The 124731-nt window shown below is 51.2% G+C and overlaps 3 protein-coding genes across 13 annotated transcripts; all 3 read left to right on the top strand.

Annotated features, from left to right (window-relative positions):
• Window positions 1–3877: 3877 nt before the first annotated feature.
• RNF43 (ring finger protein 43) lies at window positions 3878–71437 on the top strand. 2 transcript variants are annotated; one of them, XM_062216320.1, is made up of 11 exons: window positions 3878–4069; window positions 4282–4465; window positions 5355–6144; window positions 54893–55015; window positions 62695–62769; window positions 62878–63009; window positions 63696–63800; window positions 65166–65327; window positions 65830–65932; window positions 66483–67820; window positions 70003–71437. In XM_062216320.1, the coding sequence occupies exons 3-11, from the start codon at window positions 5893–5895 to the stop codon at window positions 70044–70046; spliced, it is 2334 nt and encodes a 777-aa protein (XP_062072304.1). In that variant the 5' UTR covers window positions 3878–4069; window positions 4282–4465; window positions 5355–5892; the 3' UTR covers window positions 70047–71437. The 2 variants fall into 2 exon arrangements, with proteins under 2 accessions (XP_062072304.1, XP_062072303.1); XM_062216319.1 differs by having other exon boundaries at window positions 3878–4465.
• A 1301-nt stretch (window positions 71438–72738) lies between these two features.
• SUPT4H1 (SPT4 homolog, DSIF elongation factor subunit) lies at window positions 72739–79615 on the top strand. The gene is made up of 5 exons (XM_062216911.1): window positions 72739–72884; window positions 73338–73444; window positions 78449–78504; window positions 78784–78837; window positions 79228–79615. The coding sequence occupies exons 1-5, from the start codon at window positions 72816–72818 to the stop codon at window positions 79293–79295; spliced, it is 354 nt and encodes a 117-aa protein (XP_062072895.1). The 5' UTR covers window positions 72739–72815; the 3' UTR covers window positions 79296–79615.
• Window positions 79616–100944: 21329 nt separating this feature from the next.
• Window positions 100945–122895, top strand: TSPOAP1 (TSPO associated protein 1). 10 transcript variants are annotated; one of them, XM_062216259.1, is made up of 28 exons: window positions 101462–101566; window positions 102211–102361; window positions 102449–102532; window positions 102795–102884; window positions 103035–103157; window positions 103370–103474; window positions 104823–104873; window positions 105254–105274; window positions 105875–106079; window positions 106498–106670; window positions 108255–108370; window positions 108658–108767; window positions 111981–112820; window positions 112980–113131; window positions 113805–114182; window positions 114262–114498; window positions 115090–115275; window positions 115796–116635; window positions 117203–117302; window positions 117413–117564; window positions 118124–118292; window positions 118682–118753; window positions 119142–119174; window positions 119308–119411; window positions 119499–119570; window positions 119775–119885; window positions 120503–120564; window positions 121833–121924. In XM_062216259.1, the coding sequence occupies exons 6-27, from the start codon at window positions 103373–103375 to the stop codon at window positions 120530–120532; spliced, it is 4254 nt and encodes a 1417-aa protein (XP_062072243.1). In that variant the 5' UTR covers window positions 101462–101566; window positions 102211–102361; window positions 102449–102532; window positions 102795–102884; window positions 103035–103157; window positions 103370–103372; the 3' UTR covers window positions 120533–120564; window positions 121833–121924. The 10 variants fall into 10 exon arrangements, with proteins under 10 accessions (XP_062072239.1, XP_062072241.1, XP_062072243.1 ...); XM_062216255.1 differs by lacking the exons at window positions 101462–101566; window positions 120503–120564 and adding an exon at window positions 100945–101003 and having other exon boundaries at window positions 121833–122895; XM_062216257.1 differs by lacking the exons at window positions 101462–101566; window positions 120503–120564 and adding an exon at window positions 101380–101455 and having other exon boundaries at window positions 102284–102361; window positions 121833–122895.
• Window positions 122896–124731: the final 1836 nt, after the last annotated feature.

The following is a 124731-nucleotide window of genomic DNA, read 5'->3' as shown; positions in this document are numbered from 1 at the left end:
GTATTGTTAATGGTTCTAAAACTTTATATTTTTATCAATATTACAGGATAGAAGGATTAAGATACGTAATATTTTTATTTCAAAGGGCAAATGTACAATGTGTAAACAAAAACATTAAGAATTTAACAGTGTTTTCTTATTTTGGATTTTTATACTCAGTATAAAATCCTCTCCTACATAAGGTTTTGTGTGCAGATTTTGGGGAAAACTGATTAGCAGTCATTTGGCACAAGCTATGTCTCTAATTTTTTTTAATAGTTTGTAGTTAGTTTAAGCTTCTGAGAGAATTTTGGATAGTGGGATAGACTGTAACATTTTTTTCTTTATCCTTTCGATAAGATTTTGAATTTGAGTAGTGAGATTGTGGGGCTGTTGTTTGGGAGAGGCGTGCATCTTGGATATCCAGTTTCTGTGGTTGATTCCTACTTGCTCACCCAATGACAGCAAGAAATTTTTTGATTTAAAGTCTTTTAAATTGACTGTAACTTTCTTACTGGATTGTGCCTCAGTTTTCCTAATAAGCACTGCAGAAACAAAAGGAAAGCCTAGGAATATGTAAGCAATGAAAAAGAAGAGGCACTTGGTGACATGACTTTATTGTGCCAGCTATTGTGAGTTAACAGGTCATTTCTTAAACTGCATTGTGCCTTCCCAATGATGTCAAACCCTGAATGTGTTAACCGAAATCTGTGTTTTCATTTTGTTTTGTTTTTCTGGTTTTGTTTTTTTTTTTTTTTTTTTTTTTTTTTTTTTTTTTGTAAACAGGTGAACGCTGTGTTGGTCTGCAGTGACTCAGTTAAATAGGAATGTAGGTTCTGAAAATCGACCTGTCTGATCCGTCCAATTAGACCAGTTGATGTCCATGTAATGGGCATTTATTCATCTTTATTAGCAAGGCTTAAAAGATGAACAGATTATCAAGATTTCTGTATCTTTTGTCTAGACTATATATTTTGGCAGTGTATGTGAAGAGGAGACCCAATTTCCTAATGAAGGAACTTTGCCTTTTCTCTGTCATGTTGAAGAGCTGATAAACTATTTAGGTGATATTCTTTCCCTTCAATCTGCCTTTCTTGACTTTATGAATGTTGAAATTGATGATATCTTTTGAGGAACATGTGTCAAGCAGGAACCTTGGCATAGATTTGGTTTCAGTGGTTTTAAGGCTTAACTAATGAAATGCCATAATCAGCTTTCCAAACTTTTTTTTTAATACATGAATACAGCAGACCAAGGAGCTGGATCTCCTGCTAAACTCACATGCCTGATACCTATCAATTAAAGCTGTCATCAATGACTTGGGCAAAATGGCAAAAGGTAAAATAAAATCCTCATGTGAATTAGTCAGTAGGGTCTGATATTTACTAACAAGTTTCCTGACTAGCACCTCAGTATTCCAGCACCTTATGCACCGATAAATTTCAATCAGTCAACAATAAAGTGAGTGTTCCAACTAGACTTGTTGTCTTTTTTGTTTTTACTGTTTGATTTGTCTTCAAGAAAAAACTCAATCTTTATGAACTGTAATAATAGTAAAATTCAGAAGATAATGTACTTTGCTTTTCAAAGAATCTGATTTTTTTAAAAAATTTATTTGGTTTATTTGAAAGGAAGAATTACAAAGAGAGAGAGAAGGAGAAAGTGTGAGAAAGATCTTCCATTCACTGATTTACTCCCCAGATGGCTACAATGGCCAAAGCTGGGCTGATCGGAAGCCAGGAGCTTCTTCCAGATCTCCCACGTGGGTGCAGGGGCCCAAGACTTGAGCCATCTTCTGCTGCTTTCCCAGGCAAATTAACAGGAAGTTGGATCAGAAGTGGAGCAACTGGTACTTGAACCAGTGCCCTTATGAGATGCTAGCATTGCAAGTGGCAGCTTTACCTGCTATGCCATGGTGCTGGCCCAAGAGAATCTCATTTTTAAAAATTGTCCTGATTTTTTTTTTTCATATCCCTTGAATGAAGACATGTTACACAGAAACCTAGTTTTTTGGGAAAAGATTATCTAAAGTAAATTAATCCAGATGTGAAGGTAGATCCTGAAGTGTGGTCTGTCTCACGTGCAAGATCAGGTAGTGGAGATTGCATTTCTGTAGTGATAGCATCTTTCTGACACCTCTGGGGAACTGTGATGATAAAGCAACCTTGAGGGATAATTCTAAAGTTTTGAAGCTGGAGACTAATGTCTCTTGCTTGTCAATTCTAGTGAACTAAATAAGCAAAGCATATCAGTGAGGCAGAGCACACAGAGCTGTTTGCCCTGGTCCTGCATGTCTCAAGATCATGATACACTTTATCACTCCCAAATCTCAGAGTTTCCTCAAGAGAAGGCAGCCACATTTCTGTTTTCCTTCTTTCAACTAAGAACGTGTATGACTGTTAAGTTTAGGTCTTTTAATTTCTTTGCAAGTTCCAAGTAGAAATGAATGAGAAAGAATCCATTTGAAGGCTACTTTTTGTTTAGTTTAACTTTAAAGCTATCTCTACATCAACAAGTGCTACATAAAAGTGTATTTTCCATTATCTGGTACAATGATACAACAGACATAAAATGAAAAACAGAAACCATATCAGATTTTTAAAAATTCTTTCTAGCAGAATTTGAGTTCTCCCTACCTTTTAGGGAAGGAGCTTCCAGAAGTCTATATTACAATATGTCCTTAAGATCCAAACGAGAGAAAAGGTGCAAAGAATTTATCTAAGAATGTATCTAGGTCAGATATTAGCTCTAGAATTCTAAAACCATCTTCATAAGCCTATAGGAGAAAAATGTTCAAGATAAATGGATCACTCACACTTTTTGTTAAGGAATTCTATCAATCTTTACAACTAACCTACAGTGCAGTTGTTATTAGCCACATTTTGTAGAAAATCAAGCAGAGGTTCATTTGTACATAAAGTAAAAACAATTTTACTATCCTAACCATTTTTAAAGTTATGTTTCAATAGAGTTATCTGTATTCACAGTGTCATTCATTTGTTTAATTTTGAAAGATGTGCAGTAGTTAAAAAATAAAATATCTGACCACAGTCAAATATAATCTGATAGATTTGAAAAATTCAAGTATCAGAAACATTAGAAACTTTCACATTATTTCTAATAGCAGGTTTACTAGAAAGATAATATTTATGAATATAAATATTAGCCAAAAATTAATTTTCTTTTTGCCTCAACTTTTCTCATTAGGTGTATTGTACCCCATTACTTGTATTTATGACATAGACTTAGTAGCAATCTTATATTGAGAATATAGGGCTCAACCTTAGGAGGAATATCATTTCACCTCCCAAAGAAGTGAGAAGAAAATAACAGATGGGTTCCAGACCTCCAGCAACAACCTGACCTGAAAACTCCGTGCAGGCACAGTTTACATAGAACCACTGCATTTCGGTCGGTGAGAGCTGAAGAAAAGCTGTGAGTAGAGTGGACTGAGCCCTTGCCGGGATAGCAGGCCCAAGCAGCAGTGGGTCAGTAAGTACTGCAGCAGGGAGTCACTTCATTCTGGCTCGTTGCCATTTATGGACACTGAAACTGGGAAACAGAAACACCTCTCGACTGATATTTGTAACACCTTGTGTCTGTTCTTTTATCGTCCGGATTTCCTTTATTTTCTTTCTTTTCCATTTATTTCCTCATACCTCCACCTGTCTTCTCTTGGAGTAGATCTGCTTAGGTGTGTTTGAGGAGAAAGGTCTTGAGGATGATTGAGTTGAATGTAGTTTGGTTGTGGCTCAACAGAGGGAGCAGAGGAGCCGAGAGAGGAGCGAGGGAAAGAACGTGTCTGGTTAAGTAAGTGTTGTGGGCGCGCCCCCGGAGGAGGAGGGGCCGGCCGGGGGTGGCTGCCTCCAGCTGCTCCACCCTCACTTTGTCAGCAGGTAGAGAGCGTGATTGCAGTCCCAGGGGAGGGAGTCAGCTAGAACACCAATTACAAACCACAGGCTTCCTGCTCTAAGGAGTCGATCCAGAATTATCTCTCTGGAAGGGAAGCGCTGGAATCCTTCCGAACTTTCCAAGTCCACCCATGATTCAGGGACACTGCCTTCTCCCCCTGGGATTCTCTGTGTTTCTGGTGACTTGCTGCTGATGTGTTTGCTACTTGGTTTTTTCACTCTTTTCAAGATTTGATCATTCTATTTGCTGTTGTAAGAGAAAAGGAACTTTTGTTAGGAGATTTCAGAAATGAGTTTGGATCTCCTATAAGTGTTTTTAGGATTCTTGGGAACAGTAGCTCTCATCCTGGAGTCAGTTTCTGCCTCTGACCTGCTTGGATTATCTTTTCAGGCTGCGGAATTTCTCGGCACCTACCTGTAGCGCTGGGCAGTTGGTGTGGTTGCAGAGTAAGAAGGTGGAAGAATGAGCTGTACCTGGTTAAGCAGTTGAAACCTTTTTTGAGCAGGATCCGTAAAAGCATAATTGAATTTGTTTCACCCCCGTGGATTCCAGTGGGCCCGAGACAGCACAACAGGTTTGCAGATTTCTTTTGAAATTCTTTCTTCCCTCCTCCCTCTGCCTCAGCAAAAGAAAAGAATCTCTAAAACAGGTTCGTGTTCAACTGCTTAGCTTCCCAGCACTTATTCTGAAGACTTCATAATACTTTTAAACTTGACCTCAGAGTGCAGTGGGCTTTGTGGATGAAGTGCATTTATATTTACTTATGGGTGAACATTTAAAAATCTCACTCTGTATTTGTACAAAGACCTGAATTTGTGTATGTGCCTGAAAATCACACTGATCTACTCTCCTTGGGCTTATTAGTATTTTTTGAAGGTGTTCTATCTACTTGGAGCTTGTGATTAATCACCTCCCTACACCCCCTATCTTTTATTCCCTATTCCCTCAAGGAATTTGAAAACATGTTAGGAATAGTCCTTTGTTTTTCTTATGAACCTAGAAAATTACAGATTATGAGCTCTGGATATTAAAGTAGTTGCCAAAGGCATCTCAGGGGAAATCAGAGTGCTTGGCGTTCTCAAACTGAGAATAAAATCTGGGATCCCTAAGTGAGAAAAGAAAATGGAGATAGAAATATGAATTTTAACTGGGAAAAATAATTGGAAAGCTAACCTTTTCACATCTTTTAATTATGGTAGCTGGAAAAGATTGTGATGCTCAAAATTATCCTGTAATATGTGAATATAAGTAAATTAGTACCTAATTTATAGACAGCTTTTGGTAAAACAAAAGAATTGAAGTCTGTCCAGCTATATAAATTAATAGGCCTAGAGTTTTGACTACACCTGAAATACAGTTTAATGTGGAAATTTTTCTGGATATATGTTGTATCCTCATTGGACATCTTTCAAGGTGTGGCCTGAAATTTTATTATTGTTCCCTTTCTTCCATTTAAAAAAAAGATCTTGTGGTCTTCAGTCATTTACCACTGACAACGTTCGTGGCTTAAAAAGGACCATCTCTTCACGTTCGGAGCTCCAGCTCTTCACTCTCACCTTGGATGCACGGCTATAGCTGTTTACTTTGCCTTGTTTTGTTCATGAACACTGGGTTCAGTGCCTCAGCGACCTGATGCATATGGAAGACCAACACAGATGATCTGATATAACCAAGCTTCCGGATGTGACATTCAATCTCAAGCAGAGTTGGAAATTCTAAAGAGAAGTGGTGATACCTTTCCCAGTCAGAGTGAAGATGGGAGAGAATGACATACCTGCCACAGAAGTGGGCTGAAAACACCCTCTTCTCTGCCCAATCAGGAATGCCACCTGCTCTTGGGAATACACTTTAGAGGAAGGAAGGGCCAAAACTACAACCTGGTTTTCTGAAACTGAAGCGTAAATTTCTCTTCTTCCATTTATCCGGATACGAGAACCTGCATTTGGTATTAGCTAAAGGAAGCAGTATGTATGGCCGAAGTGCATTGCTGCAGCTGGTAGCATGAGTGGTGGCCACCAGCTGCAGCTGGTTGCCCTCTGGCCCTGGCTGCTGATGGCTACCCTCCAGGCAGGCTTTGGACGTACAGGACTGGTACTGGCAGCAGCGGTGGAGTCTGAGAGATCAGCAGAGCAGAAAGCTATTATCAGAGTGATCCCCTTGAAAATGGACCCTACAGGAAAACTGAATCTCACTTTGGAAGGTGTGTTTGCTGGTGTTGCTGAAATAACTCCAGCAGAAGGAAAATTGATGCAGGTTAGTATAACTTTCTTATATTTTACTTTCCATCTGTTTGAAATATTCCTTTCAAAGTGTATCTCTCAAATCAGGAACCATGTAAGAACTGCTGCTGTTTACCTTTGTATTTGTTCCATCTATGAAGGATATTGCCTTATTGACATTCTAGAGCAAACTTTTATATTCCAGAAGAACTAAGTCTTAGAAAAATCATTTGTGTGTTTTTAAGTGGGTTGCATAGCCTTTTTAGATATGTATAATAAAACCGTTTTTTTGCAAGAAATACATACTGATCATTAGTTTTTAAAATACAGATGAAGTGTATGAGCTTGTATTTAATTGAACCAGGGACTGTGCTTTGCATTCTGTTTAAATTTGAAGTAAGCACTAAGAAGACTGATTTAATGGTCAGCAGCACCATTCCAGGATGCCCTTGAGCATAATTGATTACTGTGTCACTTTTAAAATTCAGTCAAGCTTGAATGCTGTGGCTGGCCTTACACCATGTGTGGCACCCTATTGCTAAGCCCAAAATGGAGAGAACTGAATCACAAAATGGATACAAGGTGTAAACCTGCCTCCTGATCACTTTTTGTCTTGTCCACACAGAATTTTATCACTTTCAAAAATGTATGTTTTAAATCTGTTTTTCTTACTGCCCCATAAAATTTTTTAGACATAGTTTCTTAAGTGTGCAGGCTATGGATTTTGCCTGTTCCTAGTCTGTTCTTTATGTGTTGAATTTATGAACTGACTAGGACCATCACATTTCATAGACCAATTACTCATTCCCCGTGGTGAGGACAGAGCCTACAGGGCTCTGCCTTTTTAATGAGAATTCTGTCTTACTCCATCAAATGATGTTGCTTATTGATTAAAATTCATTTTATAAAAGGATACTTCTTGCTGTACCTCTTTGGTTCAGGTTAAAATATTATTAAAAGTGATTAATCTCAAAGTCTAAACTCAGGTTTTTATTTTGTGATATGAATGGACTAAGAAAAGAATTAAAGTACTACATGAATTTAAATTTTTGTCTATGTAGAAAAGAAGGTAGGAAAATAAAACAAATTTCAAAACTCTTTTCCAAACAAGGATTTTTAAAATTCAAGGAGGTTCTTCATTATACTTCTCAGACAATATTTTGAAGCTGGGATAAATGAAGTTGAAGAAGAATTGGGTGAAATGGAAGGTTGCGCTTTAAAAATAAAAAAGAAGAATATATCTGAGGAAATTGCATGAGGTTTTTTGGATGAGAGTTTAACATTTAATTTGGACTATAGGGCAGAATTAGGAATACTTAAATGTAGAAATCACCATTTCGAATATAGCATTTAGAAAGAAAACTTCCTTCCTGCCGTATTCTTCCTCATACTCTGAAGCTTGAGGTCTGCATTCCATTTTAATTTTTGTCTTAAGTGATTTTACTGTAGAGCCATCTTTAGATGTTTCTGAGGTCTTTGGGTTCCATCCTAAGCTTTGTGTCTTACTAGTATCCTGTGTTTGCATGTTCAATGTTAATTTCATGCTGCATAAAAGTTTCCTCTTTTATTTTAAATCCGTCTTCTGTTACCATAAAGCTGTAGGTGAAGTTTCTGTGTTTTCATAAAGGAAAAGGTAAACTAGAAGCGCTGTTGGCGTTCTCTTTGTCGTTCACTGTTTTATCAGTCTCTCTGTCCTGTGTTCTCTCAGTCTGCCCTTTCTCTCACTCTGGCAGATCTTTCTGATCTTGTGTTTTTCTTTTTGACTATTGATTTTGAGCCATCGGTTTACTTTAAATATTGTTCTTCATTTTGTGAAGAGGGAACTTCATTGTATCTTAGCAAGGACGTCCAGGCTCTAATCGGGTAGTTTATGTCACTGGCAATTCTCATTCACCTTTTCTGTCCATGTGTGCTTTTTCTACGTTATTAATAATAAATGTTTACAATAGCCTAGTATTAATCTCTGGATATTTTCAGTATTGGTCCTGGTTCTGTTTTTAGCCACAGCAGTCACTCTATTTTCTTGGTAGCCTCTTAGGAGAAATTTTATTTTTAAAAACCAGAAAATAACCTTTTGAATTATATGTGTCAGTTTTTCTTTTATCCATTATTTGATTAACTCTTCCAAAGAGTTCTAATGTTTTATGGACACATGGTTTACTCTTCTGGAATCCATGCTGTTTGTTCCTTATCAGTTTGCACTGCAAATCAGATTTATTTAAATGTGGTCAATAAGCCTTCCATTTGACTGAAGTTCTCTTTATATCTCCTGGAATTGTGCTTTGTAGCACTTTAGTTTATTGATGAATCACTGTACCCTGGTGTCAAAAATCTAAAGGCATTCTTTATTGGCTTTGATGAATTTTGGATAATTTTATGTATCGCTCAACCTGTGAGTTATTTTAGCTTCCTGTTAAGATTGGTTATCCTTTGGTCAAGTCTGTAAAACTGGGGATGCTATGCAATGGAAAATGTAAAGTTGTGAGAACAGTAAGTTAAAAAAACAAAAAACACAAAAAACAACCTTGATGCGGTTTCTGGAGTTCCCAGAGAGTTTCTGAAAATCAGACATGTCTACATTTTGCTCAGTTCATTCAGGTTATGTGCAATTTCATAAGGACCAAATCAACTGGATTTTTATTTATATTTCAATTTTAATTTCCTAAAGGGAAGATAGCTTTTGAAAATGATCTTAACAATAAAATACGCCATAGATTTGCTTCTAAAATAACTTTGCTTGTTTCTACTTCATTTGATGGCTGTGTATCCAAGGGCATTGCAAGCTAAGCCTTAGTCCTCATTCTTACCCCTCACTCTTTGTGCTTAGGTTTGTCTTTGGTAACAGTAGCATACATTGTATAAGGTATATCCAGAGTTTTAAATTGTAATATTCTAAAAGTACTAGAAAAAAGTCAGGATAGAAGAGGAAATTTGGCTTTTGCAAGAACATTCCCTTCTATTTCTCAGGTCCTCTATTTTCCATTTCAAAACTTCCTATCTTAGTCCTGACCGATTAATTACACTGCTTTCCTTTCTGTTTTGCCTGAGCATTGTCTCTGGGTGACCACGGCATTTCAAATCCTGAGGCAAGTTTGCCACTCTCTTTAAAGTCTAATTCTTAGGTTTCCCTACTTTTGCCAAAGTCTTTCTCTTCCTCTTTAATTTCCTTCTACTTTTTTTTTCTTTATTTTTCACTCTATTTGTGTATTTAGAGTAACCATCCACTGCCATTTTGATCAATACTTCTCTAGTTATATTTTGCTGATCAGTATTTCTCTAGCCATCAAAACAAGCAGGTCAAGGATACTTTTCCAGGTCTCCTTATTACTTAATGCTGACTGATAAAGAGGATCAACTTTTTACTATTTTAATTTTCACTTGGATATATTCTTTTTCTCCATTGTAGGTGGAAAACATGATGGAGTTTATACATTGTTTGAGTTCTAGTTTTCTCATTTGTTTATCTCTTAAAATATGTGTGTCTATTATTTCCAATAATATTGACACTTCTGAAAGTGATTATGGTCGTATTTTCCTTCTCAATTCTGTTACTTATTTATAAATATTTTTAGAGGGATAACACAAAATTAATCTTTCATCTCAGAGCACGAGAGTAAGAGGATCTTAGTTTAGCACAAGAGAGGTCTCCAGTTCTTTAACCACCGTACTCTTCCTGCTCAGCTGGTTGTCCTAGATTTTCTTAGACTCCAGGATAAAGTTATGATCAAGATTAGAATGTACTGCCCTGAGGCTCAGAGTGACAGCCGGAGCACTGGCAGGTTAGCGGTTGACCAGTAACAGGGAACACCTCCTGAGTAAATTCCCCTTTCCACGGTGTCTCTGCTTGCCTCTTAATTTTACCTATTAGTCAACACATAGTTAGCCCATCTTTGCGTTCTTACTTTACTTGTAACTGGGACCTGAAACTTTATAATTAGAGTTTTGAACAAAGCCTAAGAGACAGTCTTATATAGCAAGCTAGTTGACAAAGTGATTAAACTGAAGCTTAAGGGACTTCTAAAATTTTTTCAATGTATTGGAAAGGGGAAGTGGGGGGAGAAGCCGAATGACCAATAGAGATCTTTCTTCCACTGGTTCATTCTCCAAATGCCTGCAGTAGCTAGGGCTTGGAGCTCAGAATTCAGTCCAGGTTTCCCACGTGGGTGGCAGGCACCCAAGTACTTGAGCCATCACCTGCTGCCTTCCAAGGTGTGTATTAGCACTGTGCAGGATGGGAGGCCAAGGAGTTGAGACTCTTAAACCAGGTACTCCAGCGTGGGATGTGGGTGCCCTAAGCCATGTCTTAACCCTGAGCCAAATGCCAAATGCCTGCTCCTTTAAAAATTTTTAAATTTTTCAATTTATTTGAGAGAGAGAGAGAGAGAGAGAGAGAGAGAGAGAGAGAGAGAGGCAAACTTGACTGTTAGTTCTTTTAGTTCTGACTCAGCCACTAAGTAGTTGTGTGATTTGGGACAAAAGAGGTTTTAACCTTTCTAAGCTTTAGTTCCCCCTCTGTGAAATTAAAGCATTGAAATATAATAGCTGCCAAATTGTGCTGGGCACTTTACCTGTATTGAGTTCTCATAGTAACTTTATGAAAGATTGGCACTTTTATTTTTTACATTTTGCAGGTAAGGAAACTGAGGATTAAATTGTGAGTATTTGCTGAAATATTGGCTGATACTATCTAGTAAGTGAAATAGCTGGAACTTCACCTACAGAGCCTATGCTTTTCCAAGTCTAAAATTCTGTACATCTAGGAATGTCACAGATGTACCGAACAGCAGTGTAGGCTTGTATAAATGATTTATTTCCAGAGTAGAAAGGAATGAAAAGAATGAGTCTCATTCTGAGACTGATCCAGAATACACAAAATCCTGCTACCTTCTAATAATCACCATATTATTCTGTTTCTCTCATTTTGTATTTCATTTGCAAAGATATTAGTAAGTCAGAATGTTTATTTACTCAGTTATCTCCCTTTTAATGCAGCATCTTTCATTACCTTTCTCTTCATTTAAAAACTATCCTTAGTGAGTTACCTAATACAGAACCTAAAGTAATATATTTTACTTTCAAGCTTATTTATTTATATTTTTTTACAGGCAGAGTGACAGAGACCTTCCATCCTCTGGATCACTCCCCAAATGCCCACAACAGCCAGGACTAGGCCAGGTTGAAGCCAGGAGCCAGGCACTCCATCAAGCTCTCCCATGTACCTAGCAGAGACCCAAGCACTTGAGCTTAGCACCAGATGCCTCCCAGATTACACATTAGCAAGAAGCTGGATTTGAAACAGGACCTGATCTCAGGCACTCCTGCAGGGGATGCCAGCACCCCAAGCAGGAGCTTAACCCACTGTGCCATGATGTCCTCTCCTTGAACTAATAATCTTGAAATAATATGCACTTCACTGACATTGCTCAAGTTAGAGTTCCTTGAATGCAGAGATTTCAAAGTATATATTGTGGTTTTGTTTTGATGCAAGGCTTTTTTTTTTTAAGATTTATATATTTATTTGAAAGGCAGAGTTAGAGAGAAAGGAAGAGAGAGAGGGAAAGAGCACACAAGTGCTATTCCATCTGCTTGTTCACTCCCCAAATGGCCACAGTGGCCAGGGCTGTCAGGCTGAAGCCAGGAACCTAGAACTCCATCCTGGTCTCCCAGGTGGCAGGGGCCCAATTACTAGGGCCATCTTTCATTACTTTCCTAGACACGTTAATGGGGTGCGAGATTGGAGGCGGAACAGCCAGGACTCTGAACTGGTGCTCATGTGGATGCTGGCATTGCAGGAGGAACTTAACGTGCTGCACCACAATACCAGTCCCTGATGTAAACCTTTAAGAGAAATATAGAGGGAATATTCAAGGTACAGTCAACTCTTATTTATGCTGGTGGAGATGCAGAAAATCCAATTAATTAATAGTTGACTTTGGAATGTAATCAGGAGTACACCGCTAGACCCATTGCTCTGTGCACACAAACGTTCTTAGGTCCTGATACAGAGCCTTCTTGACTTAGCTCTGTTGTTAGAAGCCTGGTAAACAGAGGAGGGAAAGAAGCTGCAGAATATTTTTAAGGATAATTTTCCAAGTTAAGGTATTTCTTTTATAGGTACCCATCAAACACATTTGTGTATGTAATAGTTTTATCCAGTGAACATTTTCAAGTTCAAATGCATACATCTCTTTGGCTAAGAGAAAACAATGAATGAGGTGTGCCCCTGGCTGTTAGGCTAGTTAGTGTCCGTTTAGCAGATCCCAGAGGTGGGCGTGTCCTTGGTTCTACAGGAGAGTGTATGTGTGTGTATGTATGTGTAGTGATTTTCTTTAGTTAAGAATTAGCCATGATTTCCTTTCTATATAGTATTAAAGGTATTCCCAGAGCTCACAGTTGTGTTGGTTTTTATTTTTAGTAAAAAGCCTTTACATTTTACTCATTGGTAAGAATTTATTTGGAACTTTTGTTGTTGTTGTTTTTCTTTTACTCCATTCAAATAGAGGAGGGAAAAAAGTGTTATAACTGAGCAATGTATTATAAATGCCCTTTAGGAACCAGAATTGGTGGTGGCACTGGGGGGTATTGTTAGGGAGGAGTGTGAAAAGTTGTTCCATTGAATTTGTGTAGTAATTTTCTTCTAAGACACTAAAATGATTCACAAATACCTGCAAGCCAGATAAGAACTGGTGATGTTTCCTCATTTTACAGAAAAAGAAACATTCTGGGAAAGAGAGGACAAGAACAAAGCTACACAGTTGGACCCAGCCTGCTTTGCAGGAGACATAAGACTAATCCAATTTTTAAGGCATGTTCATTTCTCAGGGATCAATTTTACTGAGGGGACATTCTAAAAAGCTAAATTATTGTCAATGGCTGAGATATCCTGTATTCATACTTATGTTGCTCAATGTGTTAGAGGGTCAAAAAGCTATTGGTGAAGCAGTTTGCCACCTTTATGTTCCAGAAAGCCCTATGAGCTAATGCTCTTGACCTGCCTTCATTGCCTGAGTCTTTACAGTGACCTTTCCTGGTCTGGCCTGGCACCACCTTTGTCTTCCTCTTCCCCTCACCAGGGTATCATTAGACATAGGCAGTGCCCACCTCAGGGCCTTGCTACTTGTGGATCCCACAGTCTTAAACACTTATATCCATATATTTTCTGCTCTCAGTCCCCTAAATGTCATCCCAGTGTCAAAGGGGCCTTCCTGGACCATCCTATTGTGAACGTCTCTTCCTATCCCCCACCCCACCCCCCACCCCCGGGCTCATATTCTCCTTCCTTACTTGATTTTTCTTTACAAAATTATTGTCTTATGACATAATGTTTTACTTTTCTATTATCTGTCTCCTCTCAGAAAAATATGAGTTCTGTGAAAGCAGCGATTTTAATATCCTTTGTTCAAAGCTGGATATCTCTGCCTTAATATATTTAGTGGCTTAGATTTAGGGTCTCAATAAATATTTATTGAATAGATATAAGGAACATCTTGTTGATACTGAATAACTCTTAGAGCTGGGAGATAACTCTAGGGTGAAATAGACTTATCTATCTCATTACATTTTAAAGTATAAGATCCATTTTTAAGTGTTTTATGTTTGATATAGCATTCTTTATTCATTTACTGTACTTTAAAAAAATTTTTTTATTTGAAAAAGAAAGTTCACATCCTCTGATTCACTCCCCAAACGCCCATGACTAAGGGGACTGGGCTAGGGCAAAGCTGGGAGCTGGCAAATCAATCCTCTTTCCCTTGTGGGTGGCAGAAACCCAATTACTTGAGCCATCACCTGCTGTCTCCCAGGGTTTGTATTAGCAGGAAACTGGCTTCAGGAGCTAGAGCTAAGTTTTGAACCCAGCTACTCTTTTTTTTTTTTTTTAAATTAATTAATTTATTTGAAAGAGTTACACAGAGAGAAGGAGAGGCAGAGAGAGAGAAAGAGAAAGAGAGAGAAATGTCTTCCATTAGCTGGTTCACTCCCCAGTTGTGTACAATGGCTGGAGCTGCACTGATCCAAAGCCAGGAGCTTCTTATGGGTCTCCCACGTGGGTACAGGGGTCCAAGGACTTGGGCCATCTTCTGCTTTCCTAGGACATAGCATAGAGCTGGAACAGAATTGGAGCAGCAGGACACCAACTGGTGCCCATATGGGATGCCAGCACTGCAAGCGGCGGCTTTACCCTCTGTGCCAGCCCACCCAGGTACTCTGATATGAGATACAGGTGTCTTACCTGCTAGACTAAACACTCCTCCCCTGTTAGTCTCCTGACTTACTAACAGCCTAGTGTCTCCTTGATTATTACTTCAAAATCATAAAGATGACTGCAGTGAATATGTTTGAGACGCTTCTTTACACAGCATTTAGTTTTTTAATATATAAATGAATCAACTATTGTTTTTAAGAAATTCTGGCTTTCCAAGAAAGGTTTATTGGAATATTGATTTTAAACCTTTAACTATAAGATAAATAACATATATAAAAATGATCTACCTTCTTAATCCTTAAACTTAAGATTCCCAATACTAGTTTTGAGGTACCCTAAAGCAATGTGTATGTGGTGTTTGTGTGTGTGTGTGTGTGTGTGAAGGAGAGAGAAAGAGGCCTCTTTAAGAATGTGATAAAAGGGGCTGGTGTTGTGATGCCATCAGGTTAAGCCACCTCCACTTGGGACTCCGGCACCCCATGTCACAGTGCTGGTTTGAGCCCTGGATGCTCTGCTTCTGATCCAGTTTCCTGCTAATGCACCTGGGAAGGCAGCAGAAGATGGTCCAATTGCTTTGGCCCCTGCTACCCACATGGGAGACCAGAATGGAGTTCTGGGTCTCTAGTTTTTGTCTGGCCCAACCCTGGCTGTTGTAGATATTCAGGGAGTGGACCAATGGATGGAAGATCTTTCTCTGTCTTCCCTCTCTCCCTTTCTCTTGTTGTGCCTTTCAAATAAATAAATGAATAAATATTTTTAAGAGAATATGATAAAAGTTATTGAACATACACATAAAATATAAATTTTACTTAACATACACACTTTTGCATAGAGTTTGAATTGAGAGCCTCTGAGATGCTTCTAGAGATGTAAGGATTCCAGATTAACAGCTACTACCTTAAATTATTCCCAGTTATTTCAAGAAATAAAGTCAGATGCTCAAAATGTTCCTATGTGTAACTCGAAGTCAGACAATAATATTATAGTGCAATTGTAAGTGGTCTTACCTTAGATGAAGGAACTCCCAAAGTAAAAATTCATATTAGAAAAAGATCTGTTTATGTGTATCAAAGGAATTCTGCTCCCTAAGTATTGTGTGAAACTGTGCATCAATGCAAGAAATATTTACAGTCTTCAGCTTGGTAGTTTCACTGAAAGACCCATAAGAATAAAGGCTATTTTACTGATTACTGATGTTTTGTTATAAGTAGAACAGTTGTGGCTCTCTGTGTCTAGTTGGTTGCTAAATTCAGAGAACAGAAGTTGTAAAACAAACATTAGCTTCAGTTTCTTTCCACCTCTTTGGTTTCTACCCTTTAAGCCTCCTTTCTTTTCCTGGGGTAGGAGTCTTTAGGTCCTTATATTTCTGTTTGATCTCATGGGAAATTTTGTATTTCTTTAAAGTCAATATTTATTGTCTATTGCTTATTTATTTTTACATAGTGCTTTTGTCTTGGTTCTGTTCTAAACATTAAAGTTTGTAAGTTAATTTTGTTCTATAATCTTTAATATATTAGAGTTTGTGTTTAATTTGCAAATTTGGGAACACTGAAATAATCAAAATTATTTAAAAGTTTTTCAAAACTGTAAGCACACAGGCCCACATTATTTCTTGAGATAGGATATTAGATTATTTAGAAATTCTGATCCCTGAATTTAAAGCTGTGATAGGTATCAAAGATAGCAATATAATGATCTTTAAGGCCACTGTTTGTTTGTTTTTATATAGAATACTTATGTTACGATGGAAATTGTCCATAATAAAACTAATTTTACATAGCATATTCAATCATCATGTACTCATCAGTTTTGTGCATATTAAAAGGCTATGTTAAAAAGTTAATGGAAAGGGCCGGCGCCGTGGCTCAACAGGCTAATCCTCCGCCTTGCGGCGCCGGCACACCGGGTTCTAGTCCCGGTCGGGGCACCGATCCTGTCCCGGTTGCCCCTCTTCCAGGCCAGCTCTCTGCTGTGGCCAGGGAGTGCAGTGGAGGATAGCCCAAGTGTTTGGGCTCTGCACCCCATGGGAGACCAGGATAAGCGCCTGGCTCCTGCCATCGGAACAGTGCGGTGCGCCGGCCGCAGCGCGCTACCGCGGCGGCCATTGGAGGGTGAACCAACGGCAAAAAGGAAGACCTTTCTCTCTGTCTCTCTCTCTCTGTCCACTCTGCCTGTCAAAAAAAAAAAAAAAAAGTTAATGGAAAGTGTAATTAAAAGGTTAATAAGTTTATTTTTGGGTATGCAAGAAAAATTAAAATGCATGCATAGTTTTTTTTTTTAAGATTTATTTATTTTATTTGAAAGTCAGAGTTATACAGAGAGAAGGAGAGGCAGAGAAAAAAAAAGGTCTTCCATCCACTGGTTCACTCCCCATTTGGCCACAACAGCTGGAGCTGTGCCAATTCGAAGCCAGGAGCCAGGAGCTTCTTCCGGGTCTCCCATGTGGGTGCAGGGGTCCAAGGACTTGGGCCATCTTCCACTGCTTTCCCAGGCCATAGCAGAGAGCTGGATTGGAAGTGGAGCAGCTGGGACACAAATCAGCACCCATATAGGATGCTGGCACTACAGGCAGTGGCTTTACCCACTATGCCACAGCACCTGCCCCCTGCATGCATAGTTTTTAATAAAACACATGTCTATGAACTTTTTGAAGATCATCTCATTTATCAGAAGGGCCTTTTTGATAAATATATAGCCATTGTGAGATACTGTTGCCGTTATTTCTGTTGGTTTTGCCTTATGTTTTAATGTCTACTAATCTTGCTATTTCTAAAAACTAATACAGATTCTCACTGTGTTTCTTCTGCAGACTATTTTGTAATCTTGTGAGTTATCCTCTCTAAAAGCAACTAAAAAGTCCATCTCTCTATGTTCCAGGTTTTATGTTCGTTCATTTTTATATCTTTTACTTAGAATTGCATTGATTATCTGACCTTAAAATTCTGGTAGTCAAATTTCTTTAACTTTGTAAAGAACTCTATTGCTCTATATTGGAACTAAGTTTTATTCTGTTTCCCATTCCCAGGGTAAAATGGGGGTTAGGACTGGAAGAGGGACAGAGTATTCTATTTGTGACAGACAGTAATCAGATGTCAAGATAGGAGAACACCTGGTCCAGTCTTTTCTTTTTAAAAATGAAGAAATGAACCCAAAGTGATTAGTGCTTGCCAAAGAACTGCCAATTTGCTGCTATATCTTACTGGCTAATATTTTTTAGCAAAGTTTATTTGTTTGTTTAACTTTTTGGGTCACTGCAGGGTTATTAAAAAGTAGATGTCGGTAGAGTTTCCCCTTGAATATTCCATTAAGAGGGTATTATGGACTGCCAGAGGGTCTCTTTTCCTCTGTAATCCCTTGTCTGTTAGAAAGCATACTTTAAGACAAAGTGAACACACAAACAATAGCCTCCTGCAATTTAGCATTACTTTTCGTGGCGCACATGTCAATTTTATTCTGCCATAGAATCCCTGCTACCAGGTGGTCTGCTGCCCTGGATCACATCCTCAAAGCAATAGATTCTTCATGGAGTCTCAGTGAGAACCTTACCAACATGGAGGCTTCCCTGGGTGCTATACTGTGATTCTTCTACTATATACCCAGTACTGTGATGGATACTGTAGGAATTCAGACTAACACCTTCACTTGGTCCCACTGAGGAGATAGAACTTAAAACAGCAGGCATTAAGGTGATGAATACCAGACAAGAGGCACAGGCATAATTGCATTAGAGTGTTGGTTTTCATTTTCTTAGGAGTCATTCAAGTGACTGGGAATTCTAAGTTCTCTGTCACTGAAGAAAAACAAAACAAAACAAAAACATTACATTTTAACTCAGGTGACTTCAGCTAACTTAGAGCTAGAGAGCAACTACAGCCCAAACAATCATACCTTCTGACCTTCCACTGTTACAAATTAAATGCAGTTTATGGTACTCCTTGTATAATATTTCTGTATTTAGAATATTTGTAATATTTTCTTTAGAAGTCCCAAGTGACGAGACACCATGGCTTTCTTTACAAATGACAAATTGATTTTCTAAAATGTGCAAGAAGTTCCTGTTAAATTTGTTAAAGTTAAAATGGTAATTTTAGCTTTCAGCAAAATTCAACACATTGCAAGTTCTGCTTGAATTGATAATCTCACTGAGTTCGTATTAATTCCTCACAGGCTGCATTCCATAAAGGGAGAAATACTCAGACCATTTATGTAGCAAGTGAAGAGTATTTCAATATCATCTCTGTTTACAAGAAGTATTTCTAATATTAAGGTTTTTTCCATTATTGATTTTAGTCATAAAGAAGTATGTTTGTTTTCCCCAGTCTCTAAAGCACTGGTTTTGGTATAGTATGGAGGATAGCGAGAGCACGTGAAGAAGAATGTCGGTATCTGCTGTGACGAGGTTGGGTTGTTATCTCCTCTGAAGTTAGGAAGCACATATTTTGTACCGTCATCAGATCTGGGATTATTGAGGTGTACCCTTTGGGTTTAGGAAAAGTTCGTAGGTGCCTTATGACATTTAGTAAGTAAAAGAAGTCTCTCTGATCTGCTGGCGCACAGCTGCCTGGGTAACTGAGTGACCTGTGAGATCCTTGGCAGCTCCACACTGAGAGTTTATACTTACTCTAGAAGGGACTTGATAGACTAAAGGGACACGCATCTTGCCTCTTCCATTCCTTTTCCCTGAGATCACATTGGTTTGGTAGCTGAAACCAACAAAAGTCTAACTAAACCACTTAAAGTCACGTAGCAAATCAGTAGCAGGACCTAAGCATCAGGCTCGGTTGTCCTCTGGTCCGCACTGTCATTCCACTGCAGTTACTAGACATAAAAAGGAGTCTTTCTCTGGGGTTTTATATTTTAAGATACCTGTAGTCGGTTGAAGACCCTTATTCTAAATCCTTCATCAGGCTGTCTGTCCTTTCATCAGACCACACTGACTTTAATCACTCAACTACACTTAAGCAAGCGAACCTTAACCTTTGGAAGAGCCAGAGGTAACTTAGAACCAGTCTGGGCCAAAGTAGTGGAAGGACTAGGGAGCATCTGATCCTAAACTACTTTGTGTAGTTGAGTAACAAAACTAGAAATAAGAGTTCAGAGCAACTAGTAGGTGTTCAGATGTGGGGACAGCATTTGGAGGCATCTGGGGGGAGTGAAAACGGGGCCATCTGATTAGTAACTGTGCCTTGTTATTAAACCGTGACTTTCTGCATTGTGTATCCCCAGAGTTGGAAAACTTCCGCTGGCACAAAAAAGAGAAGGGCTGCCGTGCTGTTGCTGAGGGCCATACAGTAGACACAAAAGCGCCTTCTTAGAGGCCTTCAGCAGAGGCAGCTTGTACAGGCAAGCCTGCTCCTCTCAAAGACTGGGAATCAGATTCTTTCCCCAGGGGGTTTCCAACTAGTTTGCACTTCAGAAAAACCTTTTCTTTCTCCTGCTGTTCACGCCCTGCAAAGAATTTTCTTCTAACCAAATAAATTGTTTTATAATCAAAGATCCTTGTCCTTAGTTGTTGGACATCAAAGACAGTTTGGAGGAGACTGGAGGATTATGTGAGTGCCTAGAATTCATTTTGAATGCAAACTTGCAACATTAGCAGTTCCCCAAAGAATATATGCATCTCAGAGCAGGGAGAGAGCCTAATATAACTAAGTCTTTATTCTTCCTTGCTTGGATGTGCCCAGTAAGATACAAATGGGTTGAGACTCAACTTAACTCATGTGCTTGGTTCTTGAGGATCAGACTGACTAGAAGAGGTGCCCCTTCCCTATTTTCCTCTTAAAACTTGATGCTGGAAACATCAAACACTATTGATAAACTTGAAACAAACAGAAACAACTTTTTTAACCTTCAGTGCTTCAACTCCTGGGAAGTTGGTGCTTCTCCCAGTGCAGCTGATGATATCACCAGAAGTGGGGAGCCACATTCCCTGCATTCCCTACTGTCACCGAGGTGCTGATGATGTCACTTTCTCCCACAAAGGAAAACCTCAGCACCCTGAGGGCCTGAACTCAGGCTTTGGCAGGTAAATGAAGGAGGAACTTACTTTTGGATTCAAACTGATTGAGTCAGGCATAAAGCCGCGCAATCACTCTCAGTGTTAGTGTCACAGCCTTGTCTCTGGAGCCTGAATAGACAGACCATTTATCATTCAAGGAGAATTAAGGCTGTAACTTTAAGAAATTCTCTTTTGGGTAAGAACAATGATTCATTTAATATTTTGGTGCATTTGAAGGGTATTGTTGTCAGAGATTTTGGCTCCCTCTTAAATATCCCTTTTCTGAATCCAGGAATTTTTCCTAAGCTTTTCTGGAATTCATTTACAGATTATCTGGCTTTCCTTCCCCAAGCAGATTAACAACAAAAACAAGAATTAGGTAGAATCAAATGATAGGGCAGCTGTAAGCAGAATTATGCCCTGGGAAAAGTGCATTCTTCTCAACTCTGTGGTTAGGAACTGAAGAGAGCGTTTGCTCCAGAAGCCTTCCAGTCGCTTTCTACCCCTTCCTGGAGCCACAGAGTGGTGGTTGGAAACAGAATTCCAGCAACACCAAGAATGCTCAAAATTTCCAATAGTGGCAGCTACAGAGCCTGCTCAGGGATTCTTTGAGCACTTTCTTTGAAGACTGCTCATGCTGTCCTTGTGGTCAGGAGCCTCCATCATCAATCACAAAAGCTTGCTGTGAGCGCAAACCTGGGGAAAATGTCAGATGTCTATCTCTGCCACTGGAAACGATCCTTTATATTTTTCTTGTGTTCTGAACTTACATGTTAGAGGTTTTAGAGATGGACAGTCTCTCAGGGAATCATCAACTGACCCTTGTTAAAAACGTGAAGTGCACTCACGTTGTACTAGGTGGGTAAGGTAGGCTTTGTGAGGTAAGCAAGATTTGCCAAAGATTTTATTCCACACAGCAGTGCTCATTTGGCTGTGCCATTCCTATCCAGGCATTTGGTTACAGTTTATTTATTTATTTATTTTGGACACTAAGAATGTATGAGTAAAATTCACTGAAGGGGAAATGGGGAACTGAACTGTAAGGGAAGATGCCAACCTAGAACTGACCTTTCACCTTTGTAATCTCATTTCTCCTGAGTTGATGCATGTTTGAACCGAATTCGCGTTACATAAAATGCCCTCGTTTTTCAAGCAGTGTCAGTCTTCAGAATATGGAACAAGATTTGGCATCTTGTTTCCATTTTTATTGTTTTGTTTTCTAAAGGGAAGTTTGAATTGGAGCCTGTCTGGCAGGATTCCATGCTTCTACCATACCACCTGTCCTGGCAAAGACAATAGAATCAAAAGTCAAGTTCTTTATGTCTGCACCTGCCTTGGAAGTGCTGCCAGAAGTCCTGATTCTCTCTAGTAGCTAACCTCTACCCAGAAACTATGGGATTGGCACCCAAACACTAGGTGTATGCCCAAACGTGGATGTCCCAGTTTCAGGAGGACTAGTACTAGTTCTTCCATTGACTTCTGGCATGGCATTCAATGATTATTTTATTGTTTATCAAATGGAGAAGTTGTAACTTTGTGGTTCACCTGGTTTTCAAGACCTGTGAGGATTTACTAATGATGGTGAATCACTTGCTAATTTATTACTTAAAAATTGCTTCATACAGTTCTGCATCTAGTGAGCAAGAAGGAGCATACGATCCAGCCAGAATAGACAGGAACATCGTTCCAAAGTCAGACTATCACGCAAGGTTCCCAGGGAGTCGTAAGCTACCATTTCCCCGTAGTTCTTTTTTCTTTTCCCAGAAATGTAGGTTATCTTACTGGCCACTGGTTGAATGCTCTCTGATTAGGCAGTTGTTTTGGAGGTAACAAAAACAGCCTGATGAGAACTTTTTTCCTTTTCAATTATTTAAGTGTTTCTTGAGTTCCCTCAGGGCAGAGTTACTTCATTATCTTCTAACTTTATATATAACTGGAAGCCATTTGGCCTAAGAACATAATTTCTATCACCAATCGAGTAATTACAGATAATCTGCGCCCCAAATGGTGTTCTTTGCATGGTATCCTCATCTAATGATATAATATGATAATGAGGCATAAAGGGTTTTCTAAAATGAGTGGCAACACACTGCCATGGAAAGAGCAATCAGTAGACTTGTATTTTAATCTCGGCTCTGAGCCTTCTTAGCTTTATGACCCTAAGGAAAATTGCTCAACTCTGAGCCTGTGTCCTCATGAGTAAAATGAAGCTAATAATAATAAATGTCCTGAACTACCTGGAATGAAATAATGTATGAGAATTGTCTTTGAAATTTGCAAATGTAAGGTACTATTATTCATAGTAATTAGACTTGAGCTCTTCTTATTCACCTAATTGCAGTCAGAAATATTACTAAGTGTAAGGGCTATTGATATAGGTTCAGTTAACCTATTTGAACTCAATTTGGCATTAGCCTGAAACAACAAAGCAAGATCATTTATATTTTTTTTAAATGTAGCTATAAAAGAAAAAGGTTTAGCTCCAGAATGTTGTGGGCCAAAGGGCTGACTAAATGTGACCATAGTGTAGTACAGGTATTCTCAGTGGCTTGGAGAATGGCTCACTGTGAGTTCTGGGGTGGGAGCATGAGTCCAGTCATTAGCTTGCATAGCCCTGGACCTTCCTACATGTGGCTCTTCTACACCATGAGCTCATTTGCCTCCTTCCACCGTCTGGGATGTGATCAACTGACACAAAGCAGCTGTTTTCTAAACTTATCAGAATATATCACTCTTACATCTTCCCTTTTTGAAATATTAGAGTATTTCTTTTTATTGCTGCTCCTCTGAGACAACTGCTCCTAACGTGCAGCCCTGTTTCTAAGGACTGGAAAGGAAGGTGTTCAGGATTGAGCAGGGGACTAATTTACCCTGTTCATTAGGCTGTGCTGGCCCCCACGTGTTCTCTGTAGCGCAGCAGATAAGATTTTGTAGCTTACTTGGCAATTATCCTGTAAGTCCCCAAGACTCCTGGTTCCCCATCTGTGAAGAATTGCATCAAATGAGAATAGGCAGAGTTTTAGCCATAGATAACCTATCAGACATTTGTGGCTCTGAAATGATTTTCAGGGAAGGATCATTCTTCAAGCCTTCTCAGATACTAGAATTTAGAGGTGTATTCTGTATTCAGTGTTTTGTAGCTTTATCAATTTGAGGTCTCTTCCCAAAATTGGTAACAATGGAATAGAGGTAATTATGGGTTTCTTCATCTTTCCTACTTATTTACCTGTTCCCTGTCATGAGCAGCCAAACATACACAGCTTATAAATAACTCTAGGAAACAAGCTCAGTGACCCTCATTACCCTTGCAGCGCTTGCCTAGTGTTCGAGCTCATTTCGGTCACCCATGGGACACGGGGAGAGTTAGGAGACTCCAGCATTGAAGGGGCGGGAGGCGGAGCGGGGCAGTTTCCCCATTATTGGTTTTGGGATGTGTCCTTCCTCTTGGAAGGCTCCTGAGGAAACCTGTTTTCTTCCAAAGGCCTAATAAAGATTAGTTAGAGACGTCTGCAAAGTATTTGAAGCGCTTTGAAATGAAGGCATGGATAAACACTCGGTGTCACTGTTATTATCATTAAAAAGGAAAGCCCAGCATGTGATGCTTTGGGTCACTTCCAGCGGCCTTGTTTGATGTCCGTGGTTCCTTTTTTGACCTTTACCTCTTGATATCTTTATACATTTATTGAGGCTATTGGACAAAGTCTTGAGATACTAGGCAATAAGGTGTTGGGAATGAATGCCTGCTGGCCTCCATGTCTATGGGTGGACTTTCTGAAAAGGTGTTTTCTGTTTTTAGATACTCTGTTGTTCCAGTTTGGCAGTCGTGGTGGGAAGGTTAATTTAATAGCTGATCGTTTGAGCAATTTCCATTATGTTCCTTACCTCAGAACCAAAGTTTTATAGGAAACCTTTTATTAAGTAAATACTGAATTAACTGGAACTTTTCTCTACTTTTTTTTTTTTTTTTTTTTTGACAGGCAGAGTGGATAGTGAGAGAGAGAGACAGAGAGAAAGGTCTTCCTTTTGCCGTTGGTTCACCCTCCAATGGCCGCCGCGGCCAGCACACCGCGCTGATCCGATGGCAGGAGCCAGGGGCTTCTCCTGGTCTCCCATGGGGTGCAGGGCCCAAGCACTTGGGCCATCCTCCACTGCACTCCTGGGCCACAGCAGAGAGCTGGCCTGGAAGAGGGGCAACCGGGATAGAATCCAGCGCCCCAACCAGGACTAGAACCCGGTGTGCCGGCGCCACAAGGCGGAGGATTAGCCTGTTGAGCCACGGCGAAGGCCTTTAGTTTTTCAATTGAATTTCTTTTTTAATTCCCATCATAATTACTGAATGACTACATAAACATTTTTTTAATGCCTAAGCTTAGCTTATACCAAATGTAAGCTAGTAAAAAACAAAACAAAACTGAATCTTTCCATCAGAACTGAAGGAACTCAACAAGATCTATAGGAAATTTATGCTGAGGATGGTGTGTATCATGCCAGCCACTGGTGGAAAATTATTTAAAGTTAGCATCATATTTTACTTTATTGAAAACAACTACTACTAAACTAACATGGTAATGTGTGTATAAACATAAAGAATTAAAACTGAGTGTTTAGGTTAAGGTGAATTTTATACGCAAAGATGAGGACCCTTCAGAAAATTCATGCAAGGAGCAGGTGTTTGGCTTAATAATTAAGGTGCAAGTTAGGATGCCTATGTCCCACATTAAAGAGCCAGAGGTTCAAGTCCTGGCTCTACTAACTCGAGCGTCCTGCTAACACACACCCTGGAAGACAACAATGATGGCTCAACTGGAAACTGGAATTCTTAGCAGGAAACTGGAATTAAGAAACCTGGAATTGAATTCAAGCTCCTAGTTCCAGTCTCCTGGCTCCTTCTCCTAGCCTAGAGCCTTTGAAGACATTTGAAGAGTAAACCCATGGATAGGAGTGCATGCACGTGTTTCTCTCTCTCTCCTTTCTTTCCTCCTTTCCTCTCTCCCTGTCTGTTTCTCTTTTTGCCTTAAATATTTTTAAAAGTTCATGGAAAATGAAATTAAAAAATGAGTTTATTTGGGTACAAAAAATTTTGAAATTCAGGGACCAGTGTGTGGTACAGCAAGTGGTGCACTTGCTATGCTGTCCTGGCTACTCCACTTCTGATCCAGCTCCCTGCTAATGGACTTGGGAAACAGCAGATCATGGATCAAATAATTGAGTTCCTGTCTCCCATGTAAGAAACCAGGATGAAGTTCCTGGCTCCTGCCTTTGGCCTGACCCAGCCCCAGCCCCAGCTATTGCAGACATTTGGGGAGTGAACCAGCAGATAAAAGATCCCTTCCCTTCCCTTCCCTTCTCTTCCCTTCCTCTTCCTCTCTGCCTCTTTGTGTCACTCTGCCTTTCAAGTAAATCTTTTTAAAATAAATTTTGAGGGGTGACGCTGCTCATGTCAGGTAAGGCCTACCACCTGCAGTGCTGGCATCCCTTATGGGCGCCAGTTCAAGTCCCAGCTGCTCCACTTCCGATCCAGCTCTCTGCCATGGCCTGGGAAAGCAATAGAGGATGGCCCAACCCTAAACAGCACTCTGGCCTCAGAATTAGCCCTTAAGGCATTCAGGTATGGCTAAAAAGCCCATGAGAGCATTTCAGGCATGGAAAGCCAAGACACTGGCAAAAAATGACCTACATGAAAGAACTCTGTGAGATCCTGGTGGAAAGAAGGGGCTATCAAAGAAGGAGGTACCTTTCTCTGAAGGGAGGAGAGAACTTCCACTTTGATTATGGCCTTGTCTAAATAATGTCAGAGTCTGTGGACTCAGGAGGCTTCCATAGCCTTTGCAGCTCATGACAAGAGCCTTGGGTGATCACTGACATCATAAATAAGAGTGTCAAAATAACAACAGGAATCACTGTGCAATTGCTCCCCATATAGGACCTCTGTCCTTAATGTGTTGAACTATGAGAATTAATGGTAAAACTAGTCTTCAAACAGTACTTTATACTTTGTGTGTCTGTTAAAATCTTTACTTAGTATAGAGTTGATCTTCTGTATATAAAGATAATTAAAAATGAATCTTAATGAAGAATGGGATGGGAGAGGAAAGAGGAGGTGGGATGGTTTAGGGTGGGAGGACGGGTATGGGGGGAAGAACCACTATAATCCAAAAGTTGTACTTATGAAATTTATATTTATTAAATAAAATATTTCTATAAAAATAAAGAGAAGATGGTCCAAATCCTGGAGCTCCTGCACCTGCATGGGAAGACCCAGAGGAAGCTCCTGGCTCCTGGCTCCTGGCTTCGGATCGGCCCAGCTCCAGCCGTTGCAGCCAACTGGGGAGTGAACCAGTGAATGGAAGACCTCTGTCTCTCTGCCTCTCCTTCTCTCTCTGTGGAACTCTGACTTTCAAATAAATAAATAAATCTTTTTTAAAAAAATCTGAAATTCATGCCTATGGAGAGGCTCTTTAAAAAGTTTAGGGAAAATATGTATTCTGGAAAAAAATGTGCATGGATTTCAAATTTTTTTGCATCAAAATAAACCTATATTTCTTTAATTTTTTTGTTTATTTTTACTTATTTGAAAGGCAAAATAAACAGACACAGAGAGAATGACACAGAGAGATCTTCCATCTGCTGGTTTACTCTTCAGATATCAGCCACAGCTGGGGACTGGGTCAGGCTGCAACCAGGATCAGGAACTCAGTCTTGGTCTCTCACTTGGGTGGCAGGGATGCAATGACTTGAGTCATCATCTGCTGCTTCCCAAGATGCTTATTGGCAGGAAGCTGGAATTAGGAGCAGAGCCGGGAATTGAACCCAGAAACTGGCACGGGATGCAAGCATCCCAAGTGGCATCTTAAATAGCTATGCCAAATGCCTGTCTTTAAACTTTCCTATTTTTTGTTTGTTTGTTTGTTTTAAGGCTTGCTTATTTGAAAGGCTGAGTGATAGAAATCTTCCACCTGCTGGTTCATTCCCCAAAAGACCAGAACAGTTGGGGCTGGGACACGTCGAAGCTAGGATCCAGGAACTCCATCCGGTCTCCCATATGGGTAGCAGGGGCCCATCATGGGCCATCTTTCACTGCCTTCCCAGGCACATCAGGAGGAATCTGGATCAGAAGTAGAGCAGTACATGAACTGGCACTCCGACATGGGATGCCAGCATCACAAGCAGTTGACCTAAATCACTGTGCAACAACACTAGCCCTCGAAACTTATCTTTTAATTCATTTTCCCATGAGCTTTTCACAGTACTCTTGCACATATGTAGAATATAGAGAATATCCTAAACTGTGTATATTCTATAGAGAGAATATATATTCTAAAAGCTTGTTTTTAGCCCTTCAGGGGAAGCTAATTCCTGTAAGCAAAACTTAGACTAGCCTCTGAAAATAGCTGTGTTTGGATTCCCTAGAACCACATTAATTACCTTACCATTGCAATGTTGCCTGTTGACAGTATGGTCACCTGCAAAATGGACAACCTGAGACAGTACACTTAAGTTCTTTTTCCTCAAGTCCCCTCTTCCATTCATAATTTTAGTTAATTTCACTTAGCAGAAAACAATCAAGTCTAATCACAAATTAACTTTATCTGTTTTAGCCTTGTCTGAAGTACGGTGTGAGATCTGAGTTTCTTCTTTTTCCTGTTAAGTTTTACTTGCTCATTTCTCCTCGATTGTATTGACTATTTTGCCACTTAAGAGTTGTTTTTTAAGGATGTATTTGTTTATTTGAAAGGTAGAGGGGAGAGAAAGAGAGGAGGAGAGGGAGAGGGAGAGGGAGAGGGAGAGAGAGAGAGAGAGAGAGAGAGAATCTTCTGTTTGCTGGTTCATTCCCCAAATGGACACAATGGCCAGGACTGGTCCAGGCCAATGCCAGGAACCCAGACTTCCATCTGGGTTTCCCACAAAGGTGGCAGGAGCCCAAGCACTTACACGATCTTCCACTGCTCTCCCAGATGCATTAGCAGAGAGCTGGATCGTAAGCAGAGCAACTGGGTGCTATATGGGATGCTGAGTTACTACAGCAGCTCAGCTCCCTGCACCACAACACTGGTACCCCCTTCAGAATTTTAACTTACATGATGGTACTTCTGTTTCTTATCTCTCATTTCCAAACAAAAACTCTGTGCCCGCTGTTGAATTGTCTCTTTTCACTATGAAGATTGGTTGTCACTTTTGTAAGATCCTTTAGAGAAGTGTTAACGTTAGGCCTTGGGTCAGGACTTTGGTAACCCCTCTGTGCCAATATCTGCACCAGGTTGACTGTCTGCATTTCCAGACATGTTACAGAATAGCCATGTGTTGAGTGAGTTGTCCTGATGCTGCTCTTGCTCATGCGGAGACAGATTTCTTCAGGCTGCGCTGACGGGCAGCTAAAGTGCATGCAGGCTGCGTGTTCACAGCTGTCTTCCCTTCAGAAAATAACAGATTCCCCCTCCATGTCAAGTGAAAGCTTACGTTTTAGAGAAAATTACAAAATACAGAAAATGAAAGAAAAGAACTGAAGTCAGGCTCTGTGGCTTTTCTGTATCCTTGATGTGAAGGCAGCTGCCTAGAGGATTCCATTGTGGATGCTAATGACATGGTTATGGTCATCCCTTTGCCGTTTGTTCAGGATGTAGTTTCTAGGCAGCAGTTCCTGCAGCATCTAGAAAACTTTTAGCTCAAGAAACCACATTTGCTTTCTTTCTTTCAAGCTGTAGAAACAGTGTATTCTTTACTGTTCTAAACAGTTGATCTTCATGGTGAGAGAACAAGTTACATGATCTTTCTTCCAAAAGAGTATTTCTGACTTTGGTGCTTTACAGCTTTCTGCTTCCATTGCCATAATGGATTTATTTATCATGGAACTGTGACTATCTCTAGCAGTTCAAGTGTCTACAAAAATAAACATCCCTCCCAAAGGAGTAATTTCATAGCAATTGCTGTGGTAGTGGGTTTGGATGCATCTTATCATGGAATCAGGTCTCTGATTGGGAGCAACTAAACTGTGTATGTTTAAAACCAGGGAGCTTTCACATCACATTATATTGCTTCATACTGATAATTCTCCGTCCATAATTTTGGACAGGTAGGGCATGCTGTGACAGACCATTTAGCTGCCTCAAAGCCATTGCCTTACATTCCCCCCCTTGGAATTTCAGATCCTGTTTAATATTTGCTAGTTTTGCAAGTACTGAAGGCAGAAAGTTGTAGTGGTAATCTCGTGAGGAAGGAAATCAGTGTTTCTTATCTATTTTCCATATATTGTCAATCTGTCCAAGCAAACCTATTATATGGAAAGCTGATAAGGAACTTTGTTTTTCTCTTGGTGTATTTGCCTGCATAGTACCATGCCCCACTTTGGAGAAGCCTGTGGTAGAGTTTGGGCTCTTTAGATAAGGTGGAATATCTGTAACTGAACCATTGTGTGCCTCCACAGATTTTCACAACCCTGAAGGTGAGGAGAGCTGGGAGGAAGAAAGAGGGCTATTCCCCCTCCCCACAAGTCCTGAAGTTCAATGATACAACTGGTGTTTCATTGGGGCCAATGCTTCTGGAGCAACCCAGATACTGGAGGGCTAACTGTTGCGTTATAGCCTTGTTGTTCTCTGCAGTATTCTGCGAGGTGGCCCTTGCCCTTCCCCGTGAATCATCTCCTCAAGTCTTCCTAGCCTTTTGTTGGACTACTTTGAACTTCTTGTGTATTCATCTCTTTTACAAACTAAAACTCTCACCCATGCTGTGTGAAAAGGATTGCATCACTATCTAGTTTCTACATATTTCAAAATTACAGGGATACCGCACTAAGTTCTTGCTCGCTTCATTTCTTCTTTTTTCCTAATAACTTTCTAAATTACACCCCTCTGTTTAAAGTCCAGTACTTTTCTCCATTCTATCTGATGTCAAATCATAGATAAGCTACAAGCATGTTCTCTTCCTTATTTGAGGCTATCTTTCAGAATGGTGTAGAGGCAGATTCTAAGAGATTCTCTGGAATTTCTTCTACAATTCACCCGCAACTGGTACAGTTTCCTTTTGCAGATTTTATCTCTCAAGCTTATCATCAACTCATATTCTTTCCACAAGTTCAGTGCAATCAAGTTTTCTGTTTGCATTATAAAAATCGAACTGAATTCTGTTTTTTCCCCTAAGAGAATTGTATCCCTGGTAGGTAGCAGTCTAGAGAATGTGGAAATGCTTCTTTGAAGCAACCCAAGAATATCCGATTGTGTTTCTGTTCAGGGCATTGAGTAACTGAAGGCACATGGATTGGGAACTGTTGGAGAATATATAAAGCATTACAATGAATCTCAAAAAGCAAATCAGTGTACGTGCCTGACTTCCAGTGTAACCAAAACAGTAATATCAAGTTCATCTTCTCAAGGTAGATACACTGCAGAATAGTCTTTTAACATGGGAGCCTATCCCCCACGACACGGGGTGGGTCACCTGCTGCTCGCTAACAGCTACATTATCCAGCAGGTTGGGACAGGAGAACAAAGCAAACATATCCAATTGAAACTGCAAAGGAAACTCAAGGAAATAGAATGTAATCGTGGTGATTATGTTCACATAGGAATTATAGAGCATGAATTTCATCAACTGTCCGAATTTTCTCATAAGGGAATTTTGTGATGTTCTGTGACATGGCTTTGACATCAGACCACGCATGGGAAGTCACCTTCTTAGGTTTTGTAAGACGGGCATTGTCCAGTGAGAGAGTCGTATGTATAGTGCAGTTTTGGAGGGAGTGTTCAACTCTTAGGTGTTGTCTTTTAGATTTATGTGTCTTAGTGGTAGGGGCTGTCATTTACTCAACCTTTGCATGCTTTAGAGGCCAGTAGTTAATAAAGAAATCATGAACACTTACACTGTCTTCCTTGGGAGTCTACAAGTTAGCATACAATTAATTAATAACCCCACACAGATGCTATGCAGTCTCTTGGTACTCACCTTGACAAAGAGGGCTTTCCTTAGCTCCCCTTATCTTTATTTATGTCTTTTTTGAAGTCTCCTATTCTGTTTTGATCTTAAGCTGATGTTCTTTTACAATCTGTGCATTGTCCTTGGGGGAAAAAAAAATCTGTGTAGTTGGCCCCTTCCTCTGTCCACTGCCCCGTGACATAAAGTCCATGCAGATCTGCCATCTCAGGGGTAGGCTGCTTGCTGTGTCCGTGGTGTGGATTCTGTTTCATCTCAAAGGTCTTATTTCCCTACCCCCATCATCCTGTGAGCTGCCAGCTGCACAGACTCTTACCTGCACCTCCCCAACTGCTTACACAGGAATCTGGTTCTCCTGGCCCCAGTACTGCCCTTGACCCTTTCCCCACTCCTGAGTGGTCCTGGAAACTCAGTGTCCTCAGCACCTAATGCATACCTGATAGTCTTTCTGGCTATGGCCTCAGGAGAGGGGGGGGGGGGGAGAGCACATTCTGAACACTCCTCCTTTTGTGTCGGCATCTCTGTGAGGTGCTTTGGAAGGACTCCAGCCAGGCGTGGAAGGGCTCTTTGATAATATCTGACGGGTGGGTAAGAATTTCGGGCACCTGGCCAAGATACACATTGCCTGTAATCGTTAACTCAGTCTGTAAACAGTTCAAACGGCACTGAGAGGCCGTCAGTTATTACATTAGAAGAAGCCTTTCATCTCTTGCTCAGAAGCAAGGCGTCCACACTGGCCCCCACCATGGCGATTGGAGCCATGGCGCTCCATGCAAGCCACCAAGACTGAAGACGTGCAGGGACATACAATGGGACCTGCTCTGAATGACTAACTTTCCAACTCAGCGCTGGAGCAATAACTAAATCATTAATTTCCTTTTGTTCTGCACCTGGCTTGATGCTGGAAGGAAAAAGGGAGGAGAACCCCAAAACCCTGACCAGGAACAGTGGGGAAGGAGTTATCACCTGCACTTGAACATTGCATTCTACTGCTCAGTTTTCCTACCCACAGTCATATCTGAAAGCTTTGCAACCTCCCTTCCTTTTGCCTTTTTACACGTCGATCCATTCCCTGTTTGGCCCTCCCTGTATTAATCAGAGATGTGTACTCCATGTCTCTAAGTAGCTTTACAGTTGCTCAATATATTAGACCCTAGTGCAAGGCGCAGTCCGCAGAAGATAAGAAGCATATCTGCCCTCAAGGTGCTCCCTGACTAGGAGACCCTAAGATAATGCTAGATACAGACTGCAGATAACTCACCTATGGAGTTCCTAACAAGTGCCAAATAAGGCATACAAACGAGTTTATGCAGGAGTTCACGGTAAGGAGAGAGAACAGCAACGTGGACAAGGGGCTCTCACCGTGCAGACTCCGTTCTGTGAAAAAACACTTAGAGGTTCTTTCTTTAATTTTAATTTTTTTTTAAGATTTATTTATTTGAAAGAGTTACAGAGAGAGGGAGAGACAGAGAGAGAGAGGTCTTCCATCCACTGGTTCACTCCCCAGGTGGCTGCAACGGCTGGAGCTGCACCAATCCGAAGCCAGGAGCTTCTTCTGGGTCTCCCATGTGGGTGCAGGGGCCCAAGGATTTGGGCCATCCTCCACTGCTGTCCCAGGCCATAGCAGAGAGCTGGATCGGAAGAGGAGCAGCCAGGACTCAAACTGGCACCCATATGGGATGCTGGTGCTTCAGGCCAGGGCGTTAATGCGCTGTGCCACAGGCTGGCCCCTCTTTTTTTATTTTTATTAGTTTCCTTTCTCTCATGTTTCTCATCCTTCTTCTTTTGCCTTTTTCATTAAACACTAGTTTTTCTAGGGAGGGTGTTCCAGGTGCTTAGTACATGGGATCATCAGACCTCTGTTAGCATGTAGCTGATGACCTCAGTTTGCAGGCAGGGAGTTATGAGACCCATCTTCCCGTTGAATATCTGGGTATCAAAAGATGATGCAGGAGAACCAAACACGACTTGAGATAAGTATCTTATTACAGAAGGCCCTTTTCTGATTAATATTTCTAAACATGTTCGAATTAAAGTTACTGTTGGCTGAAGGTTTGTTCCAGATACCACAGGAACAGAATTTAGATTAGGCTTTGGGTTAAAAAAATACATATACATATATTATATATTTTTTATTTGAGAGGCAGACAGACAGAAGAAGAGAGGAAGAGCTCCCTCTACTCGTTTACTCTCAAAACGCCCACCACAGTTGGGCCTGGGCCAGAGGCCACAGCTGAGAGCCAGGAACCTAATCCAAGTCTTCCTTGTGTGTGGCAGGGACCCAATTACTTGAGCCATCAATACTGCCTCCTAGGGTCTGTATTAGTAGGAAGCTGGAGTCAGGTGCTGAAGCCAGAAATCAAACCCAGGTACTTGGATGAGGGACACAGCCATCTTAATTAACTACTAGGATAAATGTCTGCTCTTAGGAACCTTAGGCTACAGGTCATAAATAAACAAGTGAGGGGTCAGGGCTGTGGTATAGCAGGTAAAACCGCCACCTCCAGGGCCATCCCTTATGGCTGCTGGTAGTGCACCTGAGAAAGCAGGGAAAATGGCCCAAGTGTTTGGGCCCCTGCACTGACATGGCAAACCTGGAAGAAGCTTTTGGCTCCTGGCTTCAGACCAGCCCAGCCCCGACCATTGCTGCCATTTGGGAAGTGAACCAGCAGGTGGAAGATCTTTCTCTCTCTCTCTCTCTCTTTCTCTCTCTCTCTCTCTCTCTCTAATTCTGCCCTTCAAATAAACAAATCTTAAGGAAAATAGATAAATAAATGAAATAAAATTTTGCACTCATCAGTATTCAAGGTGAGCATCAAAGTTACAGGTTTTGCCCCTGACACCAGACTTCCAAATGTAAGCCAGCTTCTCTCTTTCTCTACGGAACAGTATCTTAACATTTGCCTTGCTTTCTTCAACTGAAGGAAAATGATAGAGCCATGAAACAGTCTTCCAGAGGAAAGAAAAAAAAAAAAAAACAACTAAAACTGGACTGCCTTATGCAACTTCCCTGGGGCTCTTGTCACGTACTAGTTTCAAAGCTCTGATCTCATGCCCTCTTTTTTCCATCTTGTTTTCTATCTTGCTCAGCTTTCTGGATCACATTTTCATTCCCTTTACATATTTCGGATTTGGAGTTTGTCCACGGTCACGTTGCTGAAGTAGCTTTGGAGGAGCACGGGTAGGCGGCCTAGCCTGCGGGGTGCAGCCTCGCAGCACACCATGTGCTCAGCTTCTGATCTGCCAGCTTGCCAAGGATGTGCAGGGCCCCCTTTCTTTTCATCTCAGGGGACTCATACTTGCTCCTCGTTCACAGAAAAAGCAAGTAATTTGATCTTAAAGAAACTGGAGCCTTTGGAAGGACACAGACGCTAAAGCAAACAAAATCAAGTTTCTTTACCATTTGCCCAGCGTTGTTATTTGTTCATGGTAAACAGGAGAATGGTTATTTGAAAGTGTGTGTTAGATCATATTTATATGGTACAGTTGTAGAAATGCAGAATTTATAAGGTACTTATATAAGGAAGCTTTGAGGCATGGCACCTGATCCACTCAGTTCAATGCCCTGGTGAATTCTGAGGTCACATAACAGGTTTAATATGATTGGGCAATCATGGGGCAAACCCCTGCTCTTCTGCCTGAATACAGAGACTGTCTTTTGGGACATGAGCAGTCTTGAATTTAGCTTCCTGCCCTGATTGCTTCCCTTCTACCTGTAGGAAGGAAACTGCCTAGGATAGTTTTGGTTCTTCTGGATCATTGGTTCACAGATGTTAGCAAGTAACAATCAGTTTTAGAGGGCTTGTTAAAACAGTCTGCTGGTCTCTACTCACAGAGATGAGATGGGGCTGAAAATGTGCATTTCTAAGAAATGTCTAGGTGATGTTGATGCTGCTGGTCCTGGGACCACATTTTGAAAAGCACAGTTCTAGGTTACTGTCTACTCTATAACCATGGTGACTTTAGCAGCTATCAACTGACTTGGCCAAAGCATCCAGCCTGAATGGAAGTGACTGTGTCTTTAATGTCTGCTAGTGAACACTTAAGGAGATTTCATTCTGCCTGCAGAGGTTAAGTGCAAACTAAAGGTCAAGACCCTCTGGCTGGTGGCCTGAGGCTAGGTCATTTGCCTACAGCCAAGGGGCAAATGGCTTAGTGACTCTTTGAAGGAGCAGATTGCAGGGAAGAGCTTGCTTTGGGAAAAACTATTAGCTGAGCCACAGAACAAAATGGCATAGGGAGAATAGAGCCAGTGCTCTTGATTAGTTCTTATCTCATCCTCAAATAGAAAATGCCAAGGTTGCCTTCCCTTTAGGAATTTCCATTTTTCATCTTTCCACTTCCCTGAGCTACAAAAACGCTTACATTGTACGTTAGATTAGGTTAGAACCCAAGGTTCATCTGGCACGGCAGCCTACAACAGCATCATCCCTTCTGGGTTTATTGTGGTAGGACCATCTCAAGTGAACCAAGAACCACAGACTCCACTTTCAGTAGGTCTCATTTACTCAGCCACTTTAATTCTGTTTCTAAGTGTTTTCATGTATTAAATTTAACATTTTAAATACTACATCAATAGTATCTGCAGCCCTGTCTTTTCATTCCAGCTACACTTTTTATTTCAGCCTCTTCTTTAGTCTTCTCAAAGCCGACTTAATTTTCGCTGCTCAAAGATAATTTCCTTTTCCAATTTCCCTGTTTTGTCAGTGCAATCTCCCTTTTCTAATTCTCCAGGATTACAACTTTTTTTTTTTTTTTTTTTTGACAGGCAGAGTGGACAGTGAGAGAGAGACAGAGAGAAAGGTCTTCCTTTTTGCCGTTGATTCACCCTCCAATGGCCACCGCGGTAGGCGTGCTGCAGCCGGCGCACCGCGCTGATCCGATGGCAGGAGCCAGGTGCTTCTCCTGGTCTCCCATGGGGTGCAGGGCCCAAGGACTTGGGCCATCCTCTACTGCACTCCCTGGCCACAGCAGAGAGCTGGCCTGGAAGAGGGGCAACCGGGACAGGATCGGTGCCCTGACCGGGACTAGAACCCGGTGTGCTGGCGCCGAAAGGCGGAGGATTAGCCTAGTGAGCCGCGGCGCAGGCCCAGGATTACAACTTTTAACTCCTCCCTTGCCTCTATCCCTAAAGTCTAGGCTGTCAGCAAGTACTTTCAACACTTCCTTTATGATTTCTGTGACTCATCCCTTCTCCTTTTAACTGTTACAACCAGGGTTCAAGCTCTCATCATGCCAGTACTGGATTACTGGAATGGCTCTTTTTCCTACCACCAGTTTTCTCTTCCTTTCACTAGATCTAGTTTTACTCCATAGTATAATTGTTCTGCTTAAAATACTGTTTTGATAATGTGATCATCTTGCTCAAGAAGTTAAAATGGGTGCTTTTTCACATATTACAACAAGCCCTAACTCTTGGCATTTAGTTGCTTTCATGATCTGACCCTCCCTCAGCCATCCAGGCCATCTGTGCAGATCCATTTTTCAGTCAGGCAAGTCTTCCTGTACCTTGAAGACTTGAGAGAAACTGGTCAAGAACCTTGCTTTCCCCCTTACCTGGCCTCTTGTTTCTTCTCAAGACTAAAAGTTTCCAAAAATCAGCTTAACAGATGCTAATGGGTCAGATGCTGCTTGTTTCATGTGGATATTTCTCTTCCATCTAAATCCTGTCCTGTTTAAGGGCTAGCTGAAGATCCATCTCTCCCCCCCTCCCCCAAATCCCATAGTACAAAATACACCATTCTGTATTGCCATTTATGTTGTAGGTAAGTGTAGGTGTCATCTCTTCAGTATGACTGTAAATCCTGGGCAGGGCCTAACCCAGTTTGGGAAGAAGACAGATGCTCATCAAATCCATGCCAGCGAGGAGGCCAGGGTATTTCAGGCCCATTTTAATATACAGAGAAAATCTCTGTGCTTGCCCACCCAGCATCCTGCTTCATGGTCACATCAAGTGACTCCCTATTATCTCAACAAAGAACACTTGGCAGCCACTGACCTGCCCTGTTACAGAGAGCTTGGGGGAAATTGTAGCAGCATTTATTTTAGGGAGAAAGGTGGTTCCAGAAATAGGCCTGATAATGCCAGGCTAAGAATCAACTTAGTGAACCATAGCAATTCCAATAGTAGGGTGTTTGGCTGGGAAGGAGGTTCAGCTTCTAAAGTGTCTCAGGTAGGTGTTGGCTTAGCAATTAGATATGCTGCTACTTTCTGAGGTCAGCCTACCTAAAGACAAAAGTGTGGTCTGATGACTGGGTGGTTACTCCTGCACCATAAGAACTCATTTATAGGCATCTGCACAGAGGTACCCACCCGAACAAACACTAAGAAGAAGCAAAGGAAAGTGCTCTAAGCATAGTCACTGTGTCAACAGAAATATCAGATAAGGTGGTTTTATGAAAGGGGGTGTGTGGTGCAGGGGAGAGTCGATGCACCTGTGGTTGGTGATTCAGAAACTTGGTGCCACATTATATGGCACCATGAGGCCACCTATGTTCTAGCCACCCGATGGTGGCTGATGTCATATAATTACCTATTTGCCTACTGGGCCAAGAGGAAATGTACTGGATGAAAGCCAGAGTAAAGTATAGGTGCATCTTAACTGAGACACATTTAGAACCAATGAGAGCAAGTGGCCTTTTGGATCTCTTTTCTGTACCAGTGAAGCCATTGTCATTGTCATTAGAGACAAGGAGGTTGATTTCTGGAGCTTTCATGCAATTTGGCCTGCTCATTCATAAGACAAATATGTTCCCATTTTAATGTATTCAAATGAATTCCTGTGGCTCACAGAAGTTGCCAGATTACAGTATCTCAGGCAGGAACAGGGTCCAAACAATTCCTGTTGGCTGAGTAAGGACTGAACTTCAGTCTAGACTGACTCAGCTTTTCTGTTAAAGTTATTTGAAATTCAGATATCTCTCCAGAGATCGTTTCTAAAGCATGCTCTGTGTGAAATACGAATCACAAACAAATGGACTCTCGGGAGACCAAAAGCTCAAGTTTTTACTATTAATTCAGGAGACATTATTTATTGATTGTTATGTTAGGGCATTGTGCTATGTGAGACATAAAAAAAAAAACCCTCCTGCCCTCAGTTTAGTCAGTCGTAATATAAAATGGAAGGTGAAAAGTGCCAGACCATAGGTAGATACGAGTGAAATGCGCGGGACATTTCAAATAAAGAAGAGATTCTGCGTCAACTTGCCCTGTAAGGATAAGTAGGATTTTGGTAAGTTACAGAATAGGAGTAAGAGCTGTTCCAAGACAGTGAGAGAACAGTGAAGAGTGCAGTTTGGTTTGGAAAGGCAGTCCAGCACTCTTAGAGAGAAGGGAAGGCAAAGCTGAAAAGGCAGAGGAAAGGGAAGGAACTGACACTTTCTGAGTAGCGGCTTGTGTACAAGAGCTGCTTTAGAATTTAAATATGTCCTTTCACTTCATGTCTGCAGTGATCTTGGGCAGGTGGTGGTGCACCCATTTTTTTTTTTTTTTTAAGATTGATTTATTTATTTGTAACTCAGAGTTACACAGAGAGAAGAGAGGCAGAGAGAGAGGTCTTCCATCTGATGGTTCACTTCCCAGATGGCCACAATGGCTGGAGCTGCGCCGATCCGGAGCCAGGAGCTTCTTTCTGGTCTCCCACGCTGGTGCAGGGGACCAAGGACTTGGGCCATCTTCTACTGCTATCCCAGGCCATAGCAGAGAGCCAGATCAGAAGAGGAGCAGCTGGGACTAGAACTGGCGCCCATATGGGATGCTGGCGCTTCAGGCCAGGGCGTTAACCCACTGCGCCACAGTGCCGGCCCCAGCCCCCCATTTGTTTTAAAATCAAGACTCAGCAAGGGTGGTTGGCCAAGGCTTGGCAGTGACAGAGTTGAACTGTGAAGCCAAGTTGTTTGATTCCAGAGCTCATACAGAGCACTGAAGCTTTGATTGGGCAGGCCAAGGCTTAAGTTTAATTCAGTTCAGAAGACTGTGGATGACATTTGAACAGGACAATGACATGATCAGTGTCATGAGTGTCTTGTTTAGGGAGATGGCTCTTGCAGTCCCATTGAGGGCTTTAAGAGTGGTCAGAGACTAGAGACTAGTTGGAGGGCTATCATAATGGTTCCAACTCAGTAGACATAGAAAAGGTAGGTTTCCAAAGACTAGTGATTAGATACAGGGAGGAGGGACCATAATGACCCAAGGTGCTCTGCCTGAGTCTCTAGGAAAATGATGGCGCCATTAACAAGAATAGGTAAGTTAAGAGGGGTTATTAGTTTAGGGTGGAGTGCAGGGAGAAGATGATGCTTAGGTTTGGTATTTGAGTTTGAAGTACCAGCAGGATCACAAAGAAGTAATACCTGACAGGCCTTTTGAAGTACAGGAGAACTTGACTTGGGAGAACAATTTGGGAACCATCATTGAAGACACTGGAGTGAATAAGAACTCAAGAAGAGAGAGAACGGAGATCAAAGAGTCGATCCTTAGGAAACCCATATTTTTAAATGAGAGGGGAGGAAAGGAAAGGGGAAGAGGCCACAGATAGAGAAGTGGGAAAACCCTGAGAATACATTAGGAGTGGCAGGTGAAGAGGGACGCGAGAGGGGTGTTTCCAAAGTGCTGTAGGGATATTTGTCCTATTCTTAGAAAACAGCTGACACCGTTCACTTCAGGCCTCTTCTGGTTTCAGCTCTGTCACGGAGGAAGTGCAGTAATCAGGGCGTTGTTTTCTTGTTGAAGATGGATCTAGTGGTCACATTTTAAGTTGAAGCTGCTGAGAGCTCTCAGTTCTCCTGCCAGCAAAATAAAGTAAGATTTGAAAATGTCTCACTAATTCATTGGCGGTTTGGTCCCAAGAAAGCTCTTCTAATTCCAGTGCTTCTCTTTTACTTGTGCCTCTTCCTGGGGACTGTCAAGTCTCCCTCTGTTAGATTAAGTTCACGAAATCCGTTCCCCGAATTCAGGTTGCATCGCCTAGTCTCTTCAATCATCAGTTACCTAATCTGTGGAATGAGTGGTGCTAATAAAGGGAGAATAAAATAGCTAATGAAGGATTATAAAGCACTTTGCTAAAATAAAATGTAACATCAAAGCTGAATAATAATCTTAATTTAGGGTGAAGGGTTCCATTAGCAGAGTAAGAATAAAGAGGACAAAGGGTAGTGTTGCTTTGTACCGTGATAACAGTGCGCAAATCAAAAGTGCGGCTATTGATCCTCCTTGCCCTGTGAACTCTCAACCCAGGAATTTGGCTCCCCTCCCTACCTCTCTAAGCACTTCCCTTACCCACTCAGTCTGGTGAGGGCACCTCCCCTCCCCGAATCTCCTGACCAGCGCAAACAGGAACTTCTATGCGAGGGAGCCAACTTGATAACTGAGAAGATTCCTCTTCCATTTATCAGTACTTTGATTATCTTTTTATATTTCCTACTCTCTGCATTTAGCAAGAAACATAAAGAGGTCGGAGCAATTAGGAAGGAACAAAGAGGTCCTAGTCACACTGAGCAAGTTGAGGGATGTTTGGAATATTTGCCCGTATAACTGCCCTTTGCATGAGGTGGCCTGTGTGCATCCTTAGGGGTAAGGGGAACACAGAGCACTCTGCTGCTGGGAGGCCTTGTCCCTGTTCCCTCAGCTGGAGCTGCACACGTGGGCAATACACTCGCTTCTTAGGGCATAAAGGACTGAGAGAAGAAATGTAATCCACCTCTCATTCCACTGAAGGTAGGAAAAAGGAACCTACTCAGAAAAACCACGGAGTACTGTGGGGAGTGAACTGAGTTTTCCCAGAACTTTCCCATGCAGAACACAGGGCCAGATCCTCGTCACATTTTGGCGCACTCAGCCAACACTACTGCCTAAAGCAGGTGGGGCAGTGGGAGGTGTGGAGTGGTCGAGTCGCCTTCAGTCAATACTACAGGGATTTTTTAAATTATTCTTCTTAATAGTCTCTAAAAAGATCTCATCTATCTGGGGGATGAAGAGCCTATAATGATAGGAATCCTCCCAGAGTAATATAGTAAGAGCGAGTTGGTGTAGCTGGTCCGTATTCTCCCAGTGTTTATGTGCTGGGTTCCATGAATTTGAATTCTCTGTGTATTGCCTGATCTGGCCTTAAGACCCCTGGGCGTGTGCATGTGTCAGCCATAGATCTACAATCAGAGTTTAGTCTCCTACAAGCAGGAGCCATTGCTTTTGTGGGTGACAATGGGACGCTGACTAATAAGACTAGGAGTGGGTGTTTAACTCGGAGATTAAGAAGCCAGGAGCCATTGCTTTTGTGGGTCGGGGGCTCTTTCCTTCTTCCTTGTGCAGGACTATGCTTGACTCAGCCCTTTGAGATGGAGGGGAGACAAAAGAGTAACTGGGGATGGATTATTAAGCAGCAAGGTTTTCCTGAAAGAGTGAGTTTTGTGCAGTTACAGAGGAGATTTGGTGTGTTGGTGAGAGAGTTCTTTGTGATGAGTTTAGATGTGATTAGCAGGGAGCTGGATCAGAAGTGGGGTAGCCAGGACATGAACCAGTGCCCATATGGGCTGCCAGTCCCCCCAAACTTATTTTCTCTCACATGTTTGTCAAAACAAATGATTCAACATATTTTTCTTAAGGTCTACTGTGTGCCTGGCATTATACAGATGGTAAATAAGACCTCAGGATCTACTTTTCAGGATATAGGAAAATACTAATGTTTTATTGAGCATCTACTAAGGACCTAGTATTCTGGAGGAAATGGATAAGAGGGTGGGTGACAATGGGACGCTGACTAATATGACTAGGAGTGGGTGTTTAACCCAGAGATTAAGAAGCCCGTATCCTACTTTGGAGTGCTTGGATTTCATTCCCTGCTCTAGCTCCTTACTCTAGCTCCTTGCCAGTGCAGATCCTCTGAGGCAGTGGTAATGGCTCAAGTAATTGCGTTCCTTCTTCCCATGTGGGAGACCTGGATTGTGTTCCCAGCTCCTAGTTCCACCCTAGCCCTTGCAGATATCTGGGGAGTGAAACAGCACTCTCGAATGGCACTCTCAAAAAAGAATTATGAAGGGCAGGTGTTTGGCTTAGCGGTTAAGATATCAGTTGATACCTGCATCCCACATTGGAACGCCTGGGAGTTCAATTCCTGGCTCCAGCTCCTAACTCCAGCTTCTTGTTAACGTATACCTAAGGAGACAGTGATGTTTAAGCAATTGGGTTCCTGGATTCAGTTCCCAGCTCCCACGTTCAGCCTGGCACAAGCCCAGCCCAATCCTGGCCATTGTGGGCCTTTGAGGATTGAACCAGCAGATGAGAGCTCTCTTTCTCTGTCTCTCAAAATTTAATTAATTAAAAATATTTATTTATTTGAAAGGCAGAGTTACATGGAGAGAGGGAGGTCTTCCATCTGCTGGTTCACTCCCTGAATGGCTGAAACAGCCAGAGCTGGGCCAGTCTGAAGCCTTAGAGTCAGGAGCTTCCTCTAGATCTTCCACATGGATGCAGGGTCCCAAGCACTTGGGCCATCTTCCACTGCCTTCCCAGGTGCACTAGCAGAGAGCTGGATCAGAAGTGGAGCAGTTGGGAGTTGAACTGACGTCCATAGGATGCTAGCACTGTGGGTGGTGGCTTTACCTATTACGCCACAGCTCTGGCCCCCTAAAAAATAACTTGGAATAAATGATTGTAGGGAAATGTGTAAGGCAAGGTGTTTATTTCTGGGGACTGATAGTAGTTTAGAGAATTAGAGAAAAACCCAGTTTGGGTTGGGCTGGGGAGTCAAGGGCAAAAAGGGGAAAACAAAAAGAAGGAATGAAGATCTGGGAGTCTGGCTCTCAGGGGCTAGCACATAGGTGCCGTTTTTGTTCTTCTGTAGAGTCAAGGAGACAGGGAAAGGGCCATAGGAAGAGGAAAAAAAAAGGAATTTAACACAGAATCACAGTACCTTCACATCACATGTTTTCTCTATGAAACTTCTTAAGAGCTAAGATAGCGTTTTTCTGGTTTTGTTCTTTCATGCCTAGAATTCTGCCATAAAAGGCTATTTATATATGCCTTACTTTTTAGCTCCTACAAGCTCAAAAGATGCTGCTATTAGAAGTCACTAAAACATTCAGAGAGTGGAAATGCTGACTGGCACCAGTGCCAGGATACCCAGGCACCATCCACAGAGCCCTGGGGGGAAGTGCTGAGGCCCAAAAGGCAGTCCCTCCCAGGCTCTCCCAGTGCCATCTCTTTTTTCTTTCATCCCCTGCCTAGAAGGCTGCACTGTGGGTGAGCATAAAAATCGACTCTCCTGTTGCATCCAGGCAGCTGCCAGCAGTCTGTTTGCCTTGCTCTTTGCTGGCAAATCATTAAACAGTCCCCCCAAAGCAGGCCTCTTCCCCAGGGCCACCCCATGGACAAGGATTCAGAGTTGTGGTCAAAGTGCTGTCAGCAGTCAGACCGGAGCCCTTGGGTTGTCTCCAATACAAGCCTTTCCTGGCTATTGCCTCTTCTAAACAGAAGCCTCCTTGGCCTGATTTCAACCCCTCAATGGCTTCTGAGGAGAAACTCTGGGCATCTGGGTTGGCTGGCGGCTTGAATAATGTTATCCGTCTCCTCCTGATGTAATTCCTAAGTGCAAACCCACCCCGACCCCTCCCGCAACCATCCCTATTGTTTCTTTATTGAGGGCTAGGTCCATCTTTCATATTTTTTCCACTTTGCAATGTCAGTGCATTGCTGTGTGTTACTGCCCAGGAGCTGGGGGACTGGGATCAGCCAATGCAAACTGCATGGCTCCACCCGATCCTCACTCACAATGTGCCAATTAAAGCCTGAGTGTGGAAGGAAGATTTAGTGAAGCTGACCCATTTGGATCTAATATCTACCCTCAAAGGGCTTAGAAGCACCAGGGCAAGCCAGCTATGGAAAACAGCAGTATAGGGCAGAGTTTTTGGGACAACTTGAAGTTCCTCCAGTGTCTGAGCAGGAGACTAGACCTCAAATACATGGAATCTGTGTAAAGTAACCAGGTTAATTAAGACATTTCACACTGGTACATTGAAATCCTCCAACTCAACAATACTGAAGTAGCCCTGCTGGTAGTACAGATGGGCCTCTGGCGTATTTCAGTAAGTCAGCTGGTTTCCTCCAGATCTCGCCTCTCTGCAGGGGACTCGCTGGATGAAGGGCCCTGGTGCTGCTTCCCGTAGGATGGTCGGTGAAGGGGGTAAGGTCTTCCTGGCACAGTGGTTAGAACTCAGCTGACCTTTCAGGAACTTAGTAGGATTCTGGGGTGGTTGAGCCCCAGATTCTTCACCTGGTAGAGGGGAGGAGTCCAAACCGCAAGATGAGGGTATCTTCTAGGGGCTTGGCCTTTGTGGGATTGGAACTTGGTATTCGTTGCTCATGGCTTTACTTTCAAGATCCCTGATGCAACTACAATGATGTTTGATAGCTTGCCTCTTGTTTGCCTTTAACTCCATTAGTAGCTTCCCTGTACCCTTACAACTGGAGGCTACTCTGGGCTGAGTCAGAATAAAAACTGTTTCTCTATGAAAAATACAATGATAAAAGTCCCAGCTCCACTCATTCCAGCTTGCTGCTGGCACGCACGCTGGAAGACAGCTCAAGTGGTTGGGTCCCAGCCAACCACATGGGAGATCCCGAATTCTCATCTGCTGGGAACTTGGTTTGGGGAGTGAACCAGCAGATAGGAGCACTGTGTCTCTTCCGCTCTTTCTCAGCCTCTCTGCCTCTTAATAAATACATTAATTGAAGGAAAAATTTTTCTCCTTCTGTCCGGTTCCTGCCAAATGAGTTTTCTTCTCTGGTATCAATCTAGTTCAAAAGTAACTCCAGTCCTTAGCACTTCTTCCTTCTCCTCGCTCTCTTCTGTTCGCTCATCAGCGTTTAGGATCCTGTGAGTCACCCCGGCAGACACCAGACAAGAGAATCCCATTGTGGGGGCCGTTGTCATGGAGAGGGGTCCAGGGACCATCTCTTGTTGCTGAGACATGGGGTGAGAGTCCCATAGGTGTGTTTCAGACTGAAGAATGAGGCCTTTAATGTGGGATGAGGGTGCAAGGGAAGTGGTGGTTGGCTATGTGACCAATATTGGGGTCTGAGCTTCTGTGACCTTTAATTTCAGGACACACCTTTCTCAACCTAAACAAACAGAGCCTCTTCATTGGGGAAGCATCTGTGAGCAGCGTCTGCGGCTGGCCGCCTTTGTTGTGGCTGGGAGAAGAGATGAGATAAACCCTAGGAAGGAGGGAGGAAGCCAAGGCTGGTAGGCAGCAAGAGCAGACAGACCCTGGTTCTGTCTTGTTAATCATTCAAGTTTGAAATTCTAGGAATGGGGGCCCTGATGCCTCCTACCACAGTCCCATGAATTGTAGCTCATCGGTTATGTTTTTTGTCCATACAAGATAGTGCCCCCCATCCCATCCCCCCAGCATATATAATAAATAGTCTTCTTTTTTTGACAGGCAGAGTGGACAGTGAGAGAGAGAGACAGAGAGAAAGGTCTTCCTTTGCCATTGGTTCACCCTCCAATGGCCGCCGCGGTTGGCGCGCTGCAGCCGGCGCACCGCGCTGATCCGAAGCCAGGAGCCAGGGGCTTATCCTGGTCTCCCATGGGGTGCAGGGCCCAAGCACTTGGGCCATCCTCCACTGTACTCCCGGGCCACAGCAGAGAGCTGGCCTGGAAGAGGGGCAACCGGGACAGGATCGGTGCCCCAACCGGGACTAGAACCCGGTGTGCCGGCGCCGCAAGGTGGATGATTAGCCAATTGAGCCGCGGTGCCGGCCTAATAAATGGTCTTCTAAAAGTTCATGGAACGTGTATTATAAAATAACTATGCGTGGATTTCAAAATCTTTTATACCAAAATAAAGTTATTTTTGATTCATGTCCCAAAACTTAAAAAAAAGGATTTATTGGGTTTGGTGTTGTGGCATGGTAAGAAAAGCCACTTCCTATGACACCAGCATCCCATAAGGACACCGGATCAAATCTTGGCTGCTCCACTTCTCATCCAGCCTCCTGCTAATGTGCCTGGGAAAGCATTGGAAGATGGCCCAAGTCCTTGGTCTGAGCCAGGTCAAAACCAGGAGCCAAGAACTCCATTGCAGTCTTCCAAGTGGGTGGCAGGGTCTCCAGTACTTGGGACATCATCTGCTGCCTCCCTGCGTGTGCAGTAGCAGAAAGTTGGATCGGAATTGGAGAGTTAGAGAGAGTCTTCCATCTGCTGGTTCACTCACCAAATCAGGCCAGAGCTGGGCTGATCCAAAGCCAGGAGCTTCTTCTAGGTCTCCCATGTGGATGCAGGGATCCAAGGACTTGGACCATCCTCTATTGCTTTCCCAGGCCATAGCAGAGAGCTGGATTGGAAGTGGAGCAGCCAGGACTCGAAGTGGCGCCCCTATGGGATGCCAGCACTGTAGGCAGTGGTTTTACCCACTGTGCCATAGCACCAGTTCCCCCCCCCCCCCAATCCATGAACTTTTTAAAGTATCCTCATATATCTGGAGGCAGCATGGTGGAATATACACGTACTGGGATTGAGTTTAGGAAACCTCAGTTGCCTTTAACTAGTGTGTAGCCATGGGCAGTCCATAACTTGAGTCTTACTTTTCTCATTTATAAAAAATTTGAAGTTCCCTTATAGGTATGAACCAGGCTCAACTGTTAAAAATTCACATCTCTTTTATAAACTGCATGGCAACTGGCTTCAGATCAAGTTGTATTTCTTCTTTCTCTCAATACTGAGGGTCTATGATATGCAAAACCCCACACTGGATTCTGCATGAGCTTGGTTTTTCTTCTGAGACTTTGCCACTGTGCTCATATTAGTTTCTGACACATCATTTGATTTCTACTCTGGTCAGCTGTCCTGCTCACCGGCACCCCTGCCTCTCCAGGTGTTTCCTGGCTCAGGGAAGGACTGCTGGGGGCCTGTGTCAGCCATCCTCTACAAGTCCACTCCCTTCAGATGGCCTAAGCTTATATTTCAGTCTCCCCGCCAACATTATTTTCCTTCATGGTTTTAAAAATCACGAAATGGAGCAGGAATCCACTTTACTTATGTAGATGGTTCAGCAGAACAAGCTCACCTTGACAGTCCCAAAACTCCTGTCCTGATTCACTAGGAAACCCAGTCATCTCAAAGAGACAGCAGCCAGTTAATGTAAGGATGGAAAAGGGGTCCAGAGGTTCCTAAATCCAAGCCTAAATGATCACCATTAGGATCTCCCCACCTTCAATGTGAACTTCGGCTCTTTAACTACAGGGCAAGGTTACCAAACTGAACCTCGTTGGAGGCTGCTCTGGTGTTGGGAACCGGAAGCCGCAACTTCAGGCCAATCTTATTTTTCCCAACCCCTGGCAGGGAAGCTTTACTTTATGGTGCTGGTGTGTTCTGCTGCCCGAGATAAAAGTCAGGCGGTTCTAAGTTCAAGTAAAGGAGGTTGCACTGGAGAAGACGATTATAAAATCTGCAAAGAGGAAATGGGGAGAAGGATGCCTTTGATGCCTGGCCAATGTTCCTGATTACAAAGGCAAAATTGTGGCCGGCAGTAAAGTTACCTGTCCAAGGCCCAGGTGAAGGTCTGTACCTGGAATCAGAGAGCTAAGATGATTGCCGCAGAGGGTGAGGGGAGGAGAGCGGCTGGGAAATAGGAGACAGCACACACCCCAGGAGCAGCCGATGCTGTGGATAAAGGGAGATCAGCATTAAGTCTGGGGCTCAGCGAGCCCTGGAATGCCCTTTGTGAGGAGTAATGAGATCACATAGCTTCCTCCATGGGAAGGAGGCAGGCTGAGAACTGGAAGAGCTTGTTCCGTGGGGTCTGGAGGGCTGAGAACAGGAGGGAAGTGACCGTGGATAATGAGCTGTCCCAGACTGCGCCTTGTGGAACGCTGGCATTTAGAAGCTCTGGTGATTGCCTAGAGAGGAAGGAGTCAGAAAGGGCTCTGTCCCTTCCAGGAATAAGGAGGGGTTTATTATTACAGATGCAGTAATAGCAGCCACCGTTTACTGAGCACTTGCTGAGAGGCGCTACGCGGGCAATTACAGCCAGCACCTCCAGTCTACACCATAATCAGATGAGGCTGCGAAAGGTTAAATAACTTGCCCAAGGTTACACAGGTCGGGGTGGGAAAGAGGGAACAATATAGCACAGTCCTCCATAGGCAAGCTCACACGTCTTTACACAGAGGTGTAAAATGTGCGTGCGGAGCCAGATCCTGAGTCAGGATGACCTAGGCTGGGAGAGTGAGGTCCCCTTAATTTGCCCCTTGTGGCTGCCTCGGAGATGGGGGTGTCCCAACTACTGGCCTCTCAAGAAGATGCAGACTTACCACCCTCTCCCCTAATCCCAAAGCCACTTTCTCTTGACCGTCTCGTGTCACCAGGAGGACATGTTTGGATCGTCCCCCACGACAACAATGGGAGACCCTGCAGCCCGAGTGGGCAAGGACATTTCTCCTAGGGAACCCTCTTCCCAGCTGAAAATCCCCTGGAGAAGGGGGCAGAGACAGTCCCTGGGTGACCCCCACAGAAGACAGACACTGCTGCGTTAGGTGATAAACAGAGGCCTGGCTGGAACGGCTGTTTTGTCGTTGTTGTTGCTTTTAATCTGAGAATACTTGAAAAATACTTGCTGTAAAATAATCAAACCATACAAAAGTGTAGTGAATATGGTTCTCAAACATGACTGCGCAAAAAATACCATGTGACTTTGCTCTTAAAAACGATGTATATTATTTATTTATTTGAAAGAGTGACGGGGGTGGGGGGGGGGAGAAAGGGAGATGGAGATCCGTCTGCTGGTTCACTCCCCAGATGAAAGCAGGGCAGTTTTGGGACGGGAACAGGAACCAGCCCTCGGATATGGGAAGCAATGTCGCAGGCCACAACACTGGCCCCCCTTGGTTTTCTTTCTATCAATCTGACTTCAAGGCCCTGTCCCACTAGGTGGGTAGGTATTTATTTTCAAGGGAGCGTCCCCTCACAGAGCAGCATGAAAGTCCTAAGTATCCAAGGGAGCCCTCTGATATTTTTCCTGGGCACTACAAAGATGTCCCTTGTCCAAACACAAGTGTCTTCCGAAGTCCCTGGGACCCTCATCTCTGCCAGCTCCTGGCCTCCCAGAACCCAACACCCACTTATTCTCGTCCCCAGGAGCGCCACCTGCATACGCCCCCTGCTCAGCTCGTGGTTCCCACGACACACTCGTCCGAGCCTTCAGGACGTTCGCGCTTCCTCAGTGGCCCAGCATCTCACCAAAGCCAGGAAGGGGCAGTCTGTAAGCACTATTTGCTTTTGGCAGATGCCCTGAGACAGGGAAAGAGCAGGTGAGGTGGCCTTCTTGGAAATGAAGGAGGGAAACAGCACAGAACAGAATATGTTAAACAGCTCTCATTCTTCCACTGCAGTGAAAGACAAACTCAGTGTCTCCCTGTGTTATCCTGTAATTGAGTATTGGATGCTAAGGCCCTCTCCGTACGCTCTCCCAGAGTGACCGTTAGCAGGATTTGGGTGTGCGGGCTGCTGTCTTTTTGGTTGACTAGCAGTTATCTGATTGCAGACCTTCTATTTTTCATCAACAAACACTGAGTATCTAGCTTGCACCCCCCACCGAAGGGGCAGGACAGACTCGGTGGTAGCCTGGAGGGGAGAGGCACGGAGACAGACACTTCAGTAGGCTTTGGCCAGCAGCAAGAACCAAGAGTGTTTAGGGAAATGAAAGAAGTAATTTCTGGAGCATGAGACGTGAGGGGCGAGGAGGAATGGGAAGGCAATGGCAGGGCCTCTGGAGCTGCGTGTACGCGTACACGCTGCACTGCAAGAGCTCTGGGGACCCTGGTCAGAGGCCCACGCAGAAGAGCAGCATGCTCCACCGAGTGTTTTGGAGCACTTTGGCTGCAGTATGTGGTAGTGAGATCCAGTTAAGAGGGCGTTTCAATCAGGATAGCGACGAGGGTGGCCTGTAGTAGAGTAGCCACGGCGAGAATGGAGGAAACAGGACAAAGAATAGAAGTATCTAGGAGGTAGGATTGTCAGAATTTGGAGATTGGTTGGATAATAGTGGATAGTAAGTGGTTCCAGTCCCCAAGACAGGGAACACTGGAGGAGCAGGTTTGGGGGACAGAATGGTGAGCTCATGTTGAACATGATAAGTTTGAGGGGTTACGTTTAAGGATCTCAAGGTAAAAATGTCCAGGGAGCGGGGCTGTTGCACATTGGAGAGGGCGTCAAAGGTTGGTAGAACATGGAATTGAATTTATTTTGATGCAAAATATATATGAAGTCCATGCATTATTTTTACATAATATGCATTTCCGTGAACCTTTTGAAAATCTGTCATGTGGATTTGGGGCACAAGACTGGGCTGTGCATGTGTAATCCACAACTTCTATGTGGAAACCAAGGCCATGGGATCAGCTGGGGTCACCCAGAGAGAGCATGAAGAGTAAAGAGTGGAGGGATGGGGACAGAGGCCTGGGGGTACCCATGAGCATTTCGGGAACTTGTATTTGGGTTTTTTTTTTGCTGTTGTTGTTGTTTTTTGTTTTTTTTGTTTTTTGTTTTTTGTTTTTTGACAGGCAGAGTGGATAGTGAGAGAGACAGACAGACAGAGAGAAAGGTCTTCCTTTTTGCCGTTGGTTCACCCTCCAATGGCCGCCACGGCCGGCGCATCTCACTGATCCGAAACCAGGAGCCAGGTGCTTCTCCTGGTCTCCCATGGGGTGCAGGGCCCAAGCACTTGGGCCATCCTCCACTGCACTCCCGGGCCACAGCAGAGAGCTGGCCTGGAAGAGGGGCAACCGGGATAGAATCCGGTGCCGCAAGGCAGAGGATTAGCCTGTTAAGCCACAGCACCGGCCAGGAACTTGTATTTGGACCCTTTTACTTTAGGAGCATACAATTAGTAAGGCATGAGTTGAAGAATGGCATCATATTTCAAAGTCTAATGTAAATTGTTCTTAAATTCTTTTTTTTTTTAATTTTTAAAAATTACTTTAGGTTACTATTTCTATTTCTTCTGACCAGGGGATGGAAGATATCTCTCTTTCTGTGCCTCTCACCATCTCTCTTTCTCTCTCTCTCTCTCACACACACACCTCTACCTTTCAAATAAATAGATCCTTTAAAAGAGTAGTTTCGGCTGGCGCCGCGGCTCAATAGGCTAATCCTCCGCCTTGCGGCGCCGGCACACCGGGTTCTAGTCCCGGTCGGGGCACCGATCCTGTCCCGGTTGCCCCTCTTCCAGGCCAGCTCTCTGCTGTGGCCAGGGAGTGCAGTGGAGGATGGCCCAAGTGCTTGGGCCCTGCACCCCATGGGAGACCAGGAGAAGCACCTGGCTCCTGCCATCGGACCAGTGCGGTGCGCCGGCCGCAGCGCGCCGGCTGCGGCGGCCATTGGAGGGTGAACCAATGGCAAAGGAAAACCTTTCTCTCTATCTCTCTCTCTCTCACTGTCCACTCTGCCTGTCAAAAAAAAAAAAAAGAGTAGTTTCTACCCATAGTGGTGTTATGAGGATAAAAACAGCTAATATGTGGGCTGGCACTGTGGCGTAGCCAGTTAAGCTGCCACCTTTGATACCGGTATCCCATATGGATACCAATTCGAGTCCTGGCTGCTCTACTTCCAATCCAGCTCCCTGCTAATGGCCTGGGAAAGCAGGGGAAGATGGCCCAAGACCTTGGGCCCCTGCACCCACATGGGAGACCCAGAAGAAGCTCCTGGTTCCTGGCTTCAGTCTGACCTAGCCCTGGAACTAGCAGGTGGACAATTTCTCTCTCTGTCTCTCCCTCTCTCTGTAACTCTGCCTTTCAAATAAAAATAAATCTTTAAAAAACAAACAAAAAAAGAGTTAATACACCGAAGTGTCTGGAACAGTCCCTGGCCCATGGTATTTACTCCATAGAGATAAGCTAGTGTTATCTTCATCCTTGGTACTATTAGGTAGACAACGGAGGGTTGACTGTGCTCATGTGAAGTCCACGACAGCTCTAATCTTGTGTGGTCTTCACTTTTCTGAGTGTAGGTGGCGATGGTAGCACCTTCCTTGTAGTGAGATAACAGAGATAACATCCAAGGCTCTAGCTTGCAGGGGGCTCCTTAGTGGGTTAATTTCCTGCCATCCCTCCTTCCAGCAGTTGTTCGTTCAGGCCGGAGTGGTGACTCTGAGACCAGGTTTTCCCCTTCCGCCTTGCCAGAGGAATTCTACAGGATAGCATCGCTCTGTGAGTGCTGGTTCCCGGGAGGGCCTGAGGGCAGGGTGGTGGTCATCTGTTCTCAGGTCCCTCTGTACAGACTGCTGTGTCATGTCAGCCTTTCCTTCCTTTAACTAAAACATCCACATCCGAGTGGAACAACCTAGGAGTAAAGGTTTATTTCAGCCTACAGAGTGGAGGGTCACAGTCCAACACTGGCCGGCCCTGTTGGTTTAGGCATCTGGGGAGGCAGGAGGATGGTGAGGGACAACCCCTGGACAGCAGGAAGCAGGGAGAGACGGGAAGCAGTCTTCCTCTCTGTAGAGGGTTCCGTTCCAGCAACCTCTTCAGTCACTTCCCAAAGGCCCTACCTTCAGACACTGTAATTGGATGAAGCCTCTGCTCTTAGACCATCAATCACTAATCCGTTAACCATTACCACACGACTTTGGGATTAAACATCCGTATGAATTTGGGGAGCCAGATCCTATTCAATCCATAACACTGCTCTGCTCCCAGGTGACTTTCCCCCTCTCCCAGGGACCTCTGGTCAGTGAGAGGTATCCTGGAGTCATCATGGGGAAAGCTTGACCTTGGGGTACTCGTGGGCAGGTCAAAAAGCAAAGCGTGGATTTCTGTCTGAAACTTGTATCTCTAGAAGGCCAGTCTCACATCTTTGTTCTGTTGGAGGAGCTGACCAGTCACGGGGGAATCCGTTTCAAATGCAAATCTGGTGGGCCCAGCTCCCAGGCCTCACCCTTGCTGGCCTTCCCCTTTCACGCTCACAGTCTGACTTAACCTCCTGCCTCCATGCCTCGACACAGGTGGCTTCCTCAGCTGGGCCCCTGCCTACCCACCCTGACCCCTTTTGTTGGTGCCCTGAGTGAACACCTCTGAGGAAGTGGTCAAGTCACTTCTTGTGAAAAGCTCTCTGCCTTCCCCTCTGGGATTATTAGTGCCCACCCCCCAATTTGTCCTCTCACAGACCCTTGCCCAAGCTGCGTCACAGCATCACAGTACCCTGCGATCGCATGCTTGTCTTCCCAGCTGCCTGTCTGCCTCGGCACTGACGGCTCAGGACATGTACAGTGTTGTACACTGCCTGGCCCCAAGGGGGCCTGCGGTGTTGGCAGAATTAAGAATCGAACGGATGCCTGTGGGGTAGGTGGACAGACGACAGAGCAGTGGAGTTTGTTGAGGCAGGAGCTACAGCTTCACTGAAATGCAAACAGCTCCAGCCTCATGACCCAGTCTTTTTTTCTAGCGCCTGAGGGGTATCACGTTTCTCCCATCCTGAAAACCACCAGAGTAGTAATCCTTACCTTCAGAGACAGGGAGTGGAAACCTCTGACCCAGAGATTCTTATCCACAAGGATACAATTTAAAGCAAGATGGGACGTATTGACAGAGAACCTGCTGGGTTCCAGGGGCTCAGTGATGCACAGAGAATAGCCCGAGGGTGTCTTTGGAAAGTGGCTGTGCTTTTAAATCTGTCATCAACATTATCATCTTCTTAAACATCTTCGTGAGTTCCAGGTCCTCTCTGGTTCCTCGGTTGGTTCTTTCTGGAATCCTTTAGACTGCAGTAGCCGTGGAGAGGGGAGGGTGGGCAGCTTCCTACCAGGAACCCCCTTGCCAGGATATACTGGGTTTCAACCATTTGGGATCCCTGGCCCATGGGATGATCCAAGACCAAATAAATCATACTTTGTTCTCATAGTGCTTGATTCTTTCAAAATAAGTTTTATTTATTTGAAAGGCAGAGAGAGAGAGAGAGAGTGCTTCTATCTGCCCAGAATAGCCAGGGCTGAGCCAGGCTGAAGCCCAGAACCCAGAATTCCATCCTGGTCTCCTAGATGGATGACAGAAACCCAAGCTCTTGGGCCATCGTCACCTGCTGCCTCTCAGGCATATTAGCAGGAAGCACATTGGGAAGCAGGGAGCCAGGATCCGAACTGGCACTCCCCTGTGGCACGGCATGGGGCAGATGCAAGGGAGCATAGTGAAGGAAGAGAGGCAGTGCAGAGTGAAAAGACCCAAGCCCTGCGAGAGATGGGAATGCACAGGGCAGCAGCTGCTGGAGTATGCTGAGGAAGCAGGATGTCCCTGCAGCACCCAGCGTTGCCCGTGGGGACCGAGGACTGAAGCGGGCTTCTGAAGGGACTGGTAGAGGAACACGTGGACGTTCTCTTGGCCTGCAGGTTTTGGAGTAGGTAGAAGGCTGCGCCTGGAGAGGCACCCTGTGTTGTTGGAGCTGCTTTGCAGCAGGCTCTTCATTCAGGACCCCTCTGAGACACCTTCTTGTATCCTTGGCCCCAGTCCCCCTGCAAGGACAACTGGTGGTAGCTTCCCATCAGCCATCCCGTAATAAGGTTCCCCTCATAGTACCCAGAAACCTGCCTGGTGCCTGCCTGCAACCATGTGGAATTGTGTGGTTCCTACTCCTGCTCCCTAGAGCCTCCCTAACCCAAGTTTGTCTGTCTCTCCCTGCAGTCCCACCCCCTGTACCTGTGCAATGCCAGTGATGACGACAATCTGGAGCCTGGATTCATCAGCATCGTCAAGCTGGAGAGCCCCCGCCGGGCCCCCCGCCCCTGCCTGTCGCTGGCCAGCAAGGTAGATCCACACTTGACCTTCACACGCCCTGAATTTCACCCAGCTCCCAGCTGTGAGGGGCTCTGTCCTCCTTGTCTCCTAAGAGTGAGGCCTGACTCCCCCAGGCTCTCCCGACCCGCACTGGGGCTGAGGGGGCTTTCGCCATCAATCAGCAGCACTAGCACAACTTGCTGACTTTCATCCTGGCAGGTGCCTCACCCCTCCTTCCCCCATCACCTGAGTTCCTGGCCCTGCCCAGCACCAGACCAAAGTGGGGGCAGCCGGTGACCTCTTCCATCTTCCAGAAGCATTTCCTGAGCTCTGTGTGAGAACAGGAGAGACGGAGCCACTGCCCTGCCCGCTGAATGTGTGTGCGGAGTGTGGTTACATGGCATGGGCACTCACAGGTGTCCTTAGCGGAGAGGATCCTGCTTCCAGGGAGAGTGAGAGAAGGGAGTGGACCCCCAGCCTTGGTCCAAATCCCTGTGGGTTTCCTGATCATCAGGGAGGCCTCAAGGAAGCAGCCTGTTCTTTTTTTTTTTTTTTTTTTTAATTTTGTCTTTTTTTTTTTTTTTAAGATTTTATTTATTTATTTGAGAGACAGAGTTATAGACAGAGGTAGAGATAGAGAGAAAGGTCTTCCTTCCATTGGTTCACTCCCCAAATAGTTGCAATGGCCAGAGCCGCACTCATCTGAAGCCAGGAGCCAGGTATCCCATGCGGGTGCAGGGGCCCAAGCACCTGAGCCATCCTCCACTGCCCTCCCAGGCCACAGCAGAGAGCTGGATTAGAAGAGGAGCAGCCGGACTTGAACCGGTGCCCATATGGGATGCTAGCACCGCAGGCAGAGGATTAACCTACTGTGCCCCAGCACCGGCCCCAGCCTGGGTTCTTCCCTCTTCCTGTGAGTGTCAGAGATGCGGGCCAGTTCTGAACTGGTGGGTGTGGCATCTCCACAATGCTGGGAGGGTCCCAGTGGCAGGGAATTTTGTTAGGGCGAAGCTGTCCTGCTTCTGGTGATGGTAACTTGCCCCGACTTATGCAGTTTGGATCAGTGTTGTTCACTCATTCCTTTGGTACACAGCTGCTCAGTGTCTGCTTTGCATTAGGCAGTGTGAGGGGGATGTGTTAGGAGGGAGATGGGGGAAGAAGGGTTCAGAGCAGCTCACTGCTCTGTTACTTTTTCTTCTCCTTACCTATTAAGAGGTAATATGTGCTTGTTTATGCTGGACACTTTACAGAAAGGTGTAAGTAGGCTTTAGAATGGCCCAGAGTTCCTGCTACTGTGCTAGAGCAGTGCCTGGTTTCACACATGCACGGGTCCTGGCATCCCCTGCAGGCCCGTTCTCCTGCGGCAGGCCTGAGACATGCTCACAGACACTGTGAAGCAAGAAGCATGCTCAGTGCCCTTCTGTTGGGCCTTTGTTCTGTTGTCATAAAATGGGACTTTTATGCCCTACCCCATGATTATTATGAAGATGAAAATAATGTATGTCAAGCACCTAGTAATGCCTGAGCTAAAACAAACACCGTAACAAAAACACGGATGGGGTTTAGAAGCAGTACCTTGGCTGCTGCCCTGTAACCATGGCCCTTGCTTCTTCCTCTGCATCCCCTCCCTGCCTGGCTCCTCCCATCATCACTCTCTGGAAATTGCTCACTAGTGGCTGCTTCATTTTTATTTATTTATTTTTTAAGATTTTATTCATTTATTTGAAAGGTAGAGTTACAGAGAGAGGGAGAAACAGAGAGAGGTCTTCCATCCACTGGTTCACTTCCCAAATGGCCACAGCCACTGTAACTGAGCTGAACAGAAGCCAGGAGCCAGGAGCCAGGAGCTTCTTCCAGGTCTTCCATGCAGGTACAGGGGCCCAAACACTTGGGCCATCTTGTATTGCTTTCCCAGACTATAGCAGAGAGCTAGTTCAGAAGAGGAGCACCAGGACTCCAATCAGCACCCGTATAGGATGCTGGCACTACAGGCAGACTTAGCCCACTACACCACAGTGCTGGCCCCACTAGTGGTTTCTTTTAAATATATTATTTATTTTATTTTCGTTTTATTTGAAAGGCAGAGAGACAGAGACAGATACAATCTGGGGAGAGAGCTTCCACCTGCTGGTTTACTCCCCAAATGCCCACAATAGCCCAGGACTGGCCCAGGCTGAAGACAGGAGCCTGAAACTCCATCGAGGTCTCCCACATGGGTGTCAGGGACCCAGGTCCTTGAGCCATCAACTGCTCCTCCCAGGGGCCCCCTTAGTAGGAAGCTGGATTGAAAACAGAGGAGCTGGAATTCCAACCAGGCACTCTGATACGGGATGTGGGCGTCCCAAGCATTGTCTTAAGCACTATGCCAGAAGCCCACTCCTTGTGGTTTCTAGCTGGTTAGGGCCAAAACTTCTCTCAGGTGCCTTCCTTTGACCTGACCAAGGAGCTTCCACCTGGGTTCCTCTGGTCTTAAACCGATCTGTGAGGGTAGTAATATGGGTCTTTGAGCTACTTCCAATGTTTCAGATGTCCTACAGTATTCACTAAAATCCTTGATTTTGCTTGTGGTTATAATTCAATTAGCTTGATGCATTGATACAAGTTATCTCATATGAGAATGATTTATATGTAATAACTATAGTTTGGTAGAATATATATATATAATTTTTATTTGTTAATGACTATTTATTTGAAGGACAGATTGAGAAAGAGAGACAGGAAGAGAGAGGTCCTCCATCTGCTTGGCCACTCCCCATATGCTTGCAACAGCCAGGGCTTTGCCAGGAAAAGTCAAGAGCCAGGAGCTCCATTTAAGTCTCCTATGTGGTGGTGGCTAAGTACTTAGGCCATCTGCTGTTGCCTTCCCAAGCGCGTTAGCAGGAAATTAGATCAGAAGCATGGAATAGCTGGGACTTGAACGGGCACTTTGATGTGGGGTGCAGGCATCTGAAGTAGCAGCTCAGCCGGCTGGTGCCACACTCCTGCCCCTGTGTATGTTTTTAATATTGCTCATGGGCAGTGTCAGAGAAAGGTGAAGTCTTTGGGGAGGAAGGATTTGGAAACCACCGTCCTCAATCAGCTCTGCTCTGGCTCTTCCTCTTGGTCCCAATGGTACCATCACCACTGACCAAGCTGGGGCTTTCAGACCAGACAGCCCTGTGTTGAAAGGACAGCTCCTCCTGTCTCTATGTGACCTGGGTGCGTTAGTTCCCCTCTCTGGGCCTCTGTCTCCTCATCTGTCAAAGGGGACAAGTGATGGGACTTTTAAGTAGTCATGAGGGTTTAATGAGACAGTACAGACGGAAGCCCGTAGCCCTCTGCCAAGCATTTAGGAATCATTCAAGAAATCATTGCCGTTATCATTACTGTCATCATCATTGGCACCAACCCACGCCTTCAGATTAAACAAGATTGGGATTTTTGTTTGTTTTTTCCTCCCTTTCTTTTGTTATCTCTTGTTCTTCTCTCAAACCCAGTAACTCTGGACTCTTCCATTCTGTCACCACGCCCACCACCCTTGATCCAGTCACCCAAGATCAGTTTCTGTTTCTTTATTAGCAGCTCCAAGCCATCCTTGTGATAAGCCAGGCCTTTATCGTCTCATGCCTGGCCTAGCCCAGTGGTCTTTTGCCTGGCAGGCAGGAGATCTGGTGGGGGTAAGCCCTGCTTGGTAGTTCAACAGAACAGAAGTGTTCTGGAGACTCAGGTCCTGGGTGGAATCCTGCCTCTGCTGCCTTTAGCTGGTGGCCCTGGACAAATTGTTCAGCCTGTCTGAGCTTCAGTTTCCTCAACTCAGAAGTGGAGCTGGGTGAGTGCCTTGTAGGATCGTGACGAGTAAATGAAGCCATGTGTGCAAAGCACATAGTTGATGCAATAATAACTGATACTTAAGGAACATTTCTATGTGCCAGGTACTACTGTAAGTGCTTTACACAGATTCATTTATGTGTTCCTCCCCACGACTCTATGAAGTTGAACTCTGATGAAGGCTGCCATTTGGCCCCAAATCTTGCTTTTCATTCCTAGAACTCTGGTCACAGAGTCAGATTGTTATCCCAGCATACAGAAAGGGAAACTGAGGCACAGAGGAGTTAACTGATTTGTCCGAAGTCTCAAAGCTGGTAAGTTGGTACCAGAGCCAGGATTCAAACCCAGGCAGTCTGGGCAGAGTGGCTTTCCTTCCTCCTCTCTCTTAAAAACTTTTACCTGTTCCCTTTGAAAGAAAGAGGGGGAGAGAGACAGGGGCATCTTCCATCTACTGGTTCAACTCCTTATGTGTTTGCAAGGCTGGGTCAGGCCAAAGCCAGGAGCCAGGAACTCAATCTAGACATCCCAGGTGGGTGGCAGGGACCCAATGACTTGAGCCATCACCTGCTACCTCTCAGGGTGCACATCAGCAGGAAGCTGGAATTGGTAACAGAGCTGGGACTCAAACCAGGCACTCCTGTAGGGGATGCAGGGGTCCCAAGTGGCACCTACCTGCTAGGTAAAACACTAGCCCCTTTCTCCTTTCTTTCTGATCCTTGCCACCTTGTACCTTCCCCTGCCTTGCTCTCCAGCCCAGGTAGATCCGTCTTCTTGTACTGAATCCTTCCTGACAGCCCCAGCCCAGCCAGCCCGGGGAAGAGCAGAAATCCCTCCCTCCTGGCACACCTCCAGCAGTTGGGGTCTCTGCTCAGGCTTTCAGCACCAGGCTATGCCAAGGCTAGATTTCTTTTTTTGTTTGTTTGTTTTTTGTTGTTTTTTTGTTTTTGTTTTTTGTTTTTTGTTTTTTGTTTTTGACAGGCAGAGTGGATAGTGAGAGAGAGACAGAGAGAAAGGTCTTCCTTTTTGCCGTTGGTTCACCCTCCAATGGCTGCTGCGGCCGGTGCATCGTGCTGATCCGAAGCCAGGAGCCAGGTGCTTCTCCTGGTCTCCCATGGGGTGCAGGGCCCAAGCACTTGGGCCATCCTCCACTGCCTTCCCGGGCCATAGCAGAGAGCTGGCCTGGAAGAGGGGCAACCGGGATAGAATCCGGCGCCCCAACCGGGACTAGAACCCGGTGTGCCGGCGCCGGCAGGCCAAGGCTAGATTTCATGCAGGTGACTCGGAGGATGCGGCGACTGAGGGGCCTTCCTACCCCTACCCCTCCTCCCGCCTCACTTGTATCAGCTTTGTGTGTTGAAGATTGATGTCAGATTTTGTGGGAGGCTAATGGTGGCGGGAAGGACATTTTGAAGTGACAAAGGTTTGGAAACTGCTGGTCTGTTCTGTTCATTGTGTAGTATAAAACTGTTGTCAGCGTTATAATTTTATGTACATGTGTGCCTTATCTCCACGCCTAGTTTATGAGCTGTTCTGGAGGGCCTGGCCTTTCCTGGCTTGGGGCCCTGTGCACAGTAGGTGCGTAGCCAATTTTGATGAGCAGGAGACAGACAGAGACTTGTGTGGCATGGAGAGGAAACTCTAAGGCCCAGAGAAGTGCAGCAGCTGACCAGTGAGCCCAGCGAGTAAGGGACAGGATACCAGCTCGCTCTCCCTGCTCGCTCTCCTCTGGCTCTCACTGCGCTCCCTCTTCTGGCTGCTGTTGCTCACAGCCACTGGCAGCCTTGTCCACTGGCCCCAGGGCTGACCCACTCTGAAGCTTCCAAGAGGTCTCTGCATTGTCTTTCCAAAGCTGAGGCTTCCTGTCTTGAGGGAGTGCATACACACACACACACACACACCCCTGCTGACCAGCCTCTAGTTCCCCCAGAAACCCTTTCTTCTTCCTGCTGCCCCTTTTCTTGGGTGCAGGTGAATAGGAAGCACGGATGGCCCCTCATCAGGCTGCCATCTGGCCCCTAATCTTTTCGTTCCTAGAACTCTGGACACAGGAACCCACTGCCTGCAAGTCCTGTTTGTTTTCCCCTGTTGGCCAACTCTCTGGGCTCTTTGATCACTTTTACAACTTTGTAATTATGGGCTGTAATGGGCTGGGGTGTTTGAATGGCACTGTAATTGCATTCTACTGTTCCTACCCCAATTCTTCAAAGAGAAAAGGGTGGGGAAGTAAGAAAGTCTCCAAAGCAGTAAGCCTTTCCCTTCGCCATGCTCTTCCAGGCCCTGCTGGCCCAGGGTCTCTTTCTGGGGTGGGAACCCTGAGGACTTGGGAGTCCCAGTTCCATGGCAACTGGGTCAGCTCTCCTCGCCCTGGACCATGTCCCTGGAGCAGGAGACAGCTAGCACGATTCCCCTCCTAGGAACTGCTTGTCTACTGGCGCTGCTCCTGTGCCCTTGCTTGGAGGACGCAGAAGGTGGGAGGGGCCTGCAGGCAGCAGCCAAAGGTGGGGTGGGCTTCCTGGGAGCCAGTGGGTGGGAAGATGGAAGCCTTGACCTCTTGATATCTTCAGCAATTCCATTCTGAGGCCCATGAATTTCCAGTCAGTTAGCCTGGCGAGCCTGGACCTAGGCTGGGCTTGGGTGCCAGTAGAGGGTCTGGCCCAGCTCCCAAGGGAAGGGGGCGAAGGAACAGGGAAGTTACCATCCGATCAAAATGGGGCCCCACTTGAGTGTCTCCACCACCCAGCTGTGGCTCTCCTGCCTGCAGGCTGTGGGTTCAGAGGGGGCCCCTGGCCCCTGCCGCTGCCTGGGGAGTGGGGAGCAGGGAGTGGGAGCAGGAGCTGCTCCCAGCCTGCCTGGCAGGAGACCTGCCTTAACAGGCTCTCCCTGGGAGGGCAAGCAGAGATCAAAGCCCGAGAGTCTGAGTAAGTCCCAGCACTGGCTCCTCTTCCTGCCACCACTACTTGCAGAAGGATTAACCCCTTCCCTGCAGGGGCCCCAGCAGTATGAAAGTGGTAGCCTGATGCCATTATAAGATGAACCTCTGCTCCAGGGAGGGAGCAGGAGCATGGCAGTGGTGGGCTAGGAGACCCAGCACCAAGGCCTGGACAAGCTACTGATTCCCCTCGTGCCTCCACCCAACCCTTGGCTGCTGTCCTCACCCTCCTGCCTTCCCCTGGTTTGCTCTCTGCTCTGCTTGGTTGGCTGAGTTCTGCTTTGTGAGCCTACTCCTGGGGCCCGTGGGGAACATGCTTGCACACGGCTGCATGGTGGTCTCCTTGTGGGAACAGCCCCGCCCTGCTCGAGCCTCTAATGGTCCCCAACGGGAAAGGATGGAGGGCGGAGTCCTGGACAGGAGCCCCTCTGACTCCTTGAATGGAGCTAGAAAAAGGTTGGCAGGGAAAGAGGGAGATGGGCTGTGACGGGGACTTTGCCACAGAGGCCTGGGGGGAGAGTCGAGTCCCAGGATCTTGGCACGTTGCCTGAGCTGGGGGCTACCCTGCAGGCCCCTGTTGTCCGGCTGGGCTACACCCTCTCTGCACCCCTCCCGAGGGTGCTGGTCGCTCCCTACCTTTGTCCTCACCCCGCCTGGTGAAGGCAGACTGAGCGGGAGGGCAGGGGCTGTCTCATTTGTCCTAGGCCCTAGAGCCAGGCCCACCACCAGGCACCCATAGGTCCTGGAGAAGAGTTTGTTCCACTACAGAAAGGCAGGCTGAAAGCTGTCCTGTGAAGGCAGTGGTTCCCAGGTGGGCTCACGGGGCACGGTAGGGCAGTCCCATGGGCCCCTTGCCTATATAAACGTGACTGGGTAGTGTGTGCAGAATCCTGGGTAGGGGGGTGAGGCTGGGCCATAGATGGGCTGCGTCCTTCTGTGACCCCAGCCAAACCCCTGCCCCGTGTTCCCACAGGCCCGGATGGCAGGCGAGCGAGGAGCCAGTGCTGTCCTCTTTGACATCACCGAGGACCGAGCTGCTGCTGAGCAGGTACCCGGGGACAGTGGGGAGTTTGAGGCAGGGGCTGAATGGAGGAGGATGAAGCTCCTGGGGGAAGGAGGAGTCACAGCAGCCCTTGTGGGCTCCTTGCCCCTGCAGCTGCAGCAGCCCCTGGGGCTGACTTGGCCGGTGGTGTTGATCTGGGGTCACGATGCCGAGAAGCTGATGGAGTTTGTGTACAAGAACCAAAAGGCCCACGTGAGGATTGAGCTGAAGGAGCCCCCAGCCTGGGTAAGCAGAGAAGACCCCCAGACCCCACTCAGCTCTTGCTCTCACCCCTACTTGGTCCTGGGACAACTCTGCCAAAAGTCCTTAAACTCCTGAGCTGAAAGAGACCCTGGAAAGCCATGTAGCCAATGGCATCCATCAGCTGTGTGCCCCGGGTGAGTTTCTGCCCCTCTCTGGACCTCGTTTGCAGAATGAACAGATTGGACCAGATGCATTCTGAAGTCCTTTTCAGCTTTGTGGTTTCATGGCACGGAGTAGCAGAGTCAGAATGGCCCCTGGCGTTTGATCCCTGGTGGGCAGGAAGCCTCCCTGTCTCTGCTCTCCTCCCGAGGGTGCTGGTCGCTGCCTACTCTGTCCTCACCCCACCTGGTGAAGGCAGACTGAGCAGGCAGGCTGGGGCTGTGTCTTGTTTTGTCCTACGCCTAGAGCCAGGCCCATCACCAGGCACCCAGTAAGCCCTGGGTAAGGGTTTTTTGCATTACAAAAGGGCAGCAGCTCCTCGCTTGCCTCCACCCGGGTTTTCAGGTCATAGTTCCCACGGTGGACACCTGGATGACCATCTCCCGTGAGGACCATGGGCAGAGGGGGACCACACCTCGGGTGGCAGACATGGGAACTCCAGGCTCCTTATGGGTCTCCAGAGCTCCTTCCAGAACCATGACCCTTTCCCTCTCTGCTCACTTCCCCAGCCAGACTACGATGTGTGGATCCTCCTGACTGTGGTGGGCACCATCTTTGTGGTCATCCTGGCCTCGGTGCTGCGGATCCGGTGCCGCCCCCGCCACAGCAGGCCGGTGAGCAGTGCGGGCTCCCTGGAGAGGCTGGTGTGCGGACAGGTGTGGGAGGGTGGGGAGTGGGAAGGAGAACGTGTGGAAGGCAGACACCCTTACGCCCATGAGATGGTTCACGTGGTCACACCCCAGCATCTGTCTTTGTTGAGCTCCAGCAGCCTCCCTCCATTTGTTCATTCATTCATTCATTCATTCATCAAACATACCAAGCTCCTGTTGGGTGCCAGGCACTACTGAGGATAGTGCAGTGAACAAAAATGATGAAGAACCAGACAACAAATCAAATAATAAGTAAAAATATGTAACAGTCTAGGTGGTGGTTTACGCTGTGGAGAAAAATAAAATAGCAAAGGGGAGAGGGAATGCAGCGGGCCCAGGGCTAATTTTTGAAAGCAAGTCCAGGGACGGCCACGCTGAGAAGATGACGTGATAAAGGCTGTAAGCAGGCGAGGGCGTGATCTGTGCAGGGATCGGGAGGAAAGTGACCGAGGCAGAGAGAAGAGTCAGTGCCAAGGCCTTGAGACAGAAGTGAGCCTGGCGGATCAGAGCAACAGCACGAAGGCTGTGTGGTGGGAACATAGCAAGCGAGACGGTACTGCAGCAGGCGAAGTCAGGGAGTGCATGGAGCCTGGCTGTACTGGGTTGTTCAGGCCATTGTCAGAACTTTGGTCTTCCTCTGGGTGAAGTGGGAACCATCGGAGGGCTTTAAGCAGAAGAGGGGTCGTGATCTGACTTGAGTTTTAACATGATCCCTCCTGCCGCCATGGGGAGAGACCGCAGGGAGGCAAGACTAGAAACAGGGAATCCACATGGCAGCAGTGGGGGCTAGGATTAGGGAGACAGCAGGGAAGAGGATGAGGAATAGTTCGATTCTGGGTCTATTTGGAAGGCGAAGCCTAGGCTTACTAATGGAGCAATTACTAATCGGGAGTCAGAGAGAGAGGAATCAAGGTTTCTGGCCTGAGCAATTAGAATGCAATTGCCATTTCCTGAGATGGAGAAGGCTGGGGGGTGGGCACAGGTGGGTGGTTGGGGTGGTCAGTGGGATTAGGAGTTGAAGTTGGGCCGGGGGTCAGTGGGATTAGGAGTTGAAGTTGGGCCGGGTGAGTTTGGACGTGCCTGCAGAGGTGTCAGGCAGCAGATTCTCTCCTTGGTCATCAGGGAGGAAATGGTCAGTGACAGGAGCGAGGGCTGGGGAGCAGGGCTTGGCTTGCTGGCCAGAGCCATGCTTGAGCTTTGAAAGGACAGCTGCCTGGGTCGACTGGCCACGTGATCTAGTTGGATGACTGGGACCTGAGACCAAGCTGGGACCCGTGGTGGGGGAAGATAACCCCTTGCCCCATTCCGAGCCCCACTCCTCTTCCCCAGGATCCCCTTCAACAGCGAACAGCCTGGGCCGTCAGCCAGCTGGCCACCAGGAGGTACCGGGCCAGCTGCAGGAGGGCCCGGGCCGAGTGGCCAGACTCCAGTAGCAGCTGCAGCTCAGCCCCGGTGTGTGCCATCTGCCTGGAGGAGTTCTCTGAGGGACAGGTATGGCAGGCATGTGGTTCACGTTGCTGAGCAGGCTGAGAAGGGAGACAGCCCACTGCCATGGGGGTGGACAGGCCCGGGGCTGGCAGAGGCGCCCTGGCTGTTATCTGTGTCCAGTGTGTCCTGTGTGGAGCAGAGGTAGGGGATTGCCCTGAGGTTCGGTTACTTTCCCTGGCTTTCCTGAGAGACAGCCGTGCTGTTTGTTGGGAGGGGACTAGTGCCAGAACGTGTTTAGATGCATTATCTCCTGCTAGCCTCAGGGCTCTGAAGGGTGGGGGTAGACTCTGGTTTTTATCCTCACTTTACAGCAGAAAACTGTTAAGAAGCATGCCCAGGTCATAACGTCACTAAAGCTCACGTTTCTATCCTGCGGTGAGGTCTTTTGCAAGGGCATGATAGCAAGAAGGAGAGCGGGGGGGGGGGGGGGGGGTGTGGAGTCCTGGTTTCTGGCCACTCCTGTGGCTACTGAAACATTTGGTTTGGACCCCCTTGTTTTCTCCAGGAGCTACGAGTCATTTCCTGCCTCCATGAATTCCACCGTACGTGCGTGGACCCCTGGCTGCATCAGCACCGGACTTGCCCCCTCTGCATGTTCAACATCGTAGGTAGGAGGTGGACCAGGGACTCCCCCATGTGCCTGCGGATGGGTCTAGAATGTGGCTTCCCTCTGGGAGAGGGTTCCTGTCCCGAAGCCAGGAGAAAGCAGATGGCCACAGTCGCTCCCGCTGGGCACTGCTCAAGGAGGCCTGGTCTGAGGGGAAGGGGCAGTCGCACTGTAGCCATCCTCATGATTTTAGAAGTTATTTGTATTTTATGACTTTGTTGATTCTAAACCTGGGGGATTTGTATATTTATCATTTGAATTTTCTGGCAATAAAATATCCTATTCTAACAAAAATCAGTATATTCTGACGATTTTCTAAAAGATGAAAGTGGAATGAGTATCTCGAGGAAAGAAAACCTTTCTCTAGTTCACCCAAAGAGGCAAAGTGGGCAGAGAGCCGGCCTGGGGGGAGCAAGGAGTCGCAGGGCACAGGCAGGTGCGGGACGGCTCGTGGCAGAGTCTGATAGCTTGAGGACAGCCACGCCTTCCTGAATGTGTTCTCCATAGAGTTTTGGAGTCAAACACCTGTGCTCTTGGTTCTTTTTTTCCAGAGGGAGATTCATTTTCCCAGTCCCTGGGACCCTCTCGATCTTACCAGGAACCGGGCCGGAGACTCCACCTCATTCGCCAGCATCCCGGCCATGCCCACTACCACCTCCCTGCTGCCTACCTGTTGGGCCCTTCCCGGAGTGCAGGGGCTCGGCCCCCACGACCTCGTCCCTTTCTTCCATCGCAGGAGCCAGGCACGGGCCCTCGGCACCAACATCCCCGGGCTCCAGGCGAGCAGCAGTGTCCGACAGGGGCCCAGCACCCCTACACACAGGGCTGGGGGCCGAGCCGCCTCCGATGTAGCTCACAGCACCCCACTGCTGGCCCAGGGCCCCTGCGCCGGGCCAGGCCTCATGACAGCAGTGGGTCTGGAGAAAGCAACTGCACCGAATGTAGTGGCTACCTGGCAGACGGGCCGGCCAGTGACTCCAGCTCGGGGCCCTGTCACGGCTCATCCAGTGACTCAGTGGTCAACTGCACGGACGTCAGCCTGCAGGGCATCCACGGGAGCAGCTCCACCTTCCGCAGCTCCCTGAGCAGTGACTTTGACCCCCTGGTATACTGCAGCCCTGAAGCGCATCCCCATGGGGAGGAGGTGCAGCCTAGCATGACTTCCCGGCCCCGTTCCTTGGACTCTGTGGTGCCCACAGGGGAGACCCAGGTCTCCAGCCATGTCCACTACCACCGGCACCGGCACCACCACTACAAAAAGCGGTTCCAGTGGCATGGCAGGAAGCTTGGGCCAGAAACTGGGGCACCCCAGTCCAGGCCTGCAGTCCCTCGGACACAGCCCCAGCCAGAGCCGCCATCTCCTGATCCGCAAGTCACCAGGTCCAACCCAGCAGCCCCTTCAGGACAGCCCCCCAACTCACAGCGGTCCAAGGCCCTCCTGGAGGCAGCCCCTGGCCCTGCAGAAGCCTCCAGCCGCAGCCCCAGCCTCAGCAGTCTTTATGACTTGCAGAAATCCAGCCTTCCTGGCCGGCACCCACAGCGGAGACGGCGGGGCTGCCCCTCGGAGCCTCCACCAGCCTCTCGGCCCCAGGACTTGACTGTGCACCCAGCTTGCCAGATTTTCCCCCATTTCAACCCCAGCCTGGCATACCCTTGGCCACCAGAGGCCCACCCACTGATCTTCAGACCTCCAGGCCTGGACCGGAGGCTGCTACCAGAAGCCCCAGGCCCCTGTTACTCAAGTTCACAGCCAGTGTGGTTGTGTCTGACTCCACGCCGGCCCCTAGGACCGCACCCACCTGGGGAGGGGCCTTCTGAGTGGAGTTCTGACACCCCAGGGGGCAGGCCATGCCCTTACCCACACTGCCAGGTGCTGCCAGCCCAGCCTGGTGAGTTTCCAGGGGAAGTGGGTGTGGTGGGGAGACGAGAGGAGAGCTGGATGTCGTGAGATGGGAAGCCAGCCAACAAGGGGTTGATGGAAGCTGAGAACAACTGGCACAGCAGAGGCCATGGGCTGGAGTCCTGGGGCCTTGCTCCTTCAGTTGCCAGCCCACAGGGAGGCCCCGAGGGAGGGACTGGCATGGCTGAAGCATCAGCAAGGGGTGCTTAGAGGTTTGGGGCAGCAGCTCGAACATCAGTGTTTTGGAGCATTGCCAGTGGTCAAAGCTCAATATTAGCTCCAAATACAAAGAAGGCCAAGAAGTGTTCCCTGGGGAGAGCATGATCTGACAGGAGAAATAATTAGAGGTAACCATAATACCAGGCCACGTGAGATGATCTATGTGCGCGATGAACAAGAACAGAAATCAGAGGCCGCTCCCCGCGGCCCCGTGGGCCCCTAGATTTTCTCCTCTCACCCTGTGGGGAAAGAACAACTGGAGCTTCCCTTCCCAGCACCCTCACAGACAAGGCCAACCACCCCTCTGCGGGGACTCCCACATCGCTGCTACTGGTCAATGTCAATTCTCAGCTTTAACTTGGTAGCTGTTGGCCCCAGACAAGGGCACTTCAAGAAGTTTGTGGAAAAGCAGAATTAAGAGATGTTTATTTGGGTGGCAAAACACTTGAAATCCACGTGTAGCTTTTTTCACACCGTGCATTTAGCATGAACGTTTTGAAGACCCCACATCCTCCCCTGCTTCCAGGGCCCCCCTCCCCACTCTCCCCCTTCTCCTCCCACAAGGGGGTGGCGCACAGCTCTTTGAATGCAGCCATTGCTAGGCAACCCCCTTCCACCCAGGGAGGGTACCCAGAGAGCCTGAAGCATACACCTTCATGTCTAGGAATCCTACAGGCAGGACCTGAGAACTGCTGTCAATTATTCACTCAGTCATTCATTTCCTCCGTCCACCCTGTGTGCTTACCCTGTGCTAAATCCAGACTCTGAGGACAGGGAACCTGCCCGCCAGGAAACCCCCAGGTCCATGGGGAGACAGGCATGCCAACAGTCGCATTTAGCAGACAACTGCCCCACAGAGCGCATGGTGCAAGCTTGGGCTGTGTGTTTAGACCCTGTCGTGTGTGTGCTCTCAGTGTCACCAGCACCAGACCTCCGTGACCTCCTTTGACTTTTCAAACTGAGACTAGTTCAGTGGGTCCCTTTGATCAGTCCTCGCACTTGCTCAGTGCCAGGTTCTGTTCCTGAGTCTCTGCTGGCTCTGTCATTTTCTCCTTAAGTCCGGTACTGACAGCCACTGCCGGTGTCCTAGCTACAGCCTAAAGATCCCTGCAGGAGACTCCTGGCTCCCCGGGTGCTCCGTCAATCTGCGAGCTTCTCATTGAGGGTTGTGTCCCGTGGGATTTTGCAGCACAGTCTCCAGCCCCACCCACATGCCCCTTGGTGCTTCCAGGGCCATCTGCCTTACGACAAACTGTCCGTAGATCTCCAGACGTTCTGTGTCATCCACAGCAAGGAAACATCCAACCTGGGGTGGCCTTCAAGGCTCCAGTAGCAGCCAGCCTCCAGCCTCCTTCCCCACCTCATTTCTACTCCTTCCTTTCCCTTGCCCCACCTCATGCCGTAGCCAGACCGGGTAAACGGTTCCTGTAGCTGGAACATCTGCAGCTTTCCCTGTTCCTGCAGACCGACTCTGCAAGGCAGCTCATGCATCCCCACTCCAGGAAGCCTTTCTGACTGCGGCACTCGGACGTGGCCCTCCCCTCCCTCTCTGTTCTTGTGCCGCCGGTCCTGTCCCACGGCCACAGTAGCCATCTGCACGCCAGCCTTCTCTCCGGCAAAGCTGTCGGGTCCCTGCTTAGTCTTTCTGGTCTTCTATTTGGCTCCTGGTTGCAGGCCAGATTCACATTGAAAGCTTAATGAGTACCGATCCCGTGAGTGAATAAAGAGTAAATACCAGGAACACACTGGGTGGTATGTTTCTCTTTCCCTCTTAGTTGTTTTCTCTCTCCTGTCCCCCAACCAGGCCCCTCTCAGCTTTGAATCCAATCACTTGTCCAGACACGTGGCTTGCTCCGCCCTCTCCCTGGCCCCCTCCCAGCACGCTGTCTTGCAGGTGGGAGACGCAGGAACTTAGCCTGACCCTCAATGACCTCTCTCCTCCTCAAACACAGGCGCAGAGGAGGAACTGGAGGAGCTGTGTGAACAGGCTGTGTGAGACGTGCAAGCCTAGCTCCACCCAAGAGTGTGCTCTGGATGACTCGGGGGCCCTACCTGGCTGGATCCTGTTCCTGAGAGAAGAAAGGACCTCAGCAAACACCCCTCTTGGCCGTAGTTCCTGGAGCCACTGGAAGAAGAGTGGCGATGGTGGATGGCAGGAGGCGCTGTTTCCTGCTCCCAGCTCCACAGCTTGTTTGCAGAACACATCTCCAGTGCAGCAAGTCTGTGTCCAGCCAGGCAACCAGCTGCTGCCTGTGTGCACGTGGGGGCTGGACGCCTTGAAGGCCCCTTTTCAGAGGGCCAGAAGCTAGTTATGGGTAGCCAGGTGTTCCGTTACAAAGGTGCTGCTCCATTCCCCAGCCCTCCCAACTCTCCCTTGCCCCAAGCCTCATGTTCACAGCAGCAGGCGGGTTCAGCTGAATGCCTGACCCTGTCCCATCTCCTTCCTTGGGTGAGCTCAGCACAGCAGCTTTGGTGGCTGCCCAGTGAAGCTGCTAAATCAGCTCCATCATTCTCCTTTGCAAAAGGACCTGGAGTAGAGAGGGGCTCTGCAGCTTCTCCAGGCACTGCCTTCTTCCAGGCGTCTTGTCCTTCGGTTGTCAGACGCACAATGTGAAGTCAGAGAGGAGGCTCTGGGAAGCCAGGGTGTAGAGAGTTCTGTCCCTGAAGTGGGCCAAGCACCTTGAAGAACCTGCAATGGAACCTGCCGTCTCCAGACACCTTTGTCAGTCCAGCAGCCCCAGTTCCTCTGGGGGCTGGGGGAGGCGTCATGGGGAGGGAGTAACTCCTCGTGAAAGAGCTCCTGTCTGCACGTTTCTCAGCAGATGGACAGGAGGGAATTTCTCCTGGACTTCATCCGAGAAGAGGGAGAATGGACTGAAGGTAGAGGCAGGAGGATTACAGCTGAGCAGGCACAGCAAAGAATTCTCTGGGACAAGTTTTGTCTTGGAGCAGGGATGAGGATTAGGGGAGAACAAAGGAAAAACAAAGTGTAACTCTTGGGTTTGGAGGGCCCAGAGGCCTGCCTCCCCAGTAGAAGCCATACACGAGCCAGGGACCCACAGAAAGGGTGCACACGAGTGGGCATGGAGCAAGCAAGTCTGGCCTGGGCAGCCCGTGCCGAGTGGGCAAGGGCCAAGGGGCCTCCTTAGGGCGACATTCAGCCCCAGGGCATCCTGGTGCGGGCCCCTCAGGCATTATCCCATTTGGAATGTGAATGTGGGGGGCAAAGTGGGCACAGGACCCCTTTCTTCCCTCACAGTGAGTGGGAAGACTAGCAGCTAAGCACCCACATGGGTATTTATATCTGAACCAGACAGAAAGATGCTTGAATCAGGCAACTATGTTGAGAAATGTATTTATTTGCTAATATATTTATCCATAAATGCAATCTGGTCTTGTGGTTTTGTTTTGTCATTTCTGTCACTCAGGGTAACTGCTTCATTTCTGTCTACACCGTGAAAAATTCCATCAGAGGCTACCCTCGTTTAGGAGAGTTTAGGGTAGAGTGGGGGACATGGCAACAAGAACTGGTTTGTAAAGCCCCTAAAAGCATAGCTTAAAGGTGAGAGAAGGGAGAAAGCATGCCTGGATTGTCATCCTGGCTCAGTTAATTTGTATTTCAGTGACTTTGTGACCTTTAGCAAATACGCTATGCCTCACTTTCACGGGCCTACTACACAGAGTTGTTGCTGGGCTGACATGAAAGAGCAGAGTGAAAACATGTCCCCAAGTGGAAAGTTACTATTATTGAGAGAAAATAAATCTAAACTCCAGTCTTAGAGTCCATCTGAGCACAGCGTGGGAGCAGCAACCACAACTGGGCCTGCCTTGTCATTAGGAGGCCAAGCTAGGCCAGAACAGCAGCACCTGAAGCCATTTATCTGCCCCAGGTCCAGTCCCGATACACACAGCCCGACAGCGGTTCCCCAGGGCCAGGACCACCCTCGGCTCTCTTCCTCCCGCTCCATCTCTTCTGCTCCGAGAAAGCTTTGGTAGGGGTGGTGGCCGTCTGGAGCCCAGTGTCGAACCTGCGCGCAAAGCATTTGTCTTCCTATAGGATTTAGTGGAATGAGAAGGAAGAGGACGGCGCCAGGTCTCCCTCCACATGTTCCTTACGTACAGGAACTGTGTCTAAGCTCAGAGCTGCACGACGCATAAACGACCAGCTGGAACGACCAAGCGTACCCTAAGAATAAGCGTGCGTTTTTCGCGCGTGGGCCCGCAGGCCAGCGTTCGTGGGGACGCGACAGGAACCCCTGGGGCGCTGTGGCAGTGTGGGCCGGGGGCGTCCTGGACTGTTCTCAGTCTCTGCAGAGACAACCCAGAGGGAGACAGCGGGCTCGCTGCCCTAGCGCTTCTTAAAGCGCAGGGCAAAAACGAACTCGGTTACCCCCGCGGGACGCTGAGTGCCAGCGGCCCAGTTCAAACGGCCCGCATCGCGGCATTCAAGCTCGGGCCCGGTTTGGCGCGCGCAGGCGCCAGCCGCGCCACCCCGCCCCCAACGGGGACGCGCCGATCGGCCCAACGGCCGCGTGCGTCTCGCCCTCGCGCCGGCCCAGGTGACTGCACGCAGCCCCGCCTCCCCAGCCCCGCGGGAGAAACCATCTTCTCAGGGGGGGAGGAGCGGGGCCGGCGCCCTCCCACACAGGAACAGGAAGTGTGAGGCGCCGGAAGTCGCGGGCATTCTGGGTAGTCAACTGTTTACTTCCGGCGGCCGCGGCGGCTGTGGCTGCATCCCCGGCTGTTGTTCTCCCCATCGGAGAGGATGGCTCTGGAGACCGTACCGAAGGACCTGCGGCATCTGCGGGCTTGTTTGCTGTGTTCGCTGGTCAAGGTGTCCGTCGGGGGCCTAGCTGTAGGGGTGATGGGGGAACCACCGTGAGGGAAAGAAGTTGGAACGAGGCTGGGGGCACAGTGAAGAGAAACTTAAGAGCCAGGATTCTGAGACGTGGCGAGAGGTGTGGGAAGCCGTTGGTTCTCGGTCTTGGCACAGGCCTGGCGCTTTAGCTGACGTTTGGCGAACTTAGGTGGGGGGTGGGAGGGTCAGTCGAGGGTGGGGATGCCTGACCTTGAGGACTCTAAAGAAGGAAAGAGACAGAACCGAACTGGGGGAGAGGAGAGGAGGGAGTCTGAAGGTAGAGCTTGGTTGTGAAGCTTTGGGACCTGCTGAGACAGCCAACATGGGAACCGAGAGACCAGGGCGAAGTATTGAGAAAGCTAAGCTACTCCCCCCTCCCCCATTCATCATTCATCTCATCACTCCTTTTCTTCTTTTTCCCCGTCTCAGACCATAGACCAGTTTGAGTATGACGGCTGTGACAATTGTGATGCATACCTACAGATGAAGGGTAACCGAGAGATGGTATATGACTGCACCAGCTCCTCCTTTGATGGGTAAGCCCCCTCAGACGCCATCATTTGCTTCTTCACCCCACCCAAGGACGTAGATGTGGAGCAGGCTTTCAGAACCTTAATCCTGGTTGGCTCAGCAGTTACCCTTTTATTATTTTTTTTAAAGATTTATTTATTTGAGGCCGGCGCCGCGGCTCACTAGGCTAATCCTCCGCCTGCAGCGCCGGCACACCGGGTTCTAGTCCCGGTCAGGGTGCCGGATTCTGTCCCGGTTGCTCCTCTTCCAGTCCATCTCTGCTGTGGCCCGGGAGTACAGTGGAGGATGGCCCAAGTCCTTGGGCCCTGCACCCACATGGGAGACCAGGAGAAGCACCTGGCACCTGCCTTCGGATCAGCGCGGTGTGCCGGCCGCAGCGACCATTGGAGGGTGAATCAACGGAAAAGGAAGACCTTTCTCTCCATCTCTCTCTCTCGCTGTCCACTCTGCTGGTCAAAAAACAAAAAGATTTATTTATTTGAAAGGCAGAGTTATAGAGAGGCAGAAAAGGGCTGGCGCTGCGGCTCACTAGGCTAATCCTCTGCCTGCGGTGCCGGTACCCTGGGTTCTAGTCCCGGTCGGGGCGCCGGATTCTGTCACGGCTGCTCCTCTTCCAGTCCAGCTCTCTGCTGTGGCCCGGGAAGGCAGTGGAGGATGGCCGAAGTCCTTGGGCCCTGCACCCGCATGGGAGACAAGGAGGAAACACCTGGCTCCTGGCTTCGGATCAGTGCAGCGCACCAGCTGCAACACACCGGCCATAGCAGCTACTTGGGGGGTGAACCAACGGAAAAAGGAAGACCTTTTTCTCTGTCTGTCTGTCTGTCTCACTATCGAATAACTCTGCCTGTCAAAAAAAAATTTTTTTTTAATTAAAATAAAAAACAGAGAGGCAGAAAAGAGAAGTCTTGCATCGGCTGGTTCACTCCCCAAATGGCTGCAATTGCCAGAGCTGGGTCAATCCAAAACTAGGAGCCAGGAGCTTCTTCCAGGTCTCCTACGGGGGTGCAGAGGCCCCAGCACTTGGGCCATCTTCTACTGCTTTCTTAGGCCATAGCAGAGAGCTGGATCAGAAGTGGAGCAGTCAGGACTTAAACTGGCGCCCACATAGGATGCCGGCACCGGCCCTTTAGCAGTTACTTTGAGACATTCTAGTTCTATGTATCCAGTGCAGTGGCCATTAGCCATATGTAACTACTGAGCACTTGACATGTAGCTAGTTCAAATTAGAATCTGAGTTTTCAAAATTTTTATTTATTTGAAAGGCAGAACAAAAAAAGAGAGGAACATACAGCATAGAGCACTTCTGTGTTACTGGTTCATGCCCTAAAGACCTGCAACAGTCAGGTCTCAGTCAGGCTGAAGCCAAGAGTCAAGAACTCTGTCCTGGTCTCTCATGGTGGCAGGAACCCAAGTACTTGGGCCATGCTCTGCTGCCTTCCCTGGTGCATTAGCAAGGAGCTGGATCAGAAGTGGAGCAAGCAGGACTCGAACTGGTACTTGGATATAGGATGCTGACATCTGATGTCACAAGTAGCAGCTTAACCCGCTGTGTGTTCCACAACCCTGGCCCCAATTAAATGCTTTAACTGTGAAATATATGCCGGATTTTAAAGATTTAGCATGAGAGAAAAAGCTTAAGGTATCTTCAACATTTTAAATTAATTATGTGTTGAAATGATAATTTAATTTATTGGGTTAAATGAAATACTGAAAATTCATCTTTAAAAATTTTTATTATATTTGAAAGGCAGAGAGAGACAGTTCTCCCGTCCACTGATTCACTTCCCAGATGCCTGCAACAGCCAGGGCTGGGCCAAGCCAAAGTCAAGAGCCAGGAACTCAATCCCGGTCTCCCAAGTAGCTCCAAGTATTAAGCCATCACCTGTTGCCTCCCAGAGTACAATTAACAAGGAAACTGGCATTGGAATTGGAGTCAGGACTTGAACCCAGGCACTTGGATATGGATGCACTGTCTTAACTGTGCAAAAGCCCACCTTGAGTTTGATGTTTTTGTTTTTAACTCTTAAAGGTAACTACTAGGAGACTTAAAGTGTACTATTTCTGTTTCCATGGAACAGTGCTTCACTAGACTGCCAGCTTGGTGATGGTGGGTACTATGTTTATCTTCAGCACCACTCCTGGCATAGGGCCAGGAAGGTGTTAGCTGCTGAATAAATGTTAGGTACATGAAGACCCTTTTTGAAAGTGAATGGAAGGGAACATACAATAATTGCAGATTATGGCCCAAAGCTGATGCTTTTAGGGATCTCTAGAAGGCCCTATAAGAAAAATGTTCTTTTGTCAAAATTGTCCAGTAGGAGAAGCAGGAAACAAGAAACATAAGTGAACAGGAGCCAGAGGATGGTGTTGTGAACAAATGAATGAGGAGGCTCCCATCTGTGGGTAAAGCGCCCTGTTAACTGCAATGAGAGAGGCAACAGTTACACTCTCAGGTACTTGCTAGGAAGAGGATGGGGAGGTGAAGTTTTGCTTTTGAGAGAGAGAGAGATAAATGTTTATGTAACACAAAGTTTACCACTTTAGCCATTTTTGAGTGTATAGTTCAGTGGCATTAGTGTATTTGTATTGTTGCACAATCATCACCATCCATCTCTAGTAGAAGTTTTTAATCTGCATCCATCAAACACTAACTCACCGTTGCTATCTCCTCCAGTGCCTGGCAACCACTGTTCTTTATATCTTTCACAGGCTTAACTACTCTAGGGACTTTATGTATCTGGAATTATACAATATTTGCTTTTTTGTGATTGGTTTATTCCAGTTAACATAATGTCTGTAGAGTTTATCAATGTTGTAGCATGTGTCAAAATTTTCTTACTTTTTTAAGCTGAATAATGTTTTGTTGCATGCATTTATATTCTATTTTGTTTATCTGTTCATCCATAGATGGTCACTTCAGTTGTTCCCACCTTTTGACTATTGTAAATAGCACTTTTGTGAATATGAGTGTACCAATAGCTGTTCACATGCCTGCTTTCAGCTCTTTTGGGCATAGATCCAGAAGTGGAATTACTAGATCATATGTTAATTTAATGCTTCAATTTTTTGAGGAACCATCATACTATTTTCTGTTGTGGCCACACCATTTTTTGTTCACACCAACAATTTATCCCTGTCCCCGCTGACACTTACTGTTTTCTAAAAAGTTTTATAATAAAGTTAGTTCCACATTTTTTTATGATTTATTTATTTATTTGAAAGGCAGAGTGACAGAGGAGAGGCGAGAACAGAGAGAAAGATCTTCCCATCCACTGGTCCACTCCCCAAATGACTACTCGCTAGGGCAGGGCCAGCCTGACGCCAGGAGCCAGAAACTTCATCCTGGTCACCCATGTAGGTGGCAGGGGCCCAAGCACTTGGGTCATCTTCCACTGCTCTCCCCTGCACATCAGCAGAAGCTGGACCAGAAGTGAAGCAGCCAGGACTTGAAGTGGTGCTGTGACATGAGATACCGGCATTACAAACAGTGCTTAAGTTTCTCTGTTGCGAACATTTGGGAAGTGAACCAGTGGATGGAAGATAGCTGTCTTACCTCTCCTTTCTGGCACTCTGCCTTTCAATTAAGTAAGTAAATCTTGTTGCCAAGAGATAAGAGAATGGATGTATTGAGGCAGTCAACAAATGTCAGTGCCTAGCACAGACCTGATTTGGTAGGCAGTCATTAAGCAATTGATTGCATGCATGAATAACAGAAGGGACCGCTGTAGCTTCTGAGAGCACCAAGTACGTGTCTCTCTTGCTCACAGAGCAGGCCTCTAGCGTCGGGATAGCCTTCCTGTTACCAGTATTCCAGAGGCAGAGCTATCAGGAAGGGACTGTTAGGATAGTAGTAGGATGCTTAATTTTTTAAAAATAAGATTTATTTATTTGAAAGAGTTACAGAGAGAAGGAAAGAGAGAGAGATCTTCTGTCTGTTGGTTCAACTCCCCAGATGACCATAATGGCCAGGACTGGGCCAAGCTGAAGCCGGGAGCCATGAACTTCTTCCAGGTCTCCCATGCAGGTGGCAGGGGAACAAGCATTTGGGCCATCTTCCACTGCTTTCCCAGGCCATTAGCAGGGATCTGGATCGGCAGTAGAGCAGCCGAGACTTGAACCGTTGCCCATATCGGGTGCCAGCACTGCAGGCTATGACTTTACCCACTACACCACAACGCAGCCCTAAGCTAATGTTAACACCTATTCTGTGCTGGTCTTTGTACAGCCCATTTTTCTGACCTTTACTAATGAAATTTTGAGAGAGATTTCCCTATGTATTTCAGGCTGCAGAACTTATTAGAAGAGAGCCTGGCTGGGACCAGTGCTGTGGCATAGTGGGTTAAGCCACCACCTGCAGCGTGGGTGTCTCATATGGGGGCTGGTTTGAGTCCTGTCTACTGCACTTCTGATCCAGCTCCCTGCTAATGTGCCTAGGAAAGCAGCAGAGGATGGCCCAAGTACTTGGGTCCCTGTACCCATGTGAGAGGCCCAGATAAAACTCCCAGCTCCTAGCTTTGCCCTGGCCATGGGGGCCATTTGAGAAGTGAACCAGTGGAAGAATGGCTCTCTTTGCCTCTTCCTCTCTCTCTCTCTTTGTAAATCTGCTTTTGAAAGAAATGTATAAATCATTAAAAAGAGAGAACTTAGTTCAGTCTTGCGTCATTTCTGCTGGGAGGATCAGTAGTTGTGTGTGCATGAGGCCCCATCACCCTAGTGATTGTGTCGGTTGTAGTTGCTTATACTGCCTGGCTGCTGCTAAAGCTGCTCTGTTTCCCAGGGACTCCCCTGTGACTGGTGGCCCGAGGACAGAAGGGCGGAGGACCTTGGATCCGAGCTTTGTGTCAGCCCCTTCCCAACGTCAGAGCTGTTTCCGTGCTTTCCAGTCATGACTCACTACGTGGCTGTTCCTTAGGTCTCTTCCAGAACTCCTGTGCTGGCCAAGCAGCTCCTTGGTCTCCCTGCTTTCTGGCAGGGGAGGCTCCAGCTGACTGTTTCTTTTCCCTCCCTAGAATCATTGCCATGATGAGTCCAGAAGACAGCTGGGTTTCCAAGTGGCAGCGAGTCAGTAAGTGTCTCCCTTTCTCCTGTCCTGGCCTAGCTGTGGTGTGTTACTGTGCCTCAGGTCTGGTGGGGCGGTCCTAAATCACCAGGAGGCACGACTTTGGTGGGGAGAGATGGGATTGTTAGAAAGACCAGGAAGCTGTGTCCTGTGCCTCACAGCCACTTGGAGCCAGAAGTGTTGGCTCTCTTGGAGTTGTAGCATGTCTTTCAGTGTTAGCCTAAGCCTCCAGTTGCTCTTTAGTCTGAACTCACTCCCAGTGCAATGTCCTTTCTTTTCTCTCAGGTAACTTTAAGCCAGGTGTGTATGCGGTGTCAGTCACTGGTCGCCTGCCTCAAGGTAATAATTGTGATAATAGTCACTGCTCATTTACTGTACCAAGCTCTACTAAAGTCCTTTACATGAATTAATACCAATCCTTGAGCTTTGAGGTTCTGCATTTTTAATGAGGAGATGGAAGCACAGAGAGGTTAAATAACTTGCCTGAGGTCACCCAGCTAGGAAGTGAGGAGCCAGAACCCATTGCTTTAAGTTACTACCTGTGTTCACCTTCCTCCTCTCATTCTTGGCACTTGCCTGGGTCTGCATTGGGAACAAGCCCACCAGACATGGCCGGATGAGCAGTCTGGGAGCTCCAGTTTGCGTGTAGCCCCCTCGAGGTGGCAGGTGAGGGGCTTTTCCTAGCCTTCTGAATCTTCCCTCACAGAGGTGTTTCTTTTCCTGCCACAGGAATCGTGCGGGAGCTGAAAAGTCGAGGAGTGGCCTACAAATCCAGAGACACGGCTATAAAGACTTAGCAAGATGCAGGGCAGCCGGCACCTTTGCTCGCCACCGCTTGTCTCTGCTTATTTTCTGTTGTGGAAGTAAACAGGCAGAACTTCAAATATTCCCACTCTTCGACTCAGACTCAGCAGACTCTTGAGAGCAGCACATCATTTCCCCGGGCCCATTCACTGTCTTTGGACTGCTGCTGGGGGTGGGAGGGGTTTGGGTTGGTGGATCAACAGAGACTGAATGGAGAGTAGGATGCTGATTTTCCTACCCAAGGCCAGGACTCTGGGTCAAATGCCAATAAACACAAACCCCTGCGTATTTTTTAAGACGTATTTATTTGGAAAGCAGAGGCAGAGCAAGAGAGTTGTCCATCTGCTGGTTCATTCCCCAGGTGGCTGCAACGGCTGGAACTGTGCTGATCCAAAGCCAGGAGTCAGGAGCTTCTTCTCGGTCTCCCACATGGGTGCAGGGGCCCAAAGACTTGGGCCATCTTCTACTGCTTTCCCAGGCCATAGCAGAGAGCTGGATTGGAAGTGGAGCAGCTGGGACTGCAACTGGTGCCAATATGGGAAGCCGGCACTGCAGGCACTGGCTTTACCTGCTACACCTTAGTGCCAGCCTCACCCTAGACATTTCTTAAGGCCATGAGACACATCTTGCCTCCTTCTCTATTTCTCTTAGGCACAGTGAGAGCTGGCTCTGTGAGTGCCTGCCTAGAGCAACAGAGGCCCTCCTGCTCCCTGTTGGCTGTCTCTGAGCCTCCAGAGTTGCAGCCTATCCCATGTGCTTCCATGGGTGTCACTGGAAGGTCTGCTGACCTGAGGTTGGGTGACCCCTCAGCCTGCAGTCCTAGTGTCTAGTGGTTGTGTCTCTGTCCTCTGGACCTGGTACACATGTGCCCCTTGAAGACATCCTGAGGCTTAGTGCCCTTTGCCCCTTGACCATGTTTATTCTCCTTGTCTGGTTTCTACCAGTCTTCCTATTCCTTAGGCCAGTTTCCCTTACTCACACTTCACATTCCCTTAACTGGAGACCCTCAGACCTCAGGTGGCTTCTGGATCTTGTGCCTCTGTGGAAGGTGGACCCGTTTCTTCTATGCCCTGTTAGGGGATTTTGAATTAATGTTGCATTATTGGCCAAGGTGAGTCATTTGTTTTAGAATAAGAAATTCACCTAAATTCTCAGTGATTTAAATTTTCACAGAAATCCTGCTAGTGTACCATGTTGAGTTGTGTTTCTTATTGTCTGTAAAAAGGGAGTAGTTATCCCTGCCCATTTCCCTCAGGATTGTTGTGGTTAGAATTAAAGCAACATGGTAATTCTGTAAGTTTACAAAAGTTAGAAGTCATATATACTCCTTTTCTTAGCCATTGAATATATGCAGTAAAGGCACCACTAGCCAAAGTAGTGGGGAAGAAGTACCCAGAACCACAACCTTTTTTTTTTTTTTTTTTTTTTTTTTGACAGGCAGAGTTAGACAGAAAGAAAGGTATTCCTTCCATTGCAGAACCACAACTACAGGTTGAGCTCAGAGATGCCTGCCCCAGGGCTGTGTGCCCTGTAGCCACCTGGTGTTGCTAGTGAGTTAGTTTGTCCTGTTACCTGGGGCCTGGAGTGTGTAGAAAGGAGGGGAGGTGCCGACTCTCCCGGATCTGTCCCCACTTGTCCTCATGGGCCAGTGAGAAAGATGCACTGGCTAGACTGCTCTTCCATCTGTTCATGAGTCCTTAAACCAGAGCCATGTTCTCTGGTGTCTTCAAACTCCGAGGGAATGATCACATAGCCCTAGTTCCAAACAAATTTTGCAAGCGTTTTCCCAGCCCTGCAAACTGGAAGAGTTTGGTGATAGTGATTTCTGTTGCTTGGTTTAGACCTGATCGGAACCTTCGTAAGCAGGCCTGGCAGGCCAAGGTCTGTGTCTGGTAGGGAAGAGGTGGGTTTCAGCAAGAGTGCCCAGGCCCTGCAGCCAACGCCCAACTTTCACTGGCTTTCTCAAAAAGTCCCTTGGAAAGCCCCAGCTACTGTCCTCCGGGTCTGACCCGGACGTGGTTGTTCGGTGAGAATGGAAACAGTTGTGGGGAGGGGAAGCAGGAGGAGCTGTGCACAAATAACCACACAGGCCGCCTCAGCCCCACGCTGAGCTGCGCCCTAACTGTCAGTCTGCCAGGAAGGGCAAGATGCAAGCTTTTGATGTATGGGGGAGGGGGCTCCACATGTCTGTGCCTAGTGTGTTCTGCCTGAGAGCAGACTGCTTCTGGCTTAGCTGCTTGCCTTCTGTGGGACTTGAACTTGGCTGTGGTGACACAGCAGCCCAGATAGGCAGTACAGTGCTGGAGTCTCATTCCCTGGGAGCTTGGAGAAATTCAGAGGAGTCTGGTTCAGGGCTCCTGAGGGTGAGCAGTGCTGTATGGAAGAGGGGGTCTGAGGTGCTGGCGCTGCTGTCTAGCATTCTGCAGCCATGAAGGCTATTGTGCACATGATAGCTGTCAAACGTGTCAGCCACATCCTCACTGCTGGGGTTCTAAACTGCCCAGGTCTGAAGAGCCCATCTTGATCTCTTAGTCGTAGTTTGATTCTCTTCACAAGGGAGAGGCTCAAGTCAGAAAAAAAAAAAAACAAAACAAAACTAGAATTGTGGTGGCCAGGCTGCCTGCCAATTCTGTATCCCCACTGCCTGCCTAGCACATGCTGCAGGGCTAGGGTCTCCCCAGAACTGAGGGCCAAGTGACCACGTTGACGAATGAGCGGACTGCAGCCCAGGCATGGGCTGGTAGCTGATAAAACAAGGATCAAGTTGTTCTGGTCGTGCTGGGGAGCGGGTTACCCAAGAATAATGCTGACTAGCTGCTGAGGACCTAAGCTCAGGCTGGATCCGCTGTCTGGGGACCGAGGTCTTGCCTTTGGTGTGGCTCCTGCCTTGTTAACGCCCAGCCTGCCCCTCTCAGGCATCAGATCTCCTTGTGTGGATGAAAGAGGCCAGGTGGTAATCCTGGAGAACAGACGGATACTATCCTACTCTGGAAGTGTGGTACATGTCTGGTGTCAGGAAAGCCTGTCTGGTAACTAGCATTTTGCAGTTGACAGAGCTTTCACTTCATTCTCCTGTTTAAACCTCACAAAACCCTTGGGACACAGTTAACATCCTTGTTAGTGATGAGGAGACTTGAGAGAGAGTTAAAGTGACTCAGCTAGGATCAAGTAATGGAGACTCAACACCAGAAAGATGGTTCTGGGCTGTTTCTAATGTAGTATCCCCAAACAGGGGCACTGTTCCCTCTGTGGCTGTTCACAGAACCAGTGTGAGGCTTGCACTTTCTGTTGGGTGAAGTTACAACACATTGACCCTGCCACCACTTCTACTTCACAAGTCTCAACGTAGCCAGAGGGGCAGTGGTCTGGGAAGAAAGTCTGTGGGAGTACTCAAGGGTCCCTGGAAACCAGTCCAGCCCTGCTCAGTTCCCTCTGACTGCATCTTCCATTCCACTCCAGCTGCTCTTAGGCACCTGCTGACCCCACATCACGCAACCTCTCTTCTGCTTTTTCTCCCCACCCCCATCTGCAGCCTGATTACCCTACCGGAACACAGACTGGGGTTGATGAAAACATGTATCCAACAAAAGGCACGGTCCCTGCCTCCCAGCCCTGTGACTTTTCTAAGTCACTTCCCTAAATGTAGTTATCAAAACTATGGTATTACCTGGCTGGATAGTGGTTACCTGTGCTAAGTGGAGGTGGAAGAGAGAATGAGGGGCATGTCAGGTGGTGGTGGCCTTTGTTTTTGTTTTTGTTTTTAAGATTTATTTGAAAGAGTGACAGAGCTTTCATTCACGTCTCAAATGGCCCGACAGCCAGTTTGGACCAGGCTGAAGCCAGGAGCTCCGTCCTGGTCTCCCAGGTGGGTGGCCTAAGAATTTGGGCCATCTTCTGCTGCCTTCCCAGGTGCATTAGCAGGTAGCTAGTTTGGAAGTGGAGCCAGGACCTGACACAGCACTCTACCACAATTCCAGCAGCTATATTCTGTTTGTTGATCTGGCTGCTAGTTAGGTGGGTCAGTTCACTTTCTGAACATTTATTATCAGATACTTACTCTTTCTTTTTGTTTGTTAAAAAGTGCTTAAAGATGCAATTGGAGGGGCCGGCACCATGGTATAATGGGGAAAACTGCCATCTGCAGTGCCAGCATCCCATGGGCGCCAGTTCGAGTTCTGGCCACTCCACTTCTGATTCAGCTCTCTGCTATGGCCTGGGAAAGCAGTGGAAGATGGCTCAAGTCCTTGGGTTCCTGTGCTGGAGATCCAGAAAAAGCTCTTGGCTCCTGGTTTCAGATCAGCCCAGCTCTGGCCATTGCATCCATTTGTGGAGTGAACCAACAGATGGAAGATCTCTTTCTCTCTGCCTCTGTGTCTTCCTCTCTCTACCTCTGCCTTTCAAATAAAGAAATTTTTTTAAAAAATGCAATTGAAGGTCCCTGTCTTAGGGTAGTTATAAAAATCAAATACATTATTTATTTTTATTTTACTTGGAAGGCAGACAAAAGCAGATCCTTCATCCACTGGTCCATTCCCTAAATACTGGCAATAGCTGGGCCTAGGTCAGGCCAAAGCTGGGAGCCAGGAACAGTCTGGGGTTTTCAGTGGGTAGCAGGGATCTAAGTGCTTGAGCCATCACCAGCTGCCTCCCAGGGTACACAGTCACAGGAAGCTGGAATTGGAAGTAGAGCTGGGATTTGAACGCAGGCACTCTGAAGTGGGATGCAGACATCCCAAATGTTGTCCTCCTTTTTTTTTTTTTTTTTTTTTCCTTTCAAGATTTTTATTTATTTGAGAGGTAGAGTTACAGACAGAGAGAGAGGGTGAGACAGAGGGGAAGGTATTCCCATCTGCTGGTTCACTCACCCAAATGACCGCAACAGCTGGAGCTGAGCCGTTCCAAAACCAGGAGCCAGGAGCTTCCCACACAGGTGCAGGGGCCCATGCACTTGGGCGATTTTCCGCTGCTTTCCTAGACCATAAGCAGAGAGCTAGGTCAGAAGTGGAGCAGCTGGGACATGAACCAGCGCCTATGTGGGATGCCAGAGCCACATGCTGAAGCTTAGCCCTATAATACCACAGCACCAGCGCCCCAGATGTTGTCTTTTTTTTTTTTTTTAAATTTGTTTTATTATTTGAAAGTCAAAGTTACACAGAGAGAAAGAGGCAGAGAGAGAGAGGTCTTCCATCCGATGGTTCACTCCCCAATTGGCCGCAACAACTGGAGCTGCACCGATCTGAAGCCAGGAGCTTCTTCCTGGTCTCCCATGCGGGTGCAGGGGCCCACAAAGACTTGGGCCATCTTCAACTGCTATCCCAGGCCATAGCAGAGAGCTGGATAGAAAGTTGAGCAGCCAGGTCTTGAACTGGCGCCCATATGGGATACTGGTGCTTCAGACCAGTTAACCCGTTGCACCACAGCGCTGGCCCCCAGATGTTGTCTTAACCACTATGCCAAACACCTGCCCCAGAATCAAATACCTTCACTTGGGTAAAAACAATTTGAAAGCTGTAAACTACTATATCTAAGGGATTGTCAGGATCCAAAGTTGTCTACATGTAGATGAGTTCCATCTACATGTAGATGAATTCCACCCCTCTAGCATTGTTGGACAATAAGCATTCCAGTACATCCATCATATGTAAATATATATTTTTTTAAATGTATTTATTTGAAAGGCGGAGTTAAGACAGGCAGAGGCAGAAAGGGAGATGTCTTCCACCTGCTGGATCATTCCCCAAATGGCCTCAATAGCTGGAGCTGAGCCGATCTGAAGCCAGGAGCTTCTTCCTGGTCTCCCATGTGAGTAGAGGGGCCCCAGGACTCAGGCCATTGTCTGCTGCCCTCCCGGGCACAGCAGCAGGGAACTGGATCACAGCAGTCAGGACTCAAACTGGTGCCCATGTGGGACGTCGGCACTGCAGGCAGAGGCTTTACCCGCTGTGCCACAGTGCCGGCCCTGATACATAAATATCAAATCAGACCTTTTTCTTCAAGCACCAAGTCCTTTTTAATATTTCTGTTCTCTTTTTTTTTTTTTTTTTTTTTGTGGGATACTTATTTACTTATTTGAAAGAATCACATAGGGGGAGGCAGATCTTCCATCCTCTAGTTCACTTCCCAGTTGGCCGCAACATTCAGGGCTGGGCCAGGCAGTAGCCAGGAGCCTGGAGCTTCTTCTGGGTCTCCCACGTGGATGCAGGGGCCCAAGCATTTGGGCCATTCTTCCCTGCTTTTACCAGGCCATTAACAGGAAGCTGGATCAGAAGTAGAGCAGCTGGGACACGAACTGGAGCCCGTATGGAATGCCGGCGTCTCAGGCTGTGCCTTGACCAGCTACACCACAGTGCCAACCCCATGTCTGGTATTTTTTAATGTGTTATATGCTTCCTTGCTATTTGGATGTAAGGTTCTGAATATAATTGAACTTCTGCTTGATCAAGGTCACTGTTAAAAGTCACTTTTCCATTTTTGAATCTTGGTGAAACGGTTCCAGGACTGATTGTTTTTCTACCTTCCAGATTCATGTCAGCCTGTCACCTGTCACTTGCATTGCTCTGGTATGGCTGTTCCCCTTCCAGTGTTTTTGAGCTAGGACAGATGGCCTCGCTTGGTAAAAATGGCTCTAGGGTGATCGAATAAGGCTTAGAGGGAGGAAGAACGGACTTGGCTGCCTCTTGGTCTTGGGGTTCAGAGGGCTTCCGAGGAGTGGGGTGGCCCAGAGGGAAAGCTTAACCAGTGAAGGCAGAGCTTAAAACTTCAAGGCAGGGAGGCCCTTGCCTTAGACCAACCCCTCGCTTTCTGTGTGAGAGGACTGAACCCCAGAGACGGCATCAGCCTGACCTCACAGGGAAGTCACCACCCTTTGTGCCTTTCACTTAAAGATACAGTGTTTCTCTTTGCCTTAAGATCCCAGGAAGCAGGAACTCAGTGCGGAGGAAACTCCTGGCCTTCAGGGTGCAAGACAGGCTTTCTGGACACTAGGGGCCCACCTGGTTGCAGCTGGAGGCCTGGGGCTGTGTGTTGAGAGCTCCTGGTGCTGCTTCCTGCCTGGGCGCTCTCCTCCCTGCCAGCTGAGCTCTTGTGCTACATGCTTGAGGGAGGGTCAGGAACAGTTTCAGACACCAGGGTGGAGGACCCCTGCTTCTCTCCAAAATGGATTCTTCATTGTTCTTCCCAAACCCAGCCACTGCTACCTGTTCAGCCCCTTCCCCCACGCTGGAAAATACCTGGAAGGAAGTGAGCACTCAGGGCCACTAGCCCGGAAGTGGGGGTTTAACTGTCACCTTATCCCTGGGGGCTTGAGTAGCGGAAGGCAGAGGGGGAAATGCAAATCCATACTTGGGAGGGAGAAGAACTCTGAGAGCAAGGGGATGGCAGCCATGGCCCAGTGGTCCCAACGGCCGAGGGAGCGACTGCAGGCGCCCACCCTAGGCAAGCAGCTGCAGCACTTTCTCTGTGCAGCAGTCGACTCACTTCCTCAGCCCTGCACCCGCAGAAGCAGGGGGATGGAGGGCGGGGTCTGGAGTCCCGGTAGCCGGGCCAGGAAGATGGAGAGCTGGAGGCGGTCACGTCCTGCGGAACGCGAGGGCGGGTCTCCGTCTGCAGTTGGAGAGGTTCAGCTTAGACACAGACAAGCCCTCTTGCCTGTGCAACCTCTACTCCATTACAGACCCACAAGCCTGAACTCAGGGCCACCCGGTGTCCCTGCGCAGGAATCACAGCACGCAGAGGCAGGGCAGCGCCTGGGCTTGGATCTCCCATATCCATGGATTGTATTCTGTTGTGGGGGCCCCTCCATGCCGTCCTGTGAGGCCTTGTTGTTCCCCTTTCGCAGAGGAGAAAGCGGAGTTTCTGTTCCATCACTTGCCAGGCGTCAGTGGCCAGGCCAGGCTGCACTGTTGGAGCCCAGCCCTTTCTCCTTGCATGAGACTGCTGTCCCCACGGCCCCCTTTCTCTCTGTCCTGGCAGAGTGGGGTCAGGGGCGCATAACTGCAGCATAGGGGTCCTCCTTAGCCTCTTTTGACCTCCTGGAGACCCAGCTCCCAAGTGGGGCTCCTTGGGATGGTGGGGTGCTGAGCTTGTCATCAAGGTCTGTTTGGGGGTACAGGGCTCAACGCCTCACTGCTCACCCACTCCCACCCCCTGGAGGGGGGCCTGGGCCCCCACTCCATTTTACCCCCAGGCTTCTCCCCGGTTCCCACCCCGAGCCACAGCCCCATTGGCCCGCCCAAGCTCATTTGCCCTTATTTGGCCAGGCAGACTGCAGACCAGGCCTCCAGCCCCAGCCCAGCCCCCGCAGGCCTGTCTCTCTCACTTCGTCTTTTTGAGGTTTGGCTCTGGGGCCCCACAGGCGGTCGCTTCAAACGCACTTTCTGGTTGAGTCACTTTAACGGCTCCAGGGCTGTGAACTGCTGCCGCTGGCTGCTGCTGCTGCTGGGGGCCCTCCAGCCTCGGTGGCCAGCCCTCCCCCGCCTGACTGCATAGTAGGCTCAGAATGAGGAGGCTGGGGTGACCACTGGGGTTGGAGGGGGTCTGCAGACCCCTTGGTTACCCATTTAGACCCCCGGGGGCGGGGAAGTCTGCCCCATCTCCTGTCTGCTTTCCCTAGCTCCCTTCTCACTGGGTTTAAGAAGAGAGACAGGTCCTCCCAGAAGATCTGTTCCTTTTGGGGGCACTTTGAGATGAGCCTCCTCGGGGGAACAGAAACACAGAATGCAGATTTCGGGCCGCTTTTCAGGAAGGTAAAACAACCCCGGAGTTTCCGGTTCCTCATCTCTGAGATGGGGACCCCATCATTTACCCCATCGATCACCATGATGAGCCAATAAGTCCCAGGCTGAGTGTCTCCTACCCAGCTCCCTAGGTGCCTGGACTGAGCCTAGAGGATCGCATGCACCTGCTCACAGAGTAGATTCTTCTTCCCACTGCTCACCTCCCGCTCTTCCTGCTGGGCCTCGGATATGAGCCGTCCTGGAGTACTAGGAGGCCAGAGGGTGGTGAGAGGGGATAGATAGCACTTTGCCTCTTGTCCCCAAGATAAGAGGAGACTTCTGCAAAGGAGCCTTTCTAAGCCACCCTGCCTTCTCTGGGTGTAGGCAGATCTACCCCGAGCCAGCCTGGAGGACCCATGGCTGCCCAGTGGTTAAGTGGGTTTGGGGACACAGGGACTGCTGCTTCCTCCCTCGGGGCTCCTGGGCACCATTGCTCTTGCGGACTTCCTAGAGCACAAATAGGTCCGCCCTACCTGATTTTTTTTTTTTTTTTTTTGTGAATTCAATTAAAAACTTTTTTTTTTCCCCTTTCTTTTCCTTTTATTTGAAAGGCAGTGAGACAGAAAGAAAAAAGATCTTCCATCACTGGTTCACTCTCCAAGTGCACTCAACAACCAGGGCTGGGCCAGGCCAAAGCTGGGACTCAATGCAAGTCTGCCACGTGGGTGGCAGAGACCCAGGTACTTGAGCCATCATCTTCTGCCTCCCAGGGTGCACATCAGCAAGACACTGCATCAGAAGCAGAGTAGCCAGGACTCAAACCAGGCACTTTGATGTGAAGCTCCAAGCCATTCTTGATTATTTAAGGTTTATTTATTTATTTGAAAGGCAGAGTTACAGAGAGAGAGATCTTCCGTCCACTGGTTCACTCTCCAGATGGCTGCAACAGTAGGGACTGGGACAGGCCACAGCCAGGAGCCAGGTCTCCCACAAGGGTGACGGGCCCAAGCAGTTGGGCCATCTGCTGCTGCTTTCCCAGTTGCATAGTAGGGAGCTGGATCAGAGTGGAGCAGCCGGGACGCAAACTGGTGCCCATATGGGATGCCGGTGCCACAGGCAGCTGCACCACCATGCTGGCTCCAACAAACTAACTACTGCCTGCTCCTGCCTCTCCATTTTATAGCTGAAGAAGCAGAGTTGGGTCTGTGAGGTAGGGGCAGACTCATTGACTGATCCAACCTCGTCTCTTGTTCCCCTGTTTTGCCTGTTTGGTGGTGATATTAAGGAAAGGAGGTTGGGTTGATGAAAGTCACTGGGGGCTCCAGGCCAGGAACCAGCTCTCAGACACACAGTTCGTGTGTGGCAGCTACAACTGGAGCTGTGTGGAGGCAGCCAGGAGGGAGCCATGTCATAGGAGATCACAGAAGAGAATGCGCCTGCTTTCACATCTGTTCCCACAGCTGTGGTCTGGATGGCTGCCTTCCTCGCACCCGCACCCACCTTCCTCCCTAGCCTCTTCCAGACACTGTGCAGAGCCCAGCTTGTGCCCAAAGGCTGCCTTCTGCCACTCTCTGGGCTTGTAGCTTGCTTTCCTGACTCAGGGCTGTTTGCCGCCTGACCTTTCTGCTTCAGAGTCCTTGGCTCTTAAGATCCCAGGAGAACTGAATGTGAACCCTGCCCTGGGGGGGCCACTGTGCACTGGAGCTGCCCTTGCTCCAAGCAGAGGACAAGAGAACGTGAAGTTAAACCTTGAGGACTCTGGGTGGCGCAGGTGGCACCCAGGGGTACAGAGCCTTACCCTCTCTCCTTGCCCAGAAGCCCTCAGCACTCACCATGCTCCCTGGACACCTGCCTCGGTGCTAAGGGGACTTCTGCCGGGGACAAGGGCTGTCTTGGGTTCCCTCTGGGCACCTGCTTCCCTTGACAGGCCCACTAGGGAGCGAGGGGAGAGTCTCAACATTTGGGACAACTTTCCAGTTAGCCTTAACACCAAGTTCAATGGGGGCTCAGTTTCCCTCCTTTGTGGCCAGGCCTGCCTCCAGCCCCAGCTCCCCAGAGGGCGGGTCTGCTCTGCCTCCTCTACTTCCTGTTTGTGAGTGGTTAGGTCCTGTGGCTTCTCTCTCCTTGTCTCTTCACAAGCAGGTTATCTGGGCTGCCATCTCTGCTTTCTCGCCTGCCTGCCTGCTCACCCAACAGCCCCACCTGCCTGCCTGCAGGTCCCCTGAGGGCCCCAGGCCCTTGCAGCAGGAAGGAGGGGCTTGGTTTTCTCCTTGACCTTCATTTGTGGACCGTGAGCTTGTGAGTGCGGGTCATTTCTCCCACCGCCTGTACCTGCTCCCCTTGCAGGCTTAGGCCTTCAGATCATTTTCTCTGTTTCTCATCCTTACACAGCCTCTTCTAAGCCCTCTTCCACCTGTGGTCACTTCCTCCAGGAAGCCTCTGATGGGCCCCGTGACTCTGAGGTTGCCACTGCAGCAGCCAGCCGCCCAGCCGGTGGCTCCTGTCCGTGCACATCTGGGACTACTTTGCACTTGTTGCTACAATTTTGTAAGATGTAAATGTGTGTGCAGGGTTCTGTGTGTGTTCCACTTCACACTGTCCTCCCGTAGACACACATATACATATACCCTAGATTCTGCACTCATTCCATTTAGGAGCCAGGTGTCCCCTTCAGGCCCGAAGCACGGCCCCTACTTTGGGTGCAAACAGCTCACTCGCACGGACCCGCAGACTCCCCGACACTGTCTATCGGCCTGGGGGCTGCCCGAGGACAAGTCCTCTGCCTACCTCAGCCTCACCTCCTCAGCACACAAAGATAGTCAGAGTGGGGGTGGGAGAGAGGGGATGTGGCCTGGAACACTCCAGGATCCGAGCCCCATCCCCAGTGCCCCCTCACTTGGTAAAGGGCTCATCTGGTGGCTGCTGCCAGCTGCCCCACCCTTAGGTCCTCTGAGCAGGAAACTGACCCCTGAAACAAGACGGGCACGGGGAGGGACCTTGGAGGACATTTCCTAGCAGAGCGCAGTGAGCCGAGGTTGCCTGGCTGAGTCTTGAGTGGGAGTGGGTGGCAGGCCTCTTTCACAGGGGCCTGAGGTCTCATCCCCATACCAGACACCCTCACAGGCACTGGCCCTGGGTTCCCAGCTGAGGCTTCCTGTGCCTTCCAGGAGAGGCAGGTGTGTCTTAGGACACGGTGAATATGGCTCTCTGGGCAGTGTGTGTATCTGCAAAGGCACCTGCTGCTCAGTCGTGTGGGCCACTCATGTGGGTTGTGCCAGCCTAGGGCAGAGCTTCCAGGTGGGCATCCGTCTTGCTCTCGCAGGCACACACCCCATGCCACTCTTCTGATGCTTCTTAGCATCTCCATGTCTTTGACCCAGGCTCTGCCCTGGATTTTGTGTCTGGCCCTGTCCTGTTTCTTCTGGTTGGAGGCCCAGCAGAGCTGAGAGTCGTTGCTGGGCTGGTGGGGAGAGCGGGGGATGGCCAGGATGCAGGGACCCTGACCCCCTCAGGACAGTTCTGCTTCCACCCACACTGAGCATGGGGTCAGTGAAAGCCCAGCCCCTCAGGAAAGCTGCCGAGGCTGGCCCCGGGTGTCTCCTGAAAAACAGCCAGTGGTAGTCTCTGGGCAGTGGGGATGCAAAGAGGGAAACTGGCCTGGCTTTTCCAAGGGAGCAGCAGCGGTGAGAGCCCCAGCCTGCACGGAGCAGAAGAGGACCTGAGTGGAGGTTGTTGGGGTGGGAGCGCAGCCCGGGGTCTCAGGTCGCAGTCGGGCCCAGAAGCCAGCTCTCTGGCTTCCATCCTGTGGTGCTCATTTGTGGCAGGACACCTCTGGGTGACAGCTATGGGAACCCCCTCAGCAGGGGGTGATGGGGACAAGCCATGCTTAGGGGAGGGTCCTGGAGGGTGAGGGTCAGAGGAGCCCAGGTCACTGCAAAACTTTGATATTGTTATCCGCTTATCGCCTGGGGCAGCCACTTCCCCTCCACCCAGGGTCTGAGGCAGCCATGGTCTCTTAAAGGAGCACAATCCCATTTCTGGCCAGCTGGTCCTAAGAGGCTGCCCTCCTTACCACTTGCTCTTTAGACCTGTCCCACTTTAGGGGCCCGGGAACAGGTGTCTCTCCAGACTGAGGGTCCCCTTCCCAAAGGGAAGGCCCTGGGCAGCCTCCTTTGCCCTGCATCCCTGGACCCTGCATTGGAGAACTCCCTGGGGTCTATGTGGCTTTGTCCCCCAGTGGAGCAGGCCCAGGCCTCCTGGGAAGCAGTTTCTGGCTGTGGACACTCACTTCTGCCTCGCCTACCTCTCCAACCCCATTGCTTTTGATTTCAATTTCAGAGCCAAGCTCACTGAAGGGCTTGGAGGACCCTGGGGAAACCTGGACGTGACCTGGACTCAACCCACTGCAGCCCCCCTGCCCTGCTCCCCTCCCCCAGCCAGGGGCCCTGGGCTGGGCAGCTTCCTGCCTTCCCCATGGGGAAAGCGGGGGTGGCTGCAGGTGGGTGGGCCCTGTGCCCACATCCGGTGGCCTCCAGAACCTCCCGTCACCACTTCTTTCCCTCCCTTCTCCCAAGCCCCCTCCCTGCACCTGAGTGCCCTGACCCAGGAGCCTGGTCTCCCCCCCACCCAGTTCCTCTGCTCTCCCTCCTGGTTCCTGCAGGCCCCCAGGGAAACGTGAATCCCTGCCCAAGGCCAACAGGTCCACCTGGCAGTGAGGTGAGGAGCCAGGCCTGGTCTCCTGCAGGCCCGGTGTGAGAGCCGACTTTGTGGAGGGTGCTGGGGACGCTCGGACGCCCTCATACATCGGGACTCCCATGGCCCCTTTGGGGAGCACAGATGGAGGAGCCGTGGCTTGGTCTGAACGTCCGAGAGGGAAGGGAGTTTGGACTAGGGTCCTTGGGGACGAGCCTCAGGGAGAAAGCCCTTTGCTTGTGCTGGAATCCAGGACTCCCTGTCTGGGGCACTCACCCAGGGCCCTGCCAGGGAGTTCTGTCTCCTGGGTCACCTCCTCCCCGCCCCCGCCCATGCTCTGAGTCAGGCCCAGGCTGTTGCACCATCCCCTGTAGCTGGTGCCATGGAGGAAGGAAAGGCTGAGGACCCGGAAGCCACCTGTCCGGGGCATGTGAGATGGTCTCCTCAGCCCCCTCCCGCCAGTCCCCAGCCTTGTCTCTGGTTTCCTGTCAGTGTGTCCTCCCTAGGGAGGGGAGGGGCCGCCGATCGCTGCGGTGTGGGGGCGGGCTCCAAGACCGTTGGGTGCCCTGAGATCTGGCCCACGTGGCCTCGGGGTTATAAACGCTGCCCGCCCTGAAGGGAACCCCATTTTGGAGCTTGGAGCCCAGGGATGCAGCCTCAGGTAAGAGCCCGAACCTTCATTCCAGCCCCAGCCAGGACTCCTCAGCGCTGGGCCTTGAGAGCCTGTGAGGGGCTTGGGTTGCAGGCTGGCAGTGGAGAGGCTGGGGCCGGGGGAGGCCAGGAGCACGGGCGCCAACGCTTCCTAGGGCCGCTGCAGGCACACATTGGCAAGCACCTTCAGCCCCGCCGGCCTCCCGGGGGGCGCTCCTCTGAGTCCTCTCCGGTCCAGGGAGATGGTGCCTGGCTCAGATGAAGAGGGAGGAGGCGGGAGAGCAAGGTGGCGGTGGCAGAGGCCAAAAACGTAAGACTGGAGTCAGAGAGAGGCACTGAGCGCCTTCCTCCGTCCAACGTGGACATGGCTTCTGGTGCCATACTCTTCTTGGGCCTCTGCCTGGGAGCAGCAGGGCAGTGGGGGAGAGTCAGGTGGTTGGGCCCGTGGGGAGGCTGGAGACTGAGGCCTTGGAGAGAATGAGGCTGTGGCTTTGTCAGTTCCATTCTGGAGGGTGGGCAGTGTGGCAGGGAGGGGACAGCAGGCCTAGGGGCTGGGGTCAGGAGTCAGGCCTCCAGAGTAGACATGGCCTCTACCTGAGGGTCCTTGAAAGTGGGGAATGGGGTGGAGCCTTGGGGGAAGGGAAGAGGGAACCAAAGAGGAAGTGGGGGGAGGGAGGTAGAGCAGGCAAGTCTGGCGCCATGCTGAGTCACCACCCACAAGGCCCAGGGCGGGCCCTCTGGGGGCCGTGGGCAAGGTGCAGGGGTCTTAGGAAGCCACAGGGAGGGCTGGGGGGCGGCTCTCCAAGCAGGAGTTGGAAGAAGAGTGGTGGCCTGAAGAGCCGGCGCAGAAGGACAGACAGACAGTGCAGTCACCCATAAAGTAGAAAGCACTACTAACAGCACTGGAGGGTGTAGTGTTTCCTACTTTATGGATGAGTGTACTGTGGGCTTCGGAGACCACGCCACCACCGCCGCTGCCACCCCACCGTCTTCCCCCGCCTCGGGACAGCATGTGACAGGTGAGCATTTCATACATCCCCTCCACCTGCCCAGACCCTCGAGAGGCCCCCAGTGCCCCCCACAGTGCTGCCCTTCCTCATGCCAACTGGAGAAGGGCACCCGCAGCCTCCCGGCTGCCCTGAAGTCTGGGAGCCCGTGGAGAGGGCCGGGCATGTGGATCCCAGAGGCAGCAGCCGCAGGCGGACGGGGAAGCCACGGGCAGGGAGGGCAGAGGGAAGGGGTCCCAACACTAATAAAGAATGCGCTCTGCTTCTCTTGTCTGAGACTCTGTTGCTGGGATGGGGCCCTGGGTGGCGATTGAAGGCACCTGGCCAGCGTGGGTGCAACAAGGGCTGGGGCGGGGGCTCAGGCTCACTCTCCCAACCATCAGAGGGCTGTGGGCCTGGCCAGGCCGCAGAGGGGGGGAGGAGGGAAGGGCCTGGGCCGGTGGAGTGAGGCCCTCCTGGCAATCTGAAGAAAGGGACAGGACACGGAGAGGCCTTCCCACCTTTCGCCCTGCTCTGGCTCTGCCTTGCTCTCTATTATTTATAGCTCCACACTGAAGCTGCCTACCTCCGGCTTTAGTCTAAGAAAGTCTAGGGGCCCCTGGGTGGTATAAAAAGTGAGCGAACACACTGCGGCACACACAGGGCATGTTATGCATAGACAAGGGCACGGGTACTAATATGAAAAGCACACACACCAGCATGCATGTGCATTTGCACCCAGGTCCCACACGTGGGTGCCAGTAACACACAAGAACAGTGATACATATGTACATGTGACATAGCTCGCATGACACAAAATGACACACAGGGATATACACGAGACCCAGGGCACTTAATCAATATGATGGGGTCCTCAAAAAGTTTATGGTAAATGGAATTAAAAGATAAGTTTATTTTGATGCAAACAATTTTGAAATGATGCCTCAGAGGGGGCAGCAGAGTTTGTGGGGAATATGTATTAAGCAGAGACTACGCATGGAGTTGCAGTAAAATAAAGCCTTTGAATTTAATTTGTCATGAACTTCTTGAAGTACACATGCAATGACATAAACGTGACACATATCACATATAAGCATACAGACACATAGTGACATTCACATAATAAACAGGCTTCACTCATATGTGTGGTGACATTCAGGTGTGATAAATATGAGGTAGACACACAAGGATGTATACAAGTATATCACCATGCGTATATGGGGGATACACACACACAATTGGCCCTCCTTGTCCACAGGTTTTAAGGAAAGTAGCTTTTAGAAATTACACGTGTACTGAACATTTATAGCCTTTTTTCTTATCCCTTATGCAGTATAACAACTAAGAAGCATAGGCAGTATGTGTAATCTAGAGATGATTTACCGTAGCCAGCAAAAAGTATGGCTCGGCGTCTGTCACACCCTCTCCAGCGCCTGTCTCCACTGCATGGAGGTCCTGCTCCCTGGGTGACAGGCAAACACGGCACCATTTTATAAAAAGACTTGAACATCCTTGGGTATGGTATCTGCAAAGGTCTTGGAACTAATCCCCCCACAGATACTGAGGGGTGCCTGTGTCTGTCCACGTCCATGTCGTATGTCATCAAACATACTGACGTGGCTGGGTGTAACATTACCTATAGATAGTATGACGGCAGGTAATGCCAACAGTGACACTTGACAAAAATGTATCATGACTCAGGTGTTATAATTGATACTTTCACACAATGGTAGCCTCCCATGCATATATCAGCATACACATAGATGATGTGGCAAACATATAAAAATATAAATTTATATGTAAAATATAAACATATATGCAATGACACAGAAACAGACATAAACATCCAATGAGACTCAGATACAAAATACAAGTACACATACAATGGCCACTCCCACATAGAAATCTATTCTGTAAATGTATGCATATAGGAGTATCCCCAGACCTAAACGTCAGCTACATACACCATGTAGCAGTGTGCGTATCGATCTACACGCTGCTTTAGGGAAGAGCGATGTCCCCTCCTTCCGTGTAACCCCCCACCCCCAGTTTCACCAGCTGTGACCTGGGTGGGGCCCACAGTCAGGGGCTCTGTGGTTCAGGGCCATGGTTGCTATTCCATGGGGATGCCACACGAGGGCCCCCGACCTAGACTGAGACAGGCTGGTCTGGTGAATCCCAGGCTGGGAGAGGGGTTGCCTCCCTGGGGCCTCCCTTAATACCCTGTGTCTGGGCATTCCACCCCTAGGGCCTTGCCCCGACATAGACTCCTGGATGAAGGGGGTTCCCATGTCCTCGTCCCAAAAAGCCATTTTCTCACAGCAAAAAAGCTGGAGGCTGGACAGAAGATGGACTTCCTGAGAATTCTGGGCAAAGCCAGGTCTCCTCTGCTGGCCTGGGGCAGCCAGGGTGCCCCCCAAATGCGGTTTGCCAGGAGGACACCAAGGCAATCCCCTCTGCCCATTTCTACCCCTGTCTCTGCTCCCGTCTTCCTGTTTCCAACCCCCTGATTTCTTTCTTTGTCTCACCTCAGCTCCTGTCTTTCCCGGTTCTGCCCTTCTGTGCAGCTCGGTGTCGGTCACACCCGCCCCTATGTCTGTGTTCGCCAGTCCCACCCTTGGAAGGCACCAGGGTGTGTGGGGACGACGGCCGGGGAGGCCACCGTGGCGGGTGCTGGGCTGGCATCCCGCGAGGAACCTGCTCTTCCCTCTGTCCCGGCCCTGCCAGCCGGTCCAGCCCACCAGTCCAGCGCCATCACCATGGAAACCAGCAGCCGACTTCCTATTGGTGGGCGGGAGGGGAGGAGGAGGGGGAGGGGAGGGCTGTTTCTCTCCTGCCCCCCCCCCCCCATTCCAAGGCTCAGTCCTCCTCGGCGCCCACCGTCTCCGGGCTCTGGGATTGTAAGGGACCCCTGCAGTCCCCAGAGCTGAGGCCAGCAGGGGCAGAGACTATGAGCCCAGCAGCCCATCGACCCAGGCCTCCTTAGGACCAGCCCAGCCAGCCACCAGGCAAGTGAGCGGCAGCGGAGAGGGGAGCAGGAGATAAAGGACCGGCGGATCACTGGGGCTCACCCCCCACAGCTCCCGAGGACCCTAGCCAGGCTGAGGGGTCGTGATGGATGGCCAGACTCACCGACACTGACACACAGCATCAATGCACCCAGCTGCATAACACTGACACACTCAGCTACAACCAGTGACAGCATCACACATTGCCACAGCCCTGCAATACAGACACCCACCCACCCACACACACACAGAAACAACTGGCAACTCTGAAACAGGCACAGACGGTGACACACAGCGTCACCACCCTCCACACACACAAGTGGGGGCACCCTCCTCTAAACACGGAGACAGACCTGGAGACGCACACGCATACCCTCACCCGGGCACTGGCTGCTTGGTGGCCTCCCCACCCCCACGGGGACACCCTCCCCTCTCCACATACTCACGCACACACACAGCTGCGAGCAAACAGCGCTTGCACACCCCGGGTCCAGCTCCTGCAGCCCCGACGCCTTCTGAAGCCTCCTTTGCGGGGGAGGAAGCACTCAGCCAGCCTTGGATGGAGCCTCGGTGAAGCCAGGAGCTCAGAGGGGAGAGGGTCTGGCCCGACAGGACACTCACCAACCACCCACCGTGGCTGAGTGATGTCCCCCGGCCCAGGTTCTGGGGCCCCTTGGACCTACCATGGAGCAACTGACAACCCTCCCACCACCTGGGGACCCCAGAGCCGTGGAGCCATGGCCACTGCCCACCTGGCAGAGCTGGACTCCGGGCCAGGGGGGCGAACCGGGAGTCGCAGCCCCAAGCATCGCTGCTACTCCGGCAGCTCGGCAGCTCGGAGAACTGAGGCCTGAGGAGAGTTCCGAGGCGGAGGGAGCCCGGAGCCCTGGTGCCATGGCGGGCACTGGCCCTGAGGGAACAGAGGCTGGTCTGCTTAGCCAGGGGCAGCAAGCAGCGAGCCCTGGCCCCGGGCACCTGAAGCTAAAGGATAAGGAGGTGGAGGCTTTCCCTAAGGTAAGCGCTGGGAGAGGCTGCAGTCTGCAAGGTGGGGGTCTCTCACTCTCCCCTCCAGCCCGTCCAAAAGGCAGACGGATGTGCAACCGCACTGCCCACCTCCCCGGCTCCCCGGGCCGGTCTTGGCCATGGGTCTCTCTCCATCTGTCCTCCCTCATTGCACAGGAATTTCAGTGGGTCCTTTATTTTTTTTTTGGGGGGGTGGCCATTTGTCTGTCCTTCTCTCTGCCTGTCTGTCTGTATCTGGCCTTGGCCCTGGCCCTGGCCCTGCGCTGCCTCCTCCCTGTCTGTCACTCTCTGACAATCTGTCTGTCCTTGGGAGCCGGGGGGCGTTGGGGTATGTGGAGGTGTGTGGGGAGGAAGTGGATTCAGGGGCAGGTGCTCAAGGCCCGGCTGAGCGGGGTGGGGGTGGGGGACAGGGTTTGGGGTGGGCGTGAGTTGCAGAGAGAGCACTTTGGGAGAGGGCAGGGGCGTCATGGCCCCAGAGGAATCTGGAGGGCTGGCACTGCCTACAGAAGATGGGCAGGAAGGGCAGGGAAGACCCCAGGCTTGAAGGGTGCCACTGTGGACCAGGACTGCACAGCCCCTTCTCCTAGGCCTCCTGTGCCCATCTCTGAAGGCCTGGGATGTGGCAGAGAACTTTCTCCTCTCACTGTGCCCTTGGGCCGTGTAGGAGGGAAGCCTCCACAGGAGGGGCTCTGGCTGGGTGAGGTGGGTCCCTGAGGGGCTCTACCCCCTCCTTTCCCATGCCAGGCCACGCCGAATGTGGGCTATGGGGACAGACCCAACGTGGAGCTGCTGAGGGCCCTGGGGGAGCTGCAGCAGCGCTGTGCCATCCTTAAGGAGGAAAACCAGATGCTGGTGAGGCTTGGAGAGCGGGGCCCTGGGTGCTGGCTGGAGCCAGGCCCTCTGCCTCAGTGCCCTCCTCATTCCACCTGCCAAGTGGGGGGCCCCCTGGAGGTGACATAAGCCTGGAGTGGGTGAGCCCCTGTGTAGAGTTGCCACCCCCCCCCCGTGAGTCCAGGGCTCCCGCCCGAGGCCTGAGCAGTTAGGGTTGGGTTTGGGGGGGGCTCCCCACATGCCCCAATTCTGGCTGATCCCTTGTCAGAGGAACAGCAGCTTTCCCGAGACGGAGGAGAAAGTGCGGAGGCTGAAGCGGAAGAACGCCGAGCTGGCGGTCATTGCCAAGCGCCTGGAGGAGAGGGCACGGAAGCTGCACGAAACGAACCTGCGGGTGGTGAGGAAGGAGCCTGCTGGGTGGAGCCGGGTCGCCAGGGGCAGGGCCTGAGGGGCTGGGGCTTGCAGTCAGAGATGCTTAGCACCCAGGGAAGCAGGGATCCAGGCGCTGGAGTGCAGGAGGGCAAACGCCAGCCCAGGAGGAAGCTGAAGGTACCTGGAGCCACAGGAGGGAGAGGAGGCCTTGGCGGGGAGGTTCCAGGGCAGGCAGGGAGCAGGAAGCCGGACTACCACGTGCAGGGCCGGCTGCAGCCTCCTGCTGAGCTCATCGAGGGGTGTGGAGCTGGAGCGGGGGAGGGATGAGACCCATCACTGTGGCAGCATCCTCTGGACCTAAAGTAAGAGGTGCAGTTAACCCTTCCAGTCCCACTTGGTGACTGCGAGGCTGAGGCAGACTGAGGCCCTAGGCAGGATCCAGAAGCAGGGGGCCAGGCTTCCAGGTTTTCATCCTGGCACCACCTCGTTCAGGACTAGCTGGGGAGTGGGAGAAGAGCCCCAGGCCTCAGGTGACCCCTGGCCTTACCCCTCCTCTGGCTAGGTGAGTGCCCCTCTGCCCCACCCGGGAGCCAGCTTGGACTTGAGTCACAAGGCCCTAGCCCGCCAGCGAGCCCGGGACCTCAACGAGACAGCCAGCGCACTGCTGGCCAAGGACATGCAGATTGCTTCCTTGCAGCGGGAGTGCAGGGAGCTGCAGGCCAGGCTCACCCTGGTGGGCAAGGTGCGAGGAGGCCCCGCTCACCCCTTCCCGCTCCGCCCAGCCTGTGGGATGCGGACGAGATGTTAATGAGATGCAAATGACACGGGGAGGTGGAGGCTGCTGGAGAGTAGGTTCCCCTGGCAACGGCCCAGGTGGAGGGAGGAATGAGCCTGAACTGAAGGGGGTGGAGCCATCCGCCCCAGACCTGGGCATTTCTGCGCTCCAGGCTGGGGGCTGTGCCAGCGTGTCTGACTGAAGGCACACAGACCTCACGCTGGCGTGGAGGAATGTTCACAGTGCCCGGCACGCCGTGAGCGCCCCATAAATGAGTTGCGGCGGCTGTTTTGCGCACAGGCTAGCAGGGGCATATGCCTGCAAACGCACGCACAAACGACGAGGCATGTATAGATGGGAGGACGCGCACGCTTCGTTGCCTGGGCCAGGTGGAGGGCGGGCTCCGCCAGGGACGGCTTGGGGTTAGGCCTGACTTTCCTCTCTGTGCCCTCACTCCCAGGAGGGTCCCCAGTGGCTCCACGTGCGGGACTTCGATCGGCTGCTGCGCGAGTCGCAGCGGGAGGTGCTGCGGCTGCAGAGGCAGATCGCCTTGCGCAACCAGCAGGGGCCACCTGCGCCGCCCCGGCCTCCAGGCCCCGCTGTCCCGGCCGCCAGAGCAGGGGCGCCGGCCCCTGGGGCCCCGGGAGAGGTGAGCGTCGGCGCCAGGGCAGCTGTGTGGGTGTGTGCAGGTGAGGGGTGGGAGCGACCCCAGGACCTCCCCTTGCATCGCGCTCAGAGCCTGGCGAACCCTGTGGTGCCGTGCGCGCACTCCCGGCGTCTGGAGAGCTTTCCCGACCTGGCGCAAGGCCCTCTCCAAGCCACAAGAGCTCATACCTGCGCCGCGCCCGCCCCCGAGTGTTCCGGGGTTCCGCCCTCCGGAGACCTGCGTCCCGCGGGGCCCGCCCGGCCGCCCCTGCCGCGCCGCCAGTGGTACGGCCCGGCAGCAAATCCCTGGTTGCCCTGGCAGCCGCCCGGGGCCCAGCCCGCGCCGCCTCCTCCCGCCGCCGCGGTAGAGCGGGGACGCCCCCTTCAGAGCCGGTCCGGCCCGCCAGGCCTGGCCCCGGCTTCCTGGGGGCGGCGGTGCATCTGCCCGGGCTCCAGGTACTGGCGACCCTCCCTGAGCGTGGGGCTCAGGCGGCCCTTGTCCCCAGGGCCAGGAACCTACTCCAGACCCCCTGAACTTCGGGGTCCGGCTCCTCTCCATCATCCCAGGTGGGCAGCACGTAGGCCCGCCTCCTTCTGGGAAGAGGGATGGGAGGAGGGCCCCGGTGGTACCAGGGCCTCTGGGTGGGGGGTGCTTCTTGCTCAGATTTTGCTCCTCTGCCTGGCCCAGGGAGAGCGAGGCCGCTCCCTTCAAGCCCCTTGCCTCCTTGAGGTTTGTGTGGATAAATGGAAAGTGGGATAGGGGTGGGCTTGGAGGAGCCGGGGAGGGGTCTGGCCAGGCTTGCACTGCTCTAGGCCAAGCCTAGATTCGGGTGATCCAAACCCCCCAGCTCTGGGAACACGGTGTCCCCGGGGGCCGGAGCAGTCTCCTAGCTCTCTGCCCGCTCTCCTAAAGGACACCCAGGACAGTTATTGAGTACAGAGCAGGGCTGCTGCTGGAAGCTAAAAAGGGAAAGCTTTGGCCTGGATAAAGGAGCTGTCTCTCAGGGCACAGGCAGGTCCCAGGATCTCAAAGCACTTACAGCGGAGGGGCACCAGGGGCAGCCTCTAGACGTCTACATCAGCTGGAGATGGTGGGAGGGGGTGGGAGGGCAGCTCCCCTCTCCCCTGGCAGGGGTCTTGCTGCTCACTGTACCATGAGGTGGGCCACCCCGTTTCCCCGCCACCCCCCCCCACTCCCCACATCTCTACAGGCAGGCCAGGCTGGGAGCAGGCTGCCCTGGGGCCCTGTTTCAGGTGCCAGCCCCTGCCCCTGGGCATTCCCAGGCCGCGTCCCAGCAGGATGTGGACAACACAGCGGTGGTCCTAGGGGAGCCAGAGGAACAGCAGAGGGTGCAGCAGCTGGTAAGTGCGCAGGGCGGAGGCTGGAGGGGACCTGCCGTGGGCAGATGTGCCTTTCCCCATGCGGAGCCCTGGATTCTGACCCCGCAGGAGTCGGAGCTCAGCAAGAAGCGGAAGAAATGCGAGAGCCTGGAGCAGGAAGCCCGGAAAAAGCAGAGGCGATGTGAGGAGCTGGTGAGCTCTGGAGGGCCGCCCGGATGTGTCTCCCCCTTCTTTCGGGCAGCCAAGTGGGGGGGCTCCCGGTCAGTGGTCAGTGCTGCCGTCACCCCTCTGCCGGCTGCGAGACCCCACTGTTCCGCGTGCTCCGCGGGGCTTTCCTTTCCTGGCTGATGCAGGGGAGGAAGGCTCTGCCTGGGCGGGCAGGGGACTGTCTGTGGGGAGAGGCGCGCCGTGGGTGTTGGGCACCCTCCGCAGAGCCCCCGTGCCCCCGCACCAGGAGCTGCAGTTGAGAGAAGCCCAGAACGAGAATGCCCGCCTGGCGGAGGAGAACTCGCGGCTACACGGGAGAGCCACAGAGAAGGAGCAGGTGCCAGTTCTGCCCGCGTGCGCTAGGGGCCTGGGCCCCCAGCAAGGGGCACGTGCCTGGGGTCGGGTATTCAGAGCTCTGTTCCCCTTGGCGAGGGAGCTGGTGGGACAAGGCCACACGCCCAGCTCCCTGCCACTGCCCCCTTGCCAGGTGGAGTGGGAGAATGCGGAGCTGAGGGGCCAGCTCCTGGGGGTGACGCAGGAGAGGGACTCAGCCCTTCGTAGGAGTCAGGGCCTGCAGAGCAAGCTGGAGAGCCTGGAGCAGGTGCTGAAGGTGAGGGCTGCGTGTGTAGGGGAGGGCCCTGGGCTCTGGGCCAGCAGATGTGGCCTGTGTGTGGCACTGCCAGCCCCCGCCTCCCCCAGCCCAAGCCCCCTTTCCCAGAGGGGGTGTGGAGCAAACGGTACCCAAGGCTCCCTCGTCTTAAGATTTTTCTGTAGAAACTGGAGCTGGGGACATTGGCCTTGACCCAGGATCTTGTGCTTCAGCATATGCGGGAGGTGGCCCAGCGGCGGCAGCAGCTGGAGGTGGAGCATGAGCAGGCTCGGCTCAGCCTGCGGGAGAAGCAGGAGGAGGTCCGGAGGCTGCAGCAGGTACGGGCAGTGGTGAGGGAAGCGCCCCCGTCTCACCACCCACTCACCCGCCCGACTGGCGTCTGTGGAGCACCTGCTGTGTGCCAGGCCCTGTGCTAGGCGCTGGGTGAGACAGTGGTGAAGAAAGACCAAGTCCTGTCCAAGCAGCAAATAAGCAGATCCTTGAATGAGCCGATTCCAGACACTGACAGCGAGATGGGGGCGATGAGCAGGCTGATGCGACAGTGACTGGGACTGGATGAGGAGCCACTTCAGGGAGGTCGACAGTGCAGGCCTCCCTGTGGAGGCGACGAGTGAGCTGAGACGTCAAGGGCAAGAAGGAGCCAGCCAGGAGGGCCAGGGGAGGGCAGGCCAGGTGGGCAGGATGGCTGTGGGGTGCTCTGTGGTGGGGAGAGCTGGATCTGGGACCAGTGTAGTTAGGGTACGGCAAGGGGTGCCAAGGAGCAGGAAAGAGCCAGAAGCTTTGGGGTGTCCAGGCCATGGCAAGAGTGTGGGTGTTCTGCACTATGAGCGGTTAAAGGCTGTTGTGCGTGGCACTTCAAAGGTCTAAGCCGGGGAGTAACAGGATCTGGTTGGTAATTGTCCAAGAGCACGTTGTTGGTGCTGTGTGGCTGCTCTGTGGGAGCAGGCGTGGAGCAGGGAACACCGGGACTGGCAGCGGTCCAGGCGCGGGTGACGGGTCGTCTGCAAAGCGGGGACAAGTGGGCAGACTCAAAATGGAGTCTGGGGACAGAGTTGACAAGACTGACGGTGGGGTTACAGCTGAGTCTCTCCTGCGTCACCATTTGCTGTGTGCACCTGCTGGGGGTGGGCGAGGGGACGGGGCAGCAGATCTAGGAGGCTGGGAGTCCCAAGTTCTGAGTTCTGTCTTGGTCAAGTCCGTGTTGCGTGTTAAACATGCAGGTGGCCATGGCCGTGGACAGTTGGGTGTATGAGTGTGGGGGTGGGGAGGAGTGGTTCTGGGAGGTATTTGGAGTCCCTGGTGTGTTTAGCTGTGTGACTAGATGGGACCCCCTTGGGAGAGAGGGGAGGGCAAAGAATGGCCCAGCACAGTGTCCTGGGCACCCTAACCTTCAAAGCTGGAGAAGACAAGGGGCAGGCTGGAGAGACTAGGAAGGAGGAAACCAGGAGGGTGGAGTTCCAGACAGAGAGGGAAGCAGTCAGGCACAGCGGCTCCCTGGCCCCTTTGCCTCTGGTCTAAGATCCAGGGTGGGAGCCGGGGAGGGAGAAACCCTTCAGCCACCGCCCTCCCAGGCGCCCTCTCCTCCTCTCTCCAGCCTTGTCTTGCCGCCCGCTATTTCCTCCCCTCCTCCACCCCCTCCCGCATTCTGCCTCCTCCCATTTGCAGGCCCAGGCAGAAGCCAAGAGGGAACATGAAGGCGCCGTGCAGCTGCTGGAGGTAGGAGCCTGGAGGAGACCACCAGTCCCGCCACTTGGGAGGGAGGTGGTGGCTTCAGATAACTGCTGTGATGGACAGCGGGTTGTAGGAGGGGCCTTCAAACGCTCCAGGGCCTGGGGGAGACCCTCCGCCATGGGCCCATTTCTCTGGCTGGGGCCTGGCAGGGCTGGGGGGCTCCTGGGCTTGGGGGCAGCAGCCTCCGTTGCCACCCCCGGGGGCTGCCTTCAGCCTCCTTCCAGCTGGGCACTGCTGAGTCAGCCCAGGGAGCTAACTGGATGGAGTGCCCTGAGCGGCTCCTCTTTCTCCCTCCCTCCCCGGGCCGGTGACCTACAGGGCTAAGGGTTCTAACCTGTCCTCTGCACTTTCCTTCCCTGCCGCAGTCCACCTTGGATTCCATGCAGGTACAGCCCCCGGGCCCCCCCCGCCCCCTCCCCACACCTCTCTGAGCTGGCCGAGCTGCGGCTCTTCCCTCGGGGCCAAAGCAGCCCCAGCTCTCATGTCCAACAGAGGGGGCGTCACTGGCACAGACCCGGGAATCCTTAGGTGGGCTGGGGTCCCCTCCTCCCAGACCTGCGGCTGTGTCTGGCCGTGCCCTCCCTTCATTACCAGTTGGCTTGTGGTGCTGGAGGTGTTGGCCAGGGGCAAGCCCCTGAGCTCAGGACTCTCTGGATGCCTGGATGCCTTCTGGGAAACTGGCCCGATTCCATCTCAAAGTGTCCCCGGCTCCTGTCTGTCCTTGCTGTCGGCAGGGATTTGGTTGTTGAGGGTGGTGAGGGGCGGGGCTCACGTGACAGTGCTGGCCATGCTGAGCCCAGGAGGAGGCCAGCAGCGGTGTCCCACAGCCCAGGACTTTGCCCTCAACTCAGACACCATTGAGGGCAGTGGGGGCAAGCCCGGCCGAGGGTTGGGTGGGTGTGAACTGAAGCCTGGTGTGGTGATGGCACAGGCTGGCACCGGACAGCTTTGCCGGGCCTGGTGGCTCATGGTGGGTCTTGGTGCAGGCTCGGGTTCGAGAGCTCGAGGAGCAGTGCCGGAGCCAAACCGAGCGCTTCAGCCTCCTGGCACAGGAGCTCCAGGCCTTCCGCCTGCACCCGGGCCCCTTGGATCTGCTCACATCTGCTCTGGGCTGCGGTGCCCTTGGGGACCAGCCACCACCCCCCTGCTGCTGCTCTACCCCCCAGCCCTGCCAGGGGTCTGGTCCCAAAGGTAAGGCAGACCTCAGAGACACTGACCTGGGATCCCCAGGCCTAACGAGCAGGGAGGTGAGAAGCAGAGGACAGCAACTCATCCAGTGTTACAGAGCAAGTTAGAGCCGTGCCTGGCCAGAACCAGGCTCTGATAGGGGAAAGCAGAGCCCACAGGAGCGACTGCTCTGGAGTCTGGCCTGGGCATCCCAGGCTCCTGCTCCCTCCCCACCAACAAGACCTCTGTGGTCATGGCTGGGAATTGGGCGGTAAGTTGGCAGCAGGCAGCGTGGCCTTGTGCATCTCTGTTCAATTTCCCTTATGGGAAGAAACTTGGATCTGGAGGGCCTGACTCCCATAATCCAAGAGGCTCTGCCCTGTCTCCCGGGCCACACCTGGGGCCACACCCCCCCCCAGCCCACCTGCCATCTTCTCTTTAGACCTGGACCTCCCGCCTGGCTCTCCTGGGCGCTGCACCCCGAAGTCTTCTGAGCCCGCCCCTGCCACTCTCACTGGAATCCCTCGAAGGCCAGCCAAGAAAGCCGAGTCTCTCTCCAACTCCTCTCGCTCCGAATCCGTCCACAACAGCCCCAAGTCATGCCCTACGCCCGAGGTCAGTACCGGGGAGGGGCACTGGTTTGGGGGGAGAGGGAGGGACAGGTGGCTGTGACCTCCCCAGGCCCCCAGGAGCTGGGAGTGGACTGCGCCCTGTGGTCAGGGAGCTCGGGTGGAGCCTGTTCCCGCTCTCCAGGGCCTGCTGCAAGCCCCACCCTCCGGCAGCCCAGGGAGACTGTGGTTGGCTGTCAGAGACACGGCAGTGCCGGGATCTCGCTGTGGCAGAGCACGTGAGAAACAGCCCGAGTTCCAGGACTGAAATCCCAGCGCTGTCTTAGAGGAGCCCCTGACCTTTACTGGGCTTGTTTCTTTCTTTCTTTTCTTTTTAGTGTAATTTTTTTTTGAATTTTTGAAAAAGATTTATTTGCTTATTTGAGGGGTAGCATTAACAGAGAGGGAGAGACACAAAGAAAGGTCTCCACACGCTGGTTCACTCCCCAAATGGCCACAACGGCCAGAGCTGGGCTGACCTGAAGCCAGGAGCCAGGAGCTTTTTTCCAGGTCTCCCCTGTGAGTGCAGGGGCCCAAGGACTTGGGCCATCTTCTACTGCTTTCCCAGGCCATAGCAGAGAGCTGGATCAGAAGAGGAGCATCTGGGACTCGAACCGGTGTCCATATGGGATGCGGGTGCTGCAGGCAGAGGCTTAGCCCACTATGCCACAGCGCTGACCCGGGCTTCAGTTTCGTGATCTGAATGCCGGGGCTCATGAGCCGCCTTCTGAGGTGCTTGTGAATCCAGATGACCTGCAAAACCACAAGCGGAGGGCCTGTCTCGTGGGGACACCCGGCTGATGCCCAAAGCATGGCTGCTGTGATCATCTTTCTTGGCCGTCACTCAGCTCTTTTGATCATCTCGTTCCTTGTTCTGCCTATAAACCCCAGAAAACGAAGGGGGCAGATCAGGAGCAGCTCTGCTCTCCAGGGTTTCAGAAAGTGGTAGAAACTACCCCGGGCCTCTGCTGCCCCCTGGTGGGAAGGGAAGTTGCTGCTGGCTTTGGAGATGGCAATGAGGGGCTGCCGGCTGGTGCCAGGCCTTGGCAGAAAAGATAAGAAAGCCTGTTCCCAGGCCAGCCCAAGCAATCTGAACTAGGGTCGGAGGATCAGGGGCACTCCCAGACGTGGGCGAGGCAAGTGGACAGGAAGTTCTGAGCTCCAGGGCTAAACCGCCGTAGTAGTGTGGTCAGGTGAGAGGCAGGGACTTCTCCAGGCACTTCCTGCCTTCTTGCTTCTAGCTCTTTATAACTGGGGTGCCTTGCTGCATTTGTACCATTGACACCCGCTCCCTACGCTGGTGGTGGTGGGGGGCGATGGCCTTATTTACTGGCTTTGCTGCAGCTGTGTCCAGGCTGCAGGCTCTCCCCGCCCACCCCGCCCAGGGCAGCAGGGCTCATCCAGGACCTGCCGGCCCAAGACCTGCTCTCGAAGTTGTTGGGGGCTCCTTGCTGCTGGCCTTGTCCAGCACGCATGCGCTCCCCTTCCCTGCTCAGAGCGTGGGGTGCTCCTCCTGCAGCCCGGAGGCCTACCTGTGCTGCCTCTGGCCCAGGGCCTTGGAGAGGAGCCAGCCCTTTCTGTCTGCCCCCAGGTGGATACCGCCAGCGAGGTGGAGGAGCTGGAGGCAGACAGTGTCTCCCTGCTCCCAGCAGCACCGGAGGGTGGCCGGGGAGGAGCCAGGATCCAGGTCTTCCTGGCACGCTACAGGTGAGCCTCTCACCCTCATCTCACCTTGCCCCCCACCCAGCATCTGGGGTGGATGGGAGGAGGGGGCTGGGACAGAGACGTCTGGAGGTGGTGGGGACAGCACAGGGACCCCAGTGGGATACGATCTCATGATCTCACTGGGGCAAGATGGCCACCGTGAGCACTGCACTGGCTAAGGTGGTTGGCCGGTCTCCGTGAATGACAGTGGGGGAGGGAAGGCAGGCATGGGAGTATGCTGCCGGTCTCCTCCCCCCCCACCGCCCCCTCCTGTGTTCCTCCTCCAACAGCTACAACCCCTTCGAGGGCCCCAATGAGAATCCAGAGGCGGAGCTGCCGCTGACAGCGGGCGAGTACATCTACGTCTATGGCAGCATGGACGAGGATGGGTTTTTTGAAGGTACGACAGCAGTAGGGGGTCGTGCTGTCCATTCCGCTGCTATTGAGCCCCGGTTCCCTCCATTCAAATGTCCCCTCTCCCCAGCACGCTCGGCCTACCGTAACTATTCAGACTTGGCTAAGAGGCATGCGGAGACCTTGCAGCCCGTGGGGAGAGAGGAAGAAGGGAACACTGGGCCTCACCAGAGATCTGGCCTCGAGCAGGCCAGGTCAGGCCAGCGCACTGGGGAGTTCTGTCGCGATTCCTTTGTGTGCTGGTAGTCGGGGGCTGGCCGTGCTCAGCCCTGGAGACACTCAAGGTCGGGCACGTAGCACAGATTTCATGCTGGATCCACTCAGGTACAGGGAGGAGAATACGAGTCGTGAGTCCAGGCGAAGGTGTAGACAAGTGTTAGCCTGGGAGCTTCATGAAGGCTCTCCAGTTGCCATGGGGCAGCCACAGGGCTCATGAGGCAAGTGTGGCAGGTGCCCCACTGAGACTGGGCTGCAGGGCAGGGCCTGTGGGAGGAATGGCCAGGGAGACATCCTCAGGCCGGCCCTGGCCTAGGTGCCAGGCTGCATCCTCAGCAGTGAGGGGGCCCACCCTGGGTAGGGCCTGGGTGAGGCACAGACGGGGCAGGGCGAGGACCGCAAGTGCACATGGAGGGCCCAGGAAAGGGACTAGTGGGAGGCAGCAAGCCCCAGAGCCTGCGCAGCAGCTTGCCTTGGGCCCTGTGCCTGTCACTTGAGCACCCGCTGGGAATGGAGATATCTGGTTTTGAGGCTTAAACAGCTAAATTCCCCAGAGGAGCAGATTCCGAAGAGCAGAATTGAGTAGCTTCCCAGGGAAAAAGCAAAGTAAGGCAATCCTAAATACCTTTTTTTTGGAGGGAGGTGGCAGAAGCCTCAGGATAAACTCACCCCAGATGACGAGAATTTGAACTGTACGGTCAGGCTAGATGGGGCTGGACAGCAAGGCCTGTGGAGAGCTGGCGTAGGATCCCATCTTCCCCGTCCAGCTTTAGCCACGGGGCTGCTTCTCACTGTTCTCAGTGGCCTGCGTTTCCAGCTTGGGCCCAGGCCCAGCTGCCACCTCGCAGGCTGTAGATTCGCGTGGTGCCAGGGCTCCGTCTTTAGCTGCGCTGTGGCTCTAGTGCTCACATCAGCTTCCCAGGGCTGCCCTAACACACTGCCCCCAGCCACGTGGCCCCAGGGGAGTCCCTGCCCTTGTCCCAGCCTCTGGTGGTGCCAGGTGTTGCGTGGCTGTGACCACGTCACTCAGACGTCTTTGTCCGTGGCACCCTTGCCTGCGCCTCTTCTTTCTGGGTCTCTGTCTCTTCTGAGGACGCTTGTTAGACTTAGAGCCCACCCAGATAATCTGCAATGATCTTGTCTCAAGGTCCTTCACGTGGGGCCGGCGCCATGGCTCACTTGGTTAATCCTCTGCCGGCGGCGCCAGCATCCCATTTGGGCACCGGGTTCTTGTCCCGGTTGCTCCTCTTCCACTCCAGCTCTCTGCTGTGGCCCAGGAGGGCAGTGGAGGATGGCCCAGATGCTTGGGCCCCTGCACCCACATAGGAGACCAGGAAGAAGCACCTGGCTCCTGGCTTCTGATCGGTGCAGCGCCGCCCATAGTGGCCATTTGGGGAGTGAACCATCGGAAGGAAGACCTTTCTCTCTGTCTCTCTCTCTCACTGTCTGTAACTACCTGTCAAAAAAAAAAAAAAAATCCTTCACATAAATGCATGGGCAAAGGTCTTTCTCCAAATAAGGTCACACTCACAGTGTCTAGAGATTAAGACATATTTGGATGACTGCCATTCAACTCATTGTAATCAGATCATAAATTATATGTTCTAACTAAAAATATTTAGTTATTTGCAGAGGGAAGGAGGGAGGAATGGAGGAAGGTAGGGAGAGAGAGAGAAAGAGAGAGAGAGATCTCTTCTATTTGCTGGTTCATTACCCAAATGCCTGCAACAGCTAGGGCTGAGCCAGGCCAAAGCCAGGAGCCATGAACTCCATCCAGGTCTCTCACTTAAGTGGCAGGGACCCAAGTACTTGGGCCACCTTCTGCTACCTTCCCAGGCTCATTAACAGGAAATTGGATGGGAGGCAGAGGAGTTTGAACTTGGACCAGCTCTCCAATATGGGATGCAGGCATTCCAAGAGGAGGCTTAACCCACTGTACCACAGGGCCAGCCCATGATCTAATTTATTGAGATTCCATATTGTATCCTTATTTAAATTAAGTTTCCTTACTTTTTTTGGTTCTCCTAGCACAAGCAGAGGGGGGTCCAATGGCTACCAGGCACCCTTGTGCTCAGTTCGGCTGACCCCCACCCCCACCCCTGCCCTGAACCCTGGCCCCCGCATCCCCTTCCTCCCAGCCGTTCCCTGAGGATCTTTTTCCTTCTTTAACGTGCTGTGACGTGACGTGCTGTGTGCCTAGCTCCCTTCTTCTTTATGTCCCTCAAACACCACCCCCAGACACCCTGCCCGCACCTTCCAGACTGACGCAGGCAGCCAAGCTGACCGCTGGTCCTGCTCGTAGACAGGGGCCTGTGTGGGTCCCAGCACCCACAGGGACTCCGGTCTCCAGCAGACACGTTCCTCCCGCTCCCTCCCCTGCCCGTGGTGTGTGGGTGGCTCTCCCTGCCTGGCTGGCTGGCTGGCTGTTCTCCCAGAGGGAGGTCGAGACCCCCCCCATCCCGGCCCCCGATCCTCGGGCCTGCGTAAAATCTGCTATGGGAGCATCACTGTGTTTCCTCAACTTGACCCGATAGCTCTCGAAAACTAGCACAGTAAACAGGCCCACAGCTGCTACCACTGGGCTGCGTGTGCTCTATTCGTATGTAAGTTAGCACACCTCAGACCCTGTGGCCTTGCGTCTAGAAGCTGCTCGCTACGTGCCCCGTAGAGCCTGGTCCTTCTGCGTCCTGCCAGCCCCGGCCCTGCCCGAAGCCTGGTGAAACGAGGGCTCAGCTCCGCCCTGCCTGAACCAGTCAGACTCTGCTTGTTAACAAACCTGGCCTGGTGAACTGGAAGCAGCTTCACTCTAGATAACCAGAATCCTGACGCCATCCTCAGGGCGACGGCAGTGCCGCCTGCCCGTCCTTGTAGCCACACGCGTGGGTACAGGCTGACTTGCCGCTGCCCCCATGCATTCGCTGGACCGGCTTTCTTTCTCTCTTTGTCTTCCCCTTCCCTGCCCTTCCCGTCCCTCCTCTGCCAGGGGAGCTCATGGATGGCCGACGGGGCCTGGTCCCTTCCAATTTTGTCGAGCGCGTGTCCGATGACGACCTCCTGACCTCCCTGCCTCCGGAGCTGGCCGATCTGTCCCACAGCTCAGGTCCCGAACTCAGTTTCCTGAGCGGAGCTGGGGGCGGCAGCAGCAGTGGGGGGCAGAGCAGCGGGGGCCGCAGCCAGCCCAGGCCCGAGGAGGAGGAGAAGGAGGACGCGGCGGAGGAGCTCAGTGGGAGCCCCCAGCCCGAGGGTCTGGGCGAGCCTCCCGCCGTGCCTTATCCCCGCCGCCTGGAGGTTCTCAAGCAGCTGGCCCACAGCGTGGTGCTGGCCTGGGAGCCGCCGCCAGAGCGAGTGGAACTGCACGGCTTCCGTATCTGCGTGAACGGGGAGCTACGTCAAGCCCTGGGGCCCGGGGCGCCCCCTAAGGCTGTGCTTGAGAACCTGGACCTGCGGGCCCGGCCCCTGCATGTTTCTGTGCAGGCGCTGACCAGCAGGGGCGGCTCGGACCCTCTGCGCTGTTGTCTGGCCTTGGGTGCCGGGGCCGGGGTGGTCCCTAGCCAGCTGCGGGTCCATAGGCTGACAGCCACGTCTGCTGAGATCACCTGGGTGCCTGGCAACAGCAACTTGGCCCATGCCATCTACCTCAATGGGGAGGAGTGTCCGCCTGCCCGCCCCAGCACCTACTGGACCACCTTCTGCAACCTGCGGCCTGGCACACTCTACCAGGCCCGAGTGGAGGCCCAGCTCCCACCCCGCGGGTCCTGGGAGCCAGGCTGGGAGAAGCCAGAGCAACGAGCTGCCTCCCTGCAGTTCACCACCCTCCCGGCAGGTGCGTGGGCTTGAGCGTTGGCATCTGGAACCTGGGCCCGTGGGTGGTGGTGGGAGGGCTGCCTGGCCCTGTTTCCAGCACCAGGGACGTGGCTGAGTGGGCTGGACTTCCTGGCCAGGAGCGTCTTACGTTGGTGGGTCTTGTGCCCTGCTACCCCAGGCCCACCTGATGCCCCCCTGGATGTGCAGATCGAGCCAGGGCCCTCCCCTGGAATCTTGATCATCAGCTGGCTTCCGGTCACCATCGATGCTGCCGGGACCTCCAACGGTGTCCGGGTCACGGGCTACGCCATCTATGCCGACGGGCAGAAGGTATGGCCTGGGGACTCCGCCCACCTGGACCCTGGGAACGGGATGTGGGTCCTTGCCGTGTTCAGAGGCCTGGTCTCCTAGGCCTGGCCCCCAGAGGCCCAGTCCCCGGCATTTGGGCGCTGTGTGGCAGATCGGGTAAGAGCATGGGCTGGGGCAGCGTGTGATGGATTTGAAAGTGGCTACAGGCCGGCGCCGTGGCTCACTAGGCTAATCCTCCGCCTTGCGGCACCGGCACACCGGGTTCTAGTCCCGGTCGGGGCACTGGATTCTGTCCCGGTTGCCCCTCTTCCAGGCCAGCTCTCTGCTGTGGCCAGGGAGTGCAGTGGAGGATGGCCCAAGTGCTTGGGCCCTGCACCCCATGGGAGACCAGGAGAAGCACCTGGCTCCTGCCATCGGATCAGCGCGGTGCGCCGGCCGCAGCGCGCTACCGCAGCGGCCATTGGAGGGTGAACCAACGGCAAAAGAAAGACCTTTCTCTCTGTCTCTCTCTCACTGTCCACTCTGCCTGTCAAAAAAAAAAAAAAAAAAAAAAAGAGAAAGTGGCTGCAGCCCTGACAGCATGTGGCCAGGAGCACTGCGATCAGGTGTGCGGAAGGCCGACCTGAGGCGCGGTGTGTCCTCCGCTCGGCCGCTCAGCCTTCCCTCTCCCTCCTCTGCTCCCTTGGCCCTGCAGATCATGGAGGTGGCCTCGCCCACTGCAGGCAGCGTGCTGGTGGAGCTGTCCCAGCTGCAGCTGCTGCAGGTGTGCCGCCAGGTCACCGTGCGCACCATGTCGCCCCACGGCGAGTCGGCTGACTCCATCCCCGCTCCTGTCGCCCCGGCCCTGTCTCCAGCCTGCCTGCTTGCCAGGGTCTCCTGCTCCTCACCACGACCAAGCCCAGAGGCCAGACCACCTCCTGCTCCGGCCTCCCCAGGGCTTGGAGACCCCAGCTCTCCCCTCCGGTGCCCTGCTCCCCATGGAACTCAAGATCCACCGGGGGGGCCTCCAACAAGCCCTGGCAGAGAGACGCCAAGGGGACCCCGAGAGGAACCGCTAGCACCTTGCTCCCAGGTACCCTGTCTGGGGAGACTGGGAGCAGGTACAGGCTGGAGGGAGGGCCTGGGCACGTCATCAGTGTCCTGCATTCCAGGGGGAAGTTGGGGAAACTGCTCTGGGCACTGCAGAGCGGGGCGCCGGCGAGCCAAGCCTGGCTGAGGGAGGCCCTGGCCCTGTGGCTCCCTCCCTGGCCAAGCAGGAAGCCGAGTGGACTGCGAGAGAGGCCTGCCTGGCCCCCTGCTCCAGGCAGGGGGCAGTGGTGCAGAGGACGCCTGGTACCGAGGCCTGCCGTGGAGGAGATGCAGGGTCTGCGCTGAGAACTAGGGCCGAGGTAGGGGTTGGGGACCCACTAGACCACCTCAAAGAATCGAGGCCTGTCTCCCTGTGTCTGCCCTCTGCCAGCGCAGATCTGGGCACCCTCTCGGCTTGGCCCCTACTCAGGCTCTGCAGCCGTTTCTTTGTTACATCGCACTGCGCAGCTTTCTCTCTCTGGTTTGGCTCCGGTCCTCCGGCCTCTCCCTTCCCCCTCTGCCACCTCATGCACACCCCACTCTGGGCATGGCTCTTTCTCCCTCTGCCAAGGAACCTCGTTTAAAAAAATTATTTGTATTTATTTAAAATGTGGAGGGACAGAGAGCTCCTGTCTGCTTGCTGGTTCTTTCCCCAAATGCCTGCAAAGCCAGTGCTGGGCCAAGCTGAATCCGGGATCCAAGAACTCCATCTGGCAGGGACCCGAGTGCTTGAGCCATCCCCTGCTGCCTCCCAGGGCGGGCATTAGCAGGAGGCTGGAGTCAGGACTCTAACCCAAGCACTGTTTTAACCACTAGGCAAGACAGCCACCCCAAGGGACCCTTCTTATTCCGGCTGGGGCTGACCTGACCCTGCGGCCCCTCGATGCCCAGCCCTTGCTTGCCTCTTGCAGAGGGAGGACACGGCAGAGCTCGGGGGTCGTCTGGTGAACCCCCTTGTGGATCACGGCCGCAACTCAGACCTGTCAGATATCCAGGAGGAGGAGGAGGAGGAAGAAGAGGAAGAGGAGCTGGGTTCTAGGACCCGCTCCTTCCAGAAGCAGGTTGCTGGCGACAGCACCAGGGAGAGTGGGGCCAAGGTAACGGGGTGGGGAGGGACTGGTGGGCCCCAGACCTCACGGGCCAGGGCCCCCGCCCCTTGTGTCAGCAGCTGCTCCAGCCGCCACTGAGTGCCAGCAGCGTCCTAGGTGTGTGGCGTGGGCCCTGTCTTAAGCAGCAGGTGTGGAGTGGCCTGAAAGTGGCCTCTGCCCTCCTGGGGAGAAAGGGGGAGGAGGCGGTGCTTTTCTTCTGAGCCTTCTCTGGCTCCAGCCCATCAGACCCAGGGCTGTGGCAGGGGGAGGGTTGGGAATGGCCTCTGTACCATGACAAGCATGGCGGCTGCCCAATGTGGGCAACCCCTGTTCCTCGGGTGTATGCTCCAGTTCTCCCTGGTTCTGTCTGGACCAGCCACTGTCCCCCTGGTTCTTCTTAGAGGAATCTAGGGGAGGGCTGTAGGGCTGTCCTAACCCCTGCCCTCATTTGGGGGCAAAGGTCACACCTCCCTCCTCTCCCCCCATGGACCCCTCTTCCCTGCCGCCCTCCACTGCTCCCCCACCCCAGCCCCAGCCCGACCCCTTTTGTGAGACTGACAGTGATGAGGAGATCCTGGAGCAGATCCTGGAGCTGCCCCTCCAGCAGTTCTGCAGCAAGGAGCTCTTTAGCATCCCCGAAGAGGAGGAGGAGGAGGAGGAGGACGAGGAGGAGGAGCAGCGGCGGGCAGCCCATTCTTCCAGAGCCCCTGGGCCGCCTGAACCTGCTCTGCTGGGGCTTGGCTGTGACGGCGGCCAGCCCCAAGGACCCGGCCTGTGTTCCTTGGCCGCGGAGCCCTCCAGGGGCGGGGACCGCCTGGAGGACGTGCCTGGCGTAGTTGGCGGAAGCAGCCGGAGGAGAGGAGGGGGCTCCCCGGAGAAGCCCCCGAGCCGCAGGCGGCCTCCAGACCCCCGTGAACACTGCAGCCGGCTCCTCAGCAGCGGCGGGCCCCAGGCTCCTGGGCGGCCGGGCCCCACGCGGGAGAGGGGCGGCTCCTCGGTGGTTGAGGGCACCAAGGTTGGCCTTGAGGCTGGCGGGAGAGGGCGGTCGGCTCCTTCCCGAAGGTGCCCGCGAGGCCGGGCCCCGGAATCCGGCCTGGCCAGCTGCCTCTCCCCCAAGTGCTTGGAAATCAGCATCGAGTATGACTCCGACGATGAGCAGGAGGCGGCCAGTGGGGGCGTCAGCATCAGCAGCTCCTGCTACCCTGGAGACGGGGAGGCCTGGGCCACTGTACCCGGAGTCAGGCCCAGGGGCCCTGTGAAGGCCAGTCCAGGCCCCAGCCCCTCCTCCCGCCTCCCAGCCTGGGAGAAAGGGGAGCTGGAACGGAGAGGCCGCAGCACGACTGGCAGAGCCAAGGAGCCCCCCTCCCGGGTCCGTGCCCACTTCCCAGCTTGGGCAGCCCCCTGCCTGCTGCGGGCTGGTGGCCGTGCTTGCTGCCCACCGGCCACTCCCATTCCACGCTGCTGCTCCATCCGCAGAGGTGGGGCCGGGCCTCCGGGCTCTCCCACGCGCTCCTCCCACCCACATTCCCACTGCTTTGCTGCTTCGGCTGACCGCAGCTGGGATGCGCAGTGCTCGGGCGTCGGGCGTCGCCTTTGGCTGCCTGTGTGGGGTTAGCCGTGTCTTCAGGACACCAACTGTGGTGCCGTGGCCAGAGCCACCTATTCCTGGCATCGCCAGGGGGCCTCCTCTCCACGCTCCTCAGCCAAGTCCAGTCCCCTCCACTGCACTCCCCTTCTCGGGGCGCTGGGGCCCCATCCTGTGTGCCCCCAGGGGTCTCTGGGGAGGCTGGGCGAGAACTGCTGTGCTTCTGCTGCTGCTGCTGCTACTGCTGCTGACGGGCGGAGCTGGGGGGCGTGGGCAGGGTCCTCTCCCCACTCAAGGGCCCACAGGAAGGACGCTGTGTCACCTCTGCCCTCTGCGACCGTCTCTTTGCAGGCAACAGAGCCTGGGGAACCCAGAACGCAGGACAGCTCTGGAAGGAGGGGCTTCCAGCGGAGAGGGGCCCGGGCCCCCCGGCCAGGTGCCACAGAGCTGGGTGAGTGCCTGCCTGGGGAGGGGGGGGCGGGCTAGGCTTGGGGGGGGGCTTTCCTGACCCTGTGAGTGGAGCTCATCGAGTCACTGTGCTGTCCCCAACCCTCTGCACAGCCCCTCCAAGGAGCCCTCCAGAAGCACTGGCTTCCCAGGACCTGCCTATCAGGGTCTTTGTGGCCCTGTTTGATTATGACCCCGTGTCGATGTCACCCAACCCCGACGCTGGAGAAGAGGAGCTCCCGTTCCGGGAGGGCCAGGTCCTGAAGGTGACTGCGCCACCCTCCAGGCACCGAGCCCCAAACCCCAGCCGGAGTCTTGCCCTGCTCCCAAGGGATCAGAGCCGCGGTGGAGGACATGGCGATCTCAGCCAGCGCATGTGGGCTTGGACCCTGTCCCTGGCACTTCTGGCTCTGTGACCTCGCCCAGATTACTTGGGTTCCTCACTGGTAAAATGGGGACAGTGTGAGTGTCCACCACATGGGCTTGTCTGTGGATTGTGATTGCGTGTGCCTTGAGTGCGTGAACACCAGGCTGTTCTGTGATTTTGCCAAGGGTTGGCTGAAGGCTCTGTGCTGCTCCAAGGTTCCAGGGCTGCAGGCTGGGGTGCGGTGGGGAGCAGGCCGTGTGGGCGTTGCCCGCTGATGCCACAGAAAGTCAGTTTCCCTGAGCCCTGTGATCCTTGCTCGCTTTCTATCCCACGGCCAGCAGGAGGAGCGTGGCATGTGCTCTTCTGTAGCCCCTAGAGCGGGAGCTGCTGGCTTGAGGGCCTGGGGTGCAGGGAGCAAGCCCAACTGGCCTCCCGAGACAACTGGTCTTTGCCGCCAGGTGTTCGGGGACAAGGATGCCGATGGCTTCTACCGGGGTGAAGGCGGAGGCCGCACGGGCTACATCCCCTGCAACATGGTGGCTGAGGTGGCCGTGGACAGCGCCGCGGGGAAGCAGCAGCTGCTCCAGCAGGGCTACCTGGCTGCAGAGGTCCTCCCCGAGGTCTCAGGTAGGACCTGCTGCTCTTCTCCACCTGCCTCCCGCCACAGCAGGTGCAGCCCGGACCCTCCTGAGTGGCTCTGTGTGTCCTGGTGGCCAGGGTGCCTTATTTGTTCAGGCTCCAGGAGGGCCCGCTGAGACCAAAGCCACCACATGGAACGGGAGTCTGTGGCTGAGCAGGTGGGCCCGTGTAGGAGAGTGTGCTGATGCTACACCTGTGTTGTGGGGTCCTGGAGGCCTGGGGAGGGGGCTTTTGCTGGGGATGGGAGAGGAAGGCTGTGGAGAAGCAAGCCGAGCAGCCCTGGCACGGCCCTGGGTGTGTGCTTGAGTCAGGTCCTGTGCCCCGCCACACCTCCTCGCCTCAGTTTCTCTTTTCTGTCTACTTCCTTCCTCGGGCAGGAAATGGTCCCTTTGTGTACTCCACAGCCCGCATAGCTGGGCCTCCACCCAAGCCCCGCCGCGCCAAGAAAGGTGCGCAAGACCTTGTTCTCCTTGGGGGCCTGTGTGTTGGGGGTGGGGTGGGGCTGGAGGTGGCACTGCTCGGTCTTGGGGAGGTACCTGAGGGGTTTCAGCAGGGAGTGAGGGCAGATCTCCCCCCACATCCTCCTCATCCCGTGGATGGCTCGGTGCCGGTGGGGACCCCGTTCCCCAAATCCTGCACAGCCTGGAGCTTCTCCCCCACCCTCTCTGGGCCTTCATTCACCACTGCACCAAAGGCGGGGGCTGGTGTGCCCGCCGAGCATCCCTCCCCTCATCACCCTGGCGCGCGGGCTGCATCCTGCCTGTCCCGCACCGCTCCCTGCCTAAGACAAACTCGGGAGAGGGAGGCGCGGGGCTCACAGGCACCCTCTTTCCACAGCGGAGGCCGACAACCCTGCCCAGCCCGGTCCAGGTGAGGAGCGAGCCCTGAGACCAGGGAAAGACGTGGTGGGGGGTGCTGAGTCGGGGTCAGGTCTCCAGTGCAGAGGGTGGTATGGGGCGGGGCCTGAGAGAGAATCCCGTGTCTTCTTCCCCTGTCCCCACAGGGCCCCCCCAGCCAGTCCCCTCCGCTTGCCTGAAATCCGCGCACTCCATGGTGGCTGCGTTTGACTACAACCCCCGGGAGAACTCCCCCAATATGGACGTGGAGGTGAGGACCCCCGGAACGCGCCCAGCAGAACGGGAGGGACGGCCTGGCTGCCCTGGGCCGCACACCTGCCTCGCACTCCCTCCACAGGCAGAGCTGCCCTTCCGGGCAGGGGACGTCATCACCGTGTTCGGGGGCATGGACGACGACGGTTTCTACTACGTGAGAGCAGTGTGGGACGCGGCGCCCCCGCCCAGCTCGGCTGCCCTCTCGGGGAGGCCCTCTTAGAGTGGTAGCCTGCAGGAACTGACCAGGTCACCCTGGGCAGTGATGTTGGCGTCAGGCTGCACCCCGGGAACTTCCGGGCCAGGGAGGCAGGCTGGGGCCTCTTTCCTGGTCTCAGTCTTATCAGCATCTCCTCCCCAGGGGGAATTGAATGGACAAAGGGGCCTGGTTCCATCCAACTTCCTGGAGGGCCCTGGGCCCGAGGCGGGAGGCCCAGACAGAGAGCCTGGGACGTCCCAGGCCGAGATTCAGGTCAGTGAGGAACTGGCTCCCCGCTCAGCAGTTTGGTTTCTACCGTGCTGGGGGTGGTGGTGATGGTGGTGGGGTCAGGATGGTGTCCTGGCTGCGGCAACGATACAGGTGCCCCTGTGTACAGGGTGGCACCCCTGAGTTAATTCTAGAGGGCAGCCCAGCCTCTCCCTGTGTGTGCCCCTCTCTGCAGAGGTGTGAGAGCAGTGACCCTGACCCCCAGGTCACCTGACCTGCTGGCCACACCCAGGGCTGCTGGAGGTGAGGGGGTGGTGTGCAGAAGGACCCCTGCCCCTCCACCTGTCCGCGTCGTCCTTGTCCTCTCAGGGTGTTCCCATCCTGCTGGGTCGCCCTCCACCCTGGTGCCTTTTGAAGCCAGCTGCCCCGTGCAAGGCCCACCTGCGCCTCCGGGGGCGGGCGGCATACAAAGCAGCCTGCAGCCTCAAGGGCAAGGCCTGGGTGAGGGGGCTGAACTCCCATCAGGGCTTCTGTGTGCAGCAGTTTCAAATGCAAAGGCTCCGCCAAGCGGGACCCATCCCTGTGCCCAGGCCACCTGCTGTCGGCCGAGGGCATGCGGGTCTGTGCGTAACCCATCTCCCCTCTTTGTTCCCTGTTCTCAGAGAACGAGGAGGAGAAGAGTCCAGTGCTAGATGGAGATAGATATATGTAGAGAGAGCGACATGTAAGTGGGGAGACAGTCCCCTTTGTCCCGTGTGACCCCCTCCACCATGATCAGACAGGGGCCGCATTGTCTCACCCATTGCTTCCAGGCAAGGGGAGGAGATCTGGCCGTGACCCAGGTTTGGGTCCAAGGTCATCCCTCCCCTTCCCTGTCCTTCCGGCCTTGCATTTACCTGGGCTGTGCCAGCTGTCATGGGGATGTGTGTCATCTTAGCCTGTGCCGTCCCACATTGGCCGACCACTCGTGTTCCAGTGCACACGCGGGTTGTGGAGCGCCATGTGACATCCAAGCTGCGACTCATCCGTGGTATTATAATACTACATAGCCCTCGTATTATAATAGTGTGATTATTACTGGGGACAAGAAGGATGGCACAGTGAGGCCGGCAAGCATCCCCACCCTTGTCTTTTGTGTGGCCACCTGATGGGGGGATTGGATGCGTGGTTTCCTTCCGGCTCTCAATTTTGCCTGCTTGGGGGACAAAAGGGGAGCTTGAATAGTTGAAACCCATAGATATTCCCAAGCCATGCCTCTCTGTTTCCCAGCATTCCCGCCCTCCTAGGATGCAGTGGGAGGAGCCCTGGGAGGGAGTGGGGGGGCAGACTCCCCAGCTGGGCAGCAGCCCTGGCCAGATGGCAGTAAGTGCTTTGACCTCTAGGTCTTGGAGGACAGGGGTTGGGCCTCAGCTATGCACCTGTTTCCTGGCCTCTGCTCTGGGTTCTGTGGTTGGCTCCAAACCGTCAGCTGGTAGGGGTTTGGTGAAGGGAAGGAAAGGGTACCCATGGGCTGGCTGGCGAGAGCCGACAGGGCAGGGCCAGGTGCAGAGGGACAAGGAGGGGACGTGGGAGCACAGGCGAGGAGGACTTTGTCACAGTTCTCATTTGCGCAACTCCAAGTCTTTAGATGAGTGCTCTCTGGGGTGGGCAGAGGCACAGGGAGCAACCCAGGCTTTCACATGGAGCAGGAGATTTGGCAAGTGGGTGCTAGGGCAGGGAAGCCTCCAGGAGAGGGTGGTGGGGCCGCAGGGCACTCCCTAGGGGGCCCGGCTTCCCGGTGATCCTCTCCAGGGCCATGCAAGAGGGATTCCCCATGGGCCTGTGTGCATCAGGGCTGGCCCCACCCCCTGAAGGCCCTGGGAGGGAGCTCCAGGTCTGGGAGGTGCTACGAGGGCGGACTCCAGAGGCTCAGGCCTGGAACCCGCAGGGAAAAGGAGTCAGGGGTGGGGCGGGCGTCTTCCGTGACCTCGCCCCTTCTCTCTCACGTTCTAGGACTGGGCCAGCAGCACACCAGGGCCCCTGAGGCTCCCCGGCTGGGCCTGTGTCCTCGGCACTGACAGTCCTGCTAGCATCAATCCGGGGCCGCCCCAGGGCACCAGTGAGACGGTCCGGGGCCTCCTCTCCATGGGGAAGCAGCTGCTCAGGAGGCTGGGCTCTGGGAAGAAGGAGTGAAGCCGTGGCCCATGCCGCAGGCCCGAGAGCCCTCCAGAGGCCCCCTGGGACCCCCATGGCTGTCACGGCCGGGCCCAGGACACCTGCTCTTCTGCATAAACAAGGGGGCGCTTGGTGAGGGTCAGGGCTAGACGGGTCCTTACAGGTGCGTCCTTGGCTGGGCCCTTCCTCCTGCCACAGGGGAAACTGAGCCTCACAGCGAGTAAGTAGCGTGGCCCCGGCCACCGAGCACCTCGGCCACGCCAGGCCCGGATCCAGACTCCGGACTCCTACACTGGCCTGCTCATCTGCTCCCGGTTCCCCACCACGCTGTGCAAGTCCCTCCTTGGGCCCCCCCAGCCCGGGCTGGGGAGCATGAGGGGAGAAAGGGCCCATTCCCTGTGGTGGCTCTGGCCGTCCCCATGGTGTCTTCCCTGCCCCGAAGGAACGTGTGCCCTGGAAGCTCCCCAGGCCCCCGCGCTCGGGCAGGCGGTGAGCCGTGTATATATTGTACATACTCAGTGCCTCAGTCCAGCTTCCTCCCTCTGCTTCCCCACGCGGCCAAGTCCTTGCCAAAGTGGCCTGCCCCCACCCACAGTGCTCCACCACCCTGCCCAGGGCCTTCTGGCCCCGAGCCCCAGGGGCCAGTGAGCAGCAAGCAGGAGCTGGGTTTGCCTTATTTTGCTCATTGGATTCAAGTTCTCGTTTGCATCGTTTTCTTCTGGCCTCTGTCAGATTCCAGGGCTGGGGGGAAGGACAGATTTCTGCAGCTATTTTCATACATTCCCTTACACACACATAGTGGGGCGGGGCCTCTGCGCCCCCACCCCAGCCCCCAGCCCCTGCCCGTGCCTGGGTGAGCGTCTCTTGCATGTTTCCTTTGCCATGGTGGGAGATCGTCTGACTGGACCCCACCCCCACCTGGGTCTCCAGGATCGTGGACTGGTGGGGGTGTTTGTTTAAAAAGACATTTTATTATAATAAAGTCTATTTTCACAAAATCTACTCTGGGCTCTAAATGGGCAAAGGCCATCTTGGAGGGGGTGGGGCATGCTGGGATTTGGAACCTGGAAATTACATCCAAAGGGTGATGGGCCAAAAGCTGATCCACACTAAGTAGTCTGGAGCTTCTCTCCCTCTCTCCCTCCCTCCCTCTGGAGCTCCGAGTTGGACTCACCTCTGTGAGACCCAGAGCCCGATAAAGTCCCAAGGCCTCTGCCTCCGGGCCAGGGCTCGGAGATGGGGCCCCTCGAGTCGCTTCAGCATTGGGTGGAGATCCTGGGAGGACACACAAGCTTCAATGTGCATCCTGTGGGCCTGGCGTGCACCCCCAATGATGGTGAGACTCAGGTGTGGCCCCGCTAAGTGCCAGCCTGGGTGACCAAGGAGCTACCTTTATCTGCCTCCCCCAACCGAGGGCAGTCTGCAAGGAGTCATAGGAACACGTCCTGGGACCCAGTCCCAGGCAGGCAAAATGCAGCACTGAGCAGATCCCAATAGTTTCATCTCCAGGCCAGTATCTACCGGTGGAGCCTCTGCTCCTGCCTTCGTGCCAGGTAGAGTCCCGTGGCCCCAGTTGAGTTCCTTCCAGCCAGCATCACTCGTGGCTAATTGCAGTGGCTCAAGCTGAGAGTCCAGCTCAGCAGAAGACAGACCACAGCAGTGTGGGCCTTGGTCCTAGCCCTACGCTACATTGGTCTGGGTGGTCTGTGGATTCCATGTATGATCCAGCATTGCAGCATTGGTGGCCGTAGGACTGCGTGTCTGAGCCTGCCCCGGCTCCAGGGGATGGCTTGTAGGGATGCAGTACCCCGTTTTGGATGTTTCCTTCATTCATTGTGAGCAGCACACCAGCTGCAGATTTAGGACAAATCTGAGCCCAGGGCATTGGTGGGCGGGGCGGGGGTGGGGGTGGGAGACAGTGACTGTGTACTGCTGGCAAACTCAGAACACCAATGAATGTTAACCTGGCAGACGTGTCCACAGACTCAGAGAAAATAAATGGATTGCTTAGAATTTCTGGAAGGACAGTCACAAACCAAATCAGATTACAAAGACTGGAAAAAATAGGTAATTCTTGAATGTGCAGATGATGTCATGTATCGACAACTGTCAAGAACTCTCAGGAGACCATGACCTCACCTAAGGAACAAAGTAAAATACTGGAAAGCACCCTCCTAGGATACGGCATTTCCAAATGCTCAGATGAAGACTTACAAACAGAACTTCAGGGAACACAGAAAAATGATCTAACACCGAACAGAGAGACTTGACACAGAGATGGAGTTAATTTTTCAAAAATCGAACAAGGGGGAGGGAGGGAGGGAGGAAGGAAGGGAATATCATATTCTTAGAATTGTATCTATGAAGTATATTGAATCTGTTAACAGCTAATTAAAATTTAGAAATCCTAAAAAATACAAACAAAACAAAATAAAACAAGAATCCTTCAACTGAAAAGTGCAGAGAAATTCAAAGACATCAATGGAATGGTTCGAATAGAAGAAATAATCGTGACAGCAGAAAAAGAGGATGTCTGAGTAGCTGGGGTCCAAGAGCGATTGAGGATGCCAAAGGAGGGGAAAACATGTTCAAAGATAATGACTAAACACTTTCCCAACTTCGAGGGAGATGTAACTCTCCAGGTACAGGGAGATCAGAGGTCACCAGTCAGGCTCGGCTCAGTCGAGTCTACCCCAAAACATGTTGGGATCACACTCTCCAAGATACAAGATCAAGA

The sequence above is a fragment of the Lepus europaeus genome, chromosome 18 (assembly GCF_033115175.1).
Source record: "Lepus europaeus isolate LE1 chromosome 18, mLepTim1.pri, whole genome shotgun sequence".
Lineage (NCBI taxonomy): Eukaryota > Metazoa > Chordata > Mammalia > Lagomorpha > Leporidae > Lepus > Lepus europaeus.
Note: the sequence above shows the minus strand (reverse complement) of the source record. Positions and strands in the feature narration are given on the sequence as shown.

Bases quoted from the DNA above. Each gene is read 5' to 3' on its own strand.
- RNF43 (XM_062216320.1), top strand. From the start codon at position 5,893: ATGAGTGGTGGCCACCAGCTGCAGCTGGTTGCCCTCTGGCCCTGGCTG. The intron at 62,770-62,877 runs GTACCCGGGGAC...TTGCCCCTGCAG, and splicing joins ACCGAGCTGCTGCTGAGCAG to CTGCAGCAGCCCCTGGGGCT. The intron at 65,328-65,829 runs GTATGGCAGGCA...TGTTTTCTCCAG, and splicing joins AGGAGTTCTCTGAGGGACAG to GAGCTACGAGTCATTTCCTG.
- SUPT4H1 (XM_062216911.1), top strand. From the start codon at position 72,816: ATGGCTCTGGAGACCGTACCGAAGGACCTGCGGCATCTGCGGGCTTGT. The intron at 72,885-73,337 runs GTGTCCGTCGGG...TCCCCGTCTCAG, and splicing joins TGCTGTGTTCGCTGGTCAAG to ACCATAGACCAGTTTGAGTA. The intron at 73,445-78,448 runs GTAAGCCCCCTC...TTCCCTCCCTAG, and splicing joins ACCAGCTCCTCCTTTGATGG to AATCATTGCCATGATGAGTC.
- TSPOAP1 (XM_062216255.1), top strand. From the start codon at position 103,373: ATGCGGGAGGTGGCCCAGCGGCGGCAGCAGCTGGAGGTGGAGCATGAG. The intron at 106,080-106,497 runs GTAAGGCAGACC...TCTTCTCTTTAG, and splicing joins CCAGGGGTCTGGTCCCAAAG to ACCTGGACCTCCCGCCTGGC. The intron at 112,821-112,979 runs GTGCGTGGGCTT...CTGCTACCCCAG, and splicing joins GTTCACCACCCTCCCGGCAG to GCCCACCTGATGCCCCCCTG.